The sequence below is a fragment of the Solanum verrucosum genome, unplaced genomic scaffold (assembly GCF_900185275.1).
Source record: "Solanum verrucosum unplaced genomic scaffold, falcon-dt-bn FXZP01000073.1, whole genome shotgun sequence".
Taxonomy (NCBI): Eukaryota; Viridiplantae; Streptophyta; class Magnoliopsida; order Solanales; family Solanaceae; genus Solanum; species Solanum verrucosum.
This window is the reverse complement of record NW_026020298.1, coordinates 1,357,454-1,501,632: the sequence shown is the minus strand read 5'-3', so window position 1 is coordinate 1,501,632 and position 144,179 is coordinate 1,357,454. Positions and strand designations below refer to the sequence as shown.

Below are 144,179 nucleotides of genomic sequence, written 5' to 3'. Positions count from 1 at the left end.
TGGATACCATGATTGGAAATAATGGACAAAGGCACTTCGTGCAACTTTACCATTTCTATCAAGTACAACATGGCATATTCTTCCACCAAATAGGAAACCTTGATGGGAAGAAAATGAGCCAGTTTCGTCATCCGATCTACTATAACCCAAATCGAGTCATGTTGTTGCCAGGTGTGAGGCAAACCAACAATAAAGTACATATTCAAATCTTCCCACTTCCAAGTAGGAATGCTAATATCTTGGGACAAACCTCCCAGTTTCTGATGCTCAACTTTCACTTGTTGGCAATTCAGACGCTTAGCCACAAATCTCACAATATCCATCTTCATCCCATTCCACCAATAGACCTCCCGCAAATCACGGTACATCTTGGTAGCTCTCGGGTGAATGGAATACCGCGAACTATGGGCTTCTATCAAGATCTGTTCCCTATAGTTGTCAACATTTGGAACACACAAACGGCCTTGATATTTAAGTACACCATCTCCCCCTTGGGAGAGGGGTTGGAGTGTGACAGGGTTGACCTCTCAAACAATACAACACACTCCAAGCACTATAAACTCACACACTAAATATGCTTTCTAAAGTGAAAAAAAGAAAATGATCTCAGAGATAACAAAGAGTTTTCTTTTTGAAAATGAAAAGACCCTTGGCCTTTTTAAACCAGGCATACTTGGAGCTGTTATACGCCTTTTCGGACTACGAGAAAGGGTTGTTCCAATTTACGTGAAGGTATTGAGAAGGGATTATTTTTATTTTTTTCAGAGTCGTCACTTGGAATTGAGTTTCGGTGTTCCAAGTCACCTTTTCTTTTTAATCCCCAATCAATATGAAATGACTCTTTATTATAGTCTGCAAATTAGAAATTCGGGTAAGAAATTTTGTTGACCGAAGGAAAGGTATTAGGCATCCCAGGAGTCCCATGGTACTAGCATGGTCGCTTTTATCAACTTATACTTGACTTAAATTATTTTTTGGGATATATTATTATAGGCCATAATTTGTTAGCATTTTTTATTGTTGAACTTTTATTTGGTCTCAACCTAGATACACTTGGTCTTGACATTTAGAAGCATAACTACCTTCTTCACATCGCACCTAATAATTTTGTCTAAAAGTCTTGGTTTAAATTTTAAGAAAAAAAAGTTAATTATTAATGCCATTTATCCAAGGTCGTGTGTCTACAAGCCATAGTTCGCTCACATTTTTTTTTAATTGTTGAATTTTATTAGTCTTGCCTCAAATGCATAACTGTATTCTCAATCTTGATTTTTAGAGGCATAAATGCCTTCTAAGAATCTCACTTAATTAATTTATCTACGGATTTTTATTTTTATTAGTAAAAATTAAGTGTTGAAATTTTTTGATCAAGGTGCATTATCGCATCCTAGAGTTATTTTAAGAGTCTCAAGAAGATTCACAACAACATTTTTATTGAAACAAAGTCTTATCCCATTTAAATTTTATGTTAAAGTTTTGATATATTTCTATTAGTATATTCCATGTACTAGTTAATAAAAATAGTGAATTTAAACAATTTTTATTAAAAATAAATCATCAATTAACAACATAAGCAAAACTTATGATAACAATAAATAAAATATCCACAAGGGATGTGTATTGTGCTAACATGTATTATGACCTCAAATTTCTTAATTCCCACTAGACAAACCCAAAATCTCTTTTAATTAATAACTAAACTCCTTGCCCAATTTAAACAAATTATTTTTGAACCAATCTGCTAGTTAAATTATCTTCGAGAGGAAGATGTGGACCTTTGTAGACAAGTATTCCTCGATTAATAGAATAAAAGTTGAATGAAAAGTGATTCCAAACTCTAAACTACGAACTCAAAACCACGAAAATAAACCTTAAACTTGCCGTATTTTGCTTTTCTTTTTCTAATTCTCCCTATATTTGGATGTAGATATTGTGTTGCCTGTGCGGGTGATTTTGGTATTTAGTACTATGTTGTGTGTTTGTATAATGTCCATCTTCTCAGATATGGTGGAGGATATTCTAGAAGTATTCATGGATGACTTCTCAGTGGTAATTGATACCTTTAATAATTGTTTGTTGAATCTTAGCAGGGCCCTACAGAGATGCGAGGAGGCCAACCTAGTGCTGAACTGGGAGAAGTGCCATTTCATGGTCAAGGAAGGCATAGTCCTTGGGCATAAGGTGTCACAAAAGGGGATAGAGGTAGACAAGGCCAAAATTGAGGTGATTGAAAAGTTGCCTCCACCTATTTGTGTGAAGGGTGTTCGGAGCTTCCTAGGACATGCCAGGTTTTATAGGCATTTCATCAAGGACTTCTCCAAAATTGCATACCCCATGTGCAAACGTTTGGAGAAGGAGGTGAAATTCATTTTTGATGAGGCATGTCTTAGAGCCTTTGAATTCCTAAAAGGGAAGATGATCTCTGCCCCCGTGATCATTGGCCCAGATTGGGCAGAGCCATTTGAGGTGATGTGTGACGCAAGCGGTATTGCTTTAGGAGTAGTGTTGGGCCAGAAGCGCAACAAGAAGTTTATTTTGATTTACTATGCTAGTAAGTCACTGAATGTAGCACATCGGAATTACACAGTTACTGAACAGGAACTGTTGGTTGTGGTGTATGCTTTTGAGAAGTTTAGAACTTACTTGTTGGGCAATAGAGTGATAGTCCATACGGACCATGCAGCTCTGAGATACCTCATGGCAAAGAAGGATGTCAAACCAAGGTTGATCAGATGGGTGTTGCTTCTGCAGGAGTTTGATTTTGCAGTTAAGGATAGGAGAGGTTGTGAGAACCAAGTAGCTGATCAGTTGTCGAGGTTGGAGGCTGAAAATAAAGAGGAAATCGAGCTCGACATAAATGATTCATTTCCAGATGAGCAGGTATTAGCTACAACTCTTGATCTTATTCCTTGGTTTGCTGATTTTGCTAACTATCTCGTTAGTAATATGATACCTGAGAGGATGACTTATTAACAAAGGAATAGGTTCCTGCATTATGTGGGTAAGTATTTTTAGGATGAACCTTATCTATACAGGGTGTGTGCTGACAACATCATTAGGCAATGTGTGCATGAAGCTAAGATGTTGCATATTCTAGAAGCTTGTCACTCATTTCCGATAGGTGGTCATCATGGAGGTGCCCGGACAGCCTACAAGATACTTCAGTGAGGGTACTACTAGCCTAGAATTCATCAGGATACGATGGACGTAGTGAGGAGTTGTGATATATGCCAGCGACAAAGAGCCATCTCTCGGCGCCATGAGTTACCCATGACACTTATTCTGGAGGTGGAGTTGTTTGATGTGTGGGGAATTGACTTCATGGGACCATTTGTGAACTCCTATGGGTAGAAATACATATTGGTTGCAGTGGACTATGTGTCCAAAAGGGTTGTGGCATTTTCTTTATCTGAGAATGATGATAAGAGTGTTGTTGATTTTCTGAAGAAGAATATCTTCTCAAGGTTCGGCACACCCAGAGCAATCATCAGTGATGGTGGTTCTCATTTTTGCAATAATGTGTTTTGTTCTCTTCAGGCTAAATCTGGAGTCAAACAGCACAACGTAGAAACACCTTATCACCCACAGACCAGTGGCCAAGTGGAGGTCTCCAACAGAGAAATTAAAGTAATTCTGGCTAAAACGGTGAATGCCAACTGGACAGATTGTGCACGGAAGTTAGATGATGCTCTATGGGCATATCAGACAGCTTTCAAGACGCCTATTGGTATGTCTCCATATCAATTGGTGTTTGGAAAAGCATGTCATTTGCCGGTTGAGGTTGAGGTTGAGCATAAAGCACTCTGGGCTCTAAAGAAGTTGAATCTCAGTTGGAGTGAAACAGCAAACCTGAGACTGGATCAGATCAATGAGATGGATGAGTTTCGTCTACGAGCATATGAAAGGTTTGCACTATATAAGGAGAGGATAAAGCTATATCATGACAAGCATATTAAGAAAAGAATATTCACTCCTGGTGACTTGGGGTTACTCTTCAACTCCAAACTTCGTCTTTTTCCAGGAAAGTTGAGATCTAAATGGTCTGGACCGTTTAAGGTAACGCAGATGTTTCAATCGGGTGCTATTGAGCTAGAAAATCATAAAGGCAAGAGGTTCAAAGTAACCTGCGTCATGCCGCAACGTTAAATTATGTGCTGCTTGGGAGGCAACCCAAGATGTAACTTGTAGTAGGTATTTTTCCCTTTTTCTTTATCTTTCTTTGTTTTTATAGAGTCATTTTGTGTTGATGTGTGTAGGAGAGAATGGGTTAAAAGGTGCAGGAGTTGGGTGCAGACTGCTCTTCACGGGCAATCTCATGGACCATGGTGCCCTCCACGAGTACTTTCACGGTCCGTCAATCTTAGCACCAACCTAAATGAGCTACTAGAATTTGCAAGAAAATAGTTCACGGAAGGGTTCACGGTCCGTCATGGTTTGTACGGAACGTCTAGCCTTTCGTAAACTACAGGTAAGTATTTTGCTCCCAAGTTAGTTTCACAACCCACTATAGGGACCGTGATGCCCTCCATGGGCAACTTCACAGTCTGTAATCCACTACCCAGTACCACCAGCGATCCGACTCAATCACGTGTGAATCCACATTGAAATTAAAACGTATATAAGTTCCTAAGAACCAAAGGTCAGGTTCTTTCCCTTTTCTTTCTCATTTAACGGTTCCTAAATAGTCAAAGAAAACTTCCATCCTACATAAATAAAAAATCTCTCAAAGATTCGAAACCCTAGTTCTTATATCAATAGTTTGAAGAAACAATCTTAGTTCCCTTGTTTAAGGTGACAGTTGGGATTATTTTTTAAGTAAGTTCTTCATTTCACTTATTAAAAGTTTGATATTTTCAATAGGCAAGTTATAAGTACTTAAATTGTTCGAAATACGCATGTTGATGTGACAAACTACATTGATTGGTAATGAATAATTGAGGGTTAAGTTGAATTGGGTGTTTTTAGTTGTTCTTGTATGTGGGTATGCTAACAGGGGGTTGAAATTGTGGCTGTCCTAGTTGGTTGTGATTCTAGGTTGGTTAATCGAGTTTATTACGAAATGTGTTGGTGTGTAGATATGGGTAGATTGTGAATCTGTGCAAACATGGATATGGTCTATAGTGCATTTGGGGAAGAAGATGACTAACGAAATGGCCAAGTGTAAGACCACAATAGGCTTCACGAACCATGGAAGCTTCTACGGACCGTGAAACCAATCGTGGACCACACTTGAAATTGCTTCCACCTATCAGATAAGTTCACGACTAGTATCACGGACCGTGGTTCACTCCACGAGCCGTGAAACCGACCGTGAACATTACTTGGCCAAACTTTTGTTACACAGTGATATAAATTGTTTCTGTATTAGTTTCCACGAGGGCTTTAACAACCCGTGGTACCGACCACAGACCGTATTAACTCCTGTATAGTTTACTTATATTCTAAAATAGTTTATTTTCTATATTTTTGTGTTTGTTCTTTTTTGTTCCCGTGGCCCTTCCCAATGATAGATTGGGTGACGACTTTCTTAATGCAAGTCGTCACGAGGTAATTACACAGTGGAAGTCTGAGTACCCAATAGTGTGTCAATTATTGAGTTTTGTACTAATTAGTATTGTGTTTCTCAGGTACTATGCCTCCCCGACAAAAGAACGCAACCAAACCTGCCCCCCTCACTGCTTCTCAATCCGAAGGTCACAATGACTCAGAGTCCAGTAGCTCTGAGTTGCAAATAAATGTCACACCTGAAGATCACCCACCTCGGGTTACTAGAGCAGAAACCAAGAGAGCAATTCTCTAGGACACTCCTCCCTAGTCTGAAGAGGGAGGAAGTCATTCTGGTAGCAGTGAAGCATCGGGTAGTGAATCTAATGCTAGTCCAGGTAGCCAGTCTGTTGATAATTCGAGGGGCAGTGCAGAGTCTGAAAGAGATCTCAAGAAGATGCAAGCACCTCTCCACTTGCGGTAAATATAAGTGTTGAAAGTGGAGTATGAGAGGAGGCAGCTACTATAGATGAGGATGTCGAGATCACCGATGATGATACCAAGGTGATGTATGTGAACGCCCACAAACCTAATCCTGCAGCGAGATCGCAGTTGATTTCCTGTTACCGATCAATATGGACTGTGAACCAGTCCGAAGAATTCTTCAACAAGGGTATTGTAACAAATAATGGTAGTTTCAAGAGGCGTGTGATCATGCTTGCGACTAGGGTGGTGGTAGCTGATATCAAGGCATTCCCCGATATTTATCAAACCTTTCAGTTCCACCAGTTGACTAGATGGACAATGCACCCGGAGAATACTCCAGCCACCTGGCCATAGAGTTTTATTCATCTTATGTAGCTACATTGATGAACTTTGCTGCAAATATAAAGACTACGAAACATGGATAAAGAGACATTGCCATTACCTGGGGTCCACTTAACTCAATCATAGTTCAAAGCAAACCGATAGACATCTCTGAGGCCACTATTAACAGGATGTTGCATGGCTCGAGCTACACAGCACCAGCTTCAGTTGGCCTTTTTGAGGGCAAACATCATGAAGTTACCAGTGATACTACCATGGAGATTTGGGAGTCTCGAGAGAGGGTCTTGCGCTGGATTGCACAACAAATTGCCATCAATGGGAAGAATGCAGTTTGGGTCACAACGACGCCAACACTTATTACAAAAGCTTCATTGTCTTTTCCAGCCAAAGTTTGGTGGGTTGTTGTCTGTGCGAAATTGAGGCCGACGAGTAATGATAACACCTTATCTATTTCACTGGCTTCATTGGTAGCATGCCTCATGTTGGATACCCGGTAAATGTGGGGCGGATTATCACGACCAAGATGAGAGACAGGGCGCTGAATGAGAGGATCGGACATCCATTTCCCTGTTTGATAGGGAAATTATGTCAACAAGCGAACATTCCTCTGAACATGATGGTTAACAGATGGGGTGGAGCATTCAGACTCACCTAGGTTTCTAAGATCAAAGATGTCGCGAACCATCTCTTTGATGCAAAATCTGCAGTTGTAAGTACCTTGGATGTTGTCCCTCACGTACCAATTGACATCCCGTATGCAGATAGAGGTCCAAAAGAGGGAGAGTCATCACAGCCTTCCACAGAGGCACCACCACCTCCAGCTTCAGCCTCATAGGCTTCAGGTAACTATGTCACTATTCCTATGATTTTTCTTAAAAAATTAATTGCAGATTAGTGCCAGACTAGGACCCTAGTCGACCAGATTGTACACCGCATGCCCCAGCTAATTGAGAGAGATGTGATAGCTGCAAAAAAAGAGATCAAAGATAAGGTGTGGAAGGAGTTGGTTGTCTTAAAGGCATGATGGATGGCTTAGAGATCCTTGTTCAGGTCCGTTTCTAGGTTGTCGGGTCTGTGGATGCTAATGAGTTCAAATCCCAATTGGCATAAATGCGAGTTCAGGTCGCGAAACTAGCTGAAAAGCCAGTACCAGTGGCTACCCCGATCATGCCAAAGTCGTTGTTGAAATTGCTGAATCAGGAACCATCTACTTAGTCACTTGATGACTTCTGGGGGGAAATCCCTAAGGGCAAATCCTGCAAAAAAAACACAATGTCGGATATACGTGTTGACCTAGCCAGAGAGGAAAGAAGGCAGGAAAATAAAGCTCGCAGGGCATCAAAGAGGGAAGCCCATGAAAAACAACACGTGAGCAACAATAGCACGATGCGGCTTTAGTTGGAGCCTCTAGTAGCAGAGTACCGGCCCCAGCAAGTAGAAGCCAACCTGATCATGTGCCGAGTTCTAAGAGTGCACCCGTTGATAAGGGTGCCAATGCTGATAGAGAGACCGGTGCCTAGAGCACCGCAGGTATGACCCCTCCTCATAGCCCTGTTTTGTTTTGTTTTGTTTTTCCTTATTGACTTTAAGGGCAAAGTCCTTTCTTGTTGGGAGGGGGTGGTGAGCAATCGACCATTATAGTTGTTACAAAGAATGAGGTTGACTTTGTTTAAGCTATTTTGGTGTGTTTTTGTATGTTGAGCTTTGCAGCAGCTAGTTTGTGAAAAATAAGAACCTGAATCTGAGTTTTAACTGTTAGGATTCTTACATGACATCTTAGAGACTTACATGTTGAACATTGCTAGTTTGATTTATTAATCGGTGAACCAACAAATTGAAAAATGCAGTCATGTGTCATGTGCGTGTAAGTTTTGCTTGAAGTCTAACACTAGGAGCAGAAACTAGAACATGCCTGAGTAGTCTTGCTTGAATCTGAGAATAGCTGGATAGGAAAGGATTAGTAGGCCATTTTTGTTAAACTAGTAAAAAGCCAAAAATAAAATAACCAAATGAAAAGCTTATCACTTGAACCCGATTTGAGTCTTAAGTCAATCTTTGTTCTTACCCAACACATATCATATCCTTGGTTCTCCGAAGGTACGATGTCACAACTCAGGCCAAAAGCCTAAGTTAAGGGTGATTGCAATCCGAATAGAAAGAAAAAGTGAAAAAGAAGGTTCAACCAGTGAGCTGAGTGCATATAAAAATTGCATATAAAAAAAAGAAGTGTGAAGAAAAGAAAAGAAAAGAAAAAGAAAATAATGGCTACTGGGATGTGCTGAAATAAAGAAAAAGATGGAATTGCTCAGAAGAGAGTTGTGTAAAAACAAAACTCTGGAAAACCAAGGGATTAGTCACTCATGGAACCAAATATCCATTCCCTAGCCTAAGCCTATGTTACAAGCCAATCATGTCCTACAGTGATCCTATTCCGGGTGTTTAAAAGATAGAGCGTAGAAAGCAATGGAAGCCTATGGTAGTTTGTTGTTAGTGTTAGAAGTTCTTTGAGAATGTGAGTGTAGTACTTAGTCCCAATTATCATGAGTGAGGGACTTCTTTGGTGTGAGGACACATTGATTGCATTTGAGAGTAGATTGTGTTAGCTGATAATTCACAGGCACAAGCATGATTGACTGTAAGTAATGAGATGTCATATATTGATCCTTACATGTTAGATTCATGGTTTTGGATACAAATTGTGTTTGAAATGATTGTTGCATAGTTTCGAAAATGTTTGATCGATGTGAGGTTTGAATGTGTTGTTTTCTCATCACTTGAGGACAAGTAATGGTTCTAAGTTGAGGATGTTGATGTGCCGCAAAATCGTGACACATTTGATGCTTGAAAATTAAGGATTAATACTAGAATTGAGTGTGTTTTTGTATGATTTGATGTGTTTGTTGATGGTGTAGGCATAATCTGGCTTGTGTAGAAAACTGAAAAAAGAAGCAGAAAATGATGATGATCAAGTAAAGTTCATGGCCAACTTCACGGACTGTGACCTTCATAATTGCCTGTGGTTTTGCCCGTGAGGTTGAACCAGTGAAGAGGCTAAGGAAAGTGTAAAAGTGATGGGGGCAAGTTAAGACCACGGGCACCTATACGAGCCATGGTCAGCATGACAACCCATGGTGTTGATCGTGATCCTGATCCAGTGTGCTAGCATTTCAGGGAACTAGAAGTGAAGATCACGGACGCCTTTACAGGCCGTGAAGAACAAGACAGATCGTGATAGTGTCCGTAGTGACATTTTCAGTAGGCAGACATTGAAGACCCAATGTGGGAAACACCAAGTGAAGATCACAGACAACTTCACGGTTCGTGGTTCCTATAACGGTCCGTGATATTTTCCGTGGTAACTGTTCCAGTGTCAAGGCGTTGAAGACCCAATCTTTGGGAAAGGCCAAGTGTAGACCATGAGGGGTTCACAAACCGTGAATCACTTGACGGGCCATAGAAGTAGGCGTGAAGGACCCGACATTTCAGTCCTACTTCGAGTAGGTTTCTATTTTAAAACACTTATTTGAATTTATTAGGTCATTTTTTATGTTTTTATGGTATCTTAGCTTGAAAGACGACTAAGTTCCCATTATTTCGAGTTTGTGATTTTTGGATTCGAACATTGAAATCAGTTTGAAGTTTGGATTTCGATTCTTGAATTATCAAAGCGTCTTGTTGATTTGTTGATTTTTGTAAGTCTTTCCTATCATGTTTTCATTTAATATCTCTAATTGTTTACGTGAAAATATGAGTGGCTAAACACAACGACTGGGGTTGTGAGATCCATGATGAAATTCTAAATGTGATTTCGTAAAATGAGTGAAAGGCAATATGTGGTTATAATATGTAGTAAGATTTCGTTATTCTTGTAATCTGATTAGTGTACGCATTAGATTGAGCATGTATCTGGAATTTGTTCGAGAGAAAAATACCAATTAGGAAAAAGTTGAACTAACCTAATTAATTGGAGTTAAAGTTTGAGTTCGAGAGAAAAGAACTTTAACACCAAACCATTATAAGCGAGGGTCAATGTTAGTAACACTCTAGGGCCGAGAGGACGTCAGTGAAACTTGTCTGATTAGACTGAGAAGTGTCAGATGAAATTAACTTGCATAAATGTTGTAAACATTGAATTGCCTGAAACTCAATTACGGAAGAACATTAGAACTAACGTTACGGTGAACGCAAACCTGGTTTCTCTTAATCAACTGAATCAACTTTATAACGTAATATTCTGGAGTCGTTAATTTGGATTTTTACTAGAAGTTTTAGTAATTATAATATTTAAACCAAACCCAAGTTATATTTTGTCATTGTTTGTTAAGGAGATAATAACGACATTCAAATAAACGCGACAGTGAAACCTTTTCGGTGAAAATATTCTCTGTGGGATCGACCTCAACTCAAGTTGAGTTTTGTAAATTGACATCGACCGTTTACACCTCTTAATTGAGGTGTGAGTTTGGACGTATCACCAAGGCAAGGACCTTAACTTCTATCTTAGGTGGATCCACTAGCTATGTCACTTAAGATAATTCCTATGGGGGCACGTAGTTAGGGACAAGGAGATTGCTACTAGAGACCCGACCTCTACTAATAGGAGAACATCCATCTGAATATCATCTAGGTGCTAAGTAAGAATCCCAACGGAATAGTAATAAACATAAACATATCATCATACATGGAAAAGTACAATTAAGTTACTAATCCAAGCTATCATAGAATAGCTCCTTATATCATGAACCATGCATATGGAGAAAACCTTTCACCAATCATGATTCCTTAATGTGAGAAAATCTTTCACAATTATATTGATGCTTATCTTACAGAAACCTAGATCATAAAATGCTCCTTTTTTATAAATCATGCATAACTTTTCATGAAAACATCATTCATAGATTCATAGCTTCTTCATCAGTTTGTGTCTTTAAGAGTTTATAGTCAAAATCATGAATAATGCATGTGTTCATATGAAATAAATTAGAAAGCATGTAATTGAGTCAAAACAATCATAACAAAATAAAAATCAAAGAATTGAATCAACATAATTAGAACCCATGAAGAATTGAATGAAAACTTAATCAAATGGATTAAAATTGAGCTTGCAGAATTGAGAAATCTTTGGGCTGAATGGGTGAATGGAACCATTGATGAAATCCTAAATAGCTTGATAAATAAATCCAAAAAGCAATGGACAAAAAGCGGGCTTAAAGTTTGGAACCCTAACTTTATTCCTTGAGCTTGTGAGAGAATTAGAGGGGATGAACTTGGATAGAATATAGGAATGTGAGTGAATGTAAGGGTTTGGGCGGAATTAGGAAAAGAAGCGTAGTTATAGGACTTAGAATTTGGACCAAAACTACATAGTATAGGTATTTAATGCATTAGAAAAAGACCTCAATACCCTTAAGAAATAACTGTCAAACAGTCCTACGATTCAGACATACGGTCCGTAGAAGTTTCTACGGCGCATATTGGTCAATCGTAGAACCAACTTCAGAAACCCAAATTCACCTTACTTCCAATGAAACCAATCTACAAATCATCGACCTCTCTATGGTCTATAGACCCCATCCGTAGTTCTCAACATTTAGGTTAAAACTTTACTAAGTCTGAAACCCATCTACGATTCAACAAACTTTCTACGACCCATCTTATCCATTCGTAAGTCAAACTTCAGAAACTTGAAATTCCAAAAACTCATCTCCAGGTCTACGACTCCATTCCTACGATCCGTAGAACTTCTTCAGTCCTTAAATAGGACTCGTAGTCACTGCCTCAGTGCCAAAAATAAATAAAAAATCTTTCCAACTTGACTTTCATATTTACGAGGTGTTACAAGCTAACCCTCCAAACTGCCCATGCATCTGAAGTAGTTGGAGCATAGTACCAGTAACATGAAATATCGCGTTTCCCACAATCGGGGGTAAGTGGATAGCACTAGCACTACCAAGACCTTTCAAATCACCACCATCATCCATTTGGTCATGGTTGCTAGCGGCGTCACTACTAGGTACACTCATGTCATCACCTTTTAAGATAACAGCCAAGCAAACAATGGTAAGAGTGTTCAATTATAACAAAACTAGTTCACAAAATCACTTCAGATCATCTCCAACCTATCTCTAGTTTACCTTTCATTCTCTATATTTGGAGTGTAAAATAAAGACTGCCCTCTCTAACTCACCTTCATATTACTCTCTATCCTCCATTTATACAGATGTAACAGAAGTTCTCCAAATTTGGAGAACTACTATTCATCTCTTTATTTCATTTTTGATTAATTTAATATTATTTCTATTGCATCATTAATTAAGCCTATATTATTTGTAATTATTGTCCAATGTAATATAACATCTAAAAATATATTATTGACAAGTTACTACTTGCAGCCGAATTAATAATTTTTCTGTTTTATTTTTAAAAAATTGTCACTTTAAATATATAATTTAAAATTATTTATATTATATAAGACTATTAATTAAGTTTTTAATATTTGTAAATACTTTCTAAGTAATATATCATCTGAAACATAATATTGATAAGTATACTGCTTCCATTCCGAATTAACATTTTTTCTAATTTAATTTATTTTAAAAAAATTGTCACTTTAAATATGTAATCTAAAATAATAATTATTTTTCACTATGAAGAATGTACAAAATATACATGATAATTCAAACAATTGGCATTTATGTTATAGTAATAAATTATTAAACAACAGTTTTTAATGAGCATGAAAATACTTGATGCAATAGTTCAAAATGGAATAGGCGAAGTAAATTATTACACGAAATAATTGAATACAAGATGAAATTATTGATTCAAAATTTTTTAGCTACACATATAAAAAAGTACAAAAAATTACTCATTTTGAACTTCGTAATGCATTAATAGAGCATTTATGGAAGCAACGTGATAGTCTTGAAAATTGAGTATTACGAGGATCCAATATTTATTATGTAGTTGTATTTCATCAATGATTTCACTTTTATTTGAATTGTTCATGAATATGTATTATATATAATATTTGTTGCAATTTATGTTATTTAGAAATTTAGAATAAAATATAATTTATATTAAATGAAGAATTTGAAAAGAATAATCAACATACACACAATCGCTAGCAATAAATAACCCAAGAAGTGGTTGGAACTTAATGCCACAGGGAGTGGAATAGGCTAGACTTCATTAAGAGGTAAAATAATGTACTTATTTCTTGTAAAATTATAGAGCCAATCGTTAATATAAATTCAAATTGGAGAAGTTTCAAATTATCAATATAGTATTTTATTAACAAATTGTTAAGACGATCAAAAGATCAAGGGGTTATAACAAGAAAGAGATGAATCTTAGGGATGCGCATAGTTGAATGTCAATTTCAAACATGGGTGATCGTATTGCTCAACATAGTTAATCATCATCAACGGGCAGGTTAGATCACAAATAATATGATAAGCATTTCTCAATTGCAAATTGACTTCCATGGGAGTTCTATCGAATCTCAACATGGGTGCTACACCTAACCAATCTAAAACCTTAAAATAGTTTCCTTTTTCAATTAAAAATAGCAATTTAAACTAATCAATGGTTATTAATCAACTCACCCACTCCATACACCTTTCTCAAGCAAGCATAGAGATATAGACTAGAATTGAATTTGCAACCTCAACTCATAAATGAAAACATGATAAGCTAATTAAACATATTTCATATTAACAAAAAATGAGCATTTATAAGAACCCACATTAAATCTATTATCCTACTACACTCCACATCCCTAGCATAAAGGGGTTTAGCTACAAATACTTAAAATAAAGAGAATTATACCAAAGAAGTAGTTGTCCATTCAGTCTGGATTATCGTGAATGGTAGAGCCCATCGGGTTCGTCAAACCTCATTCAACATATGAAGCCTTGAAGCAAAGTTTAAAAGATGAGAAGAGAGAGAAGTCGGCAAAGCCCTCAAAATTTCAAGAGCAAACTAGCAAAAAAACCAAGATTTTAAGAATGTTCTAAGTATTGTGGATTCAAAGTTGTCACGACCCAAATTCATAAGTCGTTGGCACCTATGTTCCCAACCAATAGGTAATCCAACCCAACATATTTTACCAATTTTAATTAACTAATGAGGTAACAAGGTAAACAACAAGTAAAAAGCTCCAACACTAAGTTCTTTATAAATATGAAATGTGGAAAGCTAAAATACCACCCAAGAATTGGTGTCATAACTACAAGAGCTTCTAAATATGGTGCAAGTCTGAAACTAAAATGACAAATCCAAACATAAGGGATATCCTGTCTGAATACTAAAATAACAGAATCAATAAAACATAAAGGGAGGTGTGGGCCACGGAATAGCCAAGCAGCTCACCACAAGTCCAAGATACTCCAAGCTCGGACTCAAAAAGCTCCACGAGATGTGCTCGTACTCGGAATTGAATCTGCACCACAAAAGAGTGCATCAAATGTAGTATCAATACGAAACCATGTGTACCCAGTATATCTCATAGACCAACAACAAAGAAGAAGTGACCGGAGTTTATATAAGAAAATCAGTTCTTTACTAATACAAGTCTATATTTACCAGTCAAGTTCACGTAATGTACAACCACCAATAAAGTATGTAATCAACAAGAATAAATGATGTAATTAGATACGATGCAATGTGACACCATGAAATGATATGCCTCAGATGTCAAGTATTCTCTCAACTGTACATACATGATACTCCTTGGAAATACATCGAGAGTTCATGACCCATGGGAGACTCACGAGGTCCATATACCGACACAGATGATCTCCACGTGTCTGTGCGGATGATCTCAACTCACTATCATAAAATTTAACAATTTTCCGCACGGACGATCTCCACGTGCCCAAATTATAATCTTAATATCTCACCATCCCCAGCAAGGATGATCTCCACGAGCCCAACTTATACCCAATATCATGTCAATGTATGTGAACGATATGACTTCAAACAAAGGGGATGATGATGCATCTCAATCAATCAAATATCAACATAATACATAACCACCTCAACTATCACAGATATACGGGTTCAATAAAGAACACAATCACACATAAGAAATCAAGTCAATAATACATCAGCTAATGCACATATGCTTTGGCATTCCCAGATTACAATCCGCATTCTATAGTAATAAACTTTCCCTTTATAACATAGGTACTCGTACCAATGCCCGTCATACCATTGGTACGAGACCCCCATCTTTTGCCGTTACACATTATCTATTCCGTTTTTAATCTTTAATTAGAAAAATATCTTTCAACAAAGTCTAAGAGTCTTAACATATCTTGAGTGTCGAACATGTGCCACGAATCATCAAGACTTTTTCTTCCCTTTTCGCAAAGCTTCAGAACGTTCCCAATCTACCAATTATGCAATATTTGTAAGTAAGCGAGTTCATAGACACCCATATTGTTATAGGTCTAACATAGACACACAAACTCACTCATAATTCAATTCAAGCTCCTAATCTTGATATAATTTATATTTCAATAATCATATTTGCTAAATTTGAAGCCTAGGGTTAAATCTCAATCTCTCCAAATATCCTAATTTACTAATGTTGATATAATATAGTACACCTAACGTCTAATGATCGCAAGGATTCTCAACAGAAACCAAAATAAATTTTCACAAAAAGGGACGCTACACTTTTTTACAACACAACATTCTAGTTCCCTTCCAATATAGTCTTTAATAAGGATCCTAATCATTACCTAATGATTGACCTCTCCACCCTAATAACTCCATTATACCAAAAAAGGCAGCACATTGCAGCCTTTCAATTTTCCAGTTTGAAATCATCTTTTCTTTCCTAATACTAATCTAATTGCTAACAATACTAATAATTAATCATCACCGACTTTGACCCATTACTTCTTATCACGTCATTTTTCATCTATTCTAACTAATATAAATTACTAATAATGTTGTTAAATTATAATATGCAATATTAATGTAATGGTATTCATCATTCAACAAGAATTTGAATACAAAATTGATACAAACATGTACCTGACATTTTCACTTTGTCTTGCGGCGTCGCCCTTCCCCCTCTCTCTATTCTTTATCTGAAGGTCAAGGTATTAGACCCACTAACTTATTTCAATACATGGGCCAAGTGGTACAGGTATTAAAAAAAAGGGCAAACAAATTATACACTTGGCCCATTAACTATCATTATATTAATTATTTAATAAATATTTGTTAACTAAATAATTGTAGTTACCGAATGTTTAAAATTTCCATTTAATTTTTTTACGAAAAGAGTCAAAATAGCCATAGAACGCACCTGAACGCTAAAAAAATTGAGGATATTTACTCCTCATATTTGACTCAGTCTCCCATGTAGCCTCCTCCACCGGACGATGATTCCATTGAGCCTTAACTGAAGCAATCTCCTTCGACCTCAACTTTCTAATTTGCCTATCCAAAATGGTTATCGGCTCCTCCTCAAAAGTCAAATTCTAATCAAGTAACACTTAATCCCATTGAATCACATGAGCACCACCCTGATGATGCTTCTTCAGCATCAAGATATGAAATATAGGGTGAACACCCGACAAACCAGGCGGTAGAGCCAACTCATACGCCACCTCACTAATATGCTCAACAATTTCAAAAGGACCAATATACCTTGGGCTCAACTTGCCCTTCTTTCCAAATCTCATCACACCCTTCATGGGCGAAACCTTCAATAAAACCCGCTCTCCAACCATGAACTCCAAATTACAAGCCTTCTGATCTGCATAACTCTTTTGCCTACTCTTAGACATGAGAAGTCTATCTTGGATCAACTTGACCTTGTCCAAGGACTCCCTCAACAAATCTGTACCCCACGGTCTAACCTCAAATGCATCACCATACAAAGCCTCATATGGTGCCATCTCAATGCTCGAATGGTAACTATTATTGTAAGCAAACTCCGCTAATGGCAAGAACTGATCCCAGTGACCACCAAAGTCAATCACGCATGCCCGTAACATGTCCTCAAGAACCTGAATAGTCCGTTCAGACTGACCGTCCGTCTGAGGGTTGAAGGATGTACTAAGATCCACCCGAGTGCCCAACTTCTTCTGTAGAGACCTCCAGAAATGAGATGTAAATTGTGTGCCACTATCTGAAATAATAGAAATGGGAACCCCATGGAAATGAACTATCTCTTGAATATATATCTTGGCTAACTTTTCTAAATTATAGGTAGTCTGAACTGGTACGAAGTGTGCAGACTTAGTCAATCGATCCATGATGACCCATATAGCATCAAACTTACCCATAGTACGCGGCAACCCTACCACAAAGTCCATAGTAATACGCTCCCACTTCCACTCAGGTATGGGCATCCAGGATTTTGGTGTTAATACTTCACTTGCTCACAGTTCAAACACTGAGATACAAAATCTACTATGTCTTTATTCATACAACACCACCAATAATGTTGTTTCAAGTTACGATACATCTTAGTAGCCCCCAGATGAATAGAGTACCTCGAACCATGTGCCTCTTACATGATCAGTCTAGTCAAATCACATGTCCGAGGAACACAAATACGACCTTTTATCCTCAAAACTCCCTCACTATCAAGAATTGCATCCTTGGCTTCTCCCTTTGACACCTAGTCTCGCATTTTACATAAATCACCATCATCAAACTGTTGAGTCCAAATTTGCTCCAACAAGGATGACCTAGCCTCCACATAAGCCAAAACCTTACCCAATTCTAAAATATCAGGCCTCATAAAGCTATTGGCCAAGGACTGGACATCCCTAGCTAAAGGACGCTTGTCAACCTGTAACATGGCTAGACTACCTATACTTATTGTCTTTCGACTCAAGGCATCTGCTACCACATTTGCCTTGCCTGGATGATAAAAAATAGTCATGTCATAGTCTTTGAGCAACTCCAACCATCTTCGATGCCTCAAATTTAGATCTCTCTGATTGAATATATATTGGAGACTACGATGATCCGTGAAGACCTCACAATGTACCTCATAAAGATAATGCCTCCAAATCTTCAATGCAAACACTACAGCCGCCAACTCCAAGTCATGAGTGGGGTAATTCTTCTCGTGAATCTTCAACTGCCTCGAAGCGTAAGCTATCACTTTCCCTTTTTGAATCAATACACAGCCAAGACCAATCTGAGAAGCATCACAATATACAATAAAACCCTCTCCCTCCACGGGTAGAGTTAAAATCAGAGCAGTAGTCAATAAAGTCTTGAGCTTTTGGAAACTCACCTCACACTCGTCAGACCACTGAAACGTCACTTCCTTCTAGGTCAATATAGTTAATGGGGATGCAATGGATGAGAACCCCTCTACAAATCATCGATAATAACCTGCAAGGCCAAAGAAACTCCGAATCTCAGTAACTAAAGCAGGTCTGACCCAATCTCGAACTGCCTCAATCTTCTTAGGATCCACCATAATACCTTCCTTGGACACTACATATCCCAAGAATGCTACCGAACCAAGCCAAAACTCACACTTCGAAAACTTTGCATAGAGTTTCTTCTCATTCAAAATTCCAAGAACAATCCTCAAATGATGCTCATGTTCCTCCTTACTATGAGTGTATATCAATATATCATCTATGAAGACAATAACAAAGGAATCCAAGTACAGTTTGAACACTCCGTTCATCAAATCCATAAAAGTTGTTGGCGCATTAGTCAATCTGAAAGACATCACCAAACACTCGTAATGGCCATAACGTGTCTGAAAAGTTGTCTTACATATATCTTCTGCCCTAACCTTCAGCTGATGATAGCCGGATCTTAAGACAATCTTGGAGAAAACTGAAGCACCATGCAGCTGATTAAATAAACCATCAGTACGAAGTATCGGGTACTTATTTCTTATGGTTACCTTGTTCAACTATCTATAGTCAATACACATACGCATAGATCCATCTTTCTTCTTCACAAATAACACTGGAGCACCCCATGGAGATACACTCGATCTTATAAAACCCTTACTTAACAAATCCTACAACTGCTCATTCAACTCTTTCAATTCAGTCGGTGCCATAAGATAAGGAGGAATGGAAATAGGTTGAGTGCATGGCTCTACGTCAATACAAAAATGAATATCATGATTAGGTGGAAGACCTGGAACTCTATCGAAAATAACTCTGAAAATTCACTTACCACCGAAATAGACTCAAGCATAGGAGTCTCAATGTTAGTATCTCGAATGTGCGCCAAGTAAGCCAAACATCCTCTCTCTACCTAGTGACGAGCCTTAAGAAATGATATCACCCCTTTAGGAGGGTAACTAAGAGAACCTCTCCATTCTACTATAGGAATTTTAGGCATAGCTAATGTAACTGTCTTGGCATGACAATTTAAAATTGCGTGATAAGGAGATAACCAATCCATACCAAGAATCACATCAAAATCTGTCATATCTAAGACCTTAAAATCTGCATGAGTGTCATATCCCATCAAGGTAACTATACATAATCGATACACCCGATCTACCACTACAGAATCCCCAACATGAGTAGAAACATATACCAAAAAATCAGGACTCACATAATATATCCAGACTAGAAGCAAAATATGTGGACACATAAGAATAAGTAGAGCCTAAATCAAATAATACAGTAGTTGGTCGATGACAAATTGGAATAATACATGTGATAACAGCATCTGAAGCCTCAGCCTCTGGCCTACCCAAAAAAGCATAACACTGAGAACGACCACCCTCAGATTATGAACCTCCATGACAACCACCTAGACCAGAAGGAGAACTACCTCTACCTGAATGAGAACCATCTCTACCACTCTGTACACCTCCACTAGTTGGAGGTTGTGCAGCCCTGAAAGTCGAAGCTTGAGAACCCTGATGTAAGCCCCCACGTCTGGTCTTAGGGAAGTCTCTCACAAAGTGTCCCATAGCACCACACTCAAAACAACCCCTACGAGATGTAGTCTGATGAGAGAAACCTGAATGACCAGAATGTCCTCCACGACCTACAGATCTAGAAGATGAACCCTATAAACTATGCACCAAACTCAAAGAACTATGCCCAGCGTAACTAGCCTCAGACGTTGGTATAGCAGCATGAATGGGTCTGCTAGACTGAGAGTGATAACCTCTCCCTAAGTATCCTCGACTCCTAAGTGGAGCACCACCATAATCACCTAAATGACGGGTCCTCTTGCCTTCACACTGCTCAAATCCCTCACATCGAATCATCTCCAACTCCTTAGCAGCATCTACCACCTTCTGGAATGGAACACCAGAAATAGCAACCTGAGAAACTCCCAAACAAATCAAAACAATCAGCCCCTGAACAAACCTTCTCGCTGTCTCAGCCTCTGTGGGAAGTATCATTGAAGAATGTCTATCCAAGGCATGGAATTTACCCTCATACTCTGCGACTGACATATCATCTTGCTGCAAACCCTCGAACTCGCCCTCTTACGCTCCCTCTCACTGCGTGGAACAAACTTGGCTAGAAATACCTGAGTAACTGAGTCCATGATAGTGAAGGGGATCCAGCTGGCCTACTACTAATATAATCCCTCCACCACTGCTTGGCTTATGTAATGTATGCCTAGCTTAGATTGTTGTTACAGTTGCCAACAATGATATGAATGGCTTAAGTTGATAGTTCCTTGTCAATACGAAGTAGGTCTATAGTGACACCTAGAGATGGTAAATATAAATAGGGTGACTTCAAGATATGCTTAGTGTGTGTGGTATTATGGGATGCCCCACATGCATTGCACAAGTGTGCCTTAAGGTTACTTAGGAGTGTAGTCCTCTTATAACATGAAAACCTAGGTCTTGACTATGATGGTGGGCTATAACCAAGAATGACCAAAGAGAGGTACTTAGCTTAGATAGTATTATGGGATGATTTCTTTGCCTTGCAAAAGTATGCTTGGAGGTGGCTTGTGAATTAGTTCACTTGAATATGAAAGACTAATGGTTGAAGTATGAAATTATGAATGTCTTATGTTGACTTGTGATGTTATGATACTTTATTGGAGTTATGTTATGAATATGTTATTATCTCTTATGATTATGTTTTATGTCGGTATGTTAGTTTTCATACTTGGTACATTTTGTACTAACGCATATTGTCTACATTCTAATCAAATGTAGGGTGTTGGAGATTGAGTTGCTTTGGAGGCTAGATTTCTAAGGCGTTTGAAGACTTGAAGAATTGGTGAGTCCTCATAGCTTCGAGGACAAACCCACTATGTTCCTTTTATGTCATTTCCTATGTTTTAGACTTATTATGGGCTGCGTCCCAAGATTTTTATTCATATTATTCATAGATGGTTTTGAGACATAGACTTAGTAAAGACTTCCTCTTTTATGAAATGTTTTCGATTGAATGTTTTAAAGAGAGTTTTAAATTTCCCCTACTTTTCTATGATTGTATGTTATGATGACGCTAAGGGATTGTATTAGACCCCTTTGGGGTTGAGTACACCGTGTTACGTCTAGTGGGTACCCTTGGGTCGTGACAGTCACGAACCGTTCTGCATCAAAAATTATTTTATCGACCAAAAATTTAAATACATCTACGCGTCGCGGACCTGCTTTAAGACAGTGATTTCTTGATCTTTTCTCATGTTTAGCAATCTAAAAACACTCCTAAACATCATGAGATCTTTCCTCACACAAATCACAATCCTTGAATCCATAATTCAATTCAAGGAAAGTTAAGAGTCAAGTCTAGAAGTTAAGATTCAAGTCAAGAGAAGTTCATAAAGTATTTCAAAAGTCTTTCACAAACGTTTTAACTTTGTTTTAAGATTTAAGCTTTGAGTTGAGTAAAGAGTAAGAGTAAAATTTCATTTCTTCAAAGATTATACGAGAACTAAGAATTCCCAAGAGTTTAAAATGTTTTCACATTTGAAGAAGAAAGAGAAAGATTAATTTCGAATAGAGCTTTTAACCTCAGTTTTGAGTAATTCTATCAAACCAAAGAAAGAAGTTTTGTTTTAAAAACATATGAGTTAAGTATATTTTGGGAGTAGTATTGCACCGATATGGGGACGCGAGTTCATAATAACTCAAGTCTCCATAAACCATGTAGCCATCATGGGTAGTAAAGGATCATACTTTTCAGATGATTCCTTACGTGCTTTTTAGCATAGACTAGTGGATCTACTTAGTTAAGGAGTTCTATATGACGGCAAAGTATAGGATAGTTCTAAAAGCGTGGGCCACTTAGGCTCATAGGGGTGGTTGTCAGTTAGAGAAACTCCCACAGTACATTACTTTATTATATAAGTAAGTTGATTTGTTATTTCATTTTCTTTAACAAACTAAGTTGCTTTCTACTGTTTTAAAAAGCTTTTTATATATTGCATGTGTATTATTATTTTATATTGAGTTAAGTTATTCATGAGTTGAGTAAAACCAAGGTAAGTGTTCATTTTAGATTCTTTCAAGATTATGTTATGTTTAGCATTCCACTCGCATACTCATACATTCAATGTACTGATGCTAGTTGGCCTGCATATTATTATGATGCAGACACAGCTAACCAGGATCAGCATTCAGTGCCTCGTTAATCCAGTTGAGCACTCAGAGTCAGTTGGTGTGCCTCATTGCTTTCCGAAGGACTCCTTTTTACTTTGCTCTTAGTATTTCAGTTGTTAGGATGATCGGGGGTCTTGTCCCAACATCCCTCTTTGTTTTACAAGCTTCATAGACAATTAGTAGTTCAGTTGTCTTTACATTATTATTTCATATGTTAAGACTTGAGTTGCCATTTTGACCAAGTTGAAGTTTTGACCTTTAAACATTCTAAGTTATTTTATTAAACAGTTGAGGAAGTGCATTTGATCATTGTAATAATGCTTAGATTCTTCCACTGAGTAAGTAAGCCAGACCATCGCTTGGGGCCAACAATGGTTCTCGAGTGCCAGCCACGTCCATGGTGTAGGCTCGGGGCGTGACAAACTTGGTATCAGAGCCTAGTGTTCAAGAGTCCTAGGTAGTCATGAGGCCGTGTATGTAGATTCCTAATTATCAATGTGAACCGTGCCATATCTATAATTAGGAGGCTGCAACAATTAGGAAATTACCTCACTTCTTTCACACTCATTTCGTGCGTTAGAGTTTGATCTCTAAAAAGTTTCTTCTAATTCGTGCTTTTGTGTGTATTTCAATTAATCATGCCTCCACAAAGAGCTATCAGAGGTCGTCCTGCTAGGCGTAATGTTGAGGAGCAAGGGGTACCCAATGCACCTGAAGTGCAACCCCAAGGAGAAGTTACGAATGTTGAGTTCAGGGAAGAGATAAGAATGTTGAGTCAAGTTGTGACCAACCAAACTAGGCAGAGAGAGAACCAACAGGAAGGGAATGATACTTCGAGGATTCGTGAGTTCTTGAGGATGAATCCTCCAAGTTTCACTGGTTCAAGCACTACTGAGAATCTAGAGAACTTTATTGAGGAATTGCAAAAGGTATTTGAGGTCATGCACGTTGCCAATCATAAACGAGTTGAGTTAGCTGCATATCAACTAAAGAATGTTGCTAGAACTTGGTTTGACCAGTGGAAAAAGGGTAGAGCTAAGGGAGCACCACCTGCGAGTTGGGCTTGTTTTGAGAAGGCCTTCTTGGGGCGTTTCTTTCACCGAGAACTGAGAGAGGCCAAGGTACGAGAGTTTCTTACTCTTAATCAACATTCATTAAGTGTTCATGAGTATGGGTTGAAGTTCACCCAATCCATTATGCTCCAGAGATGTTGCTGGCATGAGGTGTAGGATGAGTTTATTTATTGTTGGGTTGAATCATCTGACAAGTAAGGCAGCCATGCTAATAGGTTACATGGGCATAGCAAGGCTAATGGTCTATGTGCAACAGGTTGAGGAGGACCAGCTGAAGGATAGAGAAGAGTTTAAGAATAAGATGGCTAAGACATCTGGGAATGAATCCAGGTAGCAAAAGAGTAATGCGAACTGGTCTTCTTTCCAATATAAGGAGAAAGGACCTGCTCAATCATCTGCTAGAGCACTGCACCAAGGAACAAATGTGAGTACAATAGTAAGAATTCTTAGAACTTCATAACTAGACCTGCGCATTCGCTAGGTAGTAAGGCACAAGGGGGTGCTAAGACTCTTGAATATGCTAAGTGTGGTAGGGGCCACTCAGGGGTGTGTTGTGATGGCTCCACTGGTTTCTTCAAGTGTGGCCAGAACAGTAATTTTATGAGAGAGTGTCCTAAGAACATGCAGAGTAATTGTAATGGGGGCAATAGAGCCTAGTCTTCTTCAGTTGCTCCACCAGACATAGCTGCATCTAGATGATCTACTTCATGGGTATGCGGAGGAGGAAAACGTCTTTATGCTATCACTAGTCGCCGAGAAAAGGAGGATTCGCCAAATGTCGTCACTGGTATGATCCAAGTCTTCAATTTTGATGTTTTTCCTGAGCAACTTCTTGAGCCCTTCAGTGTTTCTACACCTGTTGGTGAGTCTATTCTAGCAGAGAGAGTTGATCATGTTTGTACCATTTTCGTCAATCATAAGAGTACCATCGCTGACTTAGTTGAGTTAGATATGGTAGATTTTGATGTCACTCTAGATATGGACTGGCTTCATACCTGTTATGCATCAATAGATCGTAGAACTCGAGTTGTTAAGTTCTAGTTTCCTAATGAACCAGTTATAGAGTGGAAGAGTGGTTCAGCAGTGCCTAAGAGTCATTTTATTTCGTACCTTAAGGTGAGAAAGTTGGTTTCCAAGGGGTGTGTCTACCATTTAGTCCGAGTTAATGACTCTAGTGTTGAGATACCTCTTATTCAGTCACTTCCAGTAGTAAAAGAGTTTCTAGAAGTCTTTCCAGATAATCTTCCTGGAGTCCCTCCTGAGAGAGAAATAGACTTCGACATAGATATTCTTCTCGATACTCGTCCTATATTTATTCCGACATACAAGATGGCACCAGTAGAGTTAAAAGAGTTGAAAGAGAAGTTGAAACTAAGGGAATGTGATATTCCTAAGACAGCATTCAGGACCCGTTATGGTCATTATGAGTTTCTGGTCATGTCATTCGGTTTAACCAATGCACCTGTAGCATTCATGGACCTTATTAATAGAGTATTCAAGCCTTAATTAGATATGTTTGTTATCGTATTCATTGATGACATACTAATATGTTCGAGGAATGAGGAAGATCATGCTAGTCATCTCAGAGTAGTTCTCCAAACTCTAAAGGATAGAGAGTTGTATGCCAAGTTCTCTAAGTGTGAGTTTTGGCTTGAGTCTATGGCATTCTTAGGCCACATTGTTTCCGGTGATGGAATTAAAGTTGACACTCAGAAAATAGAGGAAGTGCAGAATTGGCCTAGACCCACATCTCCAATTGATATTAGGAGTTTCTTAGGGTTGGATGGATATTATCGAAGGTTTGTCGATGGATTCTCATTCATTTCGTCTCATTTGAAAAAGTTGACTCAGAAAATAGTGAAATTTCAATGGTCTGAAGCTTGTGAGAAAAGCTTTCAGGAATTAAAAAATATAGGTTGGCTACTGCCCCAGTATTGAACTTACCAGAAGGGATGCAAGGCTTTGTGGTCTATTGTGATGCGTCTAGAATTGTTCTGGGTTGTGTGTTAATACAAAATGGCAAAGTTATAGTTTATGCCTCCAGACAGTTGAAAGTTCATGAGAAGAATTACCCAACCTATGATCTAGAATAAGCTGCCATAATATTTGCTTTGAAGATATGACGTCATTATCTTTATGGTGTTCATGTGGATGTATTCACTGATCACAAGAGTCTTCAATATGTTTTTACTTAGAAAGAGTTTAATCTCAGACAAAGGAGGTGGTTAGAGTTACTCAAGGATTATGACATGAGTTATCTTCATCACTCAGGTAAAGATAATGTTGTTGTTGATGCTTTAAGCAGGTTGTCTATGGATAGTAACGCCCATTTTGAGGAAGATAAGAAAGAGTTAGCAAGAGATGTGCATAGGCTTGCACGATTGGGAGTTCGACTAATGTATTCCACAGAAGGAGGAGTAGTGGTGCTGAATGGGGTTGAATCACCATTAGTGTCAGAAGTAAAAGAGAAGCAAGACAAAGATCCTATTTTGCTTGAATTAAAGGCAAATGTTCATAAGCAAAAAGTTTTGGCTTTTGAACAAGGGGGAGATGGTGTATTGAGGTATCAAGGTAGGCTGTGTGTACCAAGGTTGGATGAACTCCAAGAGAGGATCATGGAGGAAGATCATAGCTCCAGATATTCTGTCACACCCCGAGCCTACACCCTGGGAGGAACTGGCACTCGAGAACCATGGTTGGCCCTAAGCGAACCCTTGGTTTGTCTTACTTACTCAGCGGAAGGCTTAACTCAACAAAGATACATGTATGAAATAAATTGGAATGTTATAAAGGAAAATTCAACTGGCCATTAAGGCAAACTCAAGTCTCAACATAAGATAATGAAAGTAAAAGATTAAAGAACTAACATCTGACTGACTATCTATAAAGCCTCTAAACAAATGAGATGGATGTCGAGACAGGCCTACGACATCGTAACAAATGAAATACTAAAAAGCAAATGATAACAAAGGAGCCCTCCGGAAAGCAAAGAGGCTCACCAACTGACTCTGAATGCTCAATTGGATCAACGAGGCGCTAGATGTTGATCCTGATTACCTGCGTTTGCATCATAAGAAAATGCAGGCCAACTGGCACCAGTACATTGAATGTACGAGTATGCGAGCTGGAATGCTAAGCATAACTTAATCTTGAAGGGAACTAAAGAACTTACCTGGCTCAACTCAACTCAACATAACTGAACTCATTTCAATATAAAGTAGTTTAAAACAAGTGCAATATAAAGAAAAGTTGTTTAAAACATGATGTCAACTCAGTATGTATACAAAGATACATATAACTCTGAAATGTATGTAAAAATACAATAAACTGTGTATATAAGAATACAATTACTTATGTGGGAGTTTCTCTAACCGACAACCATCACTTAAGAGCTATTGTGATGATACAGCGTTTTGCTTCACACTGACAGGGTCGTCCTATGCTTTGCCGAGGGTATAGAACCTGAACTACTAAGTGGATCCACTAGTCTTATGCTAAAAAACACTAAAGGAATCATCTAAAAGTATGACCCTTTTCTGCCCATGATGGCTACATGGTTTATGGGGGATGTGAGTTGTCTGAACTCTCCCCCATATCGGTGCTCAATACTACTCCCAAAAAAAATATGATACTAACTCTTATGTTTAAAAACAAACTTCTTTATGTGATCTGAGATAATTGCTCAAACACTTAGTTCAAAGGCAATCTTGGAAATCAAAGTTTCCTCTCTTGCTTAATTGTGATAGCATTTTAAACCCTTTGGGAATACATAGTCCCCATATACTTTTAAAAAAATGAAATTCAATCTTTACTATTTACTCTTTACTCAACTTGAAATTTACGTCTTAAAACAAAGCTAAAAACATATGCAAAAGACTTCTTGAAAAGACTCGAAGAACTTTCTAGACTTGGCTCTTAACTTTCCTTCAATTTGAATTTATGGATTCAAGATTATGATTCATGTTTTTGGATGATTTCTATATGTTTAGAAGTAATTTAAAGTAGTTAGAATCAATAGGAAGTGTTGGTACACTTTAGAAGGACTTAAACGGACTAAACGACGAAAAATTGGTTAAAAATGATGATCCGGGCGCATCCCTGGCATGCCGCGCCAGCCCCAACTTTCTGGGGCTCTAATCTAGCGTACTGCTGGTGTGGCGCGCCAGCCCCTCAGGAGCTACAGGGGCACGTCGCACCAGCCTCCCTTCAGGCAAAATTCTGACGAACTTTTGATTTCGTTTTCTGATCCTAAATTGTTTTAATCCGATTCTTTTTCTCAAATTCACTTTAGATTCATGTACCCAAATCATATACATAAAATCTAACCCAAAAAACTAAAGGAAACAACACTTTAACATCAAGAAACTTCTTAATCCCAACTCATATTCAAGAATGAAATCAATCCAAGAACAACTATCAAGAAAATCAAATTCTTAATCTTTTTAGGACGAAAATACGTTGAATGACCGTAGCTTCTTCACGAAAGTTGTTCCTTACATCCTAAAATTCGCAAACACTATATATACAGAGCTGGTACACACCTATAAACAGTTCATAATTCTTCTTAAATCGGCAGATTTGCCAAATTGCCTCAACTTGACTAAAAGTCCGTAAAACTTAATAAAAACAATCATAAAAGAGTCCTGAGATGATTACCTTAGTTAACCAAGTATAAACCTTGAAGAAACACCAATAAATACAAATTTATATTTTCAAAAACTTGATCAAAACGCAGCTAATAGAAGGGGAAAATGATTGCCACGTGTAGAGATCACGTTTCTAGGCACGGGGGCAATCTTTAATGGTAGAAATCGTCAAAAACTGACCTTCATCATGCAAGTACTCCATAGGAACCCTCTCTTAAGCTTTCTTTCTGGTTTGGAAGTAGAATGAAATGTTTTCATGGCTTAAAACGTTGAGTAAGCCGACATACCACATTTTTACCCGACCTGATTCTGCCCCAGCAGTCCGTAGTAAAACCTTCATAACGTTTTACTCCGATGTCGGTTGGATACGGGGTTTTGTGTGTTGCAAACTAGACTCATAGGCCTTCGATTTAATGGGTGATAGGCTTTATAAATCTTTATATATTTGGAGAAAACATCCAAGACATTTTACCCAAAGTTAAGAAAATATTATTAGAGAAACTTCGATAACTTTTGCCGACTTTAGTTTCACTAATTTTCTTGACTTCCAAACTTAACATACGACCCTTGTGCTATTATAGTACCTCATAACACACTATTCTTAGCATGTTTTACACTCATAGGCTTATCCACAAGGTATGGGACAAGTTAAACCTTTCAAACAGGCGAAGTTCTACCCGAGCCATTTCTTTTATCATGAACATTGTTTGAGGGGTCCCTTTGACCTAAAACTTTAGTTTAGTTCCTTGATATTGCCACCTACTTGCAATCTTAATGTCTAATGTACGATACAAATTCATATACACCTCATATAACCATGCCATACTACATCACATATATTATGCACAATTAGAGAAAAAGTACGGGATCTTACATTCTCCCCCCTTATGAACATTCGCCTACGAATAGATCTAGAAAATTCCTTGGTTTTATTTTCTTTTTTTTCTCACAGTACTTTATATGTGAGTCTATATTTGTTACAGTCAGAAACCTGGAGTCAAATTCTGAAAATTTTAACTACTAAGCTTTGCATAGCTATCTCGTAAGAAGACATATAAATTTCACCTTCAAGCTACTTAAAATCTAACTAGGTCATTGTGAAGAAATAATTGCCAATAATCAAAATGTGACTCAGCTTAAGTCGTAAACAGTTGGGGGTACTCCTTCCTCATTTCCTCTTCCGCTTCCCAAGTCATTTCCTCGACGTTGTTATTTCTCCATAACACTTTCACAGAAGCAAAATCTTTATTTCGAAGCTTTCTTACTTGCCGATCTAAAATCTCTATTGATACCTCTGCATAAGATAAATCCTCAGTGATACAAATTGTCACACCCCTAACTAGAAAGGGGCAAACATCAAGGATATACACAAGAACCTGCTAAATATCTTACTAATCTCATACCAAAGCTGAAGATTCATAAGGAGCAGAACCTATATGAAGACACATACTAAAACATAGATAAAAAAGGGCCCGTTGGGCTACTTTACAACGAAAACAAGACTAAAATTACGAATCCTCTAAAGAGTATGCCTCTGAGAATCTAATAACTAGTCGGGACAGGGGCCCGACATACCCATTCTGATATATGTACATACGTAGCAAAATATAGGCTCTAAATATCTGATAGCTCCAAGTAGAGGTGGAGCTTACCAACTGCTAAACTGGAAGTCTCTAGTCTACTGAAAATGCTTGTTGTCCTAAGCACCTGAGCCTGTAGTGATACAAATGAAACGCCAAAATAATAGGGACGTCGGTATATACAAAACATATATTGGTATGTAAAGGAAACTGAATAACAAGTAGACATCAAATATCATGATAGGCAAATCTGAGCATGTGTATGCAGGAGACATAATCCGTAACTGGAATTGTGACCAACCTCAAGGGTCCTCATCGAACGTTTAATGGCTTGGTCATTTATATATATAATTTGCCTAAGTGATATTTTTACTTCATTATATCGCTTATTGGCTCTTTGTAAAGCTAACTGTCAGGGAATCACATGATGGCATACTGACAGCAATTAGTGAACCCTGTATGGCATCTGTAGCCCACTGTAACGACCACGCATGAAATCTCATAGTCTGGTAACGAAGTCTATCAAGGTGCGCCCCCCAGGGCTCCTGTATGGTCTGCCCGCAGGTCTGTATCAGTCAGGTGAATCTACGGCGGGAAATTCCAGCTAACTATATCTGAATTATGTGCACAGAGTAGCGTCGCACGTAGTAGCCCTAAATATACCCACCCTACGCTGCAAAGTAGTCTATAATCTCAACTGCTTGCACTTATTTATAATAATTAATTCATTAGTCACATAGCTTGTGATACAATTTGTAATTACATTCTTTAGCTTGAGAATCATATATCTTGTGACCTATGCACTTACGAACAGTCTGTGGCTGGTTGCTTTCTTTAAATTTATGCAACATGTACACCGCTAACTTCTAAGAGTTCCAACTGTAGGCAAATGTAGTTATGTGAAACATATTGCCTCCTTGAAGAGTACTATAACTCTATAGGTTTAGGACTCAACATGAGAGGGTTTATAAAATAGGATAACTTTCTTTCAAGTATCATAGAATCTATAGTGACATTTATCGGAAGAAAATGTGAGTTTAGTTCATGCCTTAAGGGCAAAAGAGGTTTTAGCTTTACATACCTTAATTCGGGACTTACTATCTTACGTCGTCAAACTCCTTTGCTGAAAACTTTATCTATAACATAAAATCATAAAAGGACAGTATAAGAAACTAATCAAGAGTCACAACAATGTCAAAAACACAATAATTGTTCGCGAGCGACAATCTCAACAATTACCATAGATGAGTGGTGTATCACCACACCCTTCTCTTTCTCTACTTTCCAAGTAGGCTTATGACTTATTTCCATGTTCAGTATTACTCCTCATCCTTTAACCATAAGGAACCAGCCCCCTTAATCATCCACACATATCATAAAACTAAAACTCATGGCCTCTGATCACCATCCCACCGGTTCCTTGTTAACGGTGTCAAATTCCTTTATAAGCTCATAGTTTAAGTTGGTAGAGAACTAATTCAATAAATTAAAATAATAGGACCTCATATAACCAGCTACAACATATTCTTAGCGAATTAGGAATTTCATCAAACACTTGGTAAGCAACAAAGTTTCAAGAACTATAATAGTCGCGCTCTCTATACCTCCCCTTCCGTTTTAATGTAACCAGCTTACTTCCCCAATTCAATACCATTGACCCTTCATTTGGTCAAAACAACAGCCAACACCACCTTCTACAAACTCCCTCCTCACCAAAATATCAAATACAATGGGTAAAACATGGACTCACGGCTTCCTATCACCGTCCCGTGAGTCCTACCCATAAAATATACTTTAAGCATCCTTGGAATACTATTTATGAATATAGAAGAGGATTCATACCTATATATAAAATAAAAGCATCCCCTTCCCTTCTTTATTCTCCAAGAACAATACTTTTTTCTTTCAAGAAAACATTTAGCTAAGTATATCTATAGGTCTATGCAGAGGAAGACACTTGATTCTTGAAGAAACCAACGTACCTTAAGCTTTGGTGGATTGAAGAAGAGAAAAACTTGAAGAAATAACTTGAAACCAGTCCTTACACGTTCTTGAGTATAAGAGAAAGTATATCCCAAACTTCTAATATAAAAACAACAAGTTTGGCCGACTTTCTCTAAAGTGCCACATGTCCCACAGTGATTGGGCAGTGCGCGCGTCTGTCGTAGAATGAACATAACTTTTTACTCCGATATCGTTTTAATGAGAGGTTTGTTTTGATGGAAACTAGACTCAAATACATTCAATTGGATATTTTGTAGGTCCTCTAAGTCGTTATATATTAGGAGATATACTCGTTCAAAGTCAGATGAGAAATGAGATCATTTGCAGTATTCTTCCACAATGAACCTTTAAACTTTAATCTTTTCTTTAATGATCTCTTTGACCTAAAACTTTTGTTTAACCCTTCAAATTACTAAATATAAGGGTTACATGATATTCTTAACCATTCTCAATGATATACCTCCCCCGATATCACATCTATGCATTGGTGTTTACGAGTCGCAAATGTATTTTAAGTTACGGGATATTACATTATCCCCCCTTTGGATCATTCGTCCTCGAATGAATTTAAAAAAAATTGGTAGAGTTTCCTTTGTAAACATGTCTATCCAAAACCTTTCATCCAACAAAAATTACACTTAATGTTTCACAGAGCATCACCACGTAATAATATGCTACGAATATTCACTAGGCTCTGCTTGGCCTTATACAAATTGAAACTACACTAACTAATATAATATACCTTATACTGTGGATGTTTCAACTCTGAGGAACATGTGGTGTTTGTAACAAGTACCTAAACATATAACATATAATAAAGCAGTACTACAGGCAAAGCAGATACTCAAATAAGAGTAGTTATGACTTTAAGAACCTTTGTGTGGCTACTGAAATAAGTGGGGATACTTGGCCCTCATGTCAGCCTCTGCTTCCCGTGTGGCTTCTTCTGTATTTTGACTTCTCCAAAGTACCTTGACTAATGCTCCGTCTTTTTTCCTCAACTTCCTGACATGTTGGTCCAATATTGCCACTAGGACTTCCTCATAAGATAAGTGTTCTGAGAATTCCATACCTTCTATGGGAATAACATGTGTAGGATCTCCCATGCATTTGCATAACATCAACACATGGAAGACCGGGTGTACTACAGCTAACTCTCGAGGCAAATCCACCTCATAGGCTACCTGGCCAACTCTACGTATAACTTTATACAGCCCAATATACCTGGGGCTCAACTTACCTTTCCTCCCAAATCTCATAACGCCCTTCATAAAGGATACCTTCAAGAATACCCAGTCATCAACCTGGAACTCTATGTCTCTATAGCATACGTCTGCATATGATTTTTGTCGGATCTTAGCCATTTTCAGTCGCTTTTTTATCAACTTTACTTTTTCAACGGCTTGGTGAACAATGCCTGGTCCTAATATTTTAGTTTCACAACCAATAAGCGATCTGCACCGACACCCATAGAGTGCTTCAAATGAAGCCATGTCAATGCTTGAATGATAATTATTATTGTAGGAAAATTCTATCAAGTGCATATGATCATCCCAATTACCTTTAAAGTCTAAAACACATGCTCTTAACATATGTTCGAGTGTTTGAATAGTGCATTCAGCTTGGCCATCAGTTTGCGGGTGAACTGCAATGCTAAGGTTCACCAGTATGCCCAAACTCTTCTAGAATGATCTCCAAAAATGTGTTGTAAATTGGGCACCCCTAGCTGAAATAATAGATAGTGGAGTCCCATGCAAGCGAACAACGTCCCTTACATATATCTTGGCATATTCTTCGGTTGTGCTACTGGATTTAACTGGAAAGAAGTGGGTTGATTTCGTCAACTGATCAATGATCACCCAAATGGAATCATGTCTCTTAAAAGAGAAAGGCAAACCTGTAATGAAATCCATATTAATAGCATCCCATTTCCATATTGGAATGTCCATAGTCTGAGCTAGGCCACTGGGCCTCTGATGTTCTGCTTTGACTTGTTGGCAATTGGAGCATTGTGCCACGTATTCCGCAATATTCTGTTTCATGTCATTCCACCACTAGACCTCCTTAAGGTCATGATACATCTTTGTGAAGCCTGGATGAATTGAGTATTAGGAACAATGTGCTTCATCTATGATTTTCTGCCTTAGCGCATCTATATTTGGAACACACAGTCTGCCTAAGCATCTCAAGGTGCCATCTTCTGCTAAATTGAATGCAGTAATTCGGTGCTCACGAATCCCTTCTTGATACTGTAGAAATATTGGATCGTCATACTATTTCTCTTTCACCAATGCCACCAATGATGATTCGGTAGTATTCTACACGACTACGCCTCCATCTTCGACTTCAAGAAGTCGGACTCCCAAGCTAGCTAATTTGTGAACATCTCGTACTACTTCCTGTTGAACACATAGTAAATGTACTAGACTTCCCATAGATAGTTGACTAAAAGCATCTTCTACCACGTTAGATTTACCTGGGTGGTAGAGATTGTTCACATCATAGTCCTTCAACAACTCTAGCCACCTTCTTTACCTGATATTCAAATCTTTTGCTTGAAAAGATATTGGAGACTCTTATGATCTGTGAAAATATCAACATGTACCCCATACAAATAGTATCGCCAAATCTTAAGCGCAAATACCACTACAGCAAGTTCCAAATCATGAGTGGGGTAGTTTTGTTCGTGTTTCTTCAATTGTCGAGAAGCGTATGCTATCACCTTCCCTTGTTGCATTAAGACGCACCTCAGGCCAATGCCTGAAGCATCACAATAAACTACATACCCCTCTGTACCCTCTGGTAAGGCCAATACTGGCGCCTTAGTCAATCTATTTTTCAGCTCTTGGAAGCTTTTCTCACACGCATTGGACCACTGGAACTTCACTGCCTTTTGCATCAACTTGGTCAATGGTGCAGAAATAGACGAGAATCCCTCTACAAACCTGCGGTAATATCCAGCAAGTCCCAAGAAACTACGCACCTCCATCGGAGTAGTAGGTCGAGGCCAACTCTTTACAGCCTCAATCTTTTGGGAATCTACTCTAATGCCTTCACTAGAGACCACATGGCCAAGAAAAGCCACAGAGTTCATCCAGAATTCACATTTCGAGAACTTGGCATATAGTTGGTGCTCTCTGAGTGTTTGTAGGACAGCTCTCAAGTGATTTGCATGTTCTCTGGCATCACGTGAATATATCAAGATGTCATCTATAAATACAATCACATACATATCAAGAAAAGGTTTGAAAACCCTATTCATCATATCCATAAAGGTTGTTGGAGCATTTGTTAGTCCAAATGAAATGACAAGGAACTCAAAGTGTCCATATCTCGTTCGGAAGGCTGTTTTGGGAATATCTACTTCTCGAATCTTTAGCTGATGATGTCCAGATCTCAAGTCAATCTTTGAAAAGCACTTAGCTCCTTTCAATTGATCAAATAGATCATCTATCCTTGGAAGGGGATATTTGTTGTTTATCGTCACTTTATTAAGCTGTCTGTAATCTGTACACATCCGCATTGTTCCATCCTTCTTGCGTACAAATAGTACTGGATCACCCCAAGGCGATATGCTAGGGCGAATGAGACCTTTGTCAAGCAAATCTTTCAGCTTCTCCTTTAGCTCTTTCAATTCTGTTGGCGCCATTCTATAAGGCGGAATGGATATAGGCTGGGTACCGGGATCTACGTCAATACCAAAATCAATCTCTCTAATTGGAGGTAGTCCAGGAAGTTCGTCAGGAAACACATCTGGATATTCATTCACAACGGCCACAGAATGAAGAGTCGCCATCTGTTTCTCAGCTTGAAGGTCTCTTACATGGACAAGGTGATATAAACACCCTTTTGTCTATAAACTTTTATGCCTTAAGATAGGAAATAAACCTTCCTCTAGGCATCATAGCATTACCCTTCCACTTTAGGACTGGCTCGCTCGAGAGATGGAATCGAAAAACTTTGGCTCCGCAATCAACTGTTGCATAACAAGATGACAACCAATCCATGCCCATAATGACATCAAAATCAACCATTTCTAGCTCTATCAAATATGCCAATGTGTCACGGCCACATATTGTTACTAGACACCATAATAGATCCTTCTAGCTATAACAGAGTCTCTGTAGCGATCCTTTCAAAATGATACCACTACTTAAACAAGAAATCTAATTAAATACTTACAACATTTAAAACCAATTAATGAGGGAATACTGATTTAAATCTAGTAGAGGGATTAGATTCATAACGAACTCCAAAAAAAAGAAAATATAACATTTAAGTAATTAACCGACCAGATCTTCATGCATATGTTAACCTCACACTCGAGGCTGAAATAACAAGAATATTACAAGCTTCACACAACTTTCAAGACATATAGCAAATTAGTATATTACAAGACTTGGGTTTATACACCCCAAAAAGATAAAAATGTATAACCATACTTATATTACAACCCATGGTGACATGACCAAATCAGCCCTCAAAATCTCCTGTAAATATGCAGCACAAAGATCATGTACAAGTCCCAAGGTTATACAAAATATATATGCCTATATACAAATGTGATCTTCCTTAAGGCTTTCAAAATCTCCCTTATCAATGGCCAGCTTCAAGCATCATCGCGAACAGCCCCTACAATAGAAACAACTATCGCTAAGCATATAGCTTAGTGGTGTACAAACTATAGGTTTGGAGCCCTTAAATTCACCAAGTTATCATTCTCAAGTCAAGGGCAGCACGATCGAAACAAAATCAGTAAATCAAGTAAACAATATACAAGGAGTATCAAGTTCAATATATAAAGGTCTAAATGTCAAGAATGCTCATAGCACAACTTTTCAAGAGATTCAATAACAAGGCTCACCCAATATATACATCATGTCGTCACACCAAGCACGAGCAGCTATCAAGAAGGGTCAAAACCCAATAATCAAGAGAACCAAAAACCATATAAAAAAATGGCTTCCTAGTTCATACTTAAAATGGACAACTTCCATTCTTAAGACGAACTAATAATCTAGAGTCAAGATGGCAAATAATCTGAACCAAGAGGCATGCCAAGAGTGACAAAGTCACATCCACAAGAAGGACAAGGTCCCAACAAGAGTGCTAAGTGATCAAACAATCTGTACAAGTGGGCGAGTTACATAAGCGTCTTTAATGTATTAAAGAATACCAATACGACAATGCAAAGTGACAAGAGGTAACCAAGTACCAAGATAACTTTCAGATATACCAGCAGGTAAAAAGAGTACAAGTATAAATTTATACACAAACCCTAGTTCTTTAGCACAAAAACAGTCCAACAAAACTCCACGAGTCAAACCATAGACCTAGCAGCGTATCAAAGTCTTCAACTTGTACACGAGGATATACAACCTTAAAAAAATGAATTCAATAACTTATTTAGTTTCTAGCAGCTCAATAATGATGACGTAAAATAGGGTTATCATCACAAGTAAGCCTAGCCTGTACAAATACAACTATGCTCCCAAACAGTAAATTCTGGCAATCCTAGTGCATCATGTCGCAACTAAGATTTGAAATGGCAAATGGCAAAACTCGATTGTATACTCTTCATGAAAGATGTAGGTACCTCTCTTAAGGTTGTAAACAACCAAGAATCACCGCAAAATGTATTTTTGATAAAAGGATATATTCAAAACACTAACAGTTGTCCATACAGGATTTCAAACTTCAGAATCTGGACAGAACTTGTCCTATGATGTGTTCCATTTTTCGAATCCATAACAACTAAATTAGAGTTTAAAATAAACATAAGAGTTGTACATATACAAATTGTCTTTCCAAATCATATTTATTCACAGTAAACAAAGTTCTATAGAACGAGATATGCTTAATCTACTAAACGCTACCCAGCTCAAAAACAGGTTTTACCACTTGCCAAAGAGAAGAGTATAACTCGATTTCCAGCCAAGGACCAAGATTTTCTCTTGTGATCTTGAAGAACAACAGGTTAGATAATGTTCTAAGGGACTTATACTTTAGGTGAGATGAATTTTCTAAGAGGAAGTGTCAAAATATAGTAACACAAGAGGTGCTTATCATATACACAGTTGTCCATAAAAGTTGGCTGCCCAAATGCATACATATACACCTCTCTCTCTCTCTCTCTCTCTCTCTCTATATATATATATATATATATATATATATATATATATATATCCTTCACCTCCTTTTAAAGCTATACATATTTCTAATTAAATATTACGCAAATACCCCCATACAATACATTAAATTACTATGACAATTATTTTAAGCAAGGTTGCAAATATAACATTATTTCAAGTTCCCAAAATGAGAATTAAACATATTGTAATAATTAAGCAGTGGTTTATCGACATGTTACTCTTGTTAGCATTTTTGGGGTGTTCCAGTCTCCAACCGGAGCTGATACTGTAAATGGCTCATGTAATAACTCTAGCTCTACTCCAAATTTCTTAGCAACAAATGGAGTAACATATGATAGGGTAACCCCTGGGTCTATCAAAGCATATACATCATAAGAGAAAATAGATAAGGTACCTATAACCACATCAGGGGATGCCTCTGAATTCTGACGAGTTGCTAGTGCATACATTCGATTTGGGCCAGCTCCAGAACCAGATCCTCTACCCCTGCATGTCCCTCTCCCTGCTGGTGGTTGAGGGCCACGTGATAAAGAAGGCGTTGATGCTGAGGATGCTCCTGCAGAGCCAGTATATTGTGGCCTATCACTTCTACCCTTCACTCGAAGTTTATCTTATGACCCTCAACTCCACACCCATAGCAAGCGGTAGATCCATATCGACACTCTCCCAAGTGAGATCGGCAACAGTGCCTGCAAGTAGGTCGAGGCGGTAGTCCTCGACTAGCACCTCTCTGATAGTAAGGATTAGGTGCCCTCGAGGTCTGAGTCTGCTTCTGCCTAGGTCTCGATGACTGAGTAGGGGCACTAGCAGTTGAGAGGTCTAGTGATTGAGCCTGTCTTAGAGGACCTCTACTGGAGTAAGCTCCAGCATCTCCCTGAAATATTCCAGCACTCCTAGCTCTTTTTTTTTTCATTATCTCTCTCAGCCCTACGATTTTGTATGCGGTCTTCTGTTTGCTGAGCATGTGCCATAAGTCTTGCAATATCCATATCCGGATTTAATGCAGCAACGGTGCAAGATGCCAATCAAATGATCCCCAAGTCCACCAATGAAGCAATGAATCCTTGCATTTTGGGTGTTAACCATCTCAAGAGCAAATCTAGCCAACTGAGTGAATCACATGCAATACTCCCTGACGCTAAGGTTATTCTATCAAAAGTTTAAAAATTCATCAAACCTCGCTTCCCTAAGCTCTAGTGGAAGAAAGTGCTCCATAAAGGCCTTAGAGAACTCCTTCCAAACTGCTGGAGAAGCATTTTGTCCCCTAGAGTCCACCCACATCTCGTACCAAGCAATGGCAACATATTTCAGTTGATAAAAGGCTAATTCAATTGCCTCAGTCTCAGAGATATGCATGACCCTAAGAATTTTGTTGATCTCATCTATAAACCATTGTGGGTCCTCTGTCACCCTAGATCATGTGAATACTTGGGGATTCATATGGAGGAAATCAAGTACTCTGGATCTAGCTGCCTCTTCCTGAACCGTACTAGGTGTTGCTGCATTTTGTCTTTGGACCTGAGCAACTACCAACTGAGTGGGCAATTGTATTGCCCCTTTAAGATCTTGCTCTGAAGCACCTGGTGGCAGTACAGGCGGTAAATGAACTACTGTTGGTACTACTGGAGATGTAGGAACTCCTGTAGCTCTTTCTGTCATGGGAATCTGAGGACCTAGAAGCATAGGACATGGCAAGCTCTGCTAACCACTGGTCTGATCACCTACTAGTTGGGACTGCTCTAAAATGGATGCCTCCTGAGTAGTACTAGCAATGGACCTCGAGCCTTCTTTATCCTTGTCCATACTAGACATGATCTGAATCACAAATGAAAAAAGAGTTTGAGTCAGAATTAGCTTTCCATGACTTAGATGTATCGCACGATCTAGATTATGAAAGAAGGTCAAATTCCTAGATGACCATGTAGTCCCTAAATTATATATATGGCGCGCAACACATTTATAAGAAAGGTTCTACCAGACACGGCTTCATAGACTCCTTGAGACATTTGAACCTTATGCTCTGATACTAACTTTGTCACACCCCTAACTAGAAAGGGGCAGACATCAAGGATATACACAAGCACTTGCTAAATATCTTACTAATCTCATGCCAAAGATGAAGATTCATAAGCAGTGGAACCTATATGAAGACACATACTAAAACGGAAACAAGACTAAGTCTACGAAGCCTCTAAAGAATATACCTTTGAGAATCTGATAACTAGTCAGGACAGGGCCCTGACATACCCATTTTGATATATGTACATACGTAGCAAAATATAGGCTCTAAATATATCATAGCTCCAGGTAGAGGTGGAACTTACCAACTGCTAAACTGGAAGTCTCTAGTCTACTGAAAATGCTTGTTTTCCTAAGCACCTGAGCATGTACTGATTAAAATGAAATGCCAAAATAATAGGGATGTCAGTATATACAAAACATGTACTGGTATGTAAAACACACTGAATAACAAGTAGACATCAAATATCATGATAGGCAAATCTGAGCATGTGTATGCAGGAGACATAATTCATAACTGAAATTGTGACCAACTTCAAGAGTCCTCATCGAATGTTTCATGGCTTAGTCATTGATATATATATATATAAAATCCCTATAATTTGCCTAAGTTATATCTTTACTTCATTAAATCACTTTTTTGCTCTTTGTAAAGTTAACTTTCAGGGAATCACATGATGGCCTACTGACGGCGATTAGTGAACCCTGTATGGCATTTGTAGCCCACTGTCACGACCACGCGTGAATTCTCATTGTCTGGTAACAAGGTCTATCAAGGTATGCCCCTCAGGGCTCATGTATGGTCTACCCATAGGCCTGTATTAGTTAGGTGAATCCACGACGGGAAATTCCAGCTGACTATATCTGAATTATGTGCACAGAGTAGCATCGCACGTAGTAGCCCTAAATATACCCACCATACACTGAAGAGTAGTCTATAATCTCAACTGCTTGCAATTCTTTATAATAATTAATTCATTAATCACATAGCTCGTGATACAATTCGTGATTACATTCTTTAGCTTGAGAATCATATATCTTGTGACCTATGCACTTACGAACAATCTGTGGCTGGTTGCTTTCTTTAAATTTGTGCAACATGTACACCGCTAACTTCTAAGAGTTCCAACTGTAGACAAATGTAGTTGTGTGAAACATATTGCCTCCTTGAAGAGTACTATAACTCTATAGGTTTAGGACTCAACATGAGAGGGTTTATAAAATAGGATAACTTTCTTTCAAGTATCATAGAATCTATAATGACATTTATCGGAAGAACATGCGAGTTTAGGTCGTGCCTTAAGGGCAAAAGAGGTTTTAGCTTTACATACCTTAATTCGGGACTTACTATTTTACGTCATCAAACTCCTTTGCAGAAAACTTTATCGATAACATAAAATCATAAAAGGATAGTATAAGAAACTAATCAAGAGTCACAACAATGTCAAAAACACAATAATGGTTCGCGAGCGACAATCTCAACAATTACCATAAATGAGTGGTGTATCACCAAAACCTTATCTTTATCTACTTTCCAAGTAGGCTTATGACTTATTTACATGTTCAGCATTACTTCTCATCATTTAACCATAAAGAACCAGCCCCCTTAATCATCCACACTTAACATAAAAGTAAAACTCATGGCCTCCAATCACCATCCCACCGGTTCCTTGTTAACGATGTCAAATTCCTTTATAAGCTCATAGTTTAAGTTGGTAGAGAACTAATGCAAATAAATTAAAATAATAGGATCTCATATAACCAGCTACAACATATTCTTAGCGACTTAGGAATTTCATCAAACACTTGGTGAGCGACAAAGTTTAAAGAACTATAATAGTCGTGTTTTCTATACCTCGCCTTCCGTTTTAATGTAACCAGCTTACTTCCCCAATACAATACCATTGACCCCTCATTTGATCAAAACAACAGCCAACACCACTTTTTACAAACTCCCTCCTCACCAAAACATCAAATACAATGGGTAAAACATGGACTCACAGCTTTCTATCACCGTCCCGTGAATCCTACCCGCAAATTATACTTAAAGCATCCTTGGAATACTATTTATGAAGATAGAAGAGGATTCATACCTATATATCAAAGAAAAGCATCACAATACTTTTTCCTTCAAGAAAACATTTAGCCAAGTATATCTATAGGTCTATGAAGAGGAAGACACTTGATTCTTGAAGAAACCATCTTACCTTAAGCTTTGGTGGATTGAAGATGAGAACAACTTGAAAAAATAACTTGAAACCAGTCCTTACACGTTCTTGAGTATATCATAAAGTATATCCCAAACTTCTAATATAAAAACAACAAGTTTGGCCGACTTTCTCTAAAGTGCCACATGTCCCGCACTGATTGGGCAGTGCGCGCGTCTGTCGTAGAATGAACATAACTTTTTACTCCGATATCGTTTTAACGAGCAGTTTGTTTTGATGGAAACTAGACTCAAATACCTTAAATTGGATAGGTTGTAGGTCCCTCTAAGTCGTTATATATTAGGAGATATACTCGTTCAAAGTCAGATGAGAAATGAGATCATTTGTAGTATTCCTCCACAATAAACCTTTAAACTTTAATCTTTTCTTTAATGATCTCTTTGACCTAAAATTTTGTTTAACCCTTCAAATGACTAAATATAAGGGTTACATGGTATACTTAACCATTCTCAATGATATACCTCCCCCGATATCACATCTATGCATTGGTGTTTACGAGTCGCAAATGTATTTTAAGTTACGGGATATTACACAAATATTTTCAACGGGCATAATACGTGAAGGATTTCCAAAGAACTTCCGCAACATAGAAACATGAAATACAGGATGAACTACTTGCAATTCTAAAGGCAAATTAAGCTCTTATGCCACCATACCGATCATTCGAATAATCTTATACGGTCTAACTTACCTAGGACTGAGCTTCCCTTTCTTTCTAAATCGCATGATGCCCTTCATAGGTGATACTTTAAGGAAAACCCAATCTTCTACCTCAAACTCTAAGTTCTATCGGCGAACATCTGCATAAGACTTCTGTCGACACTTTGTTGTATGAAGCCGATCTCTATTAAGCTTAACCTTTTCAATCGCTTGTTGGACTAGATTGGGACTTAGAAAATATGCTTCCCCGAGCTCAAACCAACCGATTGGGGTCCTACACTTCCCCCCGTATAGTGCTTCGTAATGGATAATCTGATTACTAGCTTGAAAGCTGTTATTATAAGCAAACTCGATAAGAGGTAGATGTTGATCCCAACTTCCTTTAAAATCCAACACACAACCACGTAACTTATCTTCAACCGTCTAAATAGTACGTTCTACCTATGCATCAGTTTGTGGATGAAAAGGGGTGCTAAGATTTACCTGAGTTCCTAGACCTTTCTGAAATGATCTCCAAAAATGTGTTGTAAATTGAGCTCCTCGATCTGAGATGATAGATAATGGAACTCTATGAAGGCGAACAATCACCTGAATGTAAAGCCTAGCATAATCTTCAGCTGAATATGTCGTCCTAACTGGCAAGAAATGAGCAGATTTTATCAGCCTATCGATAATTACCCAAATGGAATCAAACCGTTGTGGACTGCGAGGCAAACCAGTGATGAAGTCCATATTTATCATATCCCATTTCTATATACTGGGTTAGGCCTCCAGTCCTCTGATGTTGTGCTTTAACTTGTTGACAGTTGGGACATTCAGCTACCATCTTCACAATATATTTTTTCATGCCATTCCATCAATATATCTGTCAAAGGACCTCATACATCTTTGTCGCTCTAGGGTGAGCTGCATATCTAGAATAATGGGCCTCCGAAAGAATATTTGTACGGAGCTTCCCAACTATCAGTACACATAAGCGACCCTGGTATCGAAGGACTCCATCTCCAGTTAGCTCAAATAAGGGGTGTTGCTGCTATGGAATCTTTTGCCTCAATTTCCTAAGCTCAGGTTCTTCATGTTGCCGCCTTTTCACTTCAATCACAAAGGAAGATTCTGCCATATTCTTAACGACAACACCTTCGCCTCCTGCATCTACCAAGCGTACTTGCAAATTAACTAGTTGGCATATGTCTTTTGTAATTCCAACCTTTTCAGCTTTAACATGACTTAGACTACCCATGGACTTTCGGTTGAGCGCATCAGCATCAACATTAGCTTTGTCGGGATGATATAAAATGTCAACATCGTAGTCCTTTAATAACTCTAGCCATCCTCTTTGTTGTAGGTTCAACTCCCTCTGCTTAAGTAAATACTGAAGGCTCTAGTGATCAGTGAACACATCTATATGAACCCCGTATAGATAATGTCGCCAAATTTTTCAGGCAAACACAACTGCAGTCAACTCAAGATCGTATGTAGGATAATTTTGCTTATGTTTCCGCAACTGTCTAGAGGCGTATGCAATAACCTTACCATGCTTCATAAGAACACAACCTAGGTCAATTCTTGAGGCATCACAATAAACAACATAGCCCTCATTACCATCTGGAAGAGTTAGGATGGGCGCAGTGGTAAGCCTTTTTTTTAGTTCATGAAAGCTCTGCTCGCATGCCTCAGTCCACTAAAACTTTGTTGCCTTATGTGTCAATTTTGTCAGTGGTGCAGAAATAGAAGAGAATCCCTCCATAAACCTTCGATAATACCCCATCAAGCCTAAAAAGTTGTGAACCTCCGTCGGATTCAAGGGCCTCGGCCAAGTCATCACTGCTTCAATCTTTTGTCCATCAACCTTAATACCCTCACTTGTAATAACATGACCAAGAAAAGCTACTGAGGTAAGCCAAAAATCACATTTAGAGAATTTAGCATATGACCTACAATCTTGGAGAGTCTGCAATGCAGCTCACAAGTGGTCTGCATGCTCTTCTTCCGACCGTGAATATATAAGAATATCATCAATAAACTCAATCACAAATTCATCCAAGAATGGTTTGAAGACCCTATTCATAAAATCCATAAAGGCTGCTGGGGCATTTGTAAGCCCGAAAGACATGACAAGGAACTCAAAATGGCCATACCTCGTCCTAAATGTTGTTTTTGGGATATCAATTTCCCTGACTCGCAACTGATCGAATAAGTCATCAATCCGTGGAAGAGGATATTTATTCTTTATAGTGACTTTATTTAGTTGTCTATAGTCAATACACATCCACAAGGATCCATCCTTCTTTCAAACAAAGAGCACTGGGGCACCCCATGGGAAGTACTTGGCCTGATAAAGCCTTTATCGAGCAAGTCCTTCAGTTGTTCCTTCAATTCTCTTAGTTCTGCAGGTGCCCTTCTATAGGGAGGAATCGATATAGGTTGCGTATCAAGAACCAAGTCTATAGCAAAATCAATTTCCCTTTCTAGGGGAATTCCTGGAAGATCATCACGAAATACCATTGGAAATTCATTCACGATAGGAATTGACTGAAGAGTCATGGGCTCCTTATCAATATCATTTACATGAACCATATGGTATATACAACCTTTAGAAATCAACTTCTGAGCCCTAAGGTATAAAATAAACTTACCCTTAGGTGTGGCTGCATTACCCTTCCACTCAAGGACTGGCTCACCTAGAAAGTAAAATCGGACTATCTTTGCACGACAATCAATATTAGCATAGCAAGCTGCCAACCAATCCATACTCATGATAACATCAAAAAATAGCATAATCAACTCAACTAAATCAGCGGAGGTTGGATGATCATTAGTTAATACTGTACAACCCCGATAGACACGACTAGCTAAAATAAAATCGCTAACCGGTGTAGACACCTCAACTGGTTGTGGCAACAACTCAGATTTCATGTCAATCTAACTAACAATAAATGGAGTAATATATGAAAATGTAGAGCCAGGGTCTATCATTACGTAAACATCTTGAGAAGATATCATCAATATACATGTAACAACATCAGGGGATGCCTCTGAATCCTGTCGTCCTGTGAGTGCATAAAAGTGATTCTGACCACCGTTCAAACCTGTATCTCCTTTATCTCTCCCTCTACCACGACCATAAGTAGACTGTGGTCCTGGTCGTGGGGCACGGACTGAGGGTGAAGATGTTGTTGTGGATTCTAAAGGTTGCGCTAGATCACCTATGCTCAACCTCGGCCACCGACTAATAGAATGTCATGTTTGCCCACAATGATAACATGCACCTGAACCCTGTCTACACTGCCCAGTGTGCGTCTTACCGCACTGTGTACAATGAGGAGTGGGATTCTTATCTCTACGAAACGATCCTGTCGACGACCTTCAGGCTGACCTGAACTCTGACCTGGTCCTGACTGACTATAACGATCAAACCGCAGTCCCTGCACCTGTGGTGAGACACTACCTGCTGGCTGAGATAGATATCGATGGAAAGGGGGCCTAAAATCACCATGTAGTTCCTACAAGACCCCATAGTACGGGCCCTCTTACTCTGTTCCCTATCCCTGTGGGTATCACAAATCCGTTTAGAAAGGTCCTCTGTAGTCTGAGCGAAAGCCTGTATGCGGGAAATATCTACATCATGTGATAGTTATGCTACCCTACAATCTCTGATCAAATTATATGCCAAACCATCGACATAACGATGAACCCTGGCTCTCATGGTACGTACAATATCTGGTGCATATCTTGCCAAAGAATTAAACCTGTGGCTATAATCCCTCACACTCATGGTTCCTTGCTTCAAATTGATAAACTGGTCAAGATGTGCCTCTTGAACTTCCCGTGGCAAATAGTGGTCAAGGAAGGCCTCACAGAAGTCCTCCCACTCTGCTGGCGGAGCATCAAGTCCTCTAGATCTCTCCCATGCCTCATACCAAAGGATGGCTACATCACGTAGCCGAAAAGAAGCCAACTCCATAGCCTCTGTGACGGAGGCATGCATCACCCTCAATTCTCTATATATGTGGTCTATAAAGTCCTGGGGATCCTAAGTAAGACTAGACCCTGTAAATAACAGAGGGACCAAATGAAGAAACTTTCGTACCTTCGAACTTTTCGATCGGTCTCTCTGAATATCTACTCATGACTCCAGTTCTTGCTCATGAATAAAAACCATCCTAGTCAGCAACTGAACTGCCTCTCTCATCCCCTGCTCCCCAGAGATCTCTGGTGGAGGAACAATAGGTACTGGAGGTCCTGTGTCCATATCTTCCTCAGGTACCAATGGAACTGGTGAGGCTGGGTTACTGCATCTCCTCGGGCTTCAACAGGTACCAGGGAGGCTGGTACTAGGGGTACTGGAGATCCACCCTGTGCCTCCGAAGGAAATCTATCTCTTTGACCCAGTAGGGAACGGCTAGTACCTTCCCTTGGATCCATACCTATCTATCGATCTGCCATATCTGGAGCGAATATAGCCTGTTAGATAAGAAACATAAAGCACGATTTAGATTTCAAATGTTCTTATACTTTTGCATTATAGAACGATCTTTCAGTTGAATGAAATGTAACCATTCCTAAATGTCATGTAGCCTCTTGATTATAAGTGTGGTGCACAACACACCCATAAACAAGACTCTACTAGACACGACTTATGGACCCCCCCGGGATACGACCTGCTCTGATACCAAGTTTGTCACGCCCCAAAATAGGGGGCGTAACTGGCACTCGATACCCTAATACATCGAGTTACCCACTGAAACATACTAGCTAAACCCAACTTATGAGGCAAAAAGATTGGGCAGCACAACTTTTAAAAAGTGAAGCCTGGACCCAGAGGTCATGACCTGAAAGAGAATAACCAAACAAACAATGGTAGACAAATCAAAAAAAATATATATGTACTATCTAGCCGACGAGGCCACAACCGAAAACATACCTACTAACACACACATATATATACATGCCAAGACTATTGGCTGGAGGTAGAAACATACAAAAAGAAAACCCAGAATATTGTGTCCACAATAGCCTTTATGAGTGACATAAGCATTGTTGGGACAAGGCCCCGACTATACCCAAACTGTACAACAAAAGTAAACATCCTCTGATAGCCCCAGGAAAAGATGGAGCTTACCAACTCACAGTTGAACCTGAATCCTAGCGGGTGGGTCAATTAGAGTCCCTGCATGTACCTGCTCGCACAAAACAAAAAGCAGCATCCCCAATCAAAGGGACGTCAGTACGAATAAAAATGTACTGGTATGTAAAGCGAAAAGTAAAATCATAAACATTTACTGTAAAAGGGTAATAGACATACCACCTAAAAATGAAACCCAAATAATCTCCATGGCTGACCTTTAGCCCCGTACTACTTAAATATGCATGGTATGCTAGTATAATCATATGTCGTGAATACATATATATATATATATAGATGCAAATGCATGACATACCCAACCAAATACTAGCAATGGTGGTGCTTTCCAGTAGCGAACCGGCATCATATTCACCAATTTGTGGTCATATGTGTCTCATACATATAAATATAGACAATAGGACCCATAACTCTCGATTATAGCTCGGGAGTAAAATGCATAGCATGTCATGTCATGGATTTATAACAGCTATGAGTTACTTTTGTCATGTTGCCAATCTTGGCCCATTTGTAGTCTTGTTCTCACAACCCCATAATAACTTTCGTATAACATATAACAATCTCATGGAACTTGATATGTTCTTCCAAATAAGCTTGAAAAGTTAACTCAAATTTTAGAAGGATAAACTAACCTTTTTGATATTCATAACAAGTTTAAGGTGACTTACTTAGTTCCTAACTTGGTTCCTAGATATTTTATATAAGAAATATTTCAAAAACCAAGTGCTCTAATAGTTCACATTTAAATTATATTTGAGAGTTTTGAAAATCGTGAGCTACTTTAAACATTTTTTTTTAATAATACCCTTAGTGGAGAAAGAGGGCTGCTCACAAGTAGTAAGGGTCTCGCGTGACATTTTAATTCACATCACCCAAGGAAGAATACGAATTCATACATGCGGACATATAATTAAGGAAACTGATAAAATGACATTGAGATGTCGAACACTCTATTTATCCGAACGAGTGAAATATCAAAATAACATAATCGTAAAAATAATTCAGCTGAGATCCCAATGCCTTTCACTAAAGGTCTTACTAGCAAGAGAATAGCAAAATATCACATTCGGCGTTTTAGGAATTTCCCAGGAGTGGTGCTAAAATGAGGGACGTAGCTTCGCCTTAATATACCATTTCAATGAACTCTCGAATGGCCGTAGCTTCTTCACAAAAGTTTTTCCTTACGTACTAAAATTCGCAAACACTATATATACACAGCTGGTACACACATATAAACAGTTCATAATTGTTCTTAAATCGGCAGATTTGCCAAATGGCCTCAACTTGACGAAATGTCCGTAGAACTTCATAAAAACAATCATAAAAGAGTCCTGAGATGATTACCTTAGTTAACCAAGTGTAAACCTTGAAGAAATACCAACAACTACAAATTTATATCTTCAAAAATTTGCTCCAAATGCAGCTAATAGAAGGGGAAAACGATTGCCACATGTAGAGATCATGTTTCTAGGCACGGGGGCAATCTTTAATGGTAGAAATCGTCAAAAACTAACCTTCATCATGCAAGTACTCCATAGGAACCCTCTCTTAAGCTTTCTTTTTGGTTTGGAAGTAGAATGAAATGTTTTCATGGCTTAAAACGTTGAGTAAGCCGACTACCACATTTTTTACCTGACCCGGATCCGACCCGGATTCTGCCCCAGCAGTCGGTAGTAAAACCCTCATAACTTTTTACTCTGATGTCGGTTGGATACGGGCTTTTATGCGTTGCAAACTAGACTCATAGGCCTTCGATTTAACGGGTGATGGTCCTTCTAACTCTTTATATATTGGCAGAAAACATCCAAGCCATTTGACCCAAAGTTAAGAAAATAATATTAGAGAAACTTCGATAACTTTTGCCGACTTTAGTTTCACTAATTTTCTTGACTTCCAAACTTAACATACGACCCTTGTGCTATTATAGTACCTCATAACACACTATTCTTAGCATGTTTTACACTCGTAGGCTTATCCACAAGGTATGGGACAAGTTAAACCTTTCAAACAGGTGAAGTTCTACCCGAGCCATTTCTTTTATCATGAACATTGTTTGAGGGGTCCCTTTGACCTAAAACTTTAGTTTAGTTCCTTGATATTGCCACCTACTTGCAATCTTAATCTCCAATGTACGATACAAAGTCATAGACACCTCATATAACCATGTCATACTACACCACATATATTATGCACGATTAGAGAAAAAGTACGGGATCTTACATCTTCGTGGAGGCATGATTAACTAAAAAACACGCGCAAGCACGAATTAGAGGGAAAAAATTTAGAGATGAACTCTAACGCACGAAATGAGTGTGAAAAAAGTGAGATAATTTCCTAAGTGTTGCAACCTCCTAATTATAGATGTGGTGCGCTTTACACCGATAACTAGGACTCTACAGACACGGCTTCATAGACTCCCTAGGACTCTTGAACTTTGTGCTCTGATACCAAGTTTGTCACGCCCCGAGCCTACACCTTGGGCGGGACTAGCACTCAAGAACCATTACTGGCCCAAAGAGAACCCTTAGCCTAGCTTACTTACGTAGTGGAAGGTTTAACTCAACAAAGATACATCTATGATATAAACTGGAATGTTATAAAGGAACATTCAACTGGCCATTAAGGCAAACTCTAAGTCTCAACATAAGATAATGAAATGAAAAGATTAAAGAACTAAAATCTGACTGACTATCTATGAAGCCTCTAAACAACTAAGATGGATGTTCGGGCAGGCCCATGACATCCTAACAAATGAAATACTAAAAAGCAAATGTTAACAAAGGAGCCCTCCGGAAAGCAAGGAGGCTCACCAACTAACTCTGGATGCTCAACTGGATCAATAAGGCGCTGGATGTTGATCCTGGTTACCTGCGTCTACATAATAAGAAGATACAAGCCAACTGGCATCAGTACATTGAATGTACGAGTATGCGAGTTGGAATGCTAAACATAACTTAAGCTTGAAGGGAACTGAAGAACTTACCTGGCTCAACTCAACTCAACATAACTGAACTCATTTCAATATAAAACAGTTTAAAACAAGTGCAATATAAAGAAAAGTTGTTTAAAAAATGATGACAACTCTGTGTGTATGCAAAGATACATATAACTCTAAAATGTATGTAAAAATACAATAAATTATGTATATAAGAATACAATTACTTCTGTGGGAGTTTCTCTAACCAACAACCATCACTTAAGAGCTTGTGATGATACAACATTTTGCCTCACGCTGCCAGGGCCGTCCTATACCTTGCCAAGGGTATAGAACCTGAACTAATAAGTGGATCCACTAGTCTTATGCTAAAAAGCACTAAAGGAATCATCTAAAAGTATGACCCTTTTCTGCCAATGATGGCTACATGGTTTATAGGGGATGTGAGTTGTCTGAACTCTCCCCCATATCGGTGCTCAATACTACTTCCAAAAAAGCTATGATACTAACTCTTATATTTAAAAACATACTTCTTTCTATGATTTGAGATAATTGCTCAAAAACTTAGCTCAAAGGCTATCTTGGAAATCAAAGTTTCCTCTCTTGCTTAATTGTGAAAGCATTTTTAACCCTTTGGAAATACATAGTCCCCATATACTTTTGAAGAAATGAACTTCAATCTTTACTCTTTACTCTTTACCCAACTTGAACTTTAAGTCTTAAAACAAAGTTAAAAACATATGCAAAAGACTTCTTGAAAAGACTCGAAGAACTTTCTAGACTTGGCTCTTAACTTTCCTTGAATTTGAATTTATGGATTCAAGGTTATGATTCATGTTTTTGGATGATTTCTAAATGTTTAGAAGTCATTTAGAGTAGTTAGAACCAATAGGAAGTGTTGGTACACTTTAGAAGGACTTAAACGGACTAAACAACGAAAAATTGGTGAAAAACGACGATCCGGGCGCGTCCCTGGCGCGTCGCACCAGCCCCAACTTTCTGGGGCTCTAATTTGGCGCACTGCTGGTGCGCCGCGCCAGCCCCTCGGGCACTATGGGGGTGCGTCGCGCCAGCCTCCCTTCAGGCAAAATTCTGACAAACTTTTGATTTCGTTTTCTGATCCTAAATCGTTTCCGATTCTTTTTCTCAAATTCACTTTAGATTCATGTACCCAAATCATATACACAAAATCTAACCCAAACAACTCAAGGAAACTACACTTTAACATCAAGAAACTACTTAATCCCAACTAATATTCAAGAACGAAATCAATTCAAGAACAACTATCAAGAACACCAAATTCTCAATCTTTTTAGGACAAAAATACGATGAATTAAACATGATTGGCACGTGGGTGAACTAACCCAATGTTATGTGATCTCACATACCTCGTAGGGATCACCCCTTTACGAAATCCACAACGATTCCTTACGAAGACGACGAATCTTGAACTTTCTTCTCCTTTCTCCTCTTTTCTCTTTTCTCTAAGCCCTAGCATGAACTTCAACTTTTCTAAACTGACTAAAATCTGATTTGACCCCAATTAATTACCCAAAAACAAAATAAAATAATTGGGTAAGGAAAAGACCATAATGCCCTTCAAAAATCCAGATTGGACTTTCTTTATTTGAACAACCCAACTTCCAATGGGCATAACTCACTATACGAACTCGGAATCATGCAAACTCAACGGCGTTGGAAAGATTGTTCCAAGATATTTCCTACAATATCTAGAAACACACCTAAATCATCTTGAGCTAAAAGTTATGGTCGTAAGAAGTTGACCGAAAATCCAACTTAACATACTTGACAAATTTTCCAGATTTTTATATTCTTTCCAAAAATGACTATTTCCACTTTTTAACTTCTTTATAGTTCTTTCTAGTTACGGGGTGTTACATATTACATTCATCCGGGTTCCACAAAAATGTATCATGATTTGAGAGAAGTTTATTGGTGGAGTAGTATGAAGAAGGGCATTGCAGATTTTTTACTAAGTGTCTGAATTGCCAACAAGTTAAAGTAGAGAATCAAAGGCTCGGTGGTTTGGCTCAGAATATAGAATTTCTGGAATGGAAGTGGGAGATGATCAATATGGACTTCATCACAGGTTTACCAAGGTCTCATAGGCAACATGATTCTATTTGTACATTCAGGAGGTAGTGAGACTTCATGGAGTTCCAGTTTTGATTATTTCAGATAGAGGTGCACAATTTACTGCACAGTTCTGGAAATCTTTTCAGAAAGGTTTAGGTTCCAAGGTGAACTTGAGTGCTGCTTTTCATCCTCAGATGGATGGTCAAGCAGAGCGCACTATTCAGACTTTAGCAGATATGTTGAGGGACTATGTGATTGATTTCAAAGGTAATTGAGATTATCACTTACCCCTTATTGAATTTTCTTACAATAATAGTTACCACTCTAGCATCCAAATGGCTCCTTATGAAGCTCTTTATGGAAGAAGGTGTAGATCTCCTATTGGATGGTTTGAAGTTGGTACCAGATTTAGTCCATCAAGCTATGGAAAAAGTGAAATTGATTCAAGAGAGGTTGAAAACGGCGCAAAGTCGTCAGAAATCCTACACTGATGTTAGGAGAAGGGAGTTAGATTTTGAAGTAGATGATTGGGTCTACTTGAAGGTTTCACCCATGAAGGGTGTCATGAGATTTGGTAAGAAGGGAAAGCTTAGTCCCCGATATATTGGCCCTAACAGAATATCCAAAAGGGTTGGTAATGTAGCTTATAAGTTGGAGTTACCACAAGAGTTAGCCGCGGTTCATCCGATATTTCACATCTCCATGTTGAAGAAGTGCATGGGCGATCCTTCACTGATTATACCAATTAAAGATATTGGGATCAAGGATAGCTTGTCTTATGAGGAGATTCCTGTTTAGATTTTAGATCGCCAAGTTCGCAAGTTGAGAACAAAAGAGGTAGCATTAGTCAAAGTCCTTTGGAGGACCCAATTTGTTGAGGAAGCTACTTGGGAAGCTGAGGAAGATATGAAGAAGAGATATCCACATCTCTTTGAATCTGGAGAAATTCCAGACCAAGTTACTAATTCTCTTCTTAGTACTCTTTAATTGATAAACTTGATGTTTTAGATTTGATTGTAGGGTGTTTGAGCTAATTGTTAGATGTTACACCCTTATCCTAGTAAGAGTAATCTCATTCGAGAAAGAATGTTCCCAAGGTGGAGATATTGTAACATCCGACAACTAGAAACAGCTAGAATTAGAAATAGTCATCATTTTTGGAAAGAATGAAAAATCTGGAAAATGGGTTAAGTTATGTTAAGTATGGTTTTTGGTCAACTTCAAACGACTATAACTCCGAGCTCAGGATGAGTTAGGTGTGCTTACAGATACCGTAGGAAATATTATTGAATTATCTTTCCAACGCCACCGAGTTTGCGCGATTCCGAATTCGTATAAGTGAGATATGCCCATTGGAAGTTGGGTTGTTTGGATAAGGAAAGTCCAATCCGGATTTTTAAAGGGTAGTTTGGTCTTTTACTTGCCCAATTGTTTTATTTCATTTTTGGTAATTATGTTAGGATCTAATCGAAATTAGATCAGTTTACGTTTTTATCAAAATACGCTAGGGCTTAGAGAAAAGAGAAAAGAGGAGAAAGGAGAAGAAAAGTTCATAGTTCGTCGAGTTCTTGGAGATTTTCTTGTGGATTTCGCCAAGGGTTAATCCCTACGAGGTATGTGAGACTTTCATAACATTGGGTTCGTTCACCCACGTGCCAAACATGTTTATTTCAGCGTGAATTCGTCCTAAAAGGGTTGAAATTTTGATGTTCTTGATATATATTCTTGAATTTGATGTCATTCTTGAATTGGGATGATATTGAGAAGTTTCTGAGATCTTTACGTCGAATTATAGAGTCGTTTTGAGTTAGGTTCTTAGATACATTTGCTGGGTATCTGAATCTAAAGAGAATTTGGGGAAAAGAACCTAGTTTAGGCGATTTGGGGCTGGAAAACGAAGAAGGAACAAGTCGGGAAAAATTTGGGTACCAGGTCCACGTCGCGGACCTGTTCCTCAGATTTGGAAAATCCTCCCTCGCGTCACGAAGCGGTCACGGACCGTTCTGCCTCAAAAATTATTTTTGCGACCAAAAATTTAAATACATCTCCGCATCGTGGACCTACTTTCAGACAATGATTTCTTGATCTTTTCTTATGCTTAGCTATCTAAAAACACTCTTAAACATCCTGAGATCTTTCCTAACACAAATCACAATCCTTGAATCCATAATTCAATTCAAGAAAAGTTAAGAGTCAAGTCAAGAGAAGTTCATAAAGTATTTCAAAAGTCTTTCACAAACGTTTTGACTTTGTTTTAAAACTTAAGCTTTGAGTTGAGTAAAGAGTAAGAGTAAAAGATCATTTCTTCAAAGATTATATGGAAACTAAGTATTCCCAAGAGTTTAAAATGTTTTCACATTTGAACAAGAAAGAGAAACACTAATTTCCAAGAGAGCTTTTAAGCTAAGTTTTGAGTAATTATCTCAAACCAAAGAAAGAAGTTTTGTTTTAAAAACATATGAGCTAAGTATATTTTGAGAGTAGTATTGAGCACCGATATGGGGACGCGAGTTCATAATAACTCAAGTCTCCATAAACCATGTAGCCATCATGGGTAGTAAAGGATCATACTTTTTAGATGATTCCCTAAGTGCTTTTTAGCATATACTAGTGGATCCACTTAGTTAAGGAGTTCTATATGACGGCAAAGTATAGGACAGTTTTGGTAGCGTGGGCAAGACGTTGTATCACCACTTAGGCTCATAGTGGTGGTTGTCAGTTAGAGAAACTCCCACAGTATTACATTACTTTATTATATGAGTAAGTTGATTTGTTATTGCATTTTCTTTAACAAACTGAGTTGCTTTCTACTGTTTTAAAAAGCTTTCTATATATTGCATATGTATTATTGCTTTATATTGAGTTAAGTTATTCATGAGTTGAGTAAACCCAAGGTAAGTGTTCCTTTCAGATTTTTTCAAGCTTATGTTATGTTTAGCATTCAACTCGCATACTCGTACATTCAATGTATTGATGCCAATTGGCATGCATCTTATTATGATGCAGACACAGGTAACCAGGATCAGCATCCAGCACCTCGTTGATCCAGTTGAGCACTCAGAGTCAGTTGGTGAGCCTCCTTGCTTTCTGGAGGACTCCTTTTTACTTTGTTTTTAGTATTAGTATTTCAGTTGTTAGGATGATCGGGGGTCTTGTCCCGACATCGCTCTTTGTTTTAGAGGCTTCGTAGACAGTTAGTAGTTCAGTTGTCTTTACATTATTATTTCATATGTTCAGACTTGAGTTGTCATTTGGCCAAGTTGAATGTTTGACCGTTAAACATTCTATGTTATTTTATTAAACAGTTGAGTAAGTGCATTTGATCATTGTAACAATGCTTAGAGTCTTTCGTTGAGTAAGTAAGTCAGACCAAGGGCTCGCTTGGGGCCAGCAATGGTTCTCGAGTGTTAGCCACTCCGAGGTGTAGGCTCGGGGCATGACCCTTATACATTAAAATAATTTGAAATAACTTAATATATGAGCTCATGTGATTGACCTAATTTTGAATTACATAGTAAAATCACCCCCTCCCCCCTGTCCTCTTCACTTCCTCTCTCTTCAACTTTTTTTCGCCTTGGATCTTGTCCATCATTTTAAAACTTATGACAAAACAATGGAGAAAAAAGGAGGAAAATAACAAGGATATTCAGTTAGAAATAATTAGTTTAATAGAAGATAATTTAATGGCATTTTTTCTTTTGTGTGTACCCAAAACTCAAAATAAACAAATAAAAATAATATTTTCTCCTATCCCCACCCTACCCTACCAATCACTATGATAATAATATAAATTAAAAGAATATGAACATGTAAGTTCGTTTCAAGTTTGAGTCTCTAATCCTAATAAAGAATAAGAGATTAAAAAAAATAAGAAAAGGAAATGAACAAGACAAATAATTTAGATCAATTATACTTTTAAATAATTTTTCACCTTCTCTCACATGAAGTTATGATTTCAACTAAATATATAAAAATAAAATTGAACATTCCATACATGAAATTGTGGATAAAATCAATTTTAAAAAATAGGCATAAGTTTGAGGAGGACCAAAAATATATTAATATTACAAATATAAAAAAAAACTATTAGTTTTTCATGTATTCAAAGATAAGAGACTATTTTGAGTTTTTTCTTATGTGATGTGGATAAGTCTTTAGAAACTCTTTCTTTCCATGAGATAATATAAGAATCCAATTATCCAAAAGTCGTTTGATTTGACAAAGAGAGAAAAAAGGTATTGTACAAAATGGTCAAAACTCCATCCTAGAAAGATATGAAATATGGAAGAATCAAAGGCTTGGTCCAAAAGCATTGGGGAAAAAGAGATAAAGAAAGAAGCAAATCACAAGAAAAGTAATCCTTCTAGTGACTAAAGTGGAGTAAAAATTATAAATCTATCATTTAATTAACTCTTGCGCCGATATCTTAGCGCCATCCAATGCCAACTTCCGCCTATTGCGCCATTCTTTCCTATGCTAATTGCCTTTTATTTTTTTACACAAACAAAACTTCTAATTTCAAAAATAAATTTTTATTTTTATTTGTCTTTTTAATATTTTATGAAAATACAACAAAAAAATATTCTTGACATTAATTACTTTTAATGGTATATTAAGCCCAAATATGACAAATAAAAGTGAACGAAAGAAGTACTTGAATCATGACCTAACACATCTTTTAGCAGAACTTTATTTAAATATATACTTTACTAAATTAACCTTATTAATGATGTTTTAAAACTTTAAATTTGATTACTATTATTTTATGGAATTATTTAGTACTAACAATAGTATATGAAAAAAAAAAACAAATAAAATTATTTTAATTTGATAAAATTGAAAATAAAATGAAATAGAGGGATTAAATAAAATAAAACGGATGGAGTAGTAGTTTTGATCCCTCTTTAACTAAATTAGCAATAAAAAAGCTTATGAGCCTTAAATTAAGCTTCCTTTATCATGGCATACATGGAGGCTTTTCAGATTGTTTTGTCGGGTTTAATCTCAACACAAGCAACATCTTTTTGTATTCTCTCATTATTGTTGCCTTTGCTTTTTGCTCCCGCCTCCCACCCAAGGTGTTACATACTTGCTTTGGCATTTAAGGGCATTTTGATTATTTTTCATGGTTTTTTCGTTTTAAATTTTTTTATTTTTCTTGATTGTTCATATATTTAAAAAATTATGTAAAATAAATTATAAATTATGATAACTAAGAACTTCATATATTTAAAAGATTTATTAAAAAAATTGGTTGACTCTTGAAATTCTATTGGTGCCACATAAATTAGAACAAAGAAAATACAGTAAAACCTCTCTAAATTAATATAGGTGAACCATGAAATATTATTATACAGTAGAGGTATTATTTAATTGATAAATTAATATATATTAATTTAAAGAGTGTTTTGATACCAAAAGTTTTGTTAAAGGATGAAATCTCAAAGAATTTGAAAGAATCCACTTGTCAAAACGTCATTCATGAACTTGAGGTCATGATTAATGATCTCGATTACCGCAGTAAAATTTATGTTAATAATCTATTGGATGGGTGAAAATGATACATGTTTAGATGTCCAGAGCTTAGAACAAATTGTGGATATCATTGGAAAGACAATGCTTATGATAAAGTTGAAGATGATACAATATCTTTTGAACTAGTTACGCGTAAGGATATCGCATCTAGAACTCTTCTCAATTTTATGGTGCAATTAGAAAAGACAACACCGAAACTTTTGGATGCAATACGAAAAGTTAGAGATGAACTTCAACTAGATTTAAATTTTAACAAAAAAATATCATAATAGAATCATATTTCACTAAATTGTCTTAGATATATTTGTACTTTTAAAAAATTATTAATTTATAATATTAATAGGACCATATATCTATATAGGGGTCTTCTAAAAATATATTATCTTATCGAAATGAGTTATTTTTTCCATCGGCCCAAGTCGGGACCGAAGGAAATTATTATCTTAGAGAGATTATTAATTAACCAAGTATTAATTTAGTGAGGTTATATTGTAGTATTTATTATTTGAAAATTACATAAAAAGTACTATACATCCCAATATTAAACAACTTAAAATATTTTTAAAAACATACGATTTTGGTGACTCTTGAAATTATCTTATTATTTTTGCAGTTTTTTATATGTTTGAAAAATACCTTAAAAAATACTATAAATAGCAATAATTAACAACTTAAAATATTTAAAAATACATATAAAAAAATTGATTGACTCTCGAAATTATATCGATGTCACATAAATTGAGATAGAGGAAATAACATGTATTATTTGAAAATGACGTAAAACTTACTATGAATCTCAATAACTAACAACTTGAAATATTAAAAAAAAAAAATTGATTGACTCCTGAAATTCTACATGTGCTACATAAATTGAGATAAAGGGAATAATATTTGAAAATTACGTAAAAAGTAATATAAATCACAATTATTAACAATTTAAAAAAATTAAAATCATAACTCTCTAATTCCATTCGTGTCAGATAAATTGAAACATATATAGAGAGTAGCACATTCTCTTATTATATAAGAGAAAGTTACAAGATGAAGCAGGCACGTCTGCGTCAATGTATCTACTTCAACGACATTTTCGAAAAAACACCTTAAAAATATTTTTTTTGTTCTACTTTAATTTAATTAGTGTATTTTTATTTTATTTTTAAAAAATTTTGGGACCTCATTTAGTTATCTTTATTTAAACCTTTATTATTTTGAATATCATTAAAAATTCAACGATCGATGATGAAAATATTTTAATTATGGACATCTCAATTGACCTTTACGCACAAAAAAATGAGATGATTTACTACCACACAAATATATATATTATAATTTATTTCAGAGTAAAAATTTAAAATTAGTTAATCACTACCACTTAAAATTTATAAATATTAATAATATTTATTAAGTTAATGAAACGATTTCATATCATTTACTTTATTCTATTTAAATAAATTTATGAATAAATATTAGATCACGATTCACGCACAGCACAGTGTTTTCGTAACTAGTTATAGTACAAACTATTTTGGAATAATTTGGCACAATTCAGGTAAGAAGTTAATTATGACTTCATTGTTAATTGACTCCAATACTGCCTAATTTCCCACTAAAAACATCCCTCCAAATAAACCATCATTACACTTAAGCATGGTTATATTTTTCATTCTTCCAATGCGTCAATCTCTTCACCAATTTACATAAGCATGTTTGTATCTTTTTTTTTAAAAAATAGTTCTTTCTTCATGTATTATTTCAAATCGAAAATGAGTATATTGGTAATGAGAAATGGAGGGTTAGTATCTCACTCCATCGAACCAGACATAGAAACAGATGCTCTAGCAAGACAATGAGCAACTTCACTGGTTTTTTAACTGCCGACAAGGAGAGAAAAGGTAACTCTTTGATAAGAGTTTTACAATAAAAAACAATCAAAATAAGTAATTCACCAAATTTTCTTCCAGAGCTTGCTTCACACAAGTAGATTATCAGTTTCTACAACCTGAGAAATCTGAGGCTAATGTATAGCGTAATGCTTTTGTATTAGCTGATGAAGAAATACAGAGTACATCATAGTGTATTTATACATTTACAAGTCGTGCAAAGCATAGAGAGTAATACTCCTAATACAAGACAACTATCTAGAGATAGAGTTATACTTTAACATGGACTCTATATCTAAGATTATCACTAGTAACTAATAATTATATCTAACTGATCTTATCTCGATCTTTAACACAACCAACCTTGTTCTACTCAACCGTTCCTTTAGCCAACTAAGAGTCTCATGCACCCCTATGATCTCGGCTAACAACGACTAGCCACACTGCCAAGAAATAAAGTTTTTCCAACAATAAATTGACTCAAGTGATCACGTAGCACCATGTCTATCCCCGCCAAATCGGTATTGACATCGTAAGAGACATCGATGTTACATCTAATTGTGTTTACTTAACAGTATTAAAATAAGATGAGTTCCAAATATTATAATTAATCCGTTAAAGTTTATTAAATCAAAAGGACTCCTAATTAATCTAAAATATATAAATAAATAAAAAACCAAGTGTAACTTTTAGTTCTTAATGAGAAGTTGCAGTATTCTTTTAATCTCGTGTACTTCAAATTCCAATTCCAATTCACTCACTTATTTTTTTTCAACAAAAAATAAACATGAATCCTACTTCTCGTAAGTTTTAAATGATAACAATTTTGCTAAAAAAAAGACTGCTAAACCTAATTAAAAGATATATGAACCTATGAATTTTCAATGCTTTTTTAAAACCTCAATCGTCTTTCTTTTTTGTTTTATTTTTAAAAAATGGTATATCATATAATTCAAATAAGGAAAATACTGAAATAACAATTATGAGGAAGCAATTCTACATCTTCGTGGAAGAAGTAGACGTGATTTTATATATATATATATATATATATATATATATATATATATATATATATATATATATAAAAAGGGATGAAATGCATAGTGTTGGTGTGACATTTTATATTAATAAAAATATATTATATGTCACATTATGTATCATGTTATGTTCATTGATGGATATTACATTTGTACCTCATTACCCTCATCAATTATGTAAGAATGTGGTCATTAGTTGTTGTAACTCTTGTAACCACTAACTCTTCATTTTACTCATTATTCTTATAACTTATGTAACATTTGGGCTATCCATTTAGCCAATTTACTATCAATTATCTTCGTATTCATTGCAAGGAAGAATTCATCACCTATAAATAGTGATGGTCTTATTTTAGTTTTGAGAAGAAGAAATGTACAAGAAAATATAGAGTGAAAAAGATGAATAGAATATTGTATTGTGTTTATATTGAGATTAGTGTACCGAAAGAGAAAGTTGAGACATACTTTGATTTGTTTTTATTATTTTAGAGTTTTTGTGAATTGTTGGTCAACCTAAACTAGTTTAGTTGTAAGAGATTAGGAGGCGCTTCCTTGTGACATGGATTACCTTTTCGCGTCTTTCTATATATATGTATACTGAAGCAATTTTTGAATAAAGAAAAAGACAGTTGATTGGTAAAAAGCCATAATTTGCGTTGTTGTGATTGAGGGATTCGGCCTATATATTCCTTTACTAACTCTAAACAAGCCAAGCCCAAATGTATAGAATGAAAGTTTGTGTTTGCCTCATTCTCTTCTTCTCTTTGGGTACTGCCCAATTAGACTATAGAAATGCTCTTGAAAAGTCCATTTTGTTCTTTGAAGGACAAAGATCTGGCAAACTCCCCCCCAACCAACGACTCTCTTGGAGGGGTAATTCTGGACTTCAAGATGGTTCACTTGCTAAAGTAACTTTTTTACTCTTTTTTTTTCTTTTTTTTTTCATTATTAGTTCCCAAAGATAATATGTGATAGATGTGAATATATGATTTTGTGCAGGTGGACTTAAGTGGAGGGTATTATGATGCTGGTGATAATGTCAAGTTCAATTTCCCAATGGCATATACTACCACAATGCTCTCTTGGAACACACTTGAGTATGGGAAGAGAATGGGCTCCCAATTACAGAATGCACGGGCTGCCATCCGTTGGGCCACTGATTACTTTCTAAAATGTGCAAATGCTGCTCCAAACAAGTTATTCGTTGGTGTTGGTGATCCAAATGCTGATCATAAGTGTTGGGAAAGGCCTGAAGATATGGACACTGTCCGTAGCGTCTATTATGTGTCTCCCAGCAATCCTGGTTCTGATGTTGCTGGAGAAATGGCTGCTGCTTTAGCTGCTGCCTCATTAGTTTTCCGGTCTGTTGATCCAGTTTACTCGAAAAAGTTATTGGGGAATGCAGTTAAAGTGTTTAAGTTTGCAGTTCAATACAGAGGGTCTTATAGTGATTCACTAGGCTCTGCAGCTTGCCCATTTTATTGCTCATACTCTGGTTATAAGGATGAGCTATATTGGGGAGCAGCATGGCTATTGAGAGCAACAAATGACATTTCTTACTTAAACTTGATAAATACATTGGGAGCCAATGATGTACCAGATTTATTCAGCTGGGACAACAAGTATGCTGGTGCTCATGTTCTTATGTCAAGGGTAATGACATTATTCTTTTTTGGGAGAAAGGACAAATATACCCGAACTATCGTAAATGGTATGTAAATATCCTTTATCATATTTTTGAAATATTAGTGCCCCATGCCGTCAAAAAAGTAGAGCGTATATGCCCTTCACTCTAACGGAAGACTAAATAGGGACACGTGGCGCAATCTTATCCGTCGATCCGATATTTAATAAATGTCGGATCTATGAATAAGATTATGACACGTGTATGTCCGTTCATATAAAGGGTATATATGCTCTAGTTTTAGACGGCAGGGGCAGTAATGTCCAAAAGTATAACGAAGAGTATCTGCATATCATTTACGATAATTCAGGGGTATATTTGTCGTTTTTCCCTAAATTTTATTAGACTACTAGTATTAAATTGTCTCTAATAATAAGATATAATGCAGAGAAGCGTGGTTGGAAATGACAATAGATTTGATTCATTCAAACAACATGCGGAAGATTTTGTATGTAAAGTACTACCCAACTCACCTTATACAAGTACCCAATATACAAAAGGTGAGGCTGGAGCTGGACTACTTGTTGTTGGTTTTAATTAATTGCGACTAATATATTATTACGTACGTACAGGGGGCTTACTTTACAAGCTACCTGAAGAAAACCTTCAATATGTGACATCCATTACTTCTCTGCTCACCACTTATGCTAAATACATGGCAACTAAAAAGCATACTTTCAACTGTGGAAGCCTCGTCGTTACAGAAAAGACAATTAGAAGCGTTGCAAAAAGACAGGTAAAAATCAAATCCTTTTTATACATTAATTAAATGTCGTCATTCTTTAATTTTGTTACTGTTTGATTTTAGGTGGACTATATCTTGGGAAATAATCCAATGAAAATGTCATACATGGTTGGGTATGGGCATAACTACCCAAGAAGAATTCACCATAGAGGATCATCTTTACCTTCTTTGGCAATGCATCCACAATCATTTGGTTGTGAAGCTGGATTTCAACCATTCTACTATACAGCAAATCCTAACCCTAACATATTAGTTGGAGCCATTATCGGAGGTCCAAATCAAAATGATTTCTTCCCAGATGAACGTACTGATTATAGTCATTCAGAGCCTGCTACTTACATTAATGCTGCTATTGTTGGACCTTTAGCATACTTTGATAGTTCCAAACGTTAACGGTTTATTTAATTGTAATTGTAAATATATCCCTTCATCACCAAAACTTGGTATAGCTAGGGATATATACTTACTTCTTAATATATAGTATTTATCAGTTCAACTAATGTTCCCCATCTCAAACTTAATTATGCCAAATCGAAATCAAGAGACTTTGAGCGAAAATATATTTTTAGTTGTTGTCCAGCTAAAAGGGCAAAGCTGATGCATTATAGTAATTACTTGATGATAACAAGATTTTCTTAGTTAGGCTTGCTGTCTGATACATTTTTTGTGTTCTTTCTTCTCTGAATTTGAGACAAGAAAAAGAAAATGCATACATCTGAACGAGTCGATGAGTCATAGTTGAACACTAAAATGCTTAGTCTCATGGCTGGGGCTAAGGGAGAATGCTGCATCGACAACTTTACCCCCATAACTAGCAGTAAGTTTGTATTCACCAAGGAAACCATAGAAGCTGTAAGAGCCATGGTCATCTGTTTGGCCCTTGAGAACTCCAGTGTCCCATTCCTTGAGAAGCTTGTCCACTACATTACCAGTTGGTAGGTTATTTAAGTCTGGATCTGTAAGGCACATTCTGTAACATTTGTTTCTCCTAATGGCACTCCACAGCATTATCCCATCCACTGCTGCATGTGAGAAGCCCTCCCTTAATACTTGTTCCAAGTAAATGCCCTGTGTTTCCTTGCTAAATGTATCACTGATATCGACTTCTGTGAGCCAAATGGGAAGCCCCAACGTTGCTAATTTGTCACGAGTAGCTCTTATTCGAGGGGGGTTAGGAGCTCCAAAATGACCCTCAAGGCCAATTCCATTCATTGACATGCCATCTTCTTTGAGCTCCCTAATCTTTGCGATATATTTATCAACAGTGGATGTAGAATCACAAGTTTCCACCACATTGAATTCATTGAGGAACAAAGTTGCCAAAGGGTCTTGTTGGTGTACTGTCCTGTAAAATTCAAGTGTGGCATTTGGTCCCAGCCTTTGCTCGTAGAAATTAAAGTGAAGTAGTTCATTGTTAACATCCCAGTGAACAAATTCATCTTTGTATTTGGACATAAGACTCTGAATCCTGGAGTTTACAGCTGATTTCAGCTCAGAATCTGTAAGATTTTGAACCCAGACTGGTGTATATTTAGGGTCCTCCCAGAAAATATTGTGACCTCTAACTGTGATCTGGTTTCTCCTAACAAATTCTAGCAACTCATCTGCTAAAGTATAGTTAAGTTGCCCCTGTTTGGGCTCTGTCGTATACCACTTGATTTCATCTTCAAAAACTGCAGCATTGAATCGCTCGAGAAACCAGTCCTGAAAAAGGAACAAACCTCACTTTCTGGAAAGAAAATAAATAAAAAAACTAAACTGTGTGACTATATATGTCGCTACTGCAGTATGATGGACAAACCTGATAGGGGGTATTACCAATAAAGGTATATGCAATAGCAGATCCAAGGAGGAAATCTTTGGAAACTTGTTCTACTGTTAGTGATGCATTTTCAAGTCTAACTCCTTGTTTATTTGAGATGTGGATAGTAACAGCGCGCTTCCTTGCCTGAACCAAACTTCTATTCATTTTTTCAATCAAATGAAATTAGAAAGCACTAATCAACACATTTACCATATTAATTTTTGTTTGTTGATTCAACAACCATTGCTGCTCAGTGAAAGGCTGCAATGAAGCACTAGCAATCTCAATTTCTAAGTCTTGTTCATCTGAATTCTGCAAGATGAAAGAAATACTTGATATGCATGTAGATACTAACACATTATGAGCAAGGCAACAAATATACACACACCTTTAAGTATATGGAAGATATATTAAGTGAAGACGCTACAAATCCACCCTTGAGGAAAGACCAACATCCTGCCTTAGCATCTACAGTGCCTACACATAATTCGTCTGAATCTTTGTCACCCACGCTTGCTGTTATGACAGCAGAATCTGCATTTTTTATCTTAATCCAAGCTGTCAAAAAAATAAAAATATTAACTTTCTTCCCTGATAAATCATTTTATCATAATTTGGGATAAAACTGGAGAGAAAACATGTACTCAACTGGAAAAAGAATAAATGGTGCCAGGGGTGATATCTTGTAGTTTGAAAATAGGCAAATTGACTGTTATTCCATCTTCCCTCGTAAACAATTGAAACTCCGGCAACTTATCCTTTAGAATTCCCCCACCATAAAGTGGATTTTCTGGGTATTGTTTGCACTACACAGCAAATTATACATTAAAATGATGGTAAAACATTCTCAAATTTGTGAAAAATGCACTATACTGCAATTGCTGGTCTGAGGATCCTTTAAAAATACATCTCTTATGTCTCTGTAATAGCCATCACAGTCATATATAGAGTTAGTTCCTCAAATGGTCATCGAACTTGTGTAGTTTTCTCCTCCAGAACAAGAAGATGGAGATGACTACGTGAAGTCTGAAATGGAAGAAACTGTCATCTACAATGCCAGTAATTCTAATGAAATTTTCACTGTCTCTTGTCCAACCTCATTGTTATTCACAGTATTTATGATATTGATTAGTTCACACATCATCTTCAAACCACTGCACTAAACACACGAAATTAAAATTTATACATAACTATGTATGGGGGTAAATTACTGTGAACACATAGCCACGCAAGATGAAAACACGTGGCATTAGAATAATACTAAAGAATGAACTGAATGAAATCTTCGGAGGTAAGCCATCTTCGAAGAATCATCAGCAAGAGCAGCTAGGATCATTACATATTCATTACTGGCCAGTTCCATCATAACGTCATGCCAATCAGAACTTCTGTTGGTAAAGGCAGGAATTCGTGGCCTAAAGTCATGTAAAAAGAAAGAAGAGACAGACACGTCAGCAAGTTTGAACGCTAGTTTGAAGAGGATCCCCTGAATGGCACCGGGCTTACATGATCCCACAAATCGCAGAAACTTTACACCCGGTGTGCATAGAGGGATGCCCAAATGGAATGGAGCGTTTCTATGGGACAATATTCCTAAAACACCTAAGGTCATTTTAGAAGTAATGAACTATACTCTTAATTCTTATGTTGATGACTTCATTAATTTTGAGGGTGATGATATTTTTCTTTTTAATATGTCATTAATCGCAATTGCTAAGTCCAATAAGAGCAATTCACTCCTTTTTAAAATTGAGCATGAAATTGTTGATTGCGGATTCTCACTTGTTGATGAGATGCGTCGCAGAGAGAGCCCTCTTCCTCTTGGCCGGCGAACCACCCTTCTCCACCCAGAATTTCACACTTGCAAAAATTAAATAATGGACTTTCATCATGTATTGTGATTTATTCATTGATATCCTAAATAAAAATGTGCCTTACCAATCTCGAAAGAATATAGAAATCATGAAATATAGTGTTGCTCTGACTTGTAAAAATTACATGGATCTGTCCGGCTCATTTAAAGTAAAACTAGTCTTATTATACACGGCAAACAGAAACAGAGTGTTTTAAAGTAGTCATCTTCCAAATCGTCACTTACTCGTTTGACTTGGAAAAAGATTCAACATATGTTAGCTTTCAATTGTTGTTATCAATTGTCCGTCCGTGGTTGAATTCCATATCTTCTATTATCAGAGACCTAAAATCTTTATCTTGACCGGCAATTTGTTCCCTTTCTCTCAGGCCTAAAACCTTGACATTTTGACATATAGTGATGTCATTCAGGAGGAGGAATTTATTTTTATAAATAGATAGCTCTTGATTTATTTGTAATACACCTTCACTTGCGCACCTTTTTATCTTCTAAGATATTTGATTTTCTTCCTCTTTTATAGCATTTCACTTGTATTCTTTTGGATTAAAATAAATATTGGTTGGTTGTGTCCGAGGATTAGGCAAAACAAAAAGAAAATTTTATCGAACTTTGTAAATTCTCGGTGTTCTTTTTATTGTTGTTTCATTTACTATTTATTATCTGTCTTTAGATATAACAGTTGTGATTTCATCACTCTTTATATATTTGGGTTCCGCAACAACGTGATGTTTGTGCGAGGAGGATTGTAAATGTGTTAGATGATTCTTCTCTTATTCTAGTGCCGAATTGATTTTTGTGTGATAATTTATTGGAATATGATTCTTTCTATGAGTTGAGTCATAATTCTTCAAGTATTGGTGATCGTGAGATTAAAAATATGCTTAATCTATTGCTTTTGTGATTCCTTGATTCCATGCTTAATTTAATGAAAAGAGTTTAATCTAGTTTTCATGCTTGAATTAATGATTTAAGAGTGTACACTCAAATCTAGCTTCTGATCTTTGTGGATTGCTCGAAAGAGAATTCGTGAAATAGAGAATTATTAATCATATTTGGCTTTGAGTCCCAAATTTGAGACCGAAAGGAGATAATTTAGGTCTACTTTGTTGAATGCTAAACTTGCTAGAAATAGAGGTTTAGATTTAAGTCTTGGATTACTTTGTTGTTGAACACGATTGAGACCAAAAAGAGATTTATTGATATAACACTTTAAGACCAAAAATAGATTAGTGTTGACTAATGATGATCTAGCCTATCTATGATTGATTTAGCACTGTTGAATTGCAATGGATCATTGAGTGTTGATTGAATTTCGAATTTCTCAATACTCATCTATCCCTTGCTCGATATTGTGTTTTCTCAGAGCCATCATTTGGTTACCAAAATCACTCTTGATATTGATAATCATATAAATTCTTAAGTCTAGGTTCAAGCTTGTATCTATTCATTCTTTGTCTTTTCAATTATCAGCAAATTGTTCCTTGTGGGATTCAACTCCGACTCTTAGTTGGATAATTTTATTAACAACAATCGCTTATCCTTTTAACTTGTTTTGAGGGTAATTTGAGTGTTATCATCATCCTCTTTCAAGAAAATCCGAACTACTGGAGCTAGTACACTTTGATTTGTGTGGTCCTTTTAAAGTGAAGTCAAGAGGTGTTGCACTTCACTTTGCAACTTTCATTGATGATCATTCTCACAAACTTTGAGAATATCCTTTAAAATACAAATATCAAGTACTTGGTGTGTTTAAGGAGTTTCAAGTCTTATCTGAAAGACAAATGGAAAAAAAACTTTAAATATATTTGGACTGACAATGACAATGAGCATATTGATTCCTTTGATAATTGCTACAAATCGCAAAAAATTCGTCATTAGAAGACTCCGCCAAATACTCCTTAATTGAAGGGCTTGACAGAAAGGGTGAATACCACTCTAGTTGAGAGAGTTAGATGTATGTTTTCAGAGGCTAAACTCCCAAATTCCTTTTGGGCTGAAGCACTTAAAATTGTTGTTTATGTTATCAATTTGTCTTTGTTGCTTTGGATGGTGATGTTGCAAACAGAGTTTGATTTGCTAAGGATGTTTCCTATGATCACTTGAAAATGTTTGGGTGTAAATCTTGCGTGCATGTTCCAAAATATGAGAGGTTGAAATTGAATGTTAGAACTAAGTAGTGCATCTTCATTGGTTATGATCAAGATGAGTTTGGATACCTTTTATGATCCAGTTGACAAGAAGCTTATCAGAAGTCGTGATGTTGTGTTCTTTGGAGATTAAACTAGTGAAGATATTAACAAGATCGAGAAACCAGATTCTCAAACTGATGAGAGCTTAGTTAATGTTGATCCAATCACTATTATTGATACATTTTTTGCACATGAAGAAACCCAAGATAATAATGGAGATAATGATCATCGAGTGTAGAACATATAGATTCTCCCATTGATGATGTTATGGTTGATCATCAACCAGCCCATGTTCAGATGAATACTTCATATGCTCCAGAAACCTCTTGTAGAAGATCTACTAGGGAGAAGCAAATCTCAACACGCTATTCTCCTAATGAGAATATCCTTTTGACTGACATGGAAGAACCTAAAGGTTATGACGAAGTCAAGCATGATACTCATAGAGATAAGTTGGTTGAAGCCATGAAAGATGAGATGAAGTCACTTTACGAGAATTATTCAAGAGTTCCTCAACTTGAAGTCAATTTAGCCCCTTGGCTGGAGGTAGAGTTTGTTGGGTTATGTCCATGTTCCGGCCAAATGCTCATGACCTAATCCTATTTGAAAATGATTGGAATAATTCTCCTTTTTAAGTTCCCAATCATATTCAGAAAGGGAATGAAATTGTAGTCCTATTTGAAAATGATTTTAGCTTTATACAGAAAAAACACCACTCTATAAATAAGATCAACTAGCGCTTAGAGTTAGGTGCGAGGATCAACTCTGTACCCTTCCTTCAGATAGTTAGCGCTTTGCACGAGATGAGAGTGTAGATAGATCCGGATAAGAAGTCAAAGATCACATTCCAACTAATGTTGACTGGTAATTGCCTCAATGAGGCGGATAAGGCGTAAGAACCTAAAAGGTGGACTAAGATAAGTTATTCAGCTAAGGAATGTGTTAAAGAGCAGTTAATTTATGTAGCATCTGAGAACAAGAAAACATACATGCACACGAAAAGACTTGCAAGACTAAGGTAAGGCCTTACTTTACTAGTCCTATCCCTACGACCCTAACGACAAGCCTTTTGAGAGAATTATTCATTTGCTCATTAGTATTGTCTTTGAAAAACATTAGGATATAAGAAATGTTTTTGAGAGATCTTTCAACAAGAGAGGTTTTTCTCCGTCAAGCAACCTTCAGATCACGTTGTCTGATTCAATAATTTTTACATCGGGCTGAAATTGTAACTGAGTGTTTCTAACATCTTGGTGTTGGATTTGAACGGTGGAGATCAGATTCGAAGATTAGCAAGATCCAGTTTTAGGTCCTGAAAAATAGATGGGTTTTAGTGGTTTTCTTTCTATTTACTTGTGTTGGTGTAGCTATTGTTTCTTCGTATTTGGAATTGTTGTGTTGCCATTTAGGAGAATATTTGTAACCCTCTTATTGTTATAGTAAAGCAATTTAGATCTTGTCGATCCTGCGGTTGTTACCTTCAATTTGAAGGATTTTTCCACGATTAAACTTTGTGTTCTTTATTTTTGGGTTTTCATCACAACAATATAAGTTATGAGAAAATCTATATATTATTTTATATATGCTAAAGGGTGAAATAACGAATACATGTATAAGTAATTTATGAATAACTAATTTCGGCATAAAATAATATATAAACTTCCGCATAACTAAACTTTACAATACCTACATAACTCTAATCAGCTACCAACAACCCTATACTACTTTTCTAACTTCTCATAGAGAAGTAATTTTATGCCGTCTTTTCTAAGAGGGTTGGGTCAGCCCACAAAGAGCACCCACTACCTAATTTGAAAATTACACTTTACGTAGGAGTTCTTCATGAAAAATTTTACAATGGTAGAGGCCCAACCAAGGATAATTGTGTGAGGCTCCATTCTTCTTTTGACACTTGGATAGTAGATCCATTCTTTTACTTTTTTACTATTCTCCTTCCACTCACTCTTCTTTTTTTTTTTTTTTTTTTTTAATTCTTTTTACTCATGAGTCCTAATAAATATCTAACTCCCAACTATATAAGTAAACAATTGATATAATTAATAAAAATACTAATAAATATTTTTTGTCAAATGAAAACGTTCTCATGACTGAATATTAAAAATAATCTTATTATTCAATATTGTTAATAGTATAAAATTAACTAAAAAAAATACAGTTTCTTAATTATTAGCATTTTTCAAAAACTAAATTTATTCAAATTTATTATTTGATAGCTCTTTTTGTTTTGTCTTAGACTTTAGTTCATATATGTGCAGTCATTATCTTAACATAGATTATCAGTTAATTTTTTTAAATTTTTTTTAGTTACAATCTTTTAAAATACTTAATGGAAAAACGCTAAAGAAATAAACTTGTAAGTGAATGTGAAGAGCTCTTGATATATGGAAAACGTATAATAATAATAATAATAATATATAATGAGTAGTTAATTGAAACGTTGTCGAAACCAATTGATTCTTGAAGAATAAATTAAGTATTGAAAGTTTTAATTCAAAAGACTTAAATTTCACTATGTGATTTGCTTTACCCTGCATAATTTTTTTAAATCGTTTATAAATTCGTCGGTTGTTATTAAAAAATATTGAGCAGTAAGTTTATTTGTAAAATTAATAGTTCTAAAAGTTTTTAAATAATTTAACAGAAAATATGTTCATCTATATTTTTTTATCAGATGTAATAATTATTTAATTATGCATTTAAAAAATAGATATTTATTAGGAGTAAAAAAAAAAAAAGAGAGGAGTGAGTAGAAGAGAAGTGGTGGATAACATGTAAAAAGTAAGAAAAGGGCCCACTATTTAAGTGTCAAAAGAAGAATGGAGCCTCACACAACTATTGTTGATTGGGCCTCAACCATTCTAAAAATTTTCGTTCTTCATAGCATCAAACGTATATCGACAAAGCAGCGTATACATACAAATATATAATCACGGAACATTTGATTTTATGATTACAAACTTGTTTTTTTTATTAAAAAAAAAGAAGAAGAAGATATATGTGCTCAGATGCATACTAAGGATGGAAAGTGATGTTTTAATGATATTTTTCAATTTAACCCTTTATTAAATAAATAGAGTTTTACATAATTGAAAAACCACTAAAAAGTTACATTTTCTTAAAGATATTTACCAAGAATAAGTTAATAAAATACATTTTACTATTTTTGAAAATGAGTAATTTTCTAATGAGATAAATAAACCCAATATTTTAGAACAAAAATAATTTACTATGTGGAAAAAAGAAAAATGGATATATGTAATAAAATAGTACAACTTCGAATACATGGTTTTTGTATCAAAAGAAATGTTTTATTTATTTTAATAAATTATTATTCTCTTATTTTTATTATAATTGATGGTTAGTATTAAATCTTGAAAAATAATTAATGATAAGCATAAAACATGAAAACAAAAAACCTATGTGTTATTTTTTAAAAATAAAAAATAAAAAAAGTGAAGAAAGGAAATAAATATGAGAAGAAAATGTAGGAGGTATGTAATTACCTCAGAGAAAGCTGAAGAATCATAGAGTGGCCCATCTGCAGTAATAACAACAATATTAAGCCACTAAAACTACTCTTTATTCAAATTCAAATTCAAAATTATATAAGAAATTAATTAATTAATTAATAGAAATAATTACCATAAGGAGAAACAGAGAGCATCCAATATAAGAAAGAGAGGGAAAACATGGCCTGACCCCTCATTCTCTTCATATCTTCTTTACATAAATAATAAAAAAAAACACTTGACAACATATATATACACACACAAAAAAGAGTAATTAATAAATAAATGTAATACCAACTAGGAAGCAAAGTCACAAGAGGAACAGTATGAATAGCTTTGTTTCTCCCAACTCCCTGCTTTCTTCACATGCCTCCCAAAAACAACAACCTAATAAATAGAACTATTATTTCCTCCCCCCTCTAAATAATTGTTGCTTTTATTTTAAAATAAGTGACATTATTAATGTTCTTCTAAATTTACTTAGACATAATAAAAAAACTACTAAAGAGTTACTATATTTTTTTTAAAAATATTTTATTAAAAAATATCTTACTTTTTAAAAATGACAACTTCCAATTTCTTGGTCACAAAACCATTCTAAGTTTTTTTTTCTTCTTCCAAATAAATAAATTGTATTGATGTGTGGTCACAAGAACTTTACAGAGCAGGCCCATTATATATTCATTGCATTATTCTGTCACAAGTGGAAATGTGCATCATTGTGCTAAATGCACTACTCTTCAAACTAATATCGACAATGGGTGTGAATTGAGTATTTTTTTTTTTTTGTGTGTGTAAATGGAGTATAGTGTGTGTCAAATTGCGGTGGGTAATCAATGAACCTTTCTCTCTGCTCGTCACGTGTACTCACATACTCCAAGAAAAAAATTATGAGTCATTTGGTAAAGTTCATGCATTTTGTATGATACTATTATTTAGTATAATATTTTGTAGAAATTTTGAATTTATGTATAATTAATATATGTATTAGTTTTACACCATACATATAATATATCCTTTTATTTGGTGGTATTAGTAATGCATATAATTTAGTACCATGAGATTTATATAGAGAGAGTTGTTTGTTGCTAAATAGATTCAATAAAAATTAATATAATATTTGAAATGTGAGTTACTTATTTATTGGTTGAAAATTTGTTGATATATATGATTTTATGATTATTTGTATTTTAAAGATTTTATAAAATTGCATACATATTAAAACTATAAGATTTGTAATTTTAAAAGTGTGTAAAAGTAGACGATTTATTCAATTTTACTACTTCCTCCGTCCCATTTTATGTGGCAACATTTGACCGGGCACGGAGTTTAAGAAATAAATCAAGACTTTGAAATGTTTACCAAATTGCCCTTTAAAAAGTAGACTCACTTTTCTCTATCCTCATAAATGTATTGGAGTATTATTTTAAGATTAAGTGGGACCAACAAGGGTAAAAGAGGAATTGTACCGTTAAATACTTACCATATTAAGAAATGTGACATTCTTTTTGGGACTGACCAAAAAGAAAATGGTGCCACATAAAATGGGATGGAGGGAGTACTATTTATTGTTTTTTCGCTTTTGAAAGTAGATGTCTAATTTTTAAGGGAAAAGTGTCTGAAAAATACTCCAACTTTGGTCGAAATTGTTGTTACGATACCAAACTTTGAAAATGACTTTTCCCCCTTGCACTATTTGATAGTGTATTTTGAAGGTATATATGTGTCTACATGGACATCATAAATATTGCATCGTTTTAAATAGTAATATGTCTACGTGGGCACATATATACTTTTAACATACACTATTAAATAGTGCAGGGGGGTAAAAGGTCCTCCATAAAGTTTGGTATCGTAATAGCAATTTCGGCCAAAGTTGGAATATTTTTCAGATCCTTTTTCTAATTTTTAAATTGTAAATTAACCTTTTGTGAATGATTAATTCATGGGAAAAATGACATATATACCCTCGAACTATCATAAATGGTATGTCAATGCCCTCTGTTATAGTTTAAGGTTGTATATACTATACCGTCAATATTTTGTATCATCTATACCCTTAAGACTAACGAATGGACACATGACATCATCTAAATGATTTACCTGATTTTATATTTTTTATTTATCCAAAAAAATGAAAATCCACCCATTTTTCATAACTTACCCACCCATGACCTAAATTAAAATACCTTGACATTTAAAATTAAAAATAAAAAGCATAGTTGTTCATCTCCACTAAATATCAAATAAAAGGAAAAATGTTCTTCAATTCATTTTCATTGGCACCATTCTCCAAATCTCACAAACAAAAACCCAGAAGCATATTATTTCAATCAAAATCTAAAAATCAAATTCATTTTTTTTGTTCAAATCAATTTATTATTGTTGAAAGGGGTAGGAAACAATATCACTATTGATGGACAAAGCTTCAAGCTTAAAAATGGGTCTACAATTGAATCGAAAATTTCGAACTCAAATTGATTTATTGGTATTAAAAGGGGTTGAGAACTACCATCATTAATGGACAAAACGTCAAGCTTTAAAGTGGGTCTACAATCTAATAAAAAAATTCAAGTTCAAATCGATTTGTTATTATAGAAAGGGGTTGAGATACTACCATCATTGATGGACAAAACTTCAAGCCTTAGAGTGGGTCTACAATCAAATAAAAAATTTCAAGCTCAAATTGATTTGTTATTATTGAAAGGGATTGAAAATATTCTTGAAATAGATAATGTACAAAACACTCAATAACCTAGATTCCTACTATGCTAAATGAAGATGAAGTTTTTTTTTTGGTTAGCAAGCATAAAGTCTATCGATTTAAAAAATTTGAAAGACACCAAATTGACAGAACTTGAAAGGAATGTTACATGTTGAAGCTGGATGGAATGGGGAAGATACAAAGTTTGAAGTGAAAGTGAAGAAGAGAGTAGTTTTAGTGAACAAGTCATCTTTTTTCTTGAAAGATGGGTTCTTGATTCCATGGTCATGGTGGGTTGAGAAGAATAGAAGGATGATTTTTTTATGAAAATGAAGAGTGAATTTTGGCACCATTCATTTTTTTTGTGGGTTGGGTGGATTTTTGGGTAATAAATAAATAAAATCGGGTAAATCATTTAGATGAAGCTACGTGTTCGCCCGTTAACTTCAACGATATACACAACCCAAAAGAATGACGGTAAGGGTATATACGACCTTAAAGTATAACGGAGGGTATTGACATACCATTTATGATAATTCATGGGTATATTTGTCCTTTTTCCCTTAATTCATTAAGATGACAATTATTTTCTCTCAAATAATTCAAGTGAAAAAAAATAACAAACATGAAGACAAAATCGTTCTTCTTCTAGCTAGTTAGAAGGCCACAAAAAAATAATATTGTCTGGTAGTTATATACCTTGATCTAATCATATAAATTTAAAAAATCTCATAATAATTCAAGGATATAATTATTGGAAATAAGATTTTTTTAGAATTTTAAACCAAACACAAGATCGGGTGGAAAGCAGTGGACCAAAATACTTGATAAAAAATAAACTCTACATTACTAATCCATATATTATTAATTCACGTGTTATTAATTTTTGTACCAAACAACCCCTTAATATACAAATGACCCCTTGATGCATTTTATTATGAATTCCTAAGCATGACATGAGAATGACATCAATATGCCCAAATTAATTCCCTTCACTATTCCTCAAATGGTCATTGAATTTAGTTGTACAAATATTCTTGTTTGCAACAAATTTTAAAGTGACAGAAAATAAAATGCAATCACAAATAAAATAAGAAGAAATATAATTTTATTGATAAACATTGTGGGTAAAAATCTGTTCCTCCCTTGATTCTTCTCTTATAAGATTTATCCATGATTCGAGGACCGTCAGTGATGTATTTCTTGAACTAGAATGATTTGGATTTTGATCTCTTTATGAATATTCCATGAATTTGTGGGATATTCAAAATTTATTTGAGAAAGAAAATATAAATATTTCATGAATTTGCGGAATATTCAAGATGCCTTTTCAAAGAAATATAGTACCCTTTATATAAGCATAAATTAGGGTTTGGGTTGAGTAGCCTCCAAGAATCCTAACTGGAATCGAATACATATTGCAGCTTGCAGAGTGATTAACGTTTCAAGTACACCTCATCCAATTCTAGGTGTAAACAATCGTTAACTAGTATAAAACCCAACGAAGAGTTGGGATCGAACCCACAAGGAGCGGTATGTGTTCAAATTCAATTATGAAGTGCAAATGTGGTCTGTTGACACCCAATTTTGGCTCTCCACATTTAACTATAATAATAATTATAATAATAATAATAAAATATATATGTTATGAAATTTTTATAGGAGTACAAAAAGAATTTTAATTATTTATTTGACTTGATAAATTTATTTCATAAATGTTATTTCTTATAAAGATTAAATATATTATATATATATCATACTACTTACTTTCTCATTTTAAAAAAATAAAAATAAATGTTGTTCTTAAGAATTGAATCTATTTTTTGTTCAAATATAATTCCTTTGTCGCAATAGATATTTTTCGTACATTGTTCAAAATTAGAAAGCTTAATTAATTAATGAGTTACTTATTTATCTTAATTTAATATTAAGAGTGACTAGTTTTATCAAATAAGCTAGTCTTGCAAAATAATTATTTTAAATTTAATAAATTATTACTATTTAATAAAGAAGTAGTTAAAATTTAAATGATTTTTATTTGAGCAATTTTGGCAATCCAAGTCTCCTTAAACTGGCCAATCCGTGTATGCCATGTAGGCGAGCACATGTATTGTGCTTCTTTAGCTAAAATCTTGACCCTACGATTAAATCTAATGGTCCTAGTTAATTAAGATTTTATCATTATCTAGTTAATTAAGATTTTATCATTATTTAATATATATATAGATATAGATATAGATATAATTATTATTACTATTATTTTAAAAACTCCTTAATTTTTATTAACCGTCCGATCAAATGATTGGACGGCCCAATTTAAATCCCAAATTGTTTTCATCTTTTCCCAAAATAAGTACAATTCCCATCAGCCGCATACTTTTCCCAGAACTTTCTCCTTCCCCATACATTTTCTCTTCCCAAAAATCGCCCCTTTCCCATCAAACTCTTTTCCTCTCCTCTCCCATCGATCTCTCACTTCTCTGCCAGCGTTTCCGCCTACAAATCACCGAAAAATGGCAATTTCCGGTGGTCATCAATATATCTCCCCACGCCATCCATCAATCATATCCTTCTTATGTCAACTTTACATCTCTTCCTTCATCTTTTCTAAACCATGGTAGACCTCAAAAGCCCCTCCACCGCCATTACTCCACTTGAAAAGTGAAGGACACGAAGAACCATTAGATTTTGATTCATCTCACCCTTAATCTTATGGATATGAGAATGGAAGCCTCACCAAAATTGCCTATAAAGGACCCCTTGGGTTCTCGAGCAACGATGGAGAAAAAACGGATCCAAGAGCAATCCAACAATCATCCAGGAAATTCAAAGAACTATCCAAAAGAGCAAATATTGTAAGACACTTCAAGTTTTTTTTAGAGTTCAAAAATTCCCTTCTTTTTCTGGTCCTTCTATTTTTTATTTTTTTTGAATTAGAGTTTGAGAAAGTTCGAAGTTTAAATCTCTTGGCTTTGAAGTTCTAGTTTGCTGCTCTACACAAGGTCAGTATTCGTTGTTATTTTATTTATTTATTTTTCAATTTTTGAAAATATGTGATCATTTAAATCTTCCTCTTGGTATCTGTCAAGTTAGTTTCTATGTTTACTCATTGAGTTGCTAGTATGAGGTTTCATTAGAGCTTGAATTCATTAGTTCTTTTAGGAATCTACTCTCCATAAACTGAGTGTGTGAGAATTAAACTGCCTGATTTTCTTCAAAGTTACTTGATTATAACAGACTGAGTATTTTCTGTTCCTAAACCTTGATGATTGGCTTCGCTCCGAAGAAGTTGTCGACACAGATAAAAAAAAAGAGATTTACTGATCTTATTGTTGTTTTCCTTAAAAGGGGCTACGGGTAAGGGAAAATTTGATCCTAATATTTTTCCTTAATATAATGTTTGCATATTAAGCTGAATCATTGTACGTCTTCGTCTCTTTTGAATGCGTTAAAGCTTGAAAGTCGTATCTCTAGAGTAATCCTTTGGTTAAACTCAATTTCAAGAAAGCATGGATGGAAATGGTTGAACATTGCATTGTTAAATTTTCAGTCATGTTAATTCTTCACTTTCAAACTTAATAAGTACTCCAAACAGAGTCTGAATTAATGGACAAATATGTTTAAGAGTGTATATGCCTGCACTTTTTCTTGAATTATGCACCATCTCTCCATGATAAATCTACTTACGCCATTGTGAGATATTTAAGCCAAGAAACCTTAGAAATATTATGTCAATAACAGTGGGGCTTCATGTTTCAGCTTATTCATAACTTATATTTCATCTTATAATTTAATCGAATCGAGTTTATCTTAATTAAGCTCTATCTATTTACTATTTGAAGGGATCAAATATTTTTTTTTTACCCTCCATTCCTCACATGACAAACAAATATTTCTTAAATAAGAAGAAAGGCAGACCTTTTTGTACCAACACATGTTGATTCCTTTCTCGCATGATTAAAGAGGGAAATACATACTTCATTTGAGTATAATATCACATCTTTGTTTGCTTCTCTTTTATGACATATTGTTTAATTTTTTTATTTTTTTGGAATATAACTTGTATTCATAGGTATCACTTCAAGTTCACATACTTGTTTGATCGATTCTTTGTCTCAATATTAAGTTTCTAATCTCTTTTTTTTCCTTATGTTTCATGTACAATTGGAGGACTGGAGTTTCTACTTTGAAACTCTTTATTGGCCTAAAATATTATGCCAACAACAAATTAGGATCATCGCAACGCTTGGAGCCTCGCAAATTAGGAGTCCAATATTTCTTAGTCTTCCTCTTTTTGAGTCTTAATTATATTGTTTGGATATATTGGCTAACCTTTACTTACAAGCTTTGATATATTGTTTGCCTTTTATTTTGAAGCTTGTTTTACGTGAACTAATATTATTTGTTTATGAAATTAATTGAGACACCTTTAGAACAAATGATACAAAGATATTTTCTTAAAAAATGGGTTAGCATTTTTACTTATAACATTCTTTTAGGCTTCTTAAGTTGAAAAGAAGGGCTTATAGTTTTAAAAGATGTCCAAATGAAGTTCAAAAGGGTGAAATAATATTCATTTAGGTGTTTAAGTAGGAAAAAATAAAACTCATAAGTTGGGATTTTCAAATGAATTTGAAATTAGTTTTTTTTTTAAAAATAATCACCTTTAACGATATATAAGGCTAAAATAATCACCCTTTCAAAATATATATTCTTTTAGGGAAGTTGGCCTTTTTTTTTTTATCACCCCTTTATAAAATATAATGTCTATTCTTACTTTTGAATGAAATATTTCTAAACTCTAATCTCTTAACATGCTATTTCAAATTTTAAATATTCCAACAGGTTGCAAATACAAGGTACATACGTATATATGTCATACACATAAAGGTATAAATTTTATATTTTAGATTTATTATTCTCTACACATGACCTATTATTTTGTTATACTCTACTACCACTTTTACCAATGTTACTTATATATTTTTATAAAATTTATAAATTCCTACACTTGAATACACATATCATTTTACTACATCTCACTTTTACAAATGTCAACTTATCTCTACATGTAAATAAAATAATAAACATCACATATTTTTTTTTAAAAAAGAACAACTTACATGTATATACTATACTTTATATTAAACAAATTTTATATCACAAACTCTATTTACACTCAACTACTGTCTTAGATCACAAAATTTTAGTATAATTATTATTTATTAATTTTAATTTTTAGGAAATTCTATTTTATGTATTTTCATACAAATTACACATATTTACACTCAACTACTATCTTATTTTTATTTTGCATCTTAATAAGATGACATATTTTCGCAAATTCAACATCTACATATTTTTAAGATAAGTTTATTATGATATGTAAACAAATCTAAGGGAATGACATGAATGTTAGATGGGGGGGTTTGGATTGTCAATTATCAACTACAACACAATCAAACACGGAGGAAATAACAATATAGAGAGGAATTCTCAGGATGTGATCAATTATAGGCAAATTTCACTATATGGGTAATTGAAACTACTAATAAATAGCTAAATATTAGTGGGTAGGCTAGACTATAGGTGAGATAGTTTTCTCTCGAACAACTATCTCGATTCAAGTGATTTCTTTCGAACATCAACAAGCTTAGCAAACAAGAACAACACACACCATAATTCATCCACTCTCTCGAGTTAGATAGGTAGAATCGATATTAGGATTTACTCTTTCGAGCTAAACCCATATCAACCTAATAACTACAATCATCAATTGAAAGCTTTGATTCTAAGGCTCCTTTTTCAAGCAATCCCAGAATTCTAAGTTCGAATTACATTTGCAACTACAAATCTTAGTTTAAAACACAACTATCAATTAAACCCACTTCAATTAAGCATTTAAATCAGTAATAATCAATAACCATAAGTTAATTCAGCCCATAATCACATGATCACACCCCAAGAATTGGAGTTTTAGCTACACATCATCAAAATAGAGAAACGATTACCAAATACATTAGGCATTATATGGATAAAGGTTCCCAACTCTTTACAATGGTCCAAATTGAAGAAACTCAAAAACTCACTTGTAAATCTTCAGGTTTGAGCCTCAAAAGCTTCAAAGTCTACAACGAAACTCAAAAACTAAGAGAAAACTCTACTGAATGTTCGCATGATAATAAATCTTCAGTTCAATTTTCAATTTATAGTTTCCCAATTTTTTGCCTGAAAAGCCATTGGGCGAGATAAGTCGGGCTTCGCCGAACAGGTCGGTGATCCGTTGTTTGCTCCAATCCATCGCCGGTTTGCATTGGTCAGTTGTCCTCAGTGTTCTGTGACTTTAGGCGATCAAGGTTGCCATCACGGAGTGGATCGGCGTTTTGCCGAATGCCCATTTCTATCGCCAACTTGGTTTTTCTCCACAAGGCTGGCACGCTGGAACTTTGGGCGAGCTAAAGAGCCACTCGGCGGTTCGCCGAGTGGTCTTGGCAATCACCAAGATCGTGTTTCTTCACTTCTTCAACTTGTTTTGCTCCTTTTTGACTGGTAGTGTCCTTGCCTTGCTCCTTAGCTTACATACTTGAAAATCAATGTTTTAACATCAGTTTATAGCATAAACTAGGCATTTGAGGACACTATAACTATCAAAACAAAGCCTTAAATGAGTCTAAATCTCGGACTCATCATAGAGTCCCACAAATTTTCAGTGTCTACAAATTCTCCCTACTTCAAGTCTTGTTGGAGTGTAGACTTGATGAAGGCTTGTTAGAGTGTAGACTTGATGAAACTAAAAAACGAGACTGAATTACCCATAAAAATGGAGCTTCCACCTCTGCGATTTTGTGGCTTCAGATTTGCAGATATTATTTATGAGAGAAGATAGCATATTTAGTCCCACTGGGCGTGCCACTTTGTTTGCAACAATTTTTTTCAATTATGAAAATATATTGCAATCACAAAATAAATAAGAAGAATAATTTTATCCATCACAATTGTGAGTACAATCAAAAAACAATTAAGAAGAATAAGTTTATTCATCAAGATTGTGAGTACAAACCCATTGATCCTTGATTCTTCTCTCATAATTTTCTCCATGATTTAAGGGCCATTAGTGACATATTTCGCGAACTAGGATGATGATTTGAATTTCTTCGTGATTCAAGTGTTGTTAGTGGCGTTTTTCTCGAACTAGGATGATTTAGACTTGTTCTCTTTATGAAAATTTCATGAATATATGGAATATAGAGATTCCTCTTTAAGGGAACATAATATCCTTAATATAGACATAAGCTAGAGTTTAGGGTTAGAGTAGCCTCCAAAAATTCTAACTTGAATCAAATACATCTTGTAGAATCCCAAGTAAAATTGAACACGTCTTGAAGAGTACCACAAATTTCAGTGTCTACAGATTCCCTTGCTTCAAGCCTTGTCGGAGTGTAGACTTGATGAAACTCAAAGACGAGATTTGAAGTACTAATCATTCTTCCACATTTGTTGTTTTGTGACTTCAGATTTGCATATGTGATTTGCGAGAGAAGAGATGAAGGGCATATTTGGTCCCACTAGGCGTGACAATTTATTTGCAACAAAATTTAAAGTGACAAAAAATAAATCGCAATCAGAAATAAAAATATTTTATTAAAATAATACGGGTACAATTCCGTGCTTCCCTCAAATTTTCTCTCTAAGTTCTTATTGTGATTCAAGGGTCGTTAGTGACGTATTACCCAAACTAGGATGAATAGAATTTCTCCATGATTAGAGGTCTGTTAGTGGTGTATTTTTCAAAGTAGGATGATTTAGATTTGATCTCTATAATTCGAGGGCCATTGGTCACGGATTTCTCAAACAAGGGTGATTTTGACTTGATAAGATGATTTGAACTTTATCTCTGTGAAATGATTTAGAGATCTTCTTAAAATATTTGAAGGATTTGTAGATCTTCTTGAAATATTTGATTATCAAGAAGACATACATATATTGATCTCATCTCTGCGAATATTCCATGAACTTGTGAAATTTTTGAGATGCCTCTATAAGGTAATATAATACCCGTTATAAAGGCATGTGCTAAGGTTTAGGATTGAGTAGCCTTTAAGAACCCTAATTGAAATTGAGCACGTCATGTAGAGTCCTACAAATTTTCAATGCCTACAAGAATTTGTAGACAATAAAATTTGAGTCGAGATTATAATAATCAAGACTGAAAATAATGCAACAATCGTATTATTGATTCAGAATATGAGTGTTACAATATCTATTATTCATATTATTCATGATCTTGATCTCGAATTTGCTCTTGAACTTGATCTTGGATTCAAGGGCTTTGGAACTTGTTCTTGAATCTTCGATGAACTTGAACTTGAACTTGATCTTGACTTGACTTATATACTTGAATTCAAAGGCTTTGAGCTTGTACTTGAATTCGGTACTGAATCTTGAACTTGAACTTTATCTTGATCTTGACTTGATTTATTCTTGAATTCAAGGGATTCAAACTTGTTTTTGAATCTGGTGGTCTTGATCTTGACCATTCCTGAACTTGAATGATTGAATTCTTGAACACGTAAGAAATATGCGGCTTTTAATTCACGAGCTTTCTCTAACTTCTTGTTAGAATTCTAGTGTCTTTTCTGAATTATGAGGATCCCTATTTATAGTTGTGGAAATAGAGGAGTTGTGATAGGAAAAAGTTTATTTCATCCAATCAGATTTAAGTGACATGACATATTGGGTTTTATGAAGTTGACTTGTCATTTTGACTCATGACATGATCCTATTGACTTCTTTGTTTGACTAGGTATGCCACGTCATTTGACACATGACACCAAACTAGACCTCTAGGATGAAATGACATTGAACTTAGCAAACTGAGCTCATCTATTGTAGCTCAAATCAATTACTTTGGACTTTAGTTAAATTCATATTTATTAGACTTAAATAATTAACTCAATTATATTAATTCATAATATTTATTTGGACTAATATATTCATGAATTTAAGATAATACTAATCATTTTATAAATTTATATTTAATAAATTTTAGATAATTATAAATGCACCATGCTTCAAGCCTTGTTCAAAATATTTTATTTTTCAAGGACTAGACTGAAACGTTGACTTGAAGTGCGCCAATAATATACTTAATTAATGACCACTCCAACATATAATTGGAAAAACATATTTTGAGTGGAAAGTGATATACCAATATTACATGGAAAATTGCCACTTTCCACTAATTTGCCAATTGAAAAAAAAAAGGGGGAAAAGAACAAACACATAATTGTTTCAATTAGAATATGGAAAGGATAAAAATATTTTTGCCAAATTTGAATCTTGCAAAATTCGAACTTCTTACCTAAAAAGGGATTACAATTAGTCTAGGAAAAGGACTTCATATATTACCTTCCTTAAACATCTATAAATAGATCCTTTCCCTTTTATTTTTTATTATCAACACAGTTTCAGAACTTCTTCCTTTCTGTAGATCCTTTGTGTGCGACGTGTAGGCATGGTATGTTGGGAAAAGGTAGAAGTATCCCCCTAGATTATGACTCAAATCTCAGAGACACACCTTAACTAAACTAAGGTTCTATTACCCCTTGAACTCATTTTTTTTGTAATTTTGTACACCTTTTTGGCTTATGTGGCATCCAAGTATCTCCCACGCGCCTCAATTGCGTGTAGTCACGGAGTGTGCCACGTAGGCCAAAAGGTGCACAAAATTATATATAAAAGGAGTTCAGGGGTAATAGGACCTTAGTTTAGTTAAAGTGTGTCTCTGAGATTTCGATCATTGTCTAGGAGGTATTTATGTCTTCTCCCTATTTTTTGCCTTGATCCTTTTTTCTTTTGTGTTTTTTTTTTCTTTTATAGACTAGCGGAAGCAATATATATATTTTGTGTAGTCTACATAATGAAGAGCTTTGTCGAAACATAAGAATTTGGTCTTGAGGTGTGAAGGGATGGATACGCGTACCCATCTTAAGGAAGGTTATCTTATGGCGTAAAGAGGATGGATACACATTCTTGCCTTATGAAAGGTAATTTAGAGGTAATCTTTCGGTGTAAAGAGGATGGATACGCGTCCATGCCTCAAGAAAGGTAATTTGGAGGTAATCTTATAGTGGAAAGGGATGGATACTCATCCCTGCCATAAGAAAGGTAATTTAGAGGTCATCTTTTAACATAAAGAGAATGGATACACATCCCCACCTTAAGAAAGGTAATTTAAAGGTAATCTTATGGTGGAGAGGGATGGAGAATAGTCCTTGAAAAGTAATTTAGAGGTAATTTTTTGGCGTATAGAGGATGAATACGCATCCCCGCCTTAAGAAAGGCAATTTGGAGGAAATCTTATGGTGGAAAGGGATGGAGACTCATCTCTGCCATAAAAAAGGTAACTTTATGATATTATTTTGGTGGAAAGGGATGGATACTCATCTTTTCCCTAAGAAAAGGTAATTTGAATGTCAAGACTTGAAGACTTCAACTTTCAAATTTGAATAATTTCAAGACTTAAACTTGCATACTTGACTGATTCGAGACTTCATCCTGCGGACTTGAAGAATTTGAAGACTTCAACTTGCAAACTGGATTAATTTGAGACTCCATCTTGTAGACTTGAAGAATTTGAAGACATCAACTTGCAAATTTGATTGATTTGAGACTTTCTCTTGTAGACTTGAAGAATTTGAAGACTACAACTTACAAACTTAAGAATTTGAAGACCTCAACTTGCAGATTTAAAGACTTCAACTTGCAGACTTCAAAAATTTGAATACTTTAACCTGTAGTCGTGGAGATTTTTGAAGACATCAAGTTTTGAAACAACTCATATTCATAGGGGTTTGCCCCCATCGAGTCACCACCATTTGGTGCAAGTCTGAAATTTGTGAAAAATTACTCATATCTTTAATTTTCATGTGATCGATCAAGTGGGAACATGTGGTTTTCTTGAAATTCGTGCAATTGAACTTACAATGTAATTCTAAGTGCCTACGTACCTCAGTGGAGATCAAGTCACGACGTAGTTCTTGGAGAGTGTTTTTTTCTTTAGGTGACGTACACAGTTTATACTCTTGTGCGCCAAGAGTGACATGCAATTTAGCCTCGTACCTTAAGGAGAGTTATTTTACTTCTAGGGTAGTACCTCTTTAGAAAATTTGCATTCATAGGACCGATCCTCATGCTATCTGCATCAATAAGCTTGTAAGCGCAATTTGAATACGCTTCTTGTACGGCATATGGATCGTCCCACTTCTAGGTGAATTTGCCCCTAGAATTATGCAAAGTAATAATGAGTCTTCTTATTGCAAGGACATGATCTCCAACTTGGAAGCACCTCAAGTGAACTTTTTTTATTAAAAGCACGAGATAGATAAGCTTGATAACATTCAAGATTTTATTGAGCTTCTAAAATCTTTTAATCAAGTGCTTTTAACTCGACAAGACGTAGTCGATCATTTTCTTCTTCAATGAACCCTTCTTGAATAATAAGTCTTAAGGAAGATATTTGATGATCAAGTGGCAGGATTGCTTCAACTCCAAAAACAACTGAATATGGGGTTGCTTGAGTCAGTGTGTGATATGTCATCCTATATGCCCACAAAGCTTCTTACATTCTTTCACGCCAATCTCGTTTGGACTTGGAGACAACTTTCTTCAGCACTTTGCATAAAGTCTTATTGAATACTTTAGCTAGACCATTGGCGGCAACATAATGTTATAGAAGATTTGCGTTGCTTGAAGCCAAAGAGATCACAAATCTCGTTCATTCATTTGTTATCAAATGACTTGTTAGTGTCTGTTATTCTGTAGTGAGGGATGTCAAAGCGATAAATGATATTCACACGGATGAAATCTGCAACATTCTCTTTCTTCACCTTTTAAAGAGCGATAACTTTGACCCATTTCGAGAAGTAATCTGTTGCGGCCAAGATGTACAAGTGTCAACCAAAAGATTTAGGTTATGGTTTAACAACATTCAATCCCCAAGTGTCGAATGGCCAAGATTTGATAGTTAGGTATAATACTCCAGGCAGCTGATGTATGAAATTTACATGAAATTGACAAGCCTTACCCTTTCGTGCCTAGTCTAAGCAATCTTTCTCCATGGTAAGTGGAGTTTGGATTCAGCATGATGTGATCCACATACTCTTGAATGTGCAGAGTTTAGAAAGCTTCTACTATTCCCAAACACTTGAAGAGTACTCTCTCAAATGATCTTCTATATAAGGTGTCCTTGTAGTAAAGGAAACGGGGTGCATAATGACGAATATCAGTCCTTCTCCTTGGATTTTTTGGAAGTAGCCTATAACACAGATAGTCGATAATGAGTTGTTTCCAATCTTTCTTTGCGGCTTCAGAAACAACGACGAGATGCTCAAGCTCATTTTCTGTTTATTGGTCCTCAATTGGTAGAGGTACTACCTATTTTTTGCAGATAGTAACTTGTGCCCGATCAGGAAGAGTTAGCGTTGTAGCTAGGGCAACTAACACATAACTTTCTTGTTTTCCATTCTAGGCACATGTTTGAGGGTTACATCTCCAAGCCATTCTATTAACTTTTGAGCATAACCATGATAAGGGAGTAATTCGGGCTTCTTCACCATAACTTGTAACACCTCAAATTTTGAAAAGGGAAAAGATTACATGAATTTTTGACTACTGGTTTAGGTCTACGGGACCAATCTATGGTTCGTAGATCAGTTTCGTAGAAAGGGGGGACATTTTTTCAAAAATCAAGTTCCGGTACCTCTTCCTACGGTTAACCAAGACGGTCCATCAAATGGTCTACGAGTCGTAGATAGGTCTTGTAGGTAGGTCCTAGGCTTAGTGATATTTTGAGGTCCAAGTTGAGATCTACTGTTAGGGTCTACGGACCGCAGAAGGTTTCCATCGAAAGTTGGGTGATTTTAAGGTCTCAGTACTTGGTCTACGGTCGACCAATATAGATCGTAGAAAGTTCTACGATTCGTAGGTCACACCCCTAGACTAGTTTGACAGTTATTTATGTAAGGGCTTTTGAGTTTTTTCCTAATTGTTTTAAGTCTATCCCATGTCGTTTTGGCTTCAACACTAAGACCTACGTAAAGCTTTTAAGTCTTACCAACATGAGTTGTGGTGTATTGGTGGGAGTGCTTCACCCTTAACCAGAGGTCTTGGGTTCGAGCCCTAGGTATGGAGAAAATCTTGTTGGGAGCGCCACCCTCGAATGAGCCCTGCAGAGCACGATCCGAATTTAATCGGAGCTCCAATGTGGGCTCCGAACACCGGGTGGAAAACCAAAAAAAAAAGAAACACAAAAAAGCTTTTAAGTCTTGAATCTACCCACTTTGAACCTATTCTCCTATTTCCCCAAAACTTAACCAAATTCACTCTCCTAATTCCCTCTCATCAATTCACCATTCATCTTGGGCTTTGAGTAGCAGGGTATGTGGGTATTCACTCATGGAGTCCATTCCTCCATGGGGTCCCCAAGGTTTTCAATTCCTCAATCTCAAATTCAATTGGTCAAATACGATTGCCTTTTAGCCACACTTCTACTATAGTAGAAAGTAGAAAGAAACAAAGAATGTACAACTCTGTTTACGACTTTCCTGCACAACTTAATCAGACAAACATCGTTGTTCACCAGTCCATCAAAAGTTGGAGGGATGTCAAGCAAGAACATATCCCACCTTGAATTACTAATTACTAATGGTAGGAAAACAGAAAGCGTTCAAAGTTTTTTAATGAAAAAACTATTAAGAAGACCTAATAACAAGGAAACTTATGGGAAACAGATGAAAGAGTTTATACATAGCTTTATACTTCAGACTGTTCAGGAATATACTGAGAACGTAATCCACAGAACACACAAATTAGCAAAGCAAAAACACAGCCACATATCAAATGGACACCATGCTTCTTCCACTATACATAACATTCATATTTTGCTTTACAAACATTACACTCCCTATCTCAAACTCACGACAGGCCATGGTGAAACTCCAGTTGCTGGCAGCTGAGGCCGAATCACAGGAACCCGCTTCACAACAGAAAATGCTTCATTAAGACGTGCAGCACGACTCATGAATTGAGACACCTTCTGCACACAATGAAGAAAATTAATTAAAACAGACATATTTGACTGCGAGAAGAAGTAGGCCCAAGGCAAAGAATCGGATTCATAGACAATGACAATGTTTCAGAGGTTTCAAGTCTACAATATTTGTACTGTCACTACTTTTCTTTCCTCAATAGTTTCACAGTAGCACTCTATTCTTGCACTTCTTTCAAACTATATTCTGAAAAAATGATTTTCTTGAGCCAAGGGTCTTCCGGAAACAACTTCTCTACCCCAACAAAGATAGAGGTAAGATTTGTTTACATCACCCCACCCTTGTCAGACCCAACTTATATGGGACTATACTGGGCATGTCAGTTTATGTCAATTGTAGTAATTCAAGCAAGGAAAAGTGAAATATAGAAATGACAAAAGGACAAAAATTGAGAACATAAGAGTAATAAATTTAGAAGGGCAAGGTTAGTTTATCTTGGCTTACGGTTGAAGTTACTCCAATACAGACTAAAAAATAAATTGACACTGGCACGAAGGTGATTCAAACACAAACCTCACATAGATAATGAACCCTCTGGATCGCCTGAACAAGGGACATGCTTATGCCAAGCAGATTCAAAACATTATTTCTATATGTATTGTCTTTGTTTTAATTATATGATTTACTCATCTACAAAATATAATTTTTCAACGAAGCCCCTTCACACCATGTGGGTGCCCCTTCTGATTTGATAGATGAAGGTGGTTAAATCACATGCTAACATTGTACATATTTCTAACACCATCTTGGTATTTATTGATGAAATTTATGGATTTAGAAAAAGAAATTTTTTATGATTGAGACATTCTAGAATCTAGCTACAGGGATATTGATAAACAACATTTCTATGGTCTTCATTATCTGATATCACTGTAAATCAAGCCTTATCTTTTTAAAACTATTAATTTTGGCAGTAGCATGCGCATCCATGGGGAAATATTTTTGCACTTTACTCTCTTGTTGAAACAACTGCTTCAAAAGAATCACCAATTTTGGTATTATCCAATCATGTGACCATTACATGCTCTGAGAAGTAATTACAAGCGATATCAGGCTGAGCTAGAATAAACAAGTTATGTTGCAACAACGCATTTTAAGCTGGCATTCACTTGTGAAAGAAGAAACAGAAATCCTGATTAACCGAAATTGATACAAAGTAACAAAAGTCTGAGGGTTTTATCAGCCATTATACTATTGCTCTATAAAATCAACACTTCATCAGGAGCCAGATGTGATGCATAACTAGCCATATCCTATACCTTCAAGATGCATATCACACTGGAACCAATATCCTAGATACAATTTGAACATGATGCAAGTGACAACCGAAAAAATCAAGAAAATGCCAAAGTCTGACACCCTCTCTTCAGATCACCATAATACATAGCTAACTTAAAATATCACTCTTTTTGAACCACAATGCGTAGCTAGCTAAAAAAAAAGTTCTCAATTAGGAAAAAAACAATGAAAATCTAAGTATAAGACATCCAATCAGAAAGATTTGGGGGGTTGAAGAAAATATCATGGAAGTATGTTAGTATTTGAACTTAAACCTTGATGAAGATGAAATTAAAACCCAAACTGATAAAGACAAAAACTAATTATGGTTTCCTCTGACTCTGTCTTGCATATAGACAAGGCAATCTGCTGTACAATATTGTTGTATTCACGAGTAGTTGAATAAAAGAAAATGACCTTACAAAGATCTCTTTTATTTTATTTACCGATCTCCTGTGAAGAGGGTCATATAACTAGAATACCATAAAACCGATCTTCTATACTCACTAAACTGCTAAAGAGTCATGACCTCTTGGGTTCCAGTTAGGAGTTTTAAACTCTCCCTCTTCTACATTACCATCAAAATAGCCCAGCACTTATATACAAAAACTGTCTATGTATTTTTGTCAAAAGCATAAAACATTTCATTTATTTATTAGGATAAAGAGGATGAAGCAGCATCCAATCTAAACCCACATTGAAGCTGCTTAAGGTCAGAGGCATATCCAGGAGGGGGTCACCGGGTTCATGTGAACCCATGCTCCCCTCCTGATATAGTAGTGTTATATTTTTTTTAAAAAATAATTTAAATATAGATATGTAAACCCACACTTGAAGTATCATAATGTGCAATTATAATTGGGTGCACCTCTCTAAGTGAGGTTAGAAATTTGAATATTTTATTTATCATGTTTTATTTTCCTTTTTAAAATTGGTATAATACCTCTCTAAGTGGTTTGGATAGGTAAAAATAATTTTGGTCCTATAGTTTTAAAATTTTAATTATTTTTAGTGATAAGAACCTAAATGTTAAACCGATCAAATTTATATCTTAGATCCACTTTTTGTAATAGTGCACCTATCATCTCAAAATCCTGAATACGTCTCTGCTTAAGGTTAGCCGTTAGCACCTATAGCAAGGAAAAAAGAATGGAACTAACATAACGGTATTGAAATCTAACCTTATCATCGACGGTAACTTTGAGCTCCAAGCCCCTGGTCTTCTTCTTCATCTTATACAATCTACGACCTAATATCACAAACCCCATCACAGCAGCAGCTACGGAGAAGGCCCACATAGGCCTAACTCTGAACACACAATACTTCAGAAGCTCCAATGGCACCTTCCACCACACCACACTACTCTTCTGATCTCCTGCTTTACTAACTTCTACTCCAACAATTTCATCCCTCTTTTCACCTTCAACCGTCTCATTTTCCTCCTTTTCTTCTACACAAGACTCTGACATCTCTTCAACATCCCCAAACTTGACACCACCATATCCAACTCCATCAGAATCAGGCCAAAATTCCTTCCGAGTCTCACTACCTATATCATCAATTTCTTCAAAATCCACTTCCATTTTTGAGTTTTGCACCACACCCACATCGGCTTTACCCTCATTCTCCATCTCTTCGATTTCACCAAATCCCATTCGTAATTTTGAATTTTCCACAACACCCACCTCGGTTATACCCTTAAGTTCCCTTAATTTCACTTCATTTTCACCACCCATCTCATCAATTCCTCCAAGAGCCAGTTGTCCTTTCGGGTTTTCTAGCATACCCACATCAATTACCCCCTCAAATTGATGATCATCAGACCAGAATTCACCCGAATTATCTGATTCCTCAGAGCCCTTTTCAACACCATAAGCATGAAAAGGAGTAGCCATGGAGAAGTAATTGGTTTGAATAAGAGGCTCTGTTTCATGGCCAATTTCGACGAAAGTATCGTGGTTTTTGGCTGAGTTGAGATCGAGCTCGGAATCCGAAGGTGAGTTTGGGTGGAGCAGCTCCCAGTCTTGAAGCTCCGTGGATTCAATATCCATGGTTGTTGATCAAAGGGTGAAGGAAACCCTAAAACAGATATTAGGAGGAAGAGAGGGTGGGGGGGGGGGGGTTGAATGGCTTCAACTACCTTCTGGATTGGTGGGTTACCCACAACATGCAGTTGAGATTATTTTCACCTCCTAAAATAATTTATATAATCTACTAGGAGTAAATTTTTATGTTACCTAAGACCACAAATTGGACACATCATTAGTTAATCATATATATAAACTCTTACATCATTTTACCCTGAATTAATGGCTATTCTTTCTTTGGACACGGAAAATATTTTAATTATTGTGATTTATGGTATTATTTATATGATTATTTTTAAATAATATATGTTATTTTAATTGTATCAAACTATCAATTTATGTGGTATTAGTAGGATTTTGAGAGTCCATCAAATTTTTTATGTGGCTTTTAAAAAATTTAAGTTGAGACTTTTTGTACTTTTACGTTATTTTCAAATAGTATAAGATTATTTCTCTCCCCAATTTATGTTATGTTATTAAAATGATGTAAAAAGTATTATAAGTAACAATAATTATCAACTTAAAAATTTAAAAGGCATATACAAATATTAAATAGGGCTCGAAATATTAGTGTCATATTAATTGAATAGAGAGAATAACATATATTGTTTAAATTTATGTAAAAAGTGTTATAAATTAAAATAATTAAAATCTTAAAATATTTAAAAGACATATAAAATTTTGATATCCTTTCCAAATTTTATATCTGCAACATAGATTGGAACAAAGTAAGTAGCATGTATTATTTTTTAAGATGATATAAAAAGTACTATAAGTCACAATAATTAATAACTTTAAAATCTATAAGACATGATAAATTATATGTGTCACATAAATTGGCACAACCAGAGTAACATATACTATTGAAAGTTACATAAAAAATATTATAAATTATAATAATTAGTAACTTTAAATATCAAAAAGTCATATAAAAAATTGATTCACTCTTCAAATTTTGTGTGACACATAAATTGAAAAAATAACATATGTTGGGGCGGGTACAAAGACTCTTGTACCTAGTATATATATATATATATATATATATATATATATATATGTGAATTAGATAGAATTATAATGATCATAACAAACTATTTAGATAAATATTATTCAAAAGAAGCTTCAAAATTTCAGTTAGTTCCCCCCCTTTGTCTATAAAAAAATTAGTGAAGAATTAATTATTGTTCACTCAGAAATTCATCATTATATTTGGTGAACATCCTATTGAAAGAAGTCTCAATCAATCTTTTATAGAATTCTTTAGCACGTGATCACATGTAACACCTCGGATTCGAGAAAGGGCAAATTGGCAGTTTTCAAATTTTTTTGGTGCCATCCGACCGAGGCCAACAACGACCTGTGGACTGAACCATGGACCGTAGGTCTGGTCCGTGGATTGGCCAGCCAAAGTTGCTCAGGAGATCACGAACCACGGCCTGGACCAACAGACCATCGTTGGGTCCACGGTCCATGGATGAGGCCTGTGTATCATGGCCTCAAATTTCAGTTTCTGAAGCTAACGACGGACATGCAGGATGGACCATCAGTCAGACCACGGTCCGTCGGTAAAAGTCGTAGGTCGAAGGTTGACAATTATTCTTCAGGCATTTAGGTCTTTTCCTAATTATTTTATCCTAATACTATGTTGTTTTACCCTTCTCTAAGACCCCCATATAAGTGTTTTAATCCTCAAAATTTCCCCAATTGAAATCATTCTCTCAAATTTCTAAAAGAAGAACAAGTCTCCTTTCCAAAATATTTCTCTTTCTAGAAAGCTTGAAGAAGAAGGATTCAACCTAGGGTTTCAAGTCAAGTCTTCATTCCTCCATTGAAGATAAGCAATTGGCTTTGAGGTATGATAGTTTTCTTCCATGGATTCCTTCCATTCATGGATTTCACAAATTCTCCTATTTTAAAAGTTAGAAATCCCCAATTGAGTTGGGGTTTTCTTCAATTGCCATGGGTTCTCTTCAATGTTGATTTAAATGGTTGAATTATGATCTTTTATGCATGAATTGATGAAATACTATGATTTTATGATGATTCCCCATGAACCCATGTAAATCCCATGTTTTCCAATTATGATGATATGATGTGGATTTTGAATTATGAAAGAGAAGATTATGAAAAATAAGCATGTTCTTATGAGATTTACATAAATTTTTTAAGAATGCTTTGAGAGTGAAGTATCAATGATGATGATTGTTGTGGTGTTGTTGAAATGATTTCTCATAAACACATTAAAGCATAATTTGTGAAAAGACATTCTCACATAAAGGATTCTTAGGGTTGAAAGATTTCTCAACTAAACTATGAATTTCGGTCTACTCGAGGTTTAAAACAAGGAGACCCGCTCTCCCCCACCTTGTTCATTATTGTTGCAAAAGTGTTGTCCAGAAATTTAAATCATCTACATGAGCTAGATAATTTTAAAGGTTTTGGGATGCCAAAATGGAGTCCTAAAACTAACCATCTAGCTTATGCAAACGACACTATTTTGTTTGGTTCAGGGGACAGAGGACCAATTATCCAAATGATGAAGGTATTGAGAGGATATGACAGGAAACACAGAAGATACTATGTAGGGCTCATCAAGAAGATTGCTGCAAGAATTTATTCATGGCAAAATAGATTTATAACTTTTGGGGGAAAGTTTATATTGATAAATCATGTGTTACAGTCTATGCCTATATACACGCTATCAACTATGAACCCCCTAAAGGTGTGATTGATCAAATTCATCAAATGTTTGCAAAGTTCTTTTGGGGCAATCAAGCAGGAGTCAAGGGCAAACACTGGATGAATTGGTTGGAAAAAGGGAAGGAGGCTTAGGATTAAGATAATTGCATGATGTTTCCAATGCTATGTTTGCGAAGCTCTGGTGGATTTTTAGAACTTCAACATCTCTCTGGAGTTCTTTTACGTAGAATAAATATTGTAAAAAATATCATCCAATCATAGCACAAAATAAGGGGCGTCACAGATTTGGAAAAAAATTATGAGAGTCAAGGAGGAGGTTGAGCACGAGATCTAGTGGCAACAAAAAGAGGGAAGTGCCAACTTCTAGATAGATAATTGGACTAAACAGAGCGCTCTATATTATACAGAAATACAAGGAGTAGAGGAGGAAATAGAGGTCAAGGAGATAATACTTAATGGGCAGTGTAACACACAAAGATTACAACAACTCATTTCACAGGAAATGGTGAATCATATTGTGGATAACATTAGTCCGACATTGAACAAGAAGGAGAAGGACAAGCCGTGGTGGATGGGAAATTTGCAAGGAGAATTTAATGTTAAATCAACATATCAGCTAGTGAGGAGGAAAAATGAAGAAATGGAATGGCGAGATAACATATGGGTAAAAGGGCTTCCTTTTAAAATTGCATTCTTCCTATGGAGGGTCTGGAGAAAGCAAATACCCATAGATGATATTCTCAAGACAATGAGAGTGAACATGGTGTCCAATTTCTATTGTTGTGACGAAGGAAGGGAGGAAACAATACAACACATTTTTCTAACTGCTCCTGTAGCCCAACGACTATGGAAGCATTTTGCTACATGTGCAGGTATAAGCATTGAAGGATTGCATTTGCAACAACTAATCACAACCTGGTGTGAGTGGCCAGGTCAACATAAGTTGAGGCAAATTTACAAGACAGTACCAACAATCATCACGTGGGAACTATGGAAGAGAAGAAACAGTAGAAGGCATGGCAAAGAACTGGCATACAATAAAATGGCGGGGGCAGTGTCAATTGACAATAAAATTGCTACTCAAGGAGAACTACCCATGGATAAGGAGAACTAAGCTAGAGTGGCAGGATATCATACACACATTAAATACATAAGCCAACCTTGTATTATTTAATGGTACACTTAGAGCCTCCAGATGGCGAATGGGTCAAATGCAACACTGATAGAGCCTGCAGAGGTAACCCGGGACACAACTCATATGGATTCAGTATAAGGGATATCATATGTGACCTATTGTATGCAAGCACAACATATTGGGATAGCCACAAATATGGATGTTGAAGTAATGAGAGTATGGAGGGTGATGCTATATTATAAAACACAAAGCTTTGAGAAGATCATCCTAGAAATAGATTTTGACGTTAAAGAACATATTAACCAGGCAGTGGAAAATCCCGTGGGAGTATGCAGAAAATATTGAAGAGATACAAAAGATCATAACAAGGAAACAAGTTCACATCAAGCATATATTCAGATAGGCAAACTCCTTGGCGGACTATCTAGAAAATCAAGCGATGGAGCAAGCAGAGACAATACAAGCACATAACTTTCATGATCTATCTAGCAGAGGTAGGAAAATTATGAATGTAGACAAGCAGCAACTACTAGCATTGCGAATCAAGACTAGAAGGATAGTACAAACATGCTAATAAAGAATATGCAGAAAGAAGATCACATCTTTCATATATACATATTAAAGTTTAGATTGCAAGAAAGCTTCCTAGCCGTAACTAAGCCTCCTAGCCTATACTTTTCCAGCTTACAAAAAAGGACTAGTAAAAAGGGGAATGCCAAACCGATTCAGCATTAACAGAGAAAACTCACCTCAAGAGTGATATACCTCAAGCTTTAGAAGGATTACTATGGTTCATCCTAACAAAAGTTCACCAAGAACCAGAAACACCTCCATTGGATTCACATCTACACAAAAAGTAAAGTTAGAAATAAATCAGAAAGTGGACACTAGAAGACAAGGGGGAGTACCTTGGCGAGCTGATATTACTCTGCCGTTCCAAGGATGGAGAACATTGATCACCCAAAGAAGGAGAAAGAGCAAAGAATCTGAGAAAGGACATGGAAAATAGAAGCTGAGGATTTTTTGAAAGCAAGAAGAAGAGAGAGTGCTTTAGGAAACCTTTTTTTAGGGAATGGAAAGAACTAAGTCATCTACTTAAACTTTCTGATTTATTAGGCTTTTTTAGCAATTGGGCTGAAAGAGGGATTTTAGGAGACTTGTTCTTTTTGTATTTTGGTTGATGATTGATCAATAAAAAGGACCACTAGCCCACAAATTAATTTTAAAAAAAAGATTTTAGGAGCTATTCTAATAAGACCTAGCTTGGATTGGTTACTTAATTGTACCTTTCCATGGATGATGCATTGGCTAGATTGGATTGGTCATTGAATGATGCCTTTCCATAAATGACATATGACTTAGCTTGGATTGACAAGATGGCATGCCCTTCCATGGATAATAAGAATAATTTAAGAAAATGACTATTCCGTGGAATTTATGCTTAGCACCGATAGGATATTGAGATGGAAGCTCTCCCATTAGTAGAGGCCGGGTTTCTAGAAGCAATTTCTTTATCCCTTACCTATGTGCCCCCATAGGATGATTGTCTAGATAGACATTAGCTAGTGGATCCACAATAGCTAGAAGTTCATGGTCCTTCCATGGCAAGTAGGACACCCTTTTTCGGTGTGGCGTAGACACCAGATTCCATGTTGATAGCTCACATGGTCTTATACGTCCGTTAAGGCTACTTCCCATAAATAAGAAAAGTTTTATGGTGAACCAGGTTACTTCAAGGAAGTATCGTAAGTGTATTTTAAGATGATGTTCATTCGCATTGATCATGTTTTATGACTTATGGTTTCTAACTCTCAAAATGCGTGTTTTAGCTTGATCATTGCTTACTCATGAAAATGTCCCTTCTTAGCATGTTTTAGATGTTTATATACATGGCTATCACACTTGGTACATATTTTGTACTAACACATACTCTTGCCTACATTTCCCCAAATGTAGGATCCAATTGTCAGGGTTCTTAGTTTCGTGTCTAGAGGTTGATTTGTGAGATTTCCGAGCTTTGGTGAGTCCTCATGCTTCGACGAAGAATTATCATTGATTTCAGTTTCTTTCTTGTTTTCAGTTTTGGACGTGATGTATGGGCTAGGTCCAATTTCATTTTATCGTACTAGATGCCTAATGAGATAAGTGTTTAGACTTCAGCTTTACTTTTATAAAACTCTTGGACTTGAAATGTTGTATTTATCTCTTTTGTTCTATTTCTTGTGTTATGAATGCTAAGTGGCTTGTATTGTGCCTCTCGGGGTCCTGTACGCCATGTTACATGTAGGGTGTACCCCTGGGTCGTGACAAACTTGGTATCAGAGCACAAGGTTTAGAATCGTCCTAGGATGTTTCATAAACCACATCGAGTAGAGTCTTGTTCATGAGTGTGAAGCGCGCCACATTTATGAATGAGAGGCTACAAGATGATTAGGAAACTCCGCTTCTTTCATTACTCTAAAGTCGTGCGATAGAGTTTAACTCTATAAGGTCTCTCTCCTAATCATTACCCGATGTTATACATTACATGGCTACTTGAAAAGCTTACACTAGAAGGAATGTGAAGGAAAATATGGAACAAGAATCTTCTGCTCAAGCTCCGGTTGACCCTTTGACCAGGCAAGTGACTAATGCGGAGTTTAGGGATGCTTTTCAAGTATTGGCTCAAACCATGACAGCCCAAGCCAATAGGGAGGTTGTGTTTCCCGTGAACCCAAATGTGGGTATGATAACATCTAGAGTGAGGGACTTGACTAGAATGAATCCTTGGGAGTTTCATGGTTCTAAGGTTAATGAAGATCTTCAAGAGTTCATTGATGAGGTTTACAAGGTATTGATGATTATGGGAGTGACACTGGTGAAAAAGACGGAGTTAGCTGCTTATCAACTTAAGGTTGTTGCTCAACCTTGGTTCAACCAATGGAAAGCAGGGAGATCGGAAGATGCAGATCCTCTAGATTGGGAAATGTTCAAAGTTGCTTTCCTTGATAGGTTCTTTCCCCTTGAGATGAGGGAGACAAAGGTGCTTGAATTCATCAACCCTCATCAAGGAAGTATGAGTGTGAAAGAGTATGGTTTGAAGTTCACATAATTGTCTAAGTATGCCTCTTATTTGATTGCTGATTCTAGGGCATAAATGAGTAAGTTTGTTTCGGGTATGTCTGAAATGGTGGTTAAGGAGTGTCACACCGCTATGCTTATCCATGATATGGATATTTCTCGTCTCATGGTTCATGCTCAACATATTGAAGAGGAGAAGGTTAAGAAAAGGTCTAGGGAGGCTAAGAGAGCTAAGATTGGTGATGGTTATTTCTCACATTTAAGGTCCGATGGACATGGTTGTTCTAGGTTCCGACAAAGGTTTTTCGGTCAAGGTTCCTCTAATGCTCCTTCAAAGTTCAACAAAAATAGGGTGTCTAACCCTAAGCCTCAAGGAGGAAATGGTAGTGGGTCCTTGTTGCCTAATTGTGCTAAGTGTGGAATGAAGAATGAGGGTAAGTGCTTAGCCGACACGGATGGTTGCTTCGGTTGTGGTAAAAGTGGCCATAAGATAAGGGATTGCCCGATGCTTACCGCTGAAGAAACAGAGGGTAAGCAAGCTCCTCCTAGTGGTTTGGGTTCCAATGCTCCCAAGCAAAACCGAATCTATGCACTTCAAACTCAAGATGAACAAGAGGGTTCTTTCGATGTAGTTAACAGTATGTTGAAAGTCTTCGAACTTGATGTTTATGCTTTAATTGATCTCCGCCATATGTGGCTATGAGGTTTGATATTTTTTCGGATGTGTTGTTATATCCCTTTTCTGTCTTTACCCCTGTTGGTGATTCTATTATGGCTAAGAGGGTTTATAGAAAATGTCTTGTTTCCTTCTCCCATAGAGTTACTCTTGTTGATTTGGTAGAGATTGATATGCTAGATTTTGATGTTATTCTTGGTATGGATTGACTGCATTCATGTTATGCTTCTATTGATTGTAGAACCAGTGTAGTCAAGTTTCAGTTTCCAAATGTGCCCGTCCTAGAGTGGAAATAGGGGAAATTCTATGCCTAAAGGTCAGTTTGTCTCTTGTCTTTAAGCTAGAAAGATGATTGTTAAGGGTTGCATTCACCATCTAGTTAGGGTGAGGGATGTAGATTCCTAAACTCCTACTCTTGAGTCGGTCCTTGTTGTGAATGAGTTTCCAGAATTATTCCCAGATGATTTACCTGGTATTCCTCCTAAAAGGGAAATAGACTTCGATATTGACATTCTCCCAGATACGCAACCTATTTCTATTCCTCCTTATAGAATGGATCCAACAGAACTTAAGGAGTTGAAAGAGCAATTGAAAGATTTGTTGGATTGGCTAGCCAAAGTTGCTCAGGAGATCACGAACCACGACCTGGATCAACGGACCGTCGTTGGGTCCACGGTCCGTGAAGGAGGTTCGTGGATCATGGCCTCAAATTTAGTTTCTGAAGCTGACGACGGATGACGGTCATTTATGGATCATAGTCGCCCGCCGGCAACGGACATTTTCAAATTTTCTACCAGGATCGTATAAGCTGACACCACTTTGAAGGAAACTATTTTTTTTAAACACAGATGTTCTTGAATCTTAAATTCAAGTCCTCTCTATTATGTATATTTTATGTATTTTTTATATATTGAATTAACTAGCAACATCCATATTTATAAAAGCAAGAAATCAAATTAAACTAAAACTAGAAAATGTATTCCTATATAAACTAGGACAAACAAATCCTAACTAGACAAAATTAAATAAATACCAAAAATAACAAATTCTATACAACTTAGGATTCCTACCCGAACTTTGAATTATTATTCCAACATATATTCTTTTCTTTTAACACGTAATCTTCTCTATTATATTTGAATTTTCTTCCGAAAAAAAAATCGCAGTCTTATTTTATATGTTTGTTATTCTTTTAAGGGAAAATTATATAAAATAGCAAACTATTAATTCAAATTAAATGTTATAACCACAGTTTGATTTAATTGTAACCCGTAGCAAACTGTTGTTATTTCGCCACTCTCCCTGAATTTCTCGCTCGCCACTCTCGTTTCTCGCTGGGTAGTCTCTCCTCGCCTCTCTCACTTTATACAAACACAAATCTATAAAATGCGTTTGTGTTTGTATAAAGCGAGAGAAAATTGTATATATACATATCTTTTCATTCCCCTCTCTTCCCTCTCCCAGATCTCACTCGCCTCTCTCACTTTATACAAACACAAATGTATAAATTGCGTTTGTATTTGTATAAAGCGAGAAAAAATTGTATATACAAATACAAATACATATATTTTCGTCCTGTACACTTATGATTATACAAATACATATCTTTTCCTGTCCAATTTTCTTTTGTCTTTCTTTCTTTCTCGCTTTATACAAACACATATTATACAATTGATTCTTTTGTATATGTATACCGAAACAGATTATACAATTGCTTCTTTTATATATGTATAGCGAAATATACATATTAATAGCCATAACAAACATAAAGTTTGCTATTGAGCGCAATTATGCAAACTATAGCTATAACATACAAATATGATTTTTATGTTTGCTATATATGGAAGTTGCTCTTTAATATCCAAGTAACTTGACTCATATATAGAGATGAATTAAGAGTAAGTGGGAGTTGATATTTCTTTTTGTCATACCACCATCCACTGTGGCTTCTACTAACAGAAAAAGAAAATCACGACATCACGAAAAATAAGCACCCAAATATTCTAGGTAAAATATCAATACTAAAACTTAAATCTTACAGTTAATGTATACGTTGGATAACTATGAATTTTGTTTGGCATGTGGGCTACTGGAAGGGTTGAAATTGAAAAATATATGGCTGCAAATCTTGGAAGGTAATTGTCGCCAATGGGTTAATGATTAACTATCATTGGCTAATGATTTGTACTTGGGTTGGGAAAAAAAGGAAAAAAATTCAAATTTTGGAGTTTCTTGTTTGCTGCAACGTGTAGGCTATTGTTGGGATACCATCTATTGTGGGTTGATCTTTTTATTTATTTTATTATAACGTTATGATTCTAGTTATGATATTGTGAAATATGCGATTAAATATTAGGTGTATTAAATTATATAAATATAATTAAATTTATGATATTTGAAAGAATTGAGACTTAACTCTAACTTAAAATTTAGGAATATGAGACTTGACATATTAGTTGACATCAAGATTTATAAACTTGATCATAGATTAGGGTGAGTTTTTGGGTTTAGGCTAGACGTATAGTAATATGGGTGTCAACAGACTCACTTGCTTACGAATATTAAATATTTGATAGATTGGGAACGTTCTGAAGCTTTATGAAAGGAAAAAGCAAAATCTTGAGGATTCATGACACGTGTTCGGCATTCAAGGTATGTTAAGACTTTCAGACTTCATTGAAGGACATTTTTCTAATTAAAAACTAAAAATGGAATATTAATAGACAATGGGTCAGGGAAAAAGATGGGGGTCTCATACCAATGGTGTGATGGGCATTGGTACAAGTACCAATGTTATAAAGGGAAAATTTACTACTATAGAATGACGGATTGTAATTTGAGAATGTCAAAGCATATGGTCATTAGTTGATGTATTATTGACTTGATTTGTTTGTGTGATTGTTTCTTTATTGAATCAGTATATTTGTGATAGTTGTGGTGATTATTTATCATGCCGATATTTGATTGATTGAGATGCATCATCATCCCTTTTATTGAAATCTTATTGTGCGCATGCATTGACATGAAATTGAGTATAAGTTGGGCACGTGGAGATCGTCTGTGCTGGAGATTGTGATATGTTTTGATTATAAGTTGGACATGTGGAGATCGTCTGTGATGAGAATTATTTGATTGTTATATGTGAAAATTGCTCTTCTTTTAATTGACATTATTAAACTTTTGTCCTTTATATATTAACTAAATTCATAAAATATTGTGTCTTTAGGAGTCCTTACCCTACTCTCTAGATATGCCCTGAATAATTAAGTAGATCATGAATGATGTGTAGGTGGTATCGTTAACAATTTTTTCGTTATTTTTTATTAGTATTATTTATTATAAAATTTGTTCGAAGAGTGTTGGTTAATTAACTTTATTGTAATTTTAGTAACCGATTCTTGTGTGAAGAAAATCAATATCATTTTATGATAAATAGAGAGATGATTATTGGCACCTACAATAAAAGAGAATATTTTAAGAAAATTATTTTGATAGTTTTTCTCTCTCATTTTGTTAGAGACATACAATTTTTTTATAGGGTAAATAAATGATTCAAAATTTAGTGTAAAAGAAAGTTTTTTATGGTGCATGGTTTATATTAACGATCATATTTTAAGTCTAAATATTAAACTTTTGAAGTTTGTGAAAGTTCCTTATCAATTATCAAATAGAAATCATTATTTTACAATTAAAATAAAATAAACTTTCGAATTGATGATATAGAGAGTGTTTAGAGTTAAATAATGGGAATATATATATATATATATATATATATATGAAAAATTAATCAAATTCTATTCCGACTAAGTTTATAACAAGATTGTATTGTTTCTTATCATGATGGTGCAAAACGCGAATAAGTTCACTAGTATGATTGTGAAATTGGATGAAAAAGAGAAAAATGTGAGAAAATGGTCAAATGACCCCCCAATCTATTAGTCAATTCTCGATTACACACTTATACTTTACGGGGGTCCTATTACCCCCCTAGACATTTTAAAAGTGGAATATAGTGCCCCTTAAAAGATCACACCCAAATTTGTGGTAAGTGGTGGGTTGCACGCGCGATGCCACATAAATATATTGTACTTTTTAAATTAAAATATTATTATTCTACTTTTTTATTCTATTTTCCTTTTATTCTTTTCTATTTCAGCCCATTCTTCTTTTCTTTTTCCTTTTCTTTGACTACAAATTTTCTGCCATTAAAGTGGAAATTCCAAGTTCCATTTCTAAAACCTCAAAAATTTTAGTTTTTTTTTTCAACCAAACTACCATGCATTCAAAGTGTGCAATCCTTAAAGGGACATTGCTATTATATAAACTAAAACATTTGAACTGCATCCCAATGACTTAAAATTCAATTACTAAAACATTAAACATACTACCAAAAAACTAGAATATAGATAGGATCTCCATATAACTATTCATAACAAAAAAATCATCTATTGGAAGACAATGTAACACAAAAGAACCAACATCCAAAATAACTAAAATTCAACAGTGCAACATAGGAGAAGGCCAAAAAGGAAGTTCTGGGTGACTTCAGAGGCAATCTAGAAAAGTGAGGTTCCCTTTCCTTTCTTGTCCCCACCAATTTCAAAATGCTTGCACCTCTTGATTGGGTGCTGTGAAACATGTTTGCAGCCTTGGCATTGCAACCTCAACACAATCTTCTTTGTGGTTTTAGCCTTTTTGTGGAAGACAGGCTTGGTCTGACAACCATAACCTGACTGTTTCCTGTCATAACGACGCTTTCCCTGAGCAGCCAAGCTATCTTTCCCCTTCTTGTATTGTGTGACCTTATGCAAGGTGTGATTTTTGCACTCCTTGGACTTGCAGTAGGTTTTCTTTGTCTTAGGAACGTTCACCATTTTCGCAGGTCGAGAGGTTAGACAGAAATAACAGAGAGCACAATCGCCGTTCAGCTGGTGCCAATCCAAAAAAAATTAGTTTCTTAATCTTTGTTTGAATTATTTTCAGAGAAGTTCTCAATTTTATTATACAAGCCAATATTGAATATCTAGGTTTGGTATTTAATGGGTGTTCTCCAATGAGAATATTGTCGCAGTTTGGGAAGCTAAAAAATGAAGTATATTTGAATGAGATATGAATTTGATTGGTGAAATCCTTGAAAGTTACCGAATTTTCAAAGTCGTAAACATATTGATTTGGTTCACAACAATTTAAAAGGAGAAAATCTTCAGGGTTGTTTGTTGGAATTCTACCCTCTTGAATTCTGTAAAGGAACACGTACTCACTACTTGTTTCTCTTTATTTGAAGCTTAACAATAAACAATTTCGTATAACACTTTGTATTATTTATAAACCTCCAAATAACAAAACGATTACAAAGGTATGTAACCTAAGGAATTATAAACTCTAATTCCTAACTATCCAAGACAAAAATCCCCAGGTTTAAGTCTTCTATTCGTTTTTCAAGTTATTCAAACTTGTCAAAAGAAAACCTACTCACAAACACTTGATTGTATTAAAAAAACTCTTGACTACAATCGTACAATATTTCTCTCAACTCGCAGCACTCCCTAAAATAAAAATCAAAACTCTCACAAAACTCTTGATCATGTTTTGATATTACTCTCAATGTAAGTGCGCAAGTTTCTTCAAAGAAACTATTGCCCTATATATAGTTCACGCTTCCACAGAGTCTTGTTCAACTCGAACTTGTCTTTGCCGCCGCCTTAAAGTCTTGTTCAATTCGAACTTGACTTGGACTCCTGTTTGCACTCGACTTCTTTCACAGAAAAACTTTCGCGTAGTAGTTTTCCTACTTTATGTAGTTTTCCTTAATTGATTAAGAAAACTTCCTTAATCGTGAACTCCTTCTTCTATACGTTTTAGCTATAAACACCTTGTATCACGTATGCACGACCTGTTCTATCACTTTGACATTCTTAAAACTCAGAAGCTCCTAACAAATTCCCCCTTTTTGACTATGGCAAATTTTTCATGCTTGGATTGAAATCTACTTGCATTGAACAGGTTACACATATGCCATATGCACGCTTCTCTTCCCCCTTTTGACATTAGGCAAAAAATTTGGAAATAAAGACACATCCATGCCACAAGCAATAATATCACAACAAGCTATAACAAAAAAAACACCAAACTGAGTCATTAGATACATCACAGATCAGAGACAAAAACCATTATCCACACCAAACAGAAATGCCTACTAAATACTTGAAAAAGTGAGATCCTAAATAACAAAACATAGCACAAGCAAATTAGTATTTAGACAGAAGGTTGCAAAACAGAGGACGAGGAAGGGGAGCCTTTGGTTAGTAGTTCAAAGAAGTGCTTCATACGATCGGAATTGGATGATCTCTCAGCATTTAGTGCAGCCTGAGTCTGAGCAAACTCCTCTTTAAGCCTTGAATTTTCTTCTACCAATCTAGCATGCTCCAATCAATAATCAATGTGCAACTGATCTATTGCAGCATAGTGAGAAACTTGTAATACAGTAATTTCCTCATTCTTAACCATCAATGAGGCTCTCAAACGTTGCATAGGTGCATTTGCTCCTCTTGAGGTCGTAGGTATAGCAACATTATCTACTACCCCCAACACATCCTTGATAGTCTGTTCTTGCCATTCCTCGATAGGGACCTGAAAATACTTAAAGATATCGCATAGCCAAAATCCATACCCGAGCCCATGCTCTGTGCTATCATCCACACAGATTCTATTAATGTGACTAACGATCAATTTAGGTAGATTAATTTGAACCTGTGAAATCAGTAATCCATGAGTGTGAGATCCAAATAGTTTGCCTCCATACGTTTCTGCTTCCTAAGGAGAATAATTTTGTGTACCACATCAAAGAGTAGCTTATGTAGAGGAAGCATGGCTCATTTGTCCACCCTAGTGTAGTTCGCTAAAGTAGGATCATTCGTAAACCGACGAGAAATCTCAAAGGCTGATGATAGACCCTCTAAGGGAGGCCAACTATATTTGACAAAATGACACTATCCCAAGTTAGGTACACCCAATATTTTTTCCAAAACTTCACCTGTTAATGTGAACAATACACCAGCAACACTACTCGAAATAGAAGAGCCAGACCCAACATCATTTATATAGAATTACCTAGTTTCTTTCCTAGCCTTCTTACGACGTCGATTACCCCAAATAAACAACGCAGTCCAGCCTTGTGCATTCAACAGAGTAAGCAGTTCACCCATTTCATTCCCCCCCAAACCAGTAATCAACCTACCACAAATCACACTTTTTTTCTTAAACGACTATATCCGATCCTGATATTTCTTTCTTTCAATTTCAAGATCACTATCACCATTCTCTATGTGACCAGAGTCTTTTGTTTTAGATGCATTTCTTTTTCTTTTTCTACTCTTCTTGGATTCAACTATGTTAGCATTAATCTCTATAGATTTAGAGGGAAGAACAACATTACTCTTCACCGGGCGAGTTTTCGGAGTAGCCATAACACGAATCACTGCATCCCGAGTTCGTTGTCCAGAACGAGTCACTCGTACCTGAAACGGCTCTGATGTATTCAAAATAGGACTTTCTTGAGCCTCAGGAAGAATCATAGCAAGTGGTTGGACGGACTGTGTACTAAGTCGTGAATGAAGTCTCTTAGGAATCAGTTGAACTATTGGAATATCATCGTTATCTTCATAGGAGAGATGAACTTGTTCCTTCAATGATATGGGTTCCCCCTCACTATGTGCATTCGTTTCTTCTCCTAAATCACAAATACTCTGGTTTCTCCTTTCCTCCTAAATCAATGCTTCTTCTATAAGAGGATATGCAAGATGGGTTATTTCGCAAGGGTCAGTGATCATAACAACAGGTAATTCAAGAAGGTTTTCTAGATTTTCAAAGGGGATGATGGCAAGGTTGAAATTTGAGAGAGACACCATGATTTTGAAAATAGGGTTTGATGATTTTAGGAGCGAGACTAATGAAGGAGAATGGGTTTCTGTGGAGAGTGAGAAAGAAAAGGGTTTTTGATTTTTGAGAATGATTACAGGGAAGTGGAAGGATTTTTAGAGAAGAAGAACATGTTGATTTGATGGAGAAGTCAGATTGATTTGAGTTTGGTGGTTTAAAAAAAAATCCTTCTGACAGGTATTTAATGCGGGAACGGGTACCAGTGCATAAGTCTTAATATTTTGGTCTCACTTAAAGAAGTTTATTAGACATACATTTTCGTGTAGGATGATGATTTTTGAAATCCAAATCCTTGAGTTCCTAATTACCTGAGAATGATGAATTCGTTAGTTACAGTTCGTTATGAGTATTAAAAACTTTTAGCATAATAGTACATAATCAAGTGCCATAGTTTACTCTCGTGAGCAGAGATACACATGTGATCTTTATCATTCCTAATTTCAACCTGTTCCATTCAAAGTGTTCCCTTGCTAATGCCTTTGTGAAAATGTCTGCAATTTGTTGTTCAGTGGCACAAAAATTCATGGAAATTTCCCCTTTTTCTACATTGTCCCTTAAAAAATGATGACGAATATCTATGTGTTTAGTTCTCTTATGTTGGACAATATTTTTTGCAATGTTAATTGCGCTTGTGTTATCACAAAAAATTGGGACACCCTTAACACTAAGACCAAAATCACTGAGTAGTTGTTTGATCCATAGTAGTTGAGCACAACATGAGACTGCTGCTACATATTCAGCTTCCGCGGTGGATAGTGCGACTTCTTTATGTTTCTTTGATCCCTATGAAATTAAACATGAACCTATAAAGTGAGTCATACCCGTGGTATTTTTTTGTCTGCTAGATAACCAGCATAATCTGCATCAGCATATCCTATTAATTCGAAATTACTCCCTTTTGGATACCATAGTCCTAAATCAGTGGTTCCTTTCAAGTATCTGAGAATTCTTTTAACAGCTTGGAGATGAGATTCCTTGGGGTTGGTGTGAAATTGAGCCACAAGTCCACACTGAACACAATATCAGGCCTGCTAGCAGTAAGATACAAAAGTGAACCAATCATACCTTTATACAATTTTTGCTCCACAGAAGAACCTGTTCCTTCGAGATCTAACTTAGTGGATGTGGCTAATGGGATGTCTATTTGTTTCATATCTTCCATTTTGAATCTTTTAAGCAGTTCCTTGACATATTTCTGTTGGTGAATTAATGTACCTGTAGGTGTTTGCTTTATCTGAAGCCCTAAAAAGTAGTTTAACTGTCTAATCATGCTCATCTCAAACTCATTGCTCATGAGGTTGGCAAATTCGTTTGTGAGTGCCTTGTTTGTTGCTCCAATTATGATGTCATCAACGTACACTTGTACAATCAGTAGATCCTTTCCTTTGTTTCTAAGAAAAAGTGTATTGTCAATTTTACCTCTTGAATATCCATGGCTTAGGAGGAATTTTAACAATCTATCATACCATGCCCTTGGAGCTTGTTTCAACCCATAAAGAGCCTTTTCAAGCTTATAGACATGGTCAGGATAGTCAATCTTCTCAAAGCCAGGGGGTTGTTTAACAAACACTTCCTCTTTTAGTAATCCATTGAGGAATACACTTTTTACGTCCATTTCATACAAGGTGAATTCCACGTGTGCTGCAAATGCTATGAGTAATAACCTGATTGCTTCCAATATTGCTACTGGTGTGAACGTCTCATCATAATCTATCCCTTCTTATTGATTGTACCCTTGAATTACTAACCTGACTTTGTTTCTCGTTATTGTACCATGTTCATCTAACTTGTTCCTAAATACCTACTTTGTACCAATTATGGTTCTGTTTGATGGTTTAGGTACAAGGTTCTAAACTTTACTCCGTTCGAATTGGTTCAGTTCCTCTTCCATGGCTATTATCCAATCTGCATCTTGAAGGGCATCCCTAATCTTCTTTAGTTCTATCATAGACAAAAATGCATTGAAGGCACAATGATTTTTCATACCTGATCTAGTGGTTATTCCAGAAGTGAGATCAGTGAGTATATTGTCCAAAGGATGTGATCCTTGATATTTGTAGTCTTTTAGGACCAGATTGGGAGTTTCTGTATCTTGACTATTAGTTGTCTCTGTTTGTTCTTCTTCAGGCACCCTTTCTAAGTTCTCTTTTTGATCGTTAAGAGTATGGATGCTGATTTCATCATTTTCATAGAGGCGACCTGTTTCTCTTTCCTGTTCTGTTGCATTATCAGTGGAGATTTCCTCATCTTCCTGCAAGTTTTGGTTAGACATAGTATTGTACTCATCAAATACAACATGTATACTCTTTTCCACACATAATGTTCGTTTGTTCAGTACCCTATAGGCTTTGCTATGTGTGGAATATCCCAGAAAAATTCCCTCATCGCTTCGTGCATCAAATTTTCCTAATAGGCTTTTTCCATTATTATGAATGAAACATTTACGCCCAAATATTCTTAGATGCGAGATGTTGGGTTTTCTGCCTTTTAATAGATCATAAGGAGTTTTATCTAGCAAGGGTCGCGACATACATCTATTTATGGTGTAGCATGCAATATTTATGGCTTCAACCCAGAATTGGTTTGTGACTTTATTAGCAATCATCATTGTTCTAGCCATTTCCTGGAGGGTTCTATTTTTTCTTTCAACTACACCATTCTGTTGTGGGTTTCTAGGAGAAGAAAAATTATGATCAACTCTATGAAAGTCACAGTACTGAGCAAATTTTGAATTTTCAAATTCAGTACCATGATAAGATCTAATTGATGTCAATTGTTTATCAAATTTATTTTGGAGTTTTCTTATCAGGGAGCAAAAGGCATCAAATGCATCATCTTTAGATGTTAGAAATAGTGTCCAAGTATACCTGGAATAATCATCAACCAGAACAAGCATATATCTTTTCCCTCCCCTGCTTTTGACTCTCATGGGACCACATAAATCCATGTGTATTAGTTCAAGGGATCTAGTTGAACTTATAACCTGTTTTGGTTTAAAATATGATTTCACTTGCTTTCCCAGAGTGCATGCTTCACAAACCCTTGCCTCTTTGAATTTTATTTTAGGCAGTCCTATAACTAGTTCATTAGAGATGAGTTTATTTAGTTGTACATGGCTAGCATGACCTAGACGATTGTGCCATAGCAAAAGATCCTTGTCAATCACACTCAAGCAAACTAAGTTTTCATCAGATATCTTGGATGTATCTACTGTATATACGTGTTTATCTCTATTTCCTGTTAGAACCACCTTCTTTGTTTTGAGATTAATAACTTTAACATCAGTTGATGAGAAGATTACCTCGTTTCCTTTATCACATAGTTGAGATATACTTAGCAAGTTGTGTTTCAAACCTTCTACATGATATACTTTGTCAATTGAGTTTTCATCTAATCTGCCTATCTTTTCGATGCCTTTAATCTGACCCTTTTTTCCTCCAACAAAAGCTACCATTCCACCTCTTCCTTCTTTGAGTGAGAGAAATTGTGATGTATCTCCAGTCATGTGTCTCGAGCAAGCACTGTCTATGTACCAATGTTGCTTGCTTCTCTCACTTTTTCCTGAAAATTTTCATAGGTTAGTTTTAGGCACCCAGTTTAACTTGGATCCTTTACTAGAATCAAAAGGATGAATAAGATCTCTATGTATCCATTTAGGTAGATTAGATCTCTTCTGAGTATACTTTTTCCTTTGAGGTGTCTTATAAGTGCCTTTTGTTTTTATGGTGGCTCTGTAGTTTGGGCAATTTATCTTAGAGTGTCCTGAGTTACCACAGTTGATGCATAGCAAGGGATTATCAATTCTAGGTTGTTTAAAGCCTATTCCAGTTTTTTGATTTTGGTGATTATTGCCCAGATGTGATACATATCATAGATCACTTAGTCCATTTATTTGCTTGGTCAAGCTCATTTTTAGTCCTAGTTAGTTCAAGTCTCATTTTTGTTGATTTTTCCTTTTTAGAGCACAATTCGTTTTTGAGCTTTTTAATTTCAAGTTCATCTTTTGACCTATCACATATTTTGTCCTTACCTGTTTCTTTAAGTTTTATTGGACATGTTACAAGACTCTAATTGTTGAACATTTTTGTGATAAAAGCTTATTTTTCGCTTTTAGTTTAGCATTGAGTTTTTCAAGATCTATATACTCAAATTTTAAACTAGTTAGGGAAGCAAATATTTGATTCTTGGTTTTAACTAGTTCCTGGATTGTCTCAGTAGATGTGAGCATTAGAAAAGATATTTTTTTTTCTTAGAGAATTTTACTAGCTTATCTTTGAGATTAAGAAGGTTTACCCTTTTTTCTTTAGAGTCTGAGTCAGGTTCAGGTTTTGATTCTTCTATAGCCATTAGAGCAATGTCATCAACATCTTCTTCATACATCTCTGAACCTGTTCCCCAGGCTGCATACATAGCTTGCTCATTCTCTTTGTTTTTTCTTTTGTTTAAAAATTTCTTCTTCTCATTTTCAGCCCTTTCCTTTTTCCATTCTACTTCCCACATAGGACAATCCTTAATTTGATGATCGACTTCTCCACACTTGAAGCATCCTCCACTTTGTGGTTTCTCTGTACTCTTCTCTTTGGTGGGTGGTGCCCTTTTTCCAGAATTTGTTCCCCTTTTGAAGAGTTTTTTGAAGTTTCTACTGATCAGTGCTAGGTCTTCATCATCTATATCTGATTCATCACTTTCAGTTGCTTTGAATCCAAGATTTTTTTATTTGCTACCTTTACTACTTTTATTGATGTTCATCTCATATGTTTTGAGATTACCTACCAGTTTATCCAAAGTCATATTGGTTAAATCCTTGGCTTCTCTGATTCCAGTGACTTTTATTTCCCATGATCTAGGCAAGGTCCTAAGCACTTTGTCTACCTGTTCCTCCGTGGTGTATACTTTTCCCAGGGAGATTAACTCGTTTACTACAGTAGTAAATATGGTAATCATGTCTTGAAGTGATTCTCCGGATTTCATCTTGAAGGCTTCGTATTCAGTGTATAGCCTAACAATTTTGAATTTTTGACCTTGAGTTGTACCTTCATGAGCATTCTGTAGAGCATCCCATATTTGTTTAGCGGAGGTACAACTTGAGATGTGATTAAACTCATCAGGTCCTAGTCCACATACAAGAATTCATTTAGCCTTTGTATTTTTTCCCAGCATTTTGTAGTCAGCTTCTTCGTATTTATCCTTAGGTTTTGGAACATCTTTTCCTTCACTATCCTTAACAGTAGGGATTAATGGCCCATTAGTGATTCTAACCCATAGTTCATAGTCTTCGGCTTGAATGAAGTCTTCCATCCTTGTTTTCCACCATGAGTAGTATTGACCATTGAATAATGGTGGTCTGCTGATATGTTGCCCTTGACCATGTCCGAGAGGAGGTGCAGAACTCAAATGATCTTTATCTTGAGTTATTAGACTCTTGATTAAGATAACCTGCTCTGATACCACTTGTTGAAATTCTACCCTCCTGAATTCTGTAAAGGAACACGTACTCACTACTTGTTTCTCTTTATTTAAAGCTTAACAATAAACAATTTCGTCGTATAACACTTTGTATTATTTATAAACCTCCAAATAACACAACGATTACAAAGCTATGTAACCTAAGGAATTATAAACTCTAATTCCTAACTACCCAAGACAAAAAACCCCATGTTTAAGTCTTCTATTCGTTCTTCAAGTTATTCAAACTTGTCAAAAGAAAACCTACTCACAAACACTTGATTGTATTCAAAAACTCTTGACTACAATCGTACAATATTTCTCTCAACTCGCAGCATTCCCCAAAATAAAAATCAAAACTCTTGATCGTGTTTTGATATTACTCTCAATGTAAGTGTGCAAGTTTCTTCAAAGAAACTATTGCCCTATATATAGATCACGCTTCCACGAAGTCTTGTTCAACTCGAATTTGTCTTTGCCGCCTCCTTAAAGTCTTGTTCAATTCGAACTTGACTTGGACTCCTGTTTGCACTCGACTTCTTTCACAGAAAAACCTACGCATAGTAGTTTTCCTACTTTATGTAGTTTTCCTTAATTGATTAAGAAAACTTCCTTAACCGTGAACTCCTTCTTCTATACGTGTTAGATAAAACACTTTGTATCACATATGTACGACCTGTTCTATGCACTTTGACATTTTTCAAAACTCAGAAGCTCTTGACATTGTTCATGTTAACGAATTTGATGTTGATATACTTGTATAATAATCACTAATCAACTTTCGGATCTGATTTGAATCTGGGTTTCTTCAATTTTGTGCATTGTTATACTTGAAGTAGTAAAAATTTAGCTGTAAAAGATACTAATTTTGACTTTTGATGCTTTGTTATTTTATTTACTCAACTGAGTTTCCTCTATATTTTTCAATTTTGATTTTTTGTGCTTCAACTTATGTACACTTAGCTGTGCAAAAATGTTGATTGTATTCTCCTAATTTTTTCAAGTGAAGTCGATTTCTTTTAAAAAAAGAAGAAGAAAGGAGATAGCGTAGTAGTAATCATGAGGTGATTTCATACTTTTTTTCAGACAACTTAAATCAGACGGAGTGTTGAAGAGATATAGAAAGAAGAGAAAGAAAATAAAATGGAAAAGATAAATAAAAGTAAAAAGTAGCATACATAAATTTAAAAAAAAGCAGAAAATTATGAAAAAGAAAAATAAGAAAGTTTGCATCTCACTCTCTTTGAGAAAGTGAATTCCACTTTCTTTGCCAACTCAGCATTAGGGAGCAAATAATTCTACTACTCATAAAATAGTTCAAGGGGGTAATAGGATTATAGGACCCTCCTAAAATATAAGTGTGTAGTTGAGAATCCACTAATAGAATGGGGGGTCATTTGGCCATTTTCTCAGAAAAATGTAGAAAAAGTATAATTAAGATTATTGTTATGAATGTAACGCATTTGGTGAATATTCATCCAAGGAGTGTTATCTTATACATGTACGTAATTAATATTAGACTTGTATTAGTAGGCACAAGTTTATGAAAGAAGGTTAAAATTTAGCAGGAAGGTGAAATGGTAGTACGTATGGAAATTAATTAAGAAGATGCATGAGAGACGTACGGTTAGGTAGTTGGTTGGAAGAAAGAGGGCCAATGATTTGTTTATTATAATATGATAATGTGTGTATGGTTCGAAAATAAAAAATTAGAGAAACTTTATAGCTTGTCCATTCACTTATTTATAAGGATCCCCGTTTGTTTCGTGCAGAGTTGTTAGGTAATTTAAGAGAAAACTCCTCCATATTTTCTTATTGTCCTTGCCATTTCTTTTTTGTCACTGGTAATCATGAATACCCTTCACCCCACGTAAAATTTCTTTTCTTTTTATATATGTACTCACCTCAACATATAAATTGTTAAATTTTCATAATAATAATAATAATTAATGAGATAACTAGTTTGTTTTTCATTTAATTTGAACATTGGTTTTTCTAATGTAAAGTTTCATCACTTTGTGCTGTTTGTTTCCCTTTAATTCTTCCTTCACTACAAACGGAACCTGATTTGTCTTTTCGTTTTGTATTACAAAATGAATTTCAATTGATATTGTATAATAAAATTGCGCTAATGATTTGAAATTTATTTCTCACTTTGATTTTATAGGTGTACGCATTCAGCAAGAGAGTAAATTGACACAAATATTTTTTTGACCTGCAATCATGAGTGGCAAAATGTCAACAGGACCTCTTGAACGACCACTCAGGCCAAGTAAGCTACCCTTAATCTTGAACTGGAGGTTGAAATCGATGAAATTATCTTGGATTTAGAATCTTGTTAGGCGATGTGTAAACTATATTTCATAATGTTGTGTACAGGTATGGAAAAGATTGATATTGAAAACACCGAGGAGGATAAGAAGCCAAGGCTTGGGTCATTCAAGAAAAAGGCACTTAATGCCTCCAACAAATTTAGACAATCTTTAAAAAAAACTGGCCGTAGAAATAGTAGCAGGGTCATGTCTGTTGTGTTTGAGGATGAGCATGATGCGGAGGAATCAAAGTCAGTTGATGCCTTTCGTCAAGCACTTATATTGGATGAATTACTTCTTGAACAACATGACGATTATCATATGATGCTAAGGTGTAAATTCATTAAATTCACATGTGATGCAATGTCTGATGCCTGATGACAATTGTATTTGTACTTGATATATACAGGTTTTTGAAGGCCAGGAAATTTGAATTAGAGAAATCAAAGCAGATGTGGTCTGATATGATTAATTGGAGGAAGGAATTTGGTGCAGACACTATCATGCAGGTACTTTATTTTGAAATATTCAGTAACGAAATTTGAATTAGATAAATCAAGTTTTATTACCTCTTTCTTAGGACTTTGAGTTCAAGGAAAAGGAGGAAGTCGTCAAATACTATCCTCAAGGGCATCATGGAGTTGACAAAGAAGGAAGACCAGTTTATATCGAAAGAATTGGTCAAGTAGATTCTACCAAGCTCCTACAAGTCACAACAATGGACCGATATCTTAAGTACCATGTGCAGGAGTTTGAGAGGACGTTCAACGACAAATTGCCAGCCTGCTCCATTGCAGCAAAAAAACATATTGATACAAGCACAACAATTTTGGATGTGCAAGGAGTGGTATGTTTGGATATTTCTTCCATAGGAAGTTTATAGCAATTACTAACTTAATTTACATCAATAATGAATGCCTCAGGGACTTAAAAATTTCAACAAATCAGCAAGAGAACTTCTTCAGTGCCTCCAAGGTGTTGATGGCAACAATTATCCAGAGGTACTTGTTCTCTCGCTTGGCTGAAGCCATTAGACATACTTTTTGGTGAAAATTTTCAAGTTTGTGTTGCTTACATGAATATTTTTATCCACTGTTTAGAGCTTGTGTCGTATGTATATCATCAATGCTGGTTCTGGATTCAGGCTATTATGGAACTCTGTTAAGTCATTCCTTGACCCCAAGACCACCGCAAAGATAAACGTAAGCCTAAATTCATCTTCAATCAGAATGGACTGCCTCTATGATTTTCATAGGAATAATAAATTCATTCTTCTTTCTTCTTAGGTTCTTGGTAACAAATACCAGAGCAAGTTGCTTGAAATAATTGATGCCAGGTAAATACAGGTGAACTTAAATATTCTCTTCAAGCATACCTCTAACTAATGTGCAACTCTGATTCTAGTAAAAAAAATATAAGAAATTATCTATTTAGTATGAATTTTGCAACACTAACTAAAGTTCATAAATAGAGGCTAAAGAGAGTTGTTTGTCACTGCCTTGCATCAGCGAACTTCCAGAGTTCTTAGGCGGTACTTGCACTTGTGAGGACAAAGGAGGATGTATGCTTTCTGATAAAGGGCCATGGAATGATCCAGAAATAATGAAGGTTAATTTCATCCCTCTAGTGTTAAGTACGTTTGAACGATGCAATTGCCATTTCCATTGATATATGATTAATTTATGCCAGATGGTTCACAGTGGTATGCATAAATGCACAAAGAAAACTTCCATTCCAGTTGATGAGAAAACAATTTCAGAGGATGGGAATGCCAAGCTAAAGGTGCCTGCCTCATCTAATCTTCCATTTTTGTTGTTTTCTGATTCTTTATAATAACATTTTAGTGAAGTGATTTCAATACATGTTGTAGGACGCAAAGAAGAGCAATTCTATTAATATGAGAACTGCATCTTCCAAGATCCAGCGGGATCACGTATCACCTACACAGCTCTCCACTGTCCACGAGGAAGTAAGGTTCTTCTTCATCCACCACATATTAGAATAGAATCCACATGAAATGAGCTTGAGCTTCACTATAATAAAAGCATACTAATGCATTTGCTTATTCCATACTAACAAATTGAAATGTTTTTATAGTTTGATATAAATAAGAAGCATCCTAGTGCATATGATCGTGATAAATACATCCCTGTTGTTGACAAAGTAATTGATCCAACTATTCCTAAAGCTACAAAAGCGGACAACTACGCCATTGCTAAAGGTACACTCTCTCATTAATTGTATACCACATGTTTTAATAGTTGATCAGTTAAAAATCTGGTTTTGCTTTCGGTGTTTTGTAGTATATATTAACTATTACATATATTCCCTGTTTTCAGCTTCAGATTTCTTACCCATGCATGATATTTCTAAGTCCCCCGATGGATTTAGCAACCACCTTTTCACAGGAGTGATGACATTTGTGATGGGTGTGGTGACAATGGTGCGAATGACACGCAACATGCCAAGAAAGCTTACAGATTCGACTCTCTTGTCAGGTTCTTTAAAAGGAGTTGATATGCATGTTAAACCAGTACATAGTCAAGAATATCGGTTGAGTGGACCTGCCATCTCAAATAATGAGTACTTCAGCATGATGAAACGAATGGGAGAGCTAGAGGAGAAGGTTATTAGTCTTAGCAACAAGCCTAGTTCCTTACCACCGGAAAAAGAGGAAATGCTTAACAATGTCATGAGTCATGTTGATAAATTGGAGCAAGAGCTTTGTGCAACCAAAATGGTACTTACTTGTCTTGATTATCATTTAATATTATTACTCCATATGCATACAACTAATATTATTATTATTATTGGCAGGCACTTGAGACAGCCCTTTCCCGTCAAGAGGAGCTCTTAGCCTACATTGAGAAGAAGAAGAAAAAAAAGAATTTCTTTGGTTTTTAAGCCAACACACACAAGAAATAATGTTGTTTGAATGGCCGATGACTCAAAGCTTATTTAAATTCCGCATCTGCAAATTGCAATGCAAGTTAATATGAGCTACTGTATATGATCTGATCTGAGCCGGCTATTGCTTCTTTTTAGATTTTCATTCAGCAACAATTGCTTCTTAATTTGCGGCTTGCATTTTTGCTTCTAATTAGTTTTCTGTGTATATATGATGGATAAGAGCAGTTTACATTAGTTCTAATTCATATTCTTGCCTTACCTTTCTTCTTTAACATACTTTCCCATCTTGCTTCCTTCTCCTCTGTCAAATTATAATACTGGATTTTCAAATACAAGAGCTAGGTCGCAAAATATCACACTTCCATCGTCTCAAAAACAAATTATTGCACGATACATTATTTTCAAACGATAAAAATATGTGGTACTCAATTTTCAAAATCCCCAGAAGTGGACAACAGAGACTGGACTGTCTCGAAAGGAAAAAGACAAGTCTATATATACAGATGGAGACTGAAATAGTACAAAACGTCGTGTGCTCACTCCCGTCTCCGGATCAGTCTGCTCCAAGCTCGATCAACGCTGGCTACTAGTGCCCAGACCTGCATCACGAAATAGTTGCAGAGCGTAGCATGAGTACCAAAACAACAGGTACCCAGTAGGCATCATAGGCCGACTGAACTTGAAAAGTAAAGGCAGTATGAAAAGAAGGAATAATACAAACCGAGGGTCAAAAGCGGAAATCTAAGTAACAATGGAATGCACACGAGTGTAGAAAGAACTAACTAAAGTAATCTATAAGCTAACTACACCTAACTGGACCCCATAAGCCCAGAAGGTACACTCGTGCGCAAGTTAAATAAAAACCCGAACAGACCCCCATAAGCCCGACGAGTACACAGAATAACTATAACTAAAGAGAATTGCATAAAAGAACCCAATAACGAAAAACATCGAACCAGAACCTCAACCCTAATTAGTAGAATCTGACAGTACGGAGGCCGGACCTCGAACCGGATGCTCAGCAGAAGTACTCAAGTAACCAATCACAAGTATCAAGTATTTGAGGCCGAAACTCTAACTGGATGCTCTATATAAGTAACTGGGCAATAGAGACCGGAACTCTAACCGGATGCTCTATATAAGTAACTGGGCAATAGAGGCCGGAACTCTAACCGGATGCTCTGTATAGGTATCTGAGCAATAGAGGCCGGAACTCTAACCGATGCTCTATATAAGTATCTAGGCAATAGAGGCCGGAACTCTAACCGGATGCTCTATATAAGTATCTGGGCAATAGAGGTCGGACCTTAAACCGGATGCTCTATAAAGGTGCTAATGTAGCTGCTGAAAGAGTCCCAATCGATCCATACTCATAAATGTCCGTGAAACGCCGTCCACACATAGCCAATCAATGTAAGTCCTTGGAACCAAATCGAAAACCAAATTCAAATCGCGAAGTAGAATTAGTCTCGCCGACGTAACTCGTGAAGCCGTAACATCGGGGAAAATAAGGATAACTAAAGTCGGACCAAGCGTATCGCCTAGCTAAGGCCCAATCTATCAGACTCAAGTCTGCTACACCAGTCTACAGGGATCTAAGTCGGCCGAGCGACGTCGGGGTAAAACTAAGGCCTATTGGATCCGAATCATGTATTTCTAAGGCAAGCCCTAGTCAAACCTAAACTAAGGCCCAAATGCTTCAAATAAACAATAATTAAGCATGCAAACACTCCACATAGCGAGGAGGGTCCGTTAATAATACAAAGCATGCTCACAGTTACTCGATAATTCCCAAAATAGGCCGAAAACATGATTTCTTAACACCTATGCAAGATTCAATGACTACCCAACCCAAATCCCAACTAATCAACATGCATTCACATTCTCAAGCTCAATCTAAGAGAGGAAAACCGTAGCCTACCTGTAGGCCAATCACACGTGCTCCAAAATCACTTCTCCGGAGCTTTCCCTTTCCGAATGTCCTCGAAACGCTGCCCCGCTATCAAAAATAGAATCACAACGTTATTACGGTCGTTTAGACACCAAAATCACAGCAAACGGAGACGGGTCAATTTTGGAGTCAAAACGAGAATCGTGGGACCCGCGCAGGAAATTCCGAAATTAACCCCAAAAGTGGGTCCTAACCAGTTCCCCCAGCTCATGTCCCAAAATGGGACACAATTCGGGGCTCGGGAACAACACAATATCAACATGCAACTAAAACCCAATTTTTCTCAAAAATTAGAAATGGGACAGCAGTGAATTTACCAAAAACAAGCGGTCTACAGTAAAATCTGACAACACCACAATGTTCTCCTCGAAAAACCACTCAAGATAGCCTCAAAAATCACCAAAATCAGATCTAAAATGGCTAAGAAAACAAGTCTAAAAAATTTCCAAAATTAAGCTCACAAAAAGGGTGAGGCAGCAGGTATTTTTCAAAAATTACCTCAAACGGGGACTCCAAATCACTATCCGAGCTCACCAACTTGTTGTCCTCGAAAAATCTCACAACTTTGCCTTCTGAATCGCCCAAATCGGTTGAGAGATGAGAGAGTTATGAGGGTTTGAAGTTTGGAAATATGTTGCTGTTTTTCTGCATTTATTGCAGAAAATCTGCAATTTCCCAAAAACTAAAAACTCCGACGGAGTGCTCCGAACTTGTTCGAAACCCCGTGCACGCAAACGAGATAGGCAACCATACCAAATTCGATATTCCAGACTCAACGGCGCAGTCAAAATTTCCATCAGAGGTCATTTCGATAAAAAGTGGGTCCCACTTCCAAAAGTCATTTTAAGTCGAAACCCACAAAAGGGCTCGAAAAGATATCAAAAACCTCCAGACACAATAGAAGGGTCAATCTAGACCAAACTCGACATTCTGGAGCTAACCACGCTGATGGAATTCTCATCCGAGCGCGTTTACTCAGAATGTTGACCAAAGTCAAACTTAGGCTTAAACTTAAAGTTAAAACGCCTAATCGCACCGACTCACACTGAAAACCTCGGGAGTCATGACGACCATGCTACTAGCCTAAAATGACCCTTCAGGAGCTGATGAAATCGTCAGAATTGGATTCCGATGTTATCTTCTTGAACTTTTGATCGAAAATGATTGTTCAAGGTTCATAAGCTCCAAAACACAAAAACTCGCACCAAGACCAAACGAACGACCAGGTGACCGAACTGTCAGTCCCAGCAAGTCATAAATGACTTGGGGTCGCTATAGGAATGCTCTAAACGACACACATGAGGCAAGACACAGAAATGACCATGAGGGTCATTACAATCCCATATTATATGCTTGCATAATATATATCTATAGTTATAAATATATGTATAAATTTTTTTAAAAAAATTGATTGCAATAGAAATTGGAAAACATGTATAGGATAAGAAATCAAAACAGATACCCTCAAATTTCAAACTAGAAGCGTAATAAGAATATGTACTTCTAATGAATTTAATCAATCATACCTCGCAATAACCCCTGCAATTCATTGAGAAACTTTCAATCTATGCATCAACATCAACAGTGTATATATAAAGAAAACTTGAAATGCATAACAATAATTATATCTGTATTTTTGAAAACACTATAAAGTCAATTTTTCTTTTTGCATTATAATATGGATTGCACACAACAACTTCTATTAAGAAAAGGAAAGACAAAATTAGGAAAAATAATATCAATAAATTGGAATGAAAAATGTAAAATTGCAATAAGAGGAAGAGAAGGAAAAAAACAGTAGAATATATTTACCTAAACATGAATAAGGAAGTATGTTGAGTAAAATAAGAGTAATGCAAAAGTGTGAGCTGATATATGGAGGAAATTGACAAGTATAATAATATGTATTGAATAATGAAAAAACAACTCTTCAATTTCTGCAAAATCTTTATAACTACGAGCTCAATATAATATGAATTTATTAATTTAATAAATGACATAAATAAATAACATACACTATATGTATGTGTAGTTAATAGGGTAGTGAAAAAGACTTTCTGAAATTATTTTTATCTCTTTAAAGTATTTTTTGAACTTATAATATTAGTGCTATAGAAAATCATAAAAAGTCATAAGCTACTACAAATTTTTATAGTAATTATTTTATTAAATTATATACCTATTATTTATTTTTAATTATTTATAAATTATAATCATTCCAGAAATGTATAAACTAATTTTGGAAAGCTTGTAAAATGAGAGAAATTATTATTTCCAATAATTATTTTAGCTATTATTAACATTTAGTATGACAACATTTAAAAAAACAGTCGCCTTTAAATATTCATTGTTTCTAAATTAACATAGCCAAGAATTTGAAATGTTTTGACGTTTTGTTTATCTAAACACGTAGAATTTTGTTTTTGAACCTGAAACATGTAATTAATCCTTGTGAAGGGGTAAAATGGTAATCCAACTTTAAATGTTGGAGCTTCCCACTTTTAGTAATATATGATTTGTAAGTTTAATGACAATTAACACTCTTTGTAAATGTTCATAAAGCCTATAGTGACATTGGATCTAATGACAATTAAAATATCATATAACTCGTGATATATGTAGTTATTTAGTTTTGATGATTTGACAAACAAAGGGATCTTGTATGGGGACCTGATCCCGTTTGTGAACGATATTCATATTCGTGAAAATGACAGCTGGAAATAGTACACTGCCAACAACAATCATGTAGGAGCGCGACGTGTGTCTGTTGCAGTGTAGCAGAGTCATTGGCCAATGGTGTTACTGTCCTTACTTTTGGGTTTTCGTGTCTATCATATATAAGGTCATCTAATGACTTTTTTTACTATTTAATTAATTAAATAATTTATAATATTTTAATATAATGAAGGGGTAAAATGGTAATCCAACTTTAAAGGTTGGAGCTTTCCACTTTTAGTAATATATGATTTGTTATTTTAATGGCAATTAACACTCTTTGTAAATGTCCTAAAGCCTATAGTGACATTAGATCTAATGACAATTAACTAATGCCGGTAAATTTTTTACTACTCATTGTTAATGTGTATATTTATTGCCGCTAAAAATTATTTTTGTTGTAGAGTCAAACATATAGAACATATGTTCTTTACAAAAAAAAATACCATATAACTCGTGATATATGTTGTTATTTAGTTTTGATGATTTGACAAACAAAAGGGTTTTGTAAGGGGACCTGATCCCATTTGTGAACGATATTCATATTCATGAAAATGACAACTGAAAATAGTACTCTGCCAACACCAATCATGTAGGAGCGTGGCGTGCGTCTGTTGCAGTGTAGCAGAGTCATTGGCCAATGGTGTTTCTATTCTTACTTTTGGGTTTTCGTGTCTATCATATATAAGGCCAACATCATAAGACTCAACCTTAGTTTTTTTCACTCTCAAAAAGGATTGAAGAATATTGCAAAGGCCAGTCACCAGAAATATCTTCCTAAAGAACTACAAGAGACCTGATAGAGTTGTCTTCGTTCCTAGTTTTCTTAGGTTTATATTTCAATGTTTCACATTGTAGATCTATTCCTATACTATAAAGGAAGTAGATCAATGTTTGTTTTTATCAGTATCTTTTGGAGTCATAGCTAGAGTTAGCTATTGGAGTTGTTGAAGTCTAAATCAACTAGAGTTAGTTGTTTTAGTGGGCAATAAAGTTATTTCTTAGGTAATGGTGTAGTAGAGTTACTACATCAAGAGGGAAGGGAATTAGAATTAGATTCCTAGGTTACAAGAGTTTGTAATTTGAACATTGCTCCGTTTTGAGTGAAATGGAGTTAGGTTGAAATCCTGTGAGTACATGTCGTGGTTTTCACCGCCCTTGAGCAAGGGGTTTCCACGTAAAACTGCTTGTGTCTTTTACTTTATCATTTGTATTTTTATTATTGTCTTGTTGGGTCAAGGGACCTGGTCCGTTGACGAATAGTGGATGCACACATTCTATCAATTAGTATCAAAGCCTGGGCTCTCTAACTAGTTAACACCTAGAGGAATTCCTGTGGAAGAATAGCTGCTCCACTAAACTTGAAGGAAGGACAATCCACAACAAGGCCCCCATGATTCAATGACCAGTTCTATAGCTGGTGGAAAATGAGAATGCACGACTTCCTAATGGCTGAAGACAGTGAGCTGTGGGATGTAGTGCTCGACGGTCCATATGTTCCAACTGTTGAAGTAAAGGAAGGAGAAATCACGACAGTTATTCGAAAAACCCAGCAATAATACAATGAGGAAGATATGAAGAAGATCGAAAAGAACTATAAGGCTAAAAAGTTGTTAGTGTGTGGAATCGGAGCTGAGGAGTACAATAGAATCTCTGCTTGTGAGTCAGTCAAAGAGATTTGGGACTGCCTTAAAACGGCTCATGAAGGCACTCAACAAGTAAATGAGTCAAAGGTGGACATGCTTACTACTCAATATGAGAACTTTACTATGAAGGAGAGAAACTATTCATGATATGCAAACCAGGTTCTCATCCATCACAAATGAGCTACGCTATCTGGGAGAGCCTATTGATCTAAGAAAACAGGTGAGGAAGATACTCATAATTCTTCCTAAGTCTTGGGCCAGCAAGGTCGATGCCATTATTGAAGCTAAGGACCTGAAAGTACTGACAATGGACGCCCTTATTGGAAATCTTCAAACTCATAAGATGAACAGAAATCAAGAGGTGGAAAGGAAGGAAATAAAGAGGGACAAGTCACTAGCTCTCAAAGTGACTTCTAGTGACACTTCTGAAGATGAATAAGACATGGCATACCTCACTAGAAGATTTCAAAATTTAGTGAGGAAACATGGAGGTTTTAGAAATGAAGGAAACTTCAGCAGAGCTGCTAATGCAAATGACTTATGGCACAAGTGTGGAAAACCAAGGCATTTCATCAGAGATTTCCCTATGCACAAGGTTGAACATAAAGACTATGCAAAGACTGGAGGAAATAAAGACAAGAGAGGGATCTGATCCCTAATATGAAAGGAAGAAAAGTTGTTACTGACTATGTCATGAAGAAGGCTCTAGGTGTCTGGGAGATTCTTTAAGTGACTCAAAAGGGGACTGAACATCCTGAAGACGCCTCCATGCTTACATTTAAAGATGATGAGAATCCTTATGATGAAATTTTTTCCTTCATGGCAAAGTCTGATGATGAAGAAGCTGAAGAAGATGTAACTCTTTCTGAACTTAAATAGAACTATCATATTTTTACTCTATTAAACGATTGAGAAATTTAGCTGTTGTTTTGATCGACTCAATCACTGAGTTGACCACTGAAAAGGATGTCATGAATAAGAGTCTGGATATTTTTCATGATGAAAAGGTAGCCTTGGTTTCTCAAATGTTTGTAATGGAAGAATGAATGATGGTTCTTGAATCTGAAAATCTAGAACTCAGGGAGAAATTAAGGGATAACTGTGGTAAAGGGAAGGGTGAAGCTAGCAGTCTACTACTCGAACTAGAAACTAGCTTGAATACCTCTGAAATGAAACTGAATATAGCCTTAGGGAGAAATGATCCATTAGAAAGGGACTTGGTTCGTATCAAAGAAGAACTGAAAAATTCCCTCAAATGGACCAATTCCTCGAAATTGCTTGCAAATTGTACTAGTCAGGGTCAAAATGAAGGGAAGGGTTTAGGAAGCGTGAACATAAGTCCTCCCTATAATCCTCATAGCAAGTATGTTTCATTGTCTGACAATCTATTGTGCCTTCATTGTGGGCGCAATGGTCATCTGAAGAAGGACTGCCCGGCTTGGAAGAGAACTTAAGAAAGGATTTCAAACTACTCCAAATAAGAAAATAATTCAGAACAAGGGACCTGGTCCTAGTTCTAGCTCTTCTCATCACAACAGAAAGCCCATCTTACCATACTAGACAAAAAATTCTCTTATTATGCCTTTATCTGTTTACTAGGACTCAGACTGAAGTGGGTTCCCAAATCTAAAAAGTAATCCATTTTGCAGGGGAGTGGAGGAAATAACAACATAGTGTTGGTTCATGGACAATGGATGTTCGAAGCATATGACTGGAAATATTGAGAACTTCCTCTCACTCAAGGAACATCAAGGTGGAGGTATCTCTTTTGGTAATAGAAAGAAAAGATATATTCTGGGAGTTGGGAGAATTGGAAAATCTGTTGAACATTCTATTGAGAATGTAATACTATGTGAATGGGTTGAAATACAGTTTTCGTAGTGTCTCGCAAATTTGTGACAAAGGCAATGAGGTTAGATTCTTGTCAGAAAAGTGCATTATTACAAATCTGATTTCAAGAGAGGTAATCTTAACGGCTAGAAGGTGCAAGAACATGTATGTTGCTGATCTGGATACTGCCCAAATAGATAATCTAACTTGTCTTAGTGCCCAAAGTGAAAATGCTAACTTGTGGCACAGAAGACTTGGTCATGTGAGCTCCTCTCTACTGAACAAACTAGTATCTAGGGACCTGGTTCGTGGATTACCAAAGCTGAAGTCCAGTGATGATAAAGTGTGTAATGCATGTGTCAAAGGGAAGCAGATCAGATCATCTTTCAAATCCAAGAAACAAGTGAGTAAAACAAGACCTCTTGAGTTAATTCACATGGATCTATGTGGCCCTATGAAGATTCAAAGTAGAGGTGGAAAGATGTATATACTAGTGATTGTGGATGGTTATTCAAGGTTCAGTTGGACTATGTTTCTAAGGTCCAAAGATGAATCGTTTGATGTGTTGATGGTTTTTGTCAAAATGATTCAGACAAAGCTGAACTGCAAGATCGCAGAGATCGGGTTTGATCATGGACCTGAGTTTGAAAATGCCAAGCTTAACATTTTGTGCGGAAAATGGCATTCACCATAACTTTTTAGCTTTAAGAACACCTCAACAGAATGGTGTGGTTGAAAGGAAGAATAGAACTCTGGTCGGCATTACTAGAACCATGCTTATTGATTCAAGTCTTTCGACGAACTTCTGGGCTAAGGTAGTCTACACTTCTTGTTATGTGACCAACAGGTGTTTGATTAGGTCCATTCTGAACAAAACTCCTTATGAGCTTTTATATAATAGAAAGCCTCAATTGAGTTATCTGAGGGCTTTTGGGTGCAAATGTTTTGTACTAAACAATGGGAAGGATGATTTGGGTAAATCTGATCCTAGAAGTGATGAAGGAGTGTTTGTGGGATATTCCTCTTCAAGTAAAGCTTATAGAGTCTACAATAAGAGGAATCTATGCATGGAAGAAAGTGTTCGTGTGATCTTTGACGAGACTGGTGGTATTAAAGATCTTGAGAACAAGGATGATAATAAGCTAGAAGAACTTCTTCAGATTCAGAGAGATAGTCTGACTGAGTTACAAACTGAAAGATCTCAAGATCCAATTGTTGTTGAACCAGATCAAATTGAAGAAGTCATTGAAGATGTTGAACCTAAAGAGGGACCTGGTCTGTTTAATAATGCTTAACCAGAAGATGCAGTTCAACCTGTAAATGAAGATTATGTGAATAAAGAAGATGAACCTGATCAACCTCAACCCTTAACTACTAAGTTAGGGTGGAAGCACAAGTCCTCCTATCCTCTTGATAATCTCATTTCTCCTTTGAACTCTGGAATGCAAACTAGGTCAAAAACTAGAAATCTAGTTGCATTCTCAACTTTCATATCGAATATTGAGCTAAAGAACATCAAGGAGGTGTTGAAAGATGCTGATTGGGTGAAATCAATGCAAGAGGAACTTCACCAATTTGTACAGAGTAAAGTATGGCACCTTGTTCCTAGGCCCCCTGATAGAACTATTATAAGGACCAGATGGGTGTTCATAAACAAAATGGATGAACATGACACTATTACAATGAATAAATCAAGACTGGTGGTTCAGAGGTATAACTAAGAAGAAGGCATTGACTATGATAAAACCTTTTCTACTGTGGCAAGGATGGAGGCTATCAGAATTCGCATTGCCTTTGCAGCATTTATGAAGTTCAAATTGTTTCAAATGGATGTAAAAAGTGCATTCCTAAATGGTTATCTGAAAGAAGAGGTCTATGTCAAACAACCCCCTAGATTTGAAGATGTTGAATACCCAAACCATGTGCTCAAGCTGCGCAAGGCTCTTTATGGCTTGAAACAAGATCCCAGAGCTTGGTATGAGAGACTGTCCAAGTTTCTTCTGGAAAATGGTTTTAAAAGAGGCAGAATTGATAATACCCTCTTCTTGAAAACAAGAGGTAAAGAATTGCTCATTATTCAGGTGTATGTTGATGATATCATCTTTGGGGAAACTTCTGAGGTAATGTGTGGAGAATTCATTTCACTTATGGGAAGTGAATTTTAAATGAGCATGATGGGAGAATTGAGTTTCTTCTTGGGGTCGCAGATCAAACAAGCTTCAAATGGTACCTCAATTTGTCAAGAAAAGTATATCAAGGAATTGTTGAAGATATTTCAGATGATGGATGGAAAGCCTATTGATACCCCCATGGGAACAAACTCAAAACTGGATGTTGATGACTCTGGTCCTATGGTGAATGAAATTATGTTTAGAGGCATCATTGGTTCATTGCTGTACCTGACAGCAAGTAGACCTGATATTGTATTCAATGTGGGTATGTGTGCTAGGTTTCAAACATGTCCCAGGGAGTCTCATTTGAAAGCTGCAAAACGGATCTTAAGGTATTTGAAGAAAACTGGGACCTGGTCCTTTTATATCCTTCAGGAGACTTTCAAACTGGTAGGATATGCAGATGCAGATTATGCAGGGTATCAAGTTGATAGAAAGAGCACCTCAGGAATGAGCCAGTTCTTGGGATCTTCTCTTATTTTCTGGGAGACCAAAAAGCAAAATTCAATGGCTCTTTCTACAACTGAAGCAGAATATGTAGCAAATGCATCTTGTTGTGCTCAACTTCTGTGGATAAAACAACAACTTGAAGACTTTGGAGTGCTCCTCACACTATCCCTCTCCTGTGTGACAATACAAGTGGTTTCAATATGGCTAAGAATCCAGTTCAGCATAAAAGGCCCAAGCACATTGATGTGACACCACTTTCTGAGAGATAATGTTAAAAAGGGAACTATTTGTGTGAAGTTATTAAAAGACTAAAGATCAAATTGCAGACATCTTTACCAAGGCTTTAAGCAAGGCAGTTTGAGAAAAACAGATTAAGGCTGGGAATGCTGAAGATTGACTGAACCAATCTCATCCAAAGACATCAAACCCTCATTGTCTATGATTAGGAGGAAGGTATCCTTGATAACTGTAATGCTTATTTTGGTAAGATCAAATCCTCATTGGCTATGATTAGGAGGCAGGTATCCTTGATAACTGTAATGCTTGTTCGAACAAAGAAAGGACATACCAATCCTGAGATGATCATCTTCAAACTGCAGAGAGGGACCTGCTCTAGTCTCAAAGATTAGCATTTTGTGCATTATTTTTGAACTACTAACGAGAACCGTTATCAGTCATCCATTTTCTGACAGTTGTCCCATCGCTTTAAGTCCAAGCGGCGCATATAATCAAAGGGACTTGTGACACATGTTTGTTTCCTTATATACTCATTCCCTCACCTTTCTTCTTAAATTTTTCAAACTTTCTTCTCAAACTTTTTCTGAAACCTCAGAAAATTCTCTCTTCCTTTCTTCTTCTCTTTTGTAATATGTCTCATTCTCCATTCTCTTCTAACAAAATGATGGAAGCCCTAAATTAAATAGACCTTGTTGCCTTCTATTCTCCGTCCAGTAACCCTTCCTCAATCATTCCTCTGGTTGACATACCTGGATCCAGTAGCCAACCCCCCCTATGTTTGAACCTTCACTAGACCTGAATGCTCCCTTAAAGTCATCCCAACCTGGTCCTCCTCTCTCCGTCTTATCTGATCTTCTATTCGAAAGAGATCTTTCTGAAGGAAAAACCTCTAAATCTAACATCCTCGCTTCAAGTTAGGAGTTAGTAGTTGAAAGTCTTGCAAAAATGAGGATAGGCTTGAGAACTCTTTTTTTTGAAGAAAGAACTCTGGAAGACTCCCTTGAAACCCATGAACCAATGTTTGACAGAACACCAATAGTTGGTCTTCCCCATGTCTCTTTAACTGAAGAAGAAGATGAGGACAACATTTCTCTTTGATGGACTGTACAGAGAAGGATGGTTCACATCTCCAACAAAGGAAAGGAGAAAGTGATAGAGGAAACACCAACAAGGCAGTATTCCACTAGGGGTGCTACTCAGAAGTTTATGAATGATGCAATAAAGGCAAACAAAGCTAGTACTATAGAAAGTAGAAGAAGAAGGAAGTCTGGATTACAAGAAAAGGTTGTTCTTGATGAAGGGGTAGTAGAAGTTTCAAATGAACAAGAGGACTGTGCCACTGTATCTGAGGATATTATCTCTGCAGTGGAGAAGAGAAGGAAAGAAACACTGGGCAAGAAAAAGGAGAAACCTAAAAACAAAAAACCATCAAGAAAAAGGGTTACTGTGTTAAAGAAGGGAAAGAATAAGGTGGATGAGACATCTAAGAGAAAGAGAGAATTGTCACCTGACACTGACGAATTATTTGGAAAATCTGAGTCCGAGCTTGAAGAGGGACCAGGTTCAAAAAGTAAAAAGGTGATAGCTGAGAAGAAAGGGTCTAAAGAGGGTATTGTCAATAACCTAAGGCAACAAAAGGTTCTTAACGGGAGGGTTTTTGACCCTGAGATAATATTAAAACCAGGGATGTACACTCTGGCTGATGTAGTTGTCCAATCATGGACCCACTTGTTCACAAACCACACTCATGTTCTACATGAGCAACAGGTGAGGGATTTCTACTACAACGTTGAGTTTACTGAGGATGGTAGCATCAACACACGAGCAGGTGACAAGATCCTTCATTTGAATAAGGAGAGATTGGGTGAAATCTTGAAAGTTCCCAGGGAAGGGATTAGGTCTGTGGTCGGGAATTTCTACTCCAAGGGCTTCACTAAGGAATGTGGCTAACTTACCAAACTGAACTGTGCTGGGATCTCCAAGAAACTTCTAAAAGGGGATTATCAACTACTTTTCAAGTTTGTCAACAAAGAGCTGCTTCCAAGATCTGAGAAAAGGACATTTTCTTTTGTGGCTGATCTTTTTTTGATGGAGGTGCTAAGAACCTTTGAGCCCTTGAATCTTCCTTCCCTCATTCTAGAGCACATGTACAAGACGGTTATAACAAAAAAATAAAAGCATGACATGGGGTATAATTACTTCCTGACCAAAGTGTTCAAACACTTGGACATTCCTCTCAAAGCAAGAACAATTGGGACTGTAAAACAATCTTTCTCCATGATCACTCTTGTTGAGTTTGAGTGCATGGAAGGAAGAACATGGAATCTAAGCAAAATGTCAGAGTTAGTGGTTAAGCAGGGTCAACTAAAGCATGAATTGGAAGAGATGACTGCCTTGGTAAGCAAAAAAGATGCAAAGATAGCTTTACTGAAGGCACAATTGGCAAAAGCACAAACAGAGGGACCCGGGTTCTCTTAGTATTTTGATAATAATGTATTGAATGTTTTCTTTAAATGCAATGAAGTGGATCTCTGCTTAGTACATGGCCTTTCTTACTTTCATGCTTTTCATTTATGTTTGTGTTGCCAATGGCCATGTTCTTACTAATCTTGCTTATTGTTAATCTTAGTTTACTGTCTCTATTTTTATGATTCTAAAAGGGGGAAAATATTTGTATGCTTAGGTTGGTAGATTGGTGGATGTAGGGTGATTGATGGAAGTAAGGAGGGTTGGTAGATTAGTGGACGTAAGGTGATTGCGGGAAGCTTGTTGACAGGGGGAAAATTGTTAATTGTTTGTATCATCAAAAAGGGAGAAAATATTATTTAGTTTTGATGATTTAACAAACAAAGGGATCTGGTAAGGGGACCTGATCCCATTTGTGAACGCTATTCATATTCGTGAAAACGACAACTGGAAATAGTACACTACCAACAACAGTCCTACAAGAGTGCGACTCGCGTCTGTTGTAGTGTAGCAGAGTCGTTGGCCAATGGTGTTACTGGCCTTACTTTTGGGTTTTCGTGTCTATCATATATAAGCCCAACATCATAAGATTCAACCTTAGTTTTCGCACTCTCTCAAAAAGGATTGAAGAATATTGCAAAGGCCAAACATTTTCCTAAAGAACTACAAGGGACCTAATAGAGCTGTCTTCATTCCTAGTTTTCTTATGTTTATATTTCAGTGTTTCACATTGTAGATCTATTCCTATACTATAAAGGAAGTAGATCATTTCTTGTTTTTATCAGTATATTTTGGAGTCAAAACTAGAGTTAGCTATTGGAGTTGTTGAAGTCTAAATCAACTAGAGTTAGTTGTTTTAGTGGGCAATAGAGTTATTGTTTAGGTAATGGTGTAGTAGAGTTACTACATCAAAGGGGAAGGGATTTAGAGTTAAATTTGTAGTTGACAAGAGTTTGTGATCTGAACATTGCTCTGATTTGAGTGAAATGGAGTTAGGTTGAAATCATATTAGTACAGGTCGTGGTTTTCACCACCCTTGAGCAAGGGGTTTCCAGGTAAAACTTCTAGTGTCTTTTACTTTATCGTTTACATTTTTATTATTGTTTTTACTGAGTCAAGGGACCTAGTCCGTTGACGAATAGTGGACACACACATTTTATCATATGTAATGTATTGCCTTATAACAAGGAGTGTATGATACGAGTTGTTAGTTTACCATATTAATATTAATAAAAATGCATCATTTGCATGGCCACATTGTGTGTCACTTCTTTTCTGTTGGGCATTGCATCCTTTCCTTACTGTCATTTGTGTGTAATATTTAGTGGCATATGTATGTTATAATATGTTATAATCATTTAATAATTGTGCAATATTTGGTTTTGTAGATTAATGGCATTATATGCATTCTTTATCCTTACTAGTTAGTGGTTAAGTGTGCCCATTAGTGTCAGTAGTTTTTAGTAACTTATGTAATATTTAGGTCATTTATTTATCCATATTATTACCCACATTTTTCTTATTTATTGCAAGGAAGAATTCTTCACGCATAAATACCCATTATCTTACTTTGTATTGGAGATAAGAAATGTACAAGAAAACATAGTGGAAGAATAATGAGAAATATTATATTAAGGTTAATGTAGTGAAAGTCAGAGTTGAGACAAGGAAAAATATTCTAAGTCTTCAACTAATTCACTTTACAAAAGAGAGTAATTTTATGTCGAAGGAAAGTGCTATTTTTGTGAAGCTTTGGACTCTTCAGCTAATCGAAAATTATTTGAATTGTACCACATTGTTGGGTTGTATCCTAGAGGGGACTAGCCAACAGTTATACTGCTGGATCGGTTTAGATTATACCATAGTGGACTTGACCTCCTTAAAGAGTATGAGATATATGTGCCTCAGCTTGAATAATTTGTTTATTCATTTTGTAATTTATTTTCAACTGTAATTTTTAAAATTTGTGGTATATTACACCAACAATTTTAACGAGATTCAATTTTTATTACAGTTTGAAAATGTGGATATAAAGATAGGAGATTTCAACACCATTCCGCTCAACGTCTCTCTCTTCAAGAAATGAAAGAGAAAAGTTGTACAGGTAAAGTAGTTTCCTACCTTCTTAATTCATGCAGAGAAAAGGTAAATAAACTTCTTACGTAATATTTCTCATGACTAAAATGATATTTCTCTTTATGGAACAAAATTGATATTAAAATTTTTAAAATAGTGGGAGTTCATGAAATTAAAAAAAATCACTCTGAAAAATGTGATTTTTGCATCTGTGAGTAATGATATAAAATAGAGTAAGTGCATAGATTAATCTTAAAAAAATTACATGTTATTACTCACATATGCTTTGATGATTTTGGCTCTAACATGAGTGTTACCAAAGAAATTATGAAAAACATGTTGAATAGTCATTGTAACATCAAATATTTGGGTGAGATCAATTTCATTCTTGAAATGAAAAATAACATAAAACTTGTGATGGATCTTGTTCTTACCAAGTCACATTATGTTGAAAAATTGTGAAATACAATTTTGTTTCTTGTGTGAGTCTTGCAACTCATTTTGGTTCAATTGTATGAAAATGATGTGGCAAATAAAAAAGGTTTTTGTTAGCCTAATAAAAATATGAGATATGTAACTAACAACTTGACTTGATGTTGCGTTTGCAGTAAAAGTATTTAGCAAGTATAAGCGAACAATATGGAAAAATTTTGTGCTATTTGTTGGAAATGAGAAAAGTAAATTATAGTATTTGCTAACTCTACTTTTGAGGTTGAAGTAAAAAAAAAATTAAGCTTCAACTAGAGAAAAAAGTGGATTGATTTATTGTATTAAACACTTTATTTTGAAAAATTAATTTTTCTAATTTTGATTAATTATGATAGCACCAATATTATTGGTAGAATACATATTGATGAAATAATATTGATCATTGGTATACCATCATTATTAATTATGTTAAAATTTGTGATAGCCATCGAGTGTGATGAGATTGAAGCTCATAAATTGTCACGACCCAACCTACTGATTCATGTGGACACATACTCTGGCACCTAGATAGAAGAACCTTAACCCCAAAATAGGGACATTAACTGCGGAAGTGTACAAACTAAAACCAATGCCCTATTTACAAATAACAAAACAATTAACTTTACCTTAAAATAGGTACTTTTAATAAGAATTAAACTGAACTCTTCTCAAGGAACTAGTCAAAATAGTTACACGAGCTTCTAAGAGAGTATAAAATTATGAAACAAAACACAGCACAACTCCCACCGTAAGGAAAGAGGACTAGAAGTTGTCGGGGATCGTGATCCTCTTCTCTGATGAAACATTACTGAATCATGCAACCACACTATGCCAAGTGACATAAAAAGAGTAATATCAGTACAAACAACATGTATTAGTAGACATTATCCATTGATCCGAATCCACCACATAATATCATGCAAATAAAAAAAAATGAAACTTGGAGATAAAATTAGGATCCTAACCCTCTTAATCGCCACTATTATCCCACAAAGAATTACCTTGGAAGCCATATGCCCTATCACAAATCACTCGCTTCCTTTCGCTGCCAACTCCACCATCTAGGTCATCCCACCCTCATATTAGATCTTAGTCTAACCCCTCTAACATATAGAGATGTGATGAATACAAGTCCACTATCAACTCTGTTAAACAAACTACTAGTCTCCCTCAAAATATCATGCCAACACCCTGACCTTTAACAAAAATATCAAACAGATAACATATAATCTTAATCATTGTCAGATACATAGCCTTGACTCCAAGTCCTCACTCAATCTTAACATTTATAGTTTAGATGGTCCACAAAATTATCACACTATTTAGAATGCACTCTTAGCCTACACAAGAAACATCCTAACATTTAAATACACAGACTGCACCAGCAGGGACCAATATGTGATAATTATAACACAATAAATATGCCTGATCTACTCACAGAACCAACATGTTATTATCACATCACGATGAATTAAACCTGATTCTTTTGTGAAACCCACACACAAACGGTTAGGGTACTAGGTGTGGTACGCACGCCAATCAGTAGTATATATAGTAGTACCCAAGCCGACCATGTATGACTATCTACGTACCAAGAATGATACCTGAGCCAAATATTAATATATACTAGGTGTGGTACCCAAGCCAACCATTAGTATATACTAGGCTTAGTACCCGAGCCAACCATGTGGATATCCTGTATCAGGCATGGTACCCGAGCAAATCATCAGTTACACAACATAGTTACAAACACAATCATGATGAACATAAATCACACTTTTACACCAATTAAACACATTTGTTGCATCTGATTGATAACCATATGATGTGAAGGGATAAAAAACCACTACCTATTGCAAAAGAATCTTTTTCTGAACAATTCCTAATCATAAATCGATTACCCACAATCACTTATCCCAGAATAACACCCAACATTCATCACAAAATCAATATTAACTAAGAAAATATATCCTCAGACTAAACCTCAACTAACAACAAATTCGACCCTCCAAATTCCATTCTTGAAGGCCTATACATGCAATCTCCCGACTCCCTACATGAAATTATGGAAATAAAGATAGATCTGACTACTCACCTATGAAGAAACCTAGGCTATCTAGATGCCAAGAAACTGCAAAAGAACTCTGAATATAAAAAGTTGGCTTCGTGGGGCTAAGTGTTGACGGGCATAGACCGAAAATCTATAGGTTTTAACCTTTTTGTGCTGAAATCTCTCTCCTCCATTAATCTTGAGCTTAAAGTGGCATAGGGAAATCTTTGGAGTAACCCTCGTCTATTCTTTCAATGGAAAGTGAGAGGAAAAATAAAGACATCAAGCTTTCTAGGGTCTAATTCCATAAACCACGTTATAGCGGCCATGTAGGCACACTCTATTGAGGCGCCTCCATAGAAGGGCACTTCCCTATATAGTGGGTTGACATCATCTCCGAGCGATTCAAATTCTCAGACTTTCATCGTGCACCGTGATTTTTATATTGAAACCATATTTCAAGAATTTCTGGGTTTCGCATGATGTGTCTTTAAGTAAGGATGATTCAGGTTGTTTAAATAGATTCCAATTTACCCTTTGTTCATCCCCGAATGATTTTCAAGGTAAAACAGAGAGCAAGCCGATCACGAAAGGTCACGCCTAATTTTTTCAACGCTAATAAGAAACTCAACTCTAGGCAAACCACATAACACTAAACATATGTTCGTACCTGAGAATACTATGATAGGAAATTCAAAAAAATTAAGCCACAATAAGATTCCCCCCCCCCCACTCACCAAAATGGACCCTGCTATAATGGGTGTAATACCACTATCACGGTTGCACAACCGTTGCACCACCTGGTTGGGTTGCTAAATTAGGATTGAGAGGGAGAGGAATGGATTTTCTTCCTATTTCCCTCTTTTACTCTCTCAAACTCACTTTTATCTCCCCATTCACTCCATCTCGATAGTTAAAACTAAGGTAACTATCATGTTCCCTACTCTCTTTAATTCATGACCCACGTATCAATTATTGCATGCTAGAAATTGATAGAATATAAATAAGTTTGGGTTGATATTTTTAATTTTGAAATTTTGCACTTGATTGTTGTAACTGTTGAATCATGGGAATTCCTCTTACATTTACAATGCTACTACAACATTCTAGGCATAAGTATTACAAAAACAAAAGTCAAAAATGAGTTCAAAATGGTCGGGGAAGTTGAATGGTTGTTCTTGGTATGAAGCTTAAATTCGGGCATGATTTATAAGTTAGAATTCTTGGATTTTGGTATTTTTTTGTTAGAGTACTTTAGGAACACTTATCTAAAATAAAAATTGGTAAAAATAGAATTTTGGGGGTAATGGGCACCATTAATTCACCATTTGAAGGTTGGGACGATGAGAGATGCTATAGCGGATGGATTCCTATTGTGGGCGACCCTACTATAGTGGCAGGCTGCAGACAGTAGCCTCCCAGTCTAGCCAAAAGTTGGATTATTCATGGAAAACCCTTCTAATGAGATTTCATGGTTTCTAATATGAAAATTCATAGATTTGTAGGTTCAACAATCAAATGGATGTCAACTAGGGATCAAGCTACTTTTACGAGAGATTGCCTGATGAAGCTACATTAGAGCGGGTTAATGGAATACCAGAAGATGGGATTTTTCTTTCAGAGGGCTTTCCACATGTAGGGAAGAGATGAGAAAGAAGGTGTTTTCTACAACCAAATATATGATTTTAGTTGGGTCCATTGGTGAGGCTATTTGTGTTGCCTACTTAGGCTGGGTGAGGGAATTCTCTTACCTACTCTCAATGGTCCTTTGGGGTTACCCCACCCTTCTCTTCATATCCAAGTGGTGGATGTCCCTGGGACGTCCAGATCATGAATGAGGTTCTGGGGTGCTCAATGATTCCAACTATTAATACAAGGCTAAGATGAAGGAAATGGATATGAGGTGGCTACGGGACTTACTGGTTGATAAAAGGAAACCCAGTAAGGTCTTTTGGCCCACTACTAAGGGAATTATCAATACTTATTTATCTAAGATGCATGGAGGTGGATGGAACCTCTAGGCCAGAGGATTCGCCCATCAGGCAACCTAACTGGCGTGAATTCTTCCTGAGCCATGAAGGTTGAATGTCCTATCATAGGGATCCTGCTAAATGTAGAGGCACATATAGTTTCCGAATAGAAGGATTTCTACAAAGATATAGATAAGGACATATTCCTTCCTGGGCTCATGTTTATACGTTGCATACGAGTAAGGATACATAAGGATGATATCGATAGCATCATGAAGGTGGACCTATATTTCAATCCCTTACTGGTGAGGAGGCTATCTATCGCATAACAGAAGAACAGAAGTGTACACGGGGCATAGTGAAGTCGTGCTGCAGTAGGTTTGGGTGAAGAGTATGATGTTGAGGATGATACCCCTCCTTCCTAGTCCCAGTACCCACTTTCTAGTAGCTGCATGGATGAGGACTTGGCCGATGTCGAGAGATTCATAGGAAGTACCACTTCCAGAGCAACAATCTGAGCACCTACAACCAATGACAATGCAATGATTTACATGGATTTTTTTTGGTAGAGAAAGAAGAACATTGAGCGGGACCGTCTACTAGATTGGATGCGCAAGACCATCAAGGTTATTTTCACCTGCGTTACCCCCTAGAAGGATATCTCCCACTCACACCGAAGGCATTTTGGGAGTTCCCTTTCCTGAACAAAGCGTGGGAAAGTGAGCAATCCCAAAGGATCTTGAGTTTGATTAGGACACTTTCCCCTCCCTTTGGATATGTTTATGACTTGATTTAGGTTTGCCCCATTTTGTTAGGAAGACATCTTTATTTTTCCATCTTTTCCCATGTTTTTAATAGTACGTGGATGTTGTTTTTAACTCTCTACCTATCGGTAATGAAAGCTATGGTTGTTTTAGTATATTTCTTGTAACACCTTGTGTCATTCCCCGAGCCTACACCCTGGACGTGGTTGGCACTCGAGAATCATTGATGATCCTCAAGAGAATCCTTGGCGTGGCTGACTACTTAAAGGAAGACTAACTCAAGCAAAATTAAGCTTTAAAATATAATTTAAATTCAAAAGCAAAAATCATATTGTGATATGATCATTGATGAATCGTGAAGTCATACTGCATAAACACGGATGGCATATCTTGATGCCATAATGCTTAAAAATTAATGGCATACTGGACTTTCATACTAATCATGAATTGTATTTCTTTTCTCAATGTGAAAATAGTACTTTTGGAACTACTTGTCTTGCCTTAAACTCTTCTTAAAACTCATCTTTGCTTTCTCAGAAAATCATCTTAAGATCATTGTTTGGTTAAAAAGTTTCTCAATAATAACTAAATAAATGTTTAATTATAACTCAACAATAGGGTTCATGCTGAAAAATAGACATGAAAAATTAACTCAAGAATGTCAATGCAAGATATAGTAACTCAATAATTAGGAAATAAAATTTTGAACTCAACAACGAAACTCATCTCAAGAATTATCAAAACTAAGGATGTAACCCTAGAATATTCTTTACTGATAGGAAGTAGATGTAGGGACTGAGGACAAACTCAATTCATCACTATAATAGTCTTACATACCTAGAAGAACAAAGTTCTTGAAAAAGATTGAAGAAGAACTTGATTGGAAGACTTGAAACCCTAGATTTTGTATTCTTTGTTGTTTTCTTGGAGATGAAGAGTGGAGAAGAATCTTGGATTTAAACCTTAGTATTCTTGAAGAGAATCTTGAACTTGGAGCCTTTAGATGTTGAGAAATTGGAGAAATCCTTTCTTGGAGTTCTTGATCTTTGGAAGAATGAGAATTGGGGATTTCGAGAGTTGTTATATGTATAATGATGGTATTAGGTTGTAAGATGGACCTAGGGAAGTTAATTTAGGGTAAAAGGTCAATAATACCCTTCTAGGAACATAAAAAAACCATAGAAATCAATGAAAATGACCTTTTAATGAATTATGTCAATCACATTGGCGATCTGGAGGTCCCCTCACTAAAAATACTTAGTGGATCACCCATTTGGACTTTTTATCTTCCAAATGAACAAAATCTTAAGGTTTTTGAGACAATGTGGCTATTCTCCAACCCATTAAGTGGATCACTAATTGATCTAGTGAGTTCTCCCAATTTCCCAGCTCGAGTATATTCTAGTAAAACAACCATAAATTTTATATCTGGACTTGGAATAAGGAAAACTCGGTGGTGTTGGAAAGACGACTCATAGACCTTTAATTTGATAGTTCCTAAGCCACCCAACTCATTATATGCTTAGATATATGAGTCTTGGAAGTTGACATCTATATGAACTCATGAGAGAACTTAGCCAATACGAATGTTTTGAACCTAGCTTGTTGTTTGAGGACCCTTATGACTCTAGATCACTTTAGATACTCCTTATACACTTATTAAAGGACCTTAAAACACATGAGAAAGTTGGACATTACCCGTTTCAAGCTCTTATACTTACGATGAATGATTCAGATTGTAAGAGTAGAGTTGCGAGGTGCTACAAAATGATTTGGGTCTTAGCTTAGAAATTTTTGGGGTGTTACAATATCTCCCCCTTTGGATAATTCATCCTTGAATAACGGCTGAACTGAGCATGGAACGAAAGGAGTTACTCTTACTATCTTTTTGACTTCTGAAATTGCCTACTAACATAGGCGGAACTGATTCATACTAAGAGTTTGGAACTGTCTATAGCACAAATGTTATAAACGATATGGGTTTGAACATAGTCACACTCTATATGAAGTTATTTGACATGAAATGAGGGTTTCTGGGCACAAAGTAAGAATATGACTACTAGGCCTTAAGCAATATATTTACTAACTTTCAATCCTTGCAACACGTTTAAACTATGCTCTCCTTTATGAATACCGCACCTTGCAACTCAAGGTCCAAGTTAAACTACCTTTATGAATACCGCACGTTTATGACTACTCTTACCAAGGTCTACGTTAAGCTACCCGCTCATACTTTGTTCAAGTCTAACTCTAAATCACAAGGTGCGAAACATGAGATGTTTATACTAATCTAAGCCACAAGATTCAAGTTTTATTCCTCTATAGGGAATCTCATCCCAAGAATACTACTCTTTACCATCGCATTCAACCAACCTCGAGTTGTAATCAAGAAAAACCTAATGCATTATGCATTCATCCACATTTTATTAACACCTCATTCAAGCCTACAACTATAACCACTCCATGGACTCCTACTTACAAATATTTCTAAGAACTAATCATTCTCTCGTCACCTCTACTAATAGGAAACCAACTAATAATCTCATTTACTATTACTCATCGTAAAACTTAATCTCCTTCTTCCTCCATATTTATATTCTTCGATGGAATAATCACACCACCACTATCACAATAAGAAACATCAACCCACTTGTAATACCCCGGAAACTAGTAGGTGAAACTAGAGCCTTACGTTAGACTTTTAGAGTTTGATGTGTGGTTTAGAAGTATAAAATGGTTTCCCGAACATAGAATGAGGGTTTAATGGGTTAAACGTCAAGGTACGACCCCTAAGGAACAACCAACGGTCCTTGAGGAGGACCCTAAAGTCTAACCCCAAACAGCCCCAAAATTGCCCAATTTGGTGACCTACAGATGGGTGTAGGTCCATCCACGCCTCGTGGGTCATGGTCGTAGGTCAAGGCCTGACCTTCCCCTGATTTTCAAGACCCATCCCTTGACCCACGAGTGACCAGTATGGTCCGTGGGTCCATCCACGCCCCATAGGTGGGGGTCGTGGATAGGGACTGTGTTGCTGTCCGATTCGGCCAAGGCAAGGGTAGTTTGGTAAATTCCTAGGTTTGTTAGTTAGGTGTGAAATCATTTTATATTTTTTATTTAGACCTATATAAGTACTGTTTATCCTTTAACCACCTCATATAACTCATAACTCCCAAATCCAAATCATAACCAACTTAACCCTTTCCAAAAATCTTCTCTCTAAAACTCCATTAAAGAAGAAGAAGATCAAGTTAGGGCTTGAAGAAGGAAGCTTTTAGACTCGAATTTGTTTGATTTCATCACCTAAGGTATGGAAGTCTTTGATTGATGGTTAGATTTCATCCATAAAGTCCTCAAATT

At 36.1% G+C, this 144,179-nt stretch overlaps 6 protein-coding genes across 7 annotated transcripts; 3 read left to right on the top strand and 3 right to left on the bottom strand.

The window, feature by feature from the left end:
- The first annotated feature begins 62,563 nt into the window (after positions 1–62,563).
- On the top strand, positions 62,564–64,707 carry LOC125834757 (endoglucanase 3-like). Its single transcript, XM_049513907.1, has 5 exons — positions 62,564–62,755; positions 62,847–63,500; positions 63,920–64,031; positions 64,104–64,267; positions 64,340–64,707. The coding sequence occupies exons 1-5, from the start codon at positions 62,567–62,569 to the stop codon at positions 64,667–64,669; spliced, it is 1,449 nt and encodes a 482-aa protein (XP_049369864.1). The 5' UTR covers positions 62,564–62,566; the 3' UTR covers positions 64,670–64,707.
- Positions 64,708–64,880: 173 nt separating this feature from the next.
- On the bottom strand, positions 64,881–74,008 carry LOC125834755 (endo-1,4-beta-xylanase 5-like). Its single transcript, XM_049513905.1, has 7 exons — positions 73,806–74,008; positions 73,667–73,701; positions 66,730–66,886; positions 66,469–66,638; positions 66,291–66,392; positions 66,078–66,224; positions 64,881–65,980 (listed from the first exon to the last, which is right to left on the bottom strand). Exons 1-7 carry the CDS (start codon positions 73,918–73,920, stop codon positions 65,009–65,011), a joined length of 1,698 nt encoding a protein of 565 aa, XP_049369862.1. The 5' UTR covers positions 73,921–74,008; the 3' UTR covers positions 64,881–65,008.
- Positions 74,009–90,153: 16,145 nt separating this feature from the next.
- On the bottom strand, positions 90,154–93,871 carry LOC125834760 (uncharacterized). Of its 2 annotated transcripts, none has more exons than XM_049513909.1 (2): positions 92,944–93,871; positions 90,154–90,471 (listed from the first exon to the last, which is right to left on the bottom strand). In XM_049513909.1, exons 1-2 carry the CDS (start codon positions 93,811–93,813, stop codon positions 90,340–90,342), a joined length of 1,002 nt encoding a protein of 333 aa, XP_049369866.1. In that variant the 5' UTR covers positions 93,814–93,871; the 3' UTR covers positions 90,154–90,339. The 2 variants fall into 2 exon arrangements, with proteins under 2 accessions (XP_049369866.1, XP_049369867.1); XM_049513910.1 differs by having other exon boundaries at positions 90,154–90,468.
- Positions 93,872–100,850: 6,979 nt separating this feature from the next.
- LOC125834798 (uncharacterized) lies at positions 100,851–101,447 on the top strand. The gene is made up of 2 exons (XM_049513949.1): positions 100,851–101,096; positions 101,172–101,447. The coding sequence occupies exons 1-2, from the start codon at positions 100,851–100,853 to the stop codon at positions 101,445–101,447; spliced, it is 522 nt and encodes a 173-aa protein (XP_049369906.1).
- Positions 101,448–105,805: 4,358 nt separating this feature from the next.
- LOC125834762 (60S ribosomal protein L44-like) lies at positions 105,806–106,359 on the bottom strand. Its single transcript, XM_049513912.1, has one exon. The coding sequence runs from the start codon at positions 106,292–106,294 to the stop codon at positions 105,977–105,979; it is 318 nt and encodes a 105-aa protein (XP_049369869.1). The 5' UTR covers positions 106,295–106,359; the 3' UTR covers positions 105,806–105,976.
- Positions 106,360–117,005: 10,646 nt separating this feature from the next.
- On the top strand, positions 117,006–120,123 carry LOC125834764 (phosphatidylinositol/phosphatidylcholine transfer protein SFH12-like). Its single transcript, XM_049513913.1, has 13 exons — positions 117,006–117,075; positions 117,183–117,447; positions 117,525–117,624; positions 117,696–117,962; positions 118,039–118,116; positions 118,216–118,317; positions 118,402–118,451; positions 118,624–118,723; positions 118,805–118,897; positions 118,986–119,084; positions 119,213–119,336; positions 119,455–119,855; positions 119,933–120,123. The coding sequence occupies exons 1-13, from the start codon at positions 117,027–117,029 to the stop codon at positions 120,017–120,019; spliced, it is 1,815 nt and encodes a 604-aa protein (XP_049369870.1). The 5' UTR covers positions 117,006–117,026; the 3' UTR covers positions 120,020–120,123.
- The last annotated feature ends 24,056 nt before the right edge of the window (positions 120,124–144,179 follow it).

Coding starts and splice junctions, on each gene's coding strand:
- LOC125834757 (XM_049513907.1), top strand. CDS start 62,567: ATGTATAGAATGAAAGTTTGTGTTTGCCTCATTCTCTTCTTCTCTTTG. Junction 63,501..63,919: donor CTCATGTTCTTATGTCAAGG/GTAATGACATTA, acceptor GATATAATGCAG/AGAAGCGTGGTTGGAAATGA. Junction 64,032..64,103: donor AAGTACCCAATATACAAAAG/GTGAGGCTGGAG, acceptor ACGTACGTACAG/GGGGCTTACTTTACAAGCTA.
- LOC125834755 (XM_049513905.1), bottom strand. CDS start 73,920: ATGTTGTCAAGTGTTTTTTTTTATTATTTATGTAAAGAAGATATGAAG. Junction 66,887..73,666: donor ATTCTTCAGCTTTCTCTGAG/GTAATTACATAC, acceptor TTTGCTGTGTAG/TGCAAACAATACCCAGAAAA. Junction 66,639..66,729: donor CACCATTTATTCTTTTTCCA/GTTGAGTACATG, acceptor TTTTTTTGACAG/CTTGGATTAAGATAAAAAAT.
- LOC125834760 (XM_049513909.1), bottom strand. CDS start 93,813: ATGGATATTGAATCCACGGAGCTTCAAGACTGGGAGCTGCTCCACCCA. Junction 90,472..92,943: donor AAGTTACCGTCGATGATAAG/GTTAGATTTCAA, acceptor CATTGTGTGCAG/AAGGTGTCTCAATTCATGAG.
- LOC125834798 (XM_049513949.1), top strand. CDS start 100,851: ATGGTGGTTAAGGAGTGTCACACCGCTATGCTTATCCATGATATGGAT. Junction 101,097..101,171: donor CAAAGTTCAACAAAAATAGG/GTGTCTAACCCT, acceptor TGTGGAATGAAG/AATGAGGGTAAGTGCTTAGC.
- LOC125834762 (XM_049513912.1), bottom strand. CDS start 106,294: ATGGTGAACGTTCCTAAGACAAAGAAAACCTACTGCAAGTCCAAGGAG.
- LOC125834764 (XM_049513913.1), top strand. CDS start 117,027: ATGAGTGGCAAAATGTCAACAGGACCTCTTGAACGACCACTCAGGCCA. Junction 119,085..119,212: donor TCTCCACTGTCCACGAGGAA/GTAAGGTTCTTC, acceptor ATGTTTTTATAG/TTTGATATAAATAAGAAGCA. Junction 119,856..119,932: donor AGCTTTGTGCAACCAAAATG/GTACTTACTTGT, acceptor TATTATTGGCAG/GCACTTGAGACAGCCCTTTC.